We start from the raw sequence: 121896 nt of genomic DNA on the forward strand, positions 1-121896 counted from the left end.
CCTTTGTGGCTGAGACAAAAGTCATATCCTACACAGCATGCGCAGCTCAGCTTTTCCTATTCTGCATCGCAGTGACAGGAGAGTGCTACCTTCTGGCTGTGATGGCATATGACCGGTTTATAGCCATCTGCAACCCCTTGCTTTACCCTGTCATTATGTCCAAGAGGTTCTGTGTGCTCCTTGTGTGTGGCTCCTACTTCATGAGCTGCATGAATGCAACTATCCAGACATTATTTATATTCCACCTGTCCTTCTGCAATTCCAACATCATCAATCATTTCTTCTGCGATGTGCCTCCCATCCTGAAGCTCTCCTGCTCTGACACTTACATCACTGATGTGGTCCATTTCACCTGTGCTGCTGTGCTCGTCATCTCAACCATGGTCCTCATTCTCATCTCTTACATCTGCATTGGGGTTACCATCCACAAGATCAAATCCGCCAAAGGCAGACGCAAAGCCTTCTCCACCTGTGCTTCCCACCTGACTGCTGTTACCATGTTCTATGGGACAGGCTCCTTCATGTACTTACGACCCAGTTCAAAATACTCTGTGGAGCATGACAAGATCATCTCTGTGTTTTATACTCTGGCAATTCCCATGCTCAACCCTATGATTTATAGCCTGAGGAACAAGGAAGTAAAAGAAGCCCTTCGAAGGACAGTAGCAAAGCTATATTACTCCCCATGTATACCACAGAGGTTTAGGAGTCCAAGCAGGACTGAGAAAACCTGAGAACCGTTGAAAAAGAATATGCAAGTAGGTTGGTTCCCCCTGACAAAGAGAAAGTAAAAGGGAGCAATATCTCAGACTGCATGTTGGCACATTTTTCTGTTGTGAAAAAGGGTAGGCAGCCCCCTTCCTGTTGCAGAGTTCCTTATTTTACCTCACCCTCTAAAACATGGATGTGTCACTGGGTAGTCCTTAGGAACTAACTTTTCAGATGCTGACAGTCACTGTTTCAGTGGCAATATGCTTTTGCCCTGGTTTTGGCTTGGATAGAGTTAATTTTCTTTCTAGTAGCTGGTATAGGGTTATGGTTTTGATGTAGTAGGAGAATAATGTTGATAACACACTTAGTTGTTGCTAAGTAGTGTTTATACTAAGTCAAGGATTTTTCAGCTTCTCCTGCCCAGCCAGCAAGAATGCTGGAGGGGCAAAAGAAGCTGGGAGAGGACAAAGCCAGGACAGCAGACCCAAACTGGCTAAAGAGGTATTCCATACCATGGGACATTATGCTTTGTTTATAAACTGGTGGGAGTTGGCCAGGGGCAGGGGTGGATTGCTGCTTGGGAACTAACTGGGCATCAGTTGGCAAGCGGTGAGCAGTTCAACTGTGCATCACTTGTTATGTATATTCCAATTTTATTATTACTGTTATTGACTTATTGTTGACATTATTATCATCAACATCATTATGATAATCATTATTATTTTCTTCCTTTCTGTCCTATTAAACTGTCTTTATCTCAACCCATGAGTTTTACTTTTTTTCTGATTCTCTGCCCCATCCCACTGGGTGGGGCGGAGTGAGTGAGCAGCTCCGTGGTACTTAGTTGCTGTCTGGGGTTAAACCACGACATCTTTTTAACATACTAGTGCCCCACATCTAATCTCATGCTGTGACCTCTGCAACTGTAGATAGTGTCAGACAAGTCCTTTGAGAATACTTACAGGCATTTTTGTTCAGGGATTTTTCTATCTAGAAGATGAATGTAGTAGAATATATCTCTTATTTTAGGTATTTGCTGTGTAAAAGTCTAAAACGGAATTAGTTTTTTGGGGTTCCTTTATGCCAGTTAAGCTTAAGTTCTAGGAGGCAGCTCCACTAGGCTTGCATTAGATACCACAACTTCAAGCAGGATTGCCTACATGATAGTTATGTCCTGCTGGTTTCTAGATATACTCCAGCAATTCCTATATTTCAGCTACCCAGGTACCACTCAAAACAGTGGTGAAAGGAAGGATGGGCTGCAGGAAAGAGCATCACCTCAGATCACTTAATCTGTCTTTCCATTAGGATTTCATAAAGTGAAATCCTGGTACTAAGTTTAATGCCAGAGACCAACGAGACCAGCACATATGCATGCCCTGGGTTATTGAGCCTTCCCCCAAATACAATGGGAAAGTCCCTTCTGGTAGTGGATAAAACTGAGCCAGTTGGTCTGTGCTGTGAAAGATGGCCAGACCACTTGGTGGGCACATCTCTCAAATAATCTTGCCCAAAGAAATCAGTTGAATGCTTAATCCTTATTTACTGCAGGAGATGTGGCAAAGAAGGTGCTTGCTGTACTGGTGATGGGGATCTTTCTGATTAATTACATGATATAGAGGGGTCTGGAATGACAAACCTTAAGAAGAAGAAAAGTACTGCCAGGCAACAGACCTAACACACATAACCAAAGAAGGCAAGAACAGACCTTGGTAAAAACAGAGATGGGTACCTGGGTGGCAAGGAGGTACCTACAGGTTAGCTTATGGGTGAGAATGAGCCTTTTGAGCAACTTTACCCAAAGGACTTGTGGGGACTAGATCAAGGCACACGCCTTTGTCCAGGGCTCCTGAACAAGCCATCCAGGAATGGCCATTCTTCTGCATCCAACCCCTACCAAGCTCCCTATGCACTCCATTGGGATAGTCCAACTCTAAGATGAAAGGGTATATAATCTCAGGAATGCACCTCAATATATTGTGTGATGAAACACCAGAAAATGAAATATGGGTATAGACACTAATGTGGTTTAAAATGGGAGCATTACAGCAAGGTGGGGAAAGTATATAGCAGCTAGCAGCAGAAGACCAAAAAACCAAGGGCTGGTTATGTAGATGATTGGCCTTTACTGAACATTAGTCCCTCAGCAATGCCTAGAGTCTGCATACTTCTTAATGATACCATAAAAGGGGTCCTACAAACACAAGGGTGACTAGGATACAAGGAGATAGATCAAGGTCAACTAATTTTTAATTGTGATGATCTGGACATCAGCAGGGGAAATAATTTATCTTGACTATAGGTACCACTAAAGAATGTTATCATGTAGCAAACAGAATAAAAATGGGGGGGGGGAAAGCAAAAATGAAGTAGCAAACAGTCAGAAGCTCCAATGCTGCTGAATACCATCTCAACAGATCTTAGAATCATGCTTCGACCCACCCAGTGGCTGGGGCTGCCTATTGATCAGCCCTGAGCCTGATCAGCATGGCCTGGAGCAGGACAATGAACTTGTATTTCTGACCATACCACACGCATCAAAGTTTCTTCTGCAGTCAAAGAAACCATCCATGATTTCCCTAAAATCAATGAGGGGTCACTCTAATGGGGATGTAAGACTCTGGCAGAATCCCAAACAATATACATCCAACATGCATGGAGAGGAGAGAGATTTGATGATGAACCCCTAAACCACAATTTACTATCTTTGGTTTTCCATTTAAAAAGAAATTGTAGCATTTATGTCCCATTTCCACCTCCCAATCAAGGGGGACACCATTCAGTTTCTGTCATCTGATACAGGGAAGCATATATGCTCCCTCCGTACAATCTTGCAGGATAGAGACATCTTCTTACTGTTAAGTAGCACAAGATTTTTACTCAGAGACCTTGAAGTCACTAGAAGAGTTCATGTATGGATGTGTTATAGGTAGTGTTGAAATTGACCCATGAAATTCGGGAGCTAGGTGGAGAGATGTTTGTGTCGAAAAGGAATTATTCACACTGATTAGGTTAAGGGTAAAGTTGTAGAGTACTAATGTTGAAGCCAGACTCCAGAAAAAAGGATGAGGTGAGAGATGCTGTTTTATGATGTCCCAGGAATAAATATAACCTACTACAGGCACCAGAAGGGTGCCCTGGCTTCAGTGTCTGCAGCTAGTTCTCAGTTCCAGGATCAGAGAGAAGTCTGACAAACCAATATACAACCAATTGCCAAAACAAACCAGCCCAGGCTTCCAGAAATTATGCAGAGTTGCATGCCCTACAAATACCAGGTGTGCCTAGCATAAAGGGTCTAGAGCAAAATGAACACTGTGGTATGCTCATCATGGCTTAGTTGTCACAGTGCTAGTACAGGAAAATACTATGAACTGAATGATATGGTTAAAACATGAAATTAACTGAAAGCAGCTTTCAGGCATTAAGCAGATATTAACATTATTGGTGATCTGATTACATTGGCTATCTCAGTTTCAGTATCCAAAATTAGGATATCCCCAACAGATGCATATATCTCAAATGAACATTCTAACTTCCAAACTGAGCCATGTTTCAGTGGGGTTGCCAGCACCTGTGGTACAGTTTATATAATGTGGGTACAGTTTAACAAATGGGCATCATTGGGGTTGGGCGTGGCAAAAAAATTCTTTCTTTAATAAGTGAAGGTGTTGGGTTTTTAACATGTGTTTCACTGACCATCCCCAAGCAGCATAGGCATTATTCATTAAAAGATATCATTCCTTCATGTCAGATAGGTGAACACACCAAGCCAAATCCCATCTTACATTATATTGTAATTCAAAAGGGGTAATTTCTGAGGAAGCAGGCCAAAAGGGCACTAGATTACAAGATATATTGTGATAGGAAGGGCAGCCTGTTATTCTCCACCAGAGTGGAGAAGGTGGGAATCATCTGGAATAGGCTTCCTTGAATCCTGAAGGACACGGCGCTATTATGACTAATACCGATTTCACGACTGACCTCCAATCTCCATCACTTACAAGTTTTGTTTATTAAGTCAGGCCACCCCGTGTCCTGAGGGATCTTGTAGAAGGCTGCTTCATCTTGCCACCATCTGCCAGAAGAGGTATAATCACTTTGATATTGGTACTCAAATGGAACATCTACTAACCCTATAATGCCATTGCTCATATTATATTTTCCAATATTGAGCCTCATGGGTATCAAACCAAATCTAATCCCCTGCTTGGCAGAAGTAGGAATCTGAATACAGATCCTCTGATCCACTCTATTCTGGACATGTATGAATCCTTGTATCACTTCCTAAGCTAAATTTGAGGTCCTTTCTCCTTGTCCAGATGTACCAAAGGTAAGAAAGGCAAGGAAGAAGGAGTTCCAAACCATCTTTCCCTGTTGTACCATAAAAATATCGCAAGATCAAACAAACAATACAGATAATGGCCCACTCAAAAACATAAGTCCTGCCGTGGGCTTTCAATAACCTGCAAAATATATACAAAGATAAACAACGATTAGAGGGATGGTATTGGAGGAGATGTCAAGCAGTGCTGCCAGTGGTTGGGATCCCTCCGAGAGGCTGAGGTGCAGGTGCTGGAAGGTGCAGGTGCTCGAAGGTGCTCATGCAGCTTTTATAAAAGAACCTCATACAGGCAATGTGCAGGATGTGTTACTTATGATAGATGCATACAAACTAACCTTAAACTTCAAGCTCTCTTGACTAGAATTGCTCTGATTAAAACATCCGTAGATCAGCAGAATGTGCTCATTGTGTGTAAAAAGGCTAATAAGTTTGTAGCAACCTCTTGCCCCTGCATGGCATCAAAGGAACATTGCCTGAACTTTGTGGTGAAGGAACCATATCCTAACCAGGTAAAAAAAGCATTCTCTTGCTCTTACATGGCATAGGTGCCGCTGCAAGAACTCCAACACAGTCTGCTGCCAAGCTCCCTATGCCTTCCCCCCAACTCAGGAATCCTGACAAGTCAACACAGCATCACTAGTCAGAAATACAAAAGTAACAAAGACATAAGCAAGCAACCAAGCAGCTATGGTCTTAGCAGTATAGCAGAGGGTTGGGGTTATATTGTGCATCTTAACTGATATGCTTTTTAGAATCCAGCCAGTGGGATACAGAAAGAACATATTCCTAACAGCCATTTAACATTGGAACAACTTTAATTCAGGACATGAAGGCCCACTTAGAAGGATGGGACATAAAAGTCATTGCCAGTTTGCATTAGCTGTATACAAGCAGCTGCAGCACAGTACCTCAGCTACAGAGGCTAACCCCAACCTTTGTGATACTTAGCCAAGGGCTGTCAAGGTGATGTTACTTATTATACTCTTGCAGTAACCCTCTGCTAGCAGAAGTCCTGCCCTTTTCATGGAGACAGCTTTTAGTTACCTCAGACATGAACTTACTCCAGCAGTTTGTATAAGGTCTGAGCTGTTGATACACCTGATTTATACCTGCTGAACCAATAAAGCAAAACTAATTAACATCAGCTAAATAACTGGGCCACTGGCACTGATTAGACTTGCATTGATTTACAACAGCTGAAGACCTCCACCTGCTTCCCACAATTTACACTATTCTGAGGATTTGTTCTATAGGCTTCAGTGGGGCAAAAAATATGTTTACAGCAAATGTTTTGACCCAGTATCTTAAGTGTGGAGGTGTTAACACACTACAACACAAGAAGTTCTGGGCAATTTACTATAACAGAGTACTATTGAGCCCAGGAATTTTTGTTACTGAGGCTCACACAATCAAATCCAACAGGTGTTAAAAATCAGATTTATTCTTCAGTAAGAAAGTTAGTTAAAACTCCAATTACATTAGTGAACCACAGGCTCCATGATGTAAGGGGAATTAGTACTACACAGCTGACTTAAGAATTCTTAAGGTTTAAAAATGATGACTCAAAAGGCACATATCACTTACCTAAAAGATGAGGGCTCTCAACCTCCAGGAGTTACCTAGGGCAGTGTCCCAACCCAAGGGGAAAGTCCCTGACTGCAGACCCACTGCTTCAAGGAGGACTGAGTCAAAATGTCCTTCAGCAGGGCCCAATTTATACCCTTGTTGAATCTGATCTGTGGTCATTTTAATTCCCATTAGCCAAAAGGTTAACACTTCTGTGTACCTGATGGGTGTCAGATTGGTCAGTTTGGCTTTCAACCTGTGGCCTCTAGGGTTTGGGTTTTTTTCCTCTCCTCCCTGCCTGGAGAAGTTTCATTTCCTGTTGGGGCGGGTGTACCTGCCATAGTTTTATGAGAGTTTTTAAAGATTCACTAGAGCTGGGAAATGCTAGCGGAATACAATATATTTACCATAAGACTGGTTGGCCAGTTAAGGGATTATTTACTTTAACTTTTGCCTTGGCTACTTGGTCTTTGCTGGAACTACATTCAATCATATCAACTGTGGATCTGGTTGTTTGTCCTCAGTTTAGATATACCATTTTGCACCAGATGAGATTTTTCTCCCAGTTACATAAGTGGCCCTGATCTATGAATACTGGAAGCTAGTTTCACATCCTCTTAAGCCAGCTGGTCAGCTGGCATAGTTTGACTTTGATCTATTGTTACATTTTAGACAGAGAAGTGCTTCCAGTTTCAAAATGCCAGATAAGTTTGGGGAGCTGGTATCTTATAATAGTGAAACATCTGCCTCCGTAAGATAAAACATGTTTCATGCCTATTTTCCTATCTAGTTTCATTTAATTTAAAATACAGTATGTTATAAAATATTATATGATTGCATGATGATTTCTACAATATTCATTCTGAAAAGTCAAATAAAATATTTTTTGAAATAAAATTGTTCAAAATGAACAATATTATACATTTTTATTTTTCCCAGTTGAAATTTACCATAATTGACCCAGAGAACATTTCAGTATTTCAACATTTCTCTCTAATCCAGAAGGAACATTACAGAAGTAGGAATTCATCTTTAAACAGAAATAGCAGCTGCACAGGGATAGGAGATATTTGGAAAGCAGTCTCCATGAAGAAGATCAGTGATTTCCGCTTCTAATCTTCTTCCACTTTCTGCTGGTGTAGGTGTGAGGGCTAATTTAAGATAGCACCCTACCAGAGAAGAGTTATTAAAAATGGAAAGCATCCTATTTCCTTGTGGTAATTTGCCAGCTCAGAAAACAAGGTTGGGATCAAGACACAAATTTATGCTCAGTCTAGTCCCCTCCACATATCTATCCCAGGGACACAAAAAGTGGACAGGTATCCAGGTGCTCCTTTATGACAGGGCTAAAAGTCTGGACAATCTTCAAAGAAAAACTGTTATAGTCCTTAACGTTATCATTGTCCAAGTCTTAAACTGGAATTAGATACTGCAGTGATGAATGCAAAAGGCAGAAACATAGATGTTGCTTCATCCACGCAGCGCTTCCCATACTGAGTTTCCAGTCATCCCTGTGTCCTGGACAGGTGACATGGCTCCGGTCACTGCTGTAGCATGTGCAAAGAGTTTTGATGCAAATAAGATGGAGATGTGGGATGCAAAGAATCTCATCTAACAGTAGCTAGGTTAGTTTAATGGTGTCAGCTCTCTCTCTAGTGAAAGACTAGACACAAGCAGGTTCAGAGGATGGTTGTGCAGGTTTTGGCTGGGATAGAGCTAATTTTCTTCATAGTAGCTAGTACGGGGCTATGTTTTCTATTTGTGTTGATAACAGTGTTGGTAATACCAGGATGGTTTTCGTTATTGCTGAGCAGTGCTTACACAGAGTCAAGGCCTTTTCTGCTTCTCACACCACCCCACCAGCGAGGAGGCTGGGGGTGCATAAGAAGTTGGGAAGCAACACAGCTGGGACAGCTGACCCCAACTGACCCAAGGGATAGTCCAGACCATATGATATCATGCTCAGCATAAAAAGCTGGAGGAAGAAGAAGGTAGGGGGGATGTGTGGAGTGATGGTGTTTTGTCTTCCCAAGTAATCGTTACACATAATGGAGCCCTGCTTTCCTAGAGATGGCTGAACACCTGCCTGCCCATGGGAAGTAGTGAATGAATTGCTGTTTTGCTTTGCTTGCGTGCGTGGCTTTTGCTTTAGCTATTAAATTGTCTTTATCTCAACCCATGAGTTTACTCTTCCAATTCTCTCTCCCATCCCACTGGATGGGGAATGAGTAAGCAGCTGTGCAGTGCATAGTTGCCGGCTGGGGTTAAACCATGAGAATGATTTATGACCCCTAATGTGAGTTTGTAGAAGGGATGTGATGACTTATCTTCTGGAAGGCCCTATCTCTATTATAAAGGTAGCCTAGACAACTATATTAGATAAAGTCATCTAATATTTAAATAGCTTAATTTCAGGGAGATGAGTCTCATCTATTGTACAGACATGTTGCATATGCTCAGTAAGCCTGATTTGTCTGGATCTACTGCACAGCTGTACCCAGGAGAGGCATTGCTGCTCTGGTAAATATCAAACGAAGCAGCACCATGTGTTGCTCTGACAATCTTTATGTGCACAATAAACCAGCTGTATTTGAGACGCGCTGACCTTGATGGACATGGGCAAGGCATGTTTGAAAAGGTACATATATGTGTGAAAATGCCTGCCCTGGAAGCCTACATGCCTCACCTTCCCAACCCTGCAGTTTTGTACCATGCCATAGTGCCATTTTCCATACCAAATCAATACTTGAGTCCCCTCATCGTAATGAACCTTCAAGTGTATGTACGTGCCAAATTCATGGGGAAAACATACAGGAAGATTTTGTTACTGGACTTTAGCTGTACATAAGCAACCTATTTAATCAGGCTGTCTCTGTATTCTTCACAGAGAAGGAAATTAGCATCTTCAAGGAGTGGTTTTTCCTGAGGATGGGATGAATCATCTCCAGGAACTGCCTGACTCTCTCCACTGAAAACAGAGGGAACTTAGATGACTAGATTATGCTCAGACAAAACCTGTACATGCTTATTGGTAAATAGCACCATTTTTTTCACCCTCAACCCTATCTAATATTTTCCTTTTAATGGTATCTTTTTCTCTGTTGAGACCTCAACTCACCTAGGCACTGGAATAAGATTCTTCAGTGGGAAGCATAAATTTATGTGGGATGAATCCAATTCTAAGAGTCATTCACTCTAACACAGAAAGATGATGCAACTTACTGTATTCTTTTGTCAGGACATTCTGAGATTTTGATGAATTTTGATGAAAATCCTATTGTCTTTTCTTTACTCTGTCACTATCTCCCCGGATACAATGTTGTATAGTGTCAATTCTTCCTTTACATATGTGTTCTTCATATGATTTTAATAATTTACTTGTGTGAGAGAATCATTGTTATTTGCAGAAAAGTTAAAAACCCCACATCCTCGTATGTCTAAATAAAATCCAATAAATGATCTCTCCATCGTCTTTAACATAACAATAAACATCCGCGTGGGGGTATATGCATTTAGATACACTTAGCTTAATTGCCTCTGACATCTGGTGGCAATGAGCAGTAATAGCACGTCAGAGCTGAGAAATTGTACCAGATTTATTTATTTGAAAATCGTGACTCCACACAGGTAAAACTGTTTAGAAAGTTTCAGTCTTTCAAAATTTATTTTTAATCTGATCAGTTATATATATCCATAATTTGAAAAGTTTATATTTTGTAAATATTTGTTTTCTGCTGCTATGTTTTTATAATATATTATCTTGTGTTATATAGTACTGAACAACATTATACCATTGCAATGCATTGTATCTTTAATGTGGTGACAAAAAACCCAGACATAATCTGTTCAGATAGTTGAGTGTGAGTCTAGCTATGAGCTTCAGCAATGGGCTGTCACAAGGTATTCCAAGTATAGATGAACACATTGATTTACCTCACCCAAATCAGCACCAGAAGTGAGTCCATCTGACCTCATCATTCTAAGCTTCATTTATGGTCAAAATAAGCTCTTCCCAGGCACTGTTCATCTTCTCTTAGAACAGATATGTTCATACCCTAGGGTCCACAAATCTTCTTTGTTAACTAAAAAGAAGATCAGATGAAAAACTCAGATGAAGTTGATTCTTCCAAGATCATATTACATCACATACAGCATATGTGTAGAAGGCAAAACCACACAGCTTTACCTTCAAATTGGGCGATCCAACTAAGTGTAAATATAATCTCAGAATTTACATTCACTGGTTAGTAGTCAGTCTCTTGTCTACTATTGGTCAGTTATATTTAAATTAGCCTTGCTTGCTATGTAAATTAGCATGTAAGCTCCTTGCAGGTGTGAGGGGGCAAGTCTTTCCAGTCTTGAATTGAGTTGGTGGTCACAATCTCCCCCTGCTGCCTTTACCTTTCCCTTTCATGCTTCTTTGGCAGTCATCCAGCCTTCTGTGCCTTCTGGGGCAGGATGTTTCCTTTTATCAGTCTTTAGTTCCCTCTTCAAGGGCATAGATGTTAGCAAAGCATGCATAGTTTATACAAAGTAATCAGGCTTGCATAGTGACGCTATGGAGTACTGATCCTCCTTAAAGGGCAGTGCATGTGTTTAACTCTGAAATGAGCAGTATCACCAAGGCTAGGCTGTAACTCAAACATACGACTATGCAAACAATTGAACTATTGTCGTGGTTTAACCCCAGCCAGCAACTAAGCACCACACAGCTGCTCACCACCCACCCCACCCCCCGCAGTGGCATGGGGGAGAAAATCGGGAAAAGAAGTAAAACTCATGGGTTGAGATAAGAATGGTTTGATAGAACAGAAAAGAAGAAACTAATAATGACAATAATAACAGCAATAAAATGACAATAGTAACAATAAAAGGATTGGAATATACAAGTGATGCACAACACAATTGCTCACCACCCACTGATCGACGCCCAGTTAGTCCCCGAGTGGCACTTCCCTCCACCCCCACTCCCCCCAGTTTATATACTAGATGTGACATCACATGGTCTGGAATACCTGGTTGGCCAGTTTTGGTCAGCTGCCCTGGCTGTGTCCTGTGCCAACTTCTTGTGCCCCTCCAGCCTTCTTGCTGGCTGGGCATGAGAAGCTGAAAAATCCTTGACTTTAGACTAAACACTACTTAGCAACAGCTGAAAACATCAGTGTGTTACTGTACCAGCTACTAGGAGGACAATTAACTCTATCCCAGCTGAAATCAGGACAACTATGCAACCCACAAAAGGGTTGGTCTTCTCAACCAGAAGGTCATACTATGGTCTCAAGTTGTGGCAGGGGAGGTTTAGATAGGATATTAGGAAAAATTTCTTTACTGAAAGGGTTGTCAGGCATTGGAACAGGCTGCCCAAGGAAGTGGTTGAGTCACCATCCCTGGAGGTATTCAAAAAGTGCATAGACAAGGCACTTCAGGACATGGTTTAGTGGGCATGGTTGATGGTTGGACTCAATGGTCTTAAAGGTCTTTTCCAACCTAAATGATTCTATGATTCTAAATGAGCTTGGGAGCTGTAACAGTAGAGTAACTGATGTCTACAAAGGACAAGTAGCTCAGGAAGGAGTACATGGGGAATTCCAGCTGTTCACTGGTCTTTATAGTGATAATGATAAGCACGTTTCCGAGTATGGTAGTGGCATTAGAAGACTAAGAATAGAGGGAAACACACTTTTGCTACTGTCTCATCTTGCATGAGTCCATGGAGGATGAACTCTGTCACATTCTTTTTGTTCTCCACAGATGCCATGTAGAGAGGACCTGAAGCATACGAAAAAAAGCCATCTGCTATGCCATTAGAAAAAAGATGTTATCAATACACATACATATTGATCACTGGTATATTAAATATTAAGAAAATTTTCTTTCATGTCTTTTTGAGACTATTTTCATTAAAAGATAATGCTACCCTCAAGGAATAATAGCTGATATCCAACTCAAAAATTAATATTGAAGTATATAATAGCAAGCTCAGTTTCTTTATTTGAGGAGTGTGGTAGAAATATTCTCCAGAATCCTAGTTCTCACCTTTGTCTCTTCTGAAAAAGATGACTAATTGCAAGGTCCCCTTAAGATCCACTTTTACTCTACAATGTTTATTTGGAAATAAACAGTTGACCAAAAGGAACAGTGCAGCTCTAATTCAAGTCTCAACACTTTACTCACAGCCTGAGGAAGGTCCCTCATCATCAGTGAATGTATTTTCCTTTTAAGCCCTCTAAGGGAATGAACAGAATTACTTCTGATTATTTCTCTGACTGGGTTAGACCTGAACAAGCTCAGTCACCGAAAGAGCTGTCCAGTGTTTCCTTGGATCACCTTTCTGGCGGTATGTGGATGAGCAAATCTGGAGCTAATGTGCGTTACTGATGTGTTAGTAGGTGGTTGTATACCTCACCCAAGTCCTGGGCTAAGAGTGGAACCCCTCATGAATACATCTGTAGTGACACTGGAGTAATGAATGCACTGCTGGTGACTCTCCTTTACTCACAAACACCCATGAATTCACCTTTGCAGCGTTAGTACCCATTACCCAGTACAAAGGTATCACTAATGTACAATTTGTACATGAAGAAAGAAGAGGCATAACCTTGTCTGTGATACTGGCAAGTCCTTTGGGGTCTGAAACCTGTGCAACAATCACAGGTCACTCAGTTCTTTCACCTTGAGGTCTCTGTCTCACCCCTGGATAATCGCCAACTTGGGCAGCAGAAAAACCACTCTCTGTGTCTCCGTCTCTGTCTCTACACTCCTCCATATGCAGACAGAAAGCACTTTGGGGGTGACCAAAGTGAGTGTGTTGGGACCATTGCTGCCTGGATGTACAGTTGAGGGGACAACATGAGACTAAGCATGCGGGAAGTGCTGTCACCAGTTATTGAGTCCTTCTCTCTGTAACACTGACAACATCCTTTTGACAGATCTTTCTGGAAACAGCATATAACTGGGGAAAAAACAACTAAGACACCAATTAAAATAAAGTTTGAAAAAACTGTATTTGACTTTTTTCCAATTCATAAAATGGACCTCACAAAAGTCACTAAACATAAATTCCTATTTTCAAAGGCAGGATTTCACAGTCATGCTTGAACAATGCAAAGGAGCAAAATAAAAAAACTTACAAAGTTTATATTTGCCAGTCTCCAAGAGTTCGCTTGCTCCTCTGATGACTTCCTCTGACCATGTTAGGGGGTTTCATCAATATGTCTCAGCTGCAAGTTGTTACTTAGATGTCATGAGAGCAATATGCATGTCTACTCATTCTGAAAGCTGAAGAGGCTGAAATGGACAACCTGAGTCTACTGTTATTTTTTATTCTGCAAAAAATAACTTCCAAGAGCATCTGCAAGAATAACTCTCTTACAAGATGGGGAAGTGGTGGCAGAAATATTTAAAGAAAATCACACAGCAAAATCACAAGACTATCTGCAGTAATGAGATCCCAGAGGCATGTGAAGATTTCTTTGTTAGAAATCACTAATGAGGAGCTAAAAATTGATGGTTTTTAGGGTTGTTGCTGAAGGGTGATGCTGGAGCATGGTCATCTAGACTATGTTACATTGTGTGTGGATTTGCTTGTTGGCTGGCTGACTTTATTTACAAATGGCTGTGTGTTTCTTCTGGAAGCATTTATGTTTCAAATTAAACTCACAGTTAGCCATTTGCAAATTTTTTATTCAGCTTACCTTTGCAATCAAACATTCTTGGAATAAAGATGTCTCTTACACAGGACATTTATATAAATTTTGATTTCTGTCCTAAGCTAAAATTTCTCGTAAGCATTCTTATTTCTTAGTTTGTTCTTGCTATTGCAAGTTGGCTGCATAAGTAAATATCGTAACTGTGCTATAGACTGTTATCCCTTAGACATCTGGTCTGTAGAACTTTGAAACAAGAAATAAAATGGGTAATTATTTCAAAACTTTAGAAAGGTTTTTGGTTGGTCCTCACTGCTTACCAGATATTTTTACTCAGACAATGCAAAACACAGAAGCCATTTTTTAGTCTAAGTATTAAGCTTTTACAAGAATTCTTGCCAAGATGTAGAGGAACCTAATGTTGTTTCCAGCAACACCTTCTATAAACTATGGTCCAGTTGTTGCCTGACAGCACCCAGCATTTAGAAGTGAGACCCTAAAAGATTAAATATATTAATAAATATTAAGTTACAGGCCCAAACTTGGGCTGGGAGCACCTTATAACGTTGAATCTTACTTAAGCCATGTTGAGGTGTAACACAGGTGTAGCCTTTTAAAAGGAACATAAGTGAAGAAATAAAATGGAAAGTGCTTCAGTTGCTTTTGAACGGCACTAGGCAGGTTTCTTCTTCCTGCACTCAGCTGATTTGCTGGGTTTCTGCTGGCAAAGCAGGAGTCAGGGTCTCATACCTCCTAGCTCCTTTTTTCTGGTGGAGATCCTGAGCTACTCCAGCTCATCATCCTGTGACAGCTTTGACTGGTACTGTGCTGATTTGGTCTTTCATCCTCATATTTCTTCTCTTCCCTCCTGCAGGAGTAGGTATTCCAGTTGTTCCTGTGGACAATGTGCTTCCTTCCTTGCGTGGGTGTGTAAATGTGCCCACCTGAATGATCCCTGAGCAACTCTTTTTTTGTCCCTTTGATGCATGAAATTGCACCTCTAAATGCTTTCCTTAGTGGGTACTTCATTTTCTGCAGTAAGCAATGTGTATTTCATGGGATCTGAGATTCAAATAAACATTTGAAGCAAAGCTGAAGGGTAGAAGGGATGGTTGGAAAGATGGTGTCAGTAATAACTGAAGTACTGCAGAAAGGAGTTGGTTCATGAGAATTGGAAGGGGAGAAGCTTCCCCTCTTGTTACTTGCATCAGCAAATGACCCAACTAGCACCAAGTATTAGTATTTTAATTGCTAACCCATGGATTCAAAATACCACAGTGTGATTCTCATAAAAAGGCATTTATTGCAAGCAGAAAGGGGCCTTCTTGGTGTGATTGCTTCCAGCAGCATGTGACAGTACAGACTGGGGGGATGAATGGATTGAGATCAGCCCTGTGGATGAAAAATAGGACATGAGCCTGCAGTGTCTGCTTACAGCCCAGAAAGCCAATTGTACACTGGGCTGCATCAAAAGAAATGTGGCCCGCAGTTCAAGGAAGGTGATTCTCCTCCTCTAGTCTGCTCTCATGAGACCACCGCCCCTTGGAGTACTGCAACCTGTTCTGGGGTCCCCAGTACGAGAAAGACATCGACCTGAAAGAGCAGTCCAGAGTAGGTCATGGAAATGATACAAGGGCTGGAACATGTCTCCTGTGAGGACAGGCTTGAGAGAGTTGGGGTTGTTCAGCCTAGAGAAGAGTAGGCTCTGAGGAGACCATACTGCAGCCTTTCAATACTTTAAGGGGGCTTATAAGAAACATGGAGAGAGACTTTTTACCAAGGGCTGTAGTGACAGGACAAGGGGTAACAGGTTTAAACTGAAAGAGGGTAAATCTAGATTGGCTATAAGGAAGACATTTTTTTACAATGAGGGTGGTGAGACACTGGAAGATGTTGCCCAGAGAAGCTGTGGATGCCCCATAATTGGAAGTGTTCAAGATCGAGTTAGACGGGGCTTTGAGCAACCTGCTCTAGTGAAAGATGTCCTTGCCCAAGGCAGGGAGGTTGGACTAGATGTTCTTTAAATGTCCCTTCCAACCCAAACCATTCTATACTTCTGTGATTCTATGAATTCAGGTGACACTCTAACCCAGCCGATCCATCCCAGACAACTGCAAATCAGTCACTGAAATTCTGAGGAACCCACAAAAAGTTGAGAAATTCCTAGGTGGTATCTTTGCCATTGCACTCTGTCTAATGTTTTTGCCATGCTTTTTGAGACATGGTGAGAAGAAGGGAGGAGGGACAAAATACCAAAAAAGGAAAACAGATGAAACATTTTCCCCTCCTGCTGGTTAGAAATTGGCCATACACACACAACTGCCTTGATCATTGTCAAGCTAGGGAGAGCTTCATTCTAGGGATCCTTTGCTCTAAATGCACCTCTGTACTATAAGATGCCATTATTCAGGGACCTACCATTAGAAGTTTGGTCTTAGACTGTTGCTTAAGAATATCCATGACAACAAAACAGTACAACTTCGTGTATAATAACTAAGATGAGTTTGTGGTGTCAGACTCATTCAGACTGACAGCTGCACAAGAACTACATGGTACTCAGCATGTAAACCACAGGAAGGGTGTTTAATCTCAAGGGTGAGAAATACCAGCTAGACTCTGCTGTTTCATGGATGCTCTCATTAATTAGTTTCATTAAGAAAGTAGACTCAGGTCTTGAATGTGAGCCATTCTTTTGGAGACAAGAGGTCAATTGCCATGGTTTATAGAAGATGGAGAATGGTTTCTTCACTTCCATTATAGTGGAATGCAAAATTATTGATGCTATATCCACAGGATACACCTAAGACACCTATCTCAGGATAAAATACATTATCCTTGGAGGTACTCGTAAACCTCCATTACTTTGGATGGCAGCTTTAAAGGGTATGTTAAAGATGTTTAAAGACGTTTGCCTTTTTAATGGAGAAAACTAGGGGCAACAGTCTCACCTGGATTCCCAACCAAGCATTGCTGGTGTATGTGTCTGCCACAGACTAATGTGGCAAGATTGTCTCCACTGCCCCAGGCCATCACCTGGGCAAGGAGATCACCTGCCTTGTGTGTTTATCTTGCATCTCTCCACGTAACACTGAGCACAGTGTGTCTGGCATGCTGTCATGAGACAATAATGATTCAATTTGTCACATTTCACTGGTTTAGTTATTTGCCTCCATGGAAGCTCTATCATTTTCGAAGGGTGGAAGATGAAAATTCATGCTATTTAGACTGTTCAATGATTCATGTCTTCTCAGTTCTCCCCATTTTTTTACTTGTTCCTGTCTTCTTTTTAACTGTCTCCTGCTTTCCTTCAAGGTGCTTCTCCATCTTGCCATTTTAAAATTAATAGCTGGTGCGGACAGAGGAAAAGAGTCACACTATTTGACCTCATCAGACAAAAAATGGTGTGAGTTCCATTTTTTAACTGTTTTTTTTCTTTTTTCTTCACAACCCCAGTATCATGGGGGAAGGAGCAGGGTGAACTGCCTCAAGGAATGAGATGAAAGAATTACTTAAGCCATAATTCCCATGTCCTGTGAGGGTCAGACATTTTGTCCAACATATGGTTCTTGCAATTTCTCTCTAAGAAAGTAATTATTAAGGGATGACTCAAACTGAATTGTTTATTGTCTGTATATAGGACTCAAGAGAACAAGCCAACCACATTGAACTACATTTATTGAAAGAGAAATCAATCATCAACATAAAAATCTACCGGCTATTGTGAATACTCTGCTATGTTTTCTAGGTGTATGTATAGGGCAAAACTCAATCAGTTTTAATGCTGTTTAAATTTGTATGCCAATTGCCTACAACTTTTATACACTCTTGACAAGATTTGTCTCACCTAATCGTAGCTGTATGAAGCAAACCCAATTATACCAGTTGTTAACGTTGGGTTCTCTTTTTAGTCACACAAGAAGAAAAGGTACTTTGGGGCATGATTAATCTGAGCTATTATTGCTTTTTCTTAAGATACTTGTTTCCCACTACTGACTGTAGGGCTGCCCTCCAGAAATGAATTTAAAAAGGGACAAATACATTGCAGTCTAACTTTTCCTACATGTTGTATAGAATTTGGCCTCAGATATGGTGCTCACTTGCACACCCCCATTCACTCCAGGTGCCAGCACCATAAACACATGGGTCTGACCCCTGGTCCCACTCCAGTTGCTGGCATCCAGACCACCACTCGCTGTGGTTGCTGGCACCGTGGGCACAAAGGCCTCTGGCCTGTGTCCCACTCCGGTGGCTGGCACTTGATTTCACTAATTTCTGTCTGGCCAGTTGCTGGCACCCAGACATATGGGCCCTCTGACCTGTGGTCTAACTCCGTTTGTTGGCACTCAGACCAAAATACACACACTTACACAGAGAATAGACTCCCCCAACCAGGAAAAGAGTTAGAAATGGAATTTAGTAAGAAGATAGAACAGACTGCACTGATCAGCTGCAGGGCATGACCACATCAGCATGGTGACCAGTCCTTGTTTACATGCAACTGTCCCTTTTTATCCTCTTATGACTCTATTTTCACATATATGTTCCTCCCCAAATCACCTAGGTCCACCATTTTCTCTGTCTTTGGTTCCTCCCCTACAGAACCCAGAAAAAGTCCTGTGCATTCCCCAAATGCTGGTCCCCTGCATCCCATAATGTGTCCCATACCCTTAGGCAGTAACTCCCATTGGTCCAAAAGGTGCTACAGCCTTGACTCCCCTTCACTCATTTTGATGGGTTTCACACCTGGAAGGGGTCTGTTAAGTCTCCTTTGACAGCCCTAGAAGGAGCCTGGATAGGGTGTTCCCTCTTCTGAGCCTGTAATTTGGGTTCCCCTGCCTTCCACTTCACCTCTGTGCTCCTCTATCCTTGTGGAGATGCACCAGTGATGGGCTGATAGCTCTCCCTCTGATAGGCCTGGGAGCTGCTGGGGCAGAGTATTATTTGGCATCCCCCTCCTGCCATTGTGCTCCTTTGTGGATATGTGGATATGGTTTTTATCACATAACCTAGAAAACGCAACCCGCAAATCCCATTTGTTCATAAGTCCGTGTTGTAAAGAACATGTATTTGAAACACACAGCTCAGAGGTTACACAAATTGCAGTTTCTTTAGAATTCTGCCTAAGGCTGCTTTCACATCTTTATTTTTCAGGCTATAGATGATGGGATTCAGCATGGGGGTTAAGATGCTGTATTGGGTGGACAGCACTTGGTCTAGAATGATTGAAGAGACTGATTTGGGTTTTGTGTACTGGAACAGAGCAGTTATGTAGAGTAACCCCACTACAATGAAGTGGGAGCTGCAAGTGGAGAAAGCTTTGTGCCTCCCTTCTGCAGACTGTATCTTCAAGACAGTGGTGATGATATAGATGTAGGAGATGAGTGTGAGCAAAAAGGAGCTGGACCCAAAGATCACAGCAGAACAAAGAAGAATGAGTTTACTGAGATAGGCCCCACTGCAAGCAGCAGACAGGAGAGGGGGCAGCTCACAGCTGAAATGTTTGATTTCTGCATGCCCACAGAATTGAATATTTAACACAGGAATTGTGTTTAGAGCTGAGTATAGGAGACCCATTGCCCATGAACTTCCTACCAGCTGATAACAGAAATGTTTGCTCATAGCCTCTTGATACTTCAGTGGATTACAGATGGCCACATATCGGTCATATGCCATTACTGAAAGCATAAAAACTTCACACCCAGCTGAGAGGAAGATGAAGAACATTTGAGTCATACAAGCATTGACAGCAACGGTTATGCTTCCTTTCACAAGGAAATTCACCAGCATCTTTGGAACAACAGTGGTGGCATAACAGATGTCAACAAGGGCTAAATGAAAGAGGAAGAAGTACATAGGAGAGTGAAGGTGGCAATCAATCCTTATGACCATCATGATTAGCATATTTCCTAATAAAATAATTAGGTAAATAATTAAAACCACAGTGAATAGGAGGCTTTGAAGGAACGGATCTCTTGTAAGTCCCAAGAGAACAAACTCAGTTCCACTTGTTTGGTTTTCCATTTACTCTATGTGACCTAAAGGGGAGAGAAATGCTAGCACTGGAATCAGAACACACAAAATCCCATGAATTGACTCCCAGGTAGCAGGTCAATGTGGGGTTAAGAAAGGAGATTTCAGTGCATGTTAGGAAGCAGGGGTTTTGGAAGAGGTATGCAGAAAGTGTTTGAAATAGGCCTTTTCCCCATTGAGCCCAACTGGCCCTTCCTGTTCCTATTAATTTTATCCTCTTACTGGGATCTTTCAGATTCCACACAGGAGTGAAGTCTTGAAAGCTGAGCCTGAGACTGACGGTGTCCTCCTCTGATTTGTGGTTTGTCTTCCTCCTGACAATGCAGAATTACAAATTAGGCTACCTCTCACTAATTGTGATGAGACCCTAGGAATTCCAGTAAGTCTGTGCACCTGGTCCTAGACTTTGCTTCCTCATTTATAACCTCAGTCCTGAACAACCTATGAGTTAAAGCTTGCTCCAGTTCTCAGGAATGCTATTATTTAGCATTTTTCTTATTCTGCTGAAGGCCCCAAATTCCCACAGCATATGGCTTCAGTATAACCCCTGTGGACACAGAGGTCTGTGAGATCTATATTAAAGTGTTTGGATCCTGCATGTCGAACTATAGCAAGTGGCAGTTTGGGGCTGAAATGTTTGGGGTTGGGGTGGGGGTGTTAGGTTGTGGTTTTTTTACTTTGTGTTCCTTTTATGATGATTCTGCTCAAATATCAGCTAGTTATATTTTAAAGCAGAGAACACTCATGGGATGTTTTTTGTACAAACATGCTCTTCTGAACTAGGTTCCTTATTAAATTTTTCAGTAAAATGAAGAAACTTATGTAGGGAAAAAGCAGTAAGAATCCCAGGCGTAATATTCTCCCAACCTGCGTGATTATTGTCACTTAGCCTGGGTGGTGTCTAACAGAGATGTGATGCATCTTAAAAACATAAGTGTTCATAGTTCTGAATGCAGAACTAAGTTATCTCAGTTATGAAAAGACGTAGAGTATCATCTCAATGTGTCTCCATGCACTTATAAAGTATAGTGTCTCAGAATGCAGAACTGCAGTTTGAGTCAGTTCCCCATTTTTACCACTTCCACATTTGGCATGAGTTTCCCACTCTGAAAAGCTAGCTAACTAACTCCATAGTTGAGGCAGAATCAGATCCAGCATGTCACATGTATGGGCATGCAAGGCAAGTAGGAGTAAGTGTGGACTTGATCTGAAAGGAATCAGGGGACTACAAAAAGTGAAGGCTACCACAGGCTGAGATATGATATCCTACAACAGAGCACGGATTTTTAAAAATTTTATTCAGTATCTAGTTATTGGGTTCTTCTGCTTCCAGGACAGTAGTCTGCAAATGGGAAAGTCATTGGTTTTCAGGAAGTCTTGTTACCTACATGTTCTTAGTTATAAGCAGTTTTTGCTATTTTGATTTTTTAAAAAGTTAGTCATAAAAATCTAGATTTAAGGAAAAATGGTCACCTCCAGAAGATGATTCATGTCAGTTACCATTTAAGATACTGGAAAGGAATAAGCTTCTGGAAGTGTTTTTCTATCTCAATTTACAATATAGTTACATTTAAACTTAGCTGAAGTTGAATCCATCCATCTTTTAATTTCTGGGTAAAGTTGTTTTGTTTTGTTTTTCCATTAAATTGTGTTCTTAAGGGCTTTTTTCTGTTTTTTTTTGGGGGGGGGGTTGTTTTGTTGTTTGTTTTTTTTTTTTTTTTAAACTAGATGAAGTTATTCCATTAAATTTAAAGAAGATATGAAGGATGCCATCCACAAAGAAAAGTAGTCTGGCAAAAAGATAATATATTTGGTTTAACTCTTTTAAACCAAAAAAAGAGCTATGGAAATACCCTAGTCTTAGCTATGGAAATATGCTGGTGTGAATTTTTAAAGTACTGCAGAGTTAAATGGAAAGGGACTTGGCTACATATACAATGCCAGAGCCTGCTCATTTGCTTTTTTCTATTTATGTACAAGCATGATTCTGCACTGTCTCGTCCTGCCCCCCAGAAATCCACATTAACTTATAGTTCTTGCAAAATGTACATTCACTGAGTTAGTTATTTTGTTTAGAATTTGTATACTCACCAAGGAAAGAATAGTTTCTTCTTTTTCTTAAGTAAGTTGTCATTAAGTATTTGCTATTCATCCTTTTCTCTACAAATACATATTGGAAAGTGTTAAGGGAGTTTATTAGTAGAAAACATAGCATAATGAGATAACAAATGTGCACGCATATATATATACACATACTCCAAAATTACCTATAAATAAGAATAAAATAACAGTTGAATTCATCTACCTCCAACATGCATATCTAGAATAGGTTATAATTGAATTGCAGATAGGCTGGTTAAATATAGCAACAGATATATTAATAGATAAATAAGGAAATTAATTCATGATAGATATCCAAGTTTGAACCCTGCAATACCTCCTGTGTTCTTGTCTTAATTATTTTGTTTAGACAAAAAAATTAGTAAATGTTTCCAAAGTTATAACACTATAATATTTAAAGCTCTCTCCAGCTTTCTCCTTCTCCAACCTATGTCACTATTCTTTTCTATCCTTCCTCCCAGTTCATCTTTAAGCCAAGAATTGTACACAAAAACGTGCAGTTTACCATCAGGAAAAAAAGCTTCTCCATGTTGTTGTTGGTTTTCTGGGGAGGAGGTCAACACACACCTCTCTCCTTATTGCTCATCTCCTTTCATATTCCTAACTCAGACTTAATTCTAGAACCTAAATATATTTTTACTATCTCTATAGAATGTGAAAGAAACTAAGAATATTATGGAACAGGAAATAATGAGCATTTTGCAAAAGATAGGATAACAGGTTGCTATGTTGTTTCTTCTGTCCCAAGAGAACTGTACTTTAACTGAGGGTGCCTTTCACACACTCTGACCTTGAAGGATGCTGCATCCCCCAAACTTTCACGTGATGCCCAAGGAATAACTTCAGGGATGCTGAAAAAAAGGAAATTTTTATTAACTTATGTTGAAAGTATCCACTGATACTTCAGCTGAAATTAAAGTAAGACGTTGATTTAAAGTCACTAAAATTGAAACTAAATTATTTTATTTGCTACAACTTTTGAGATGAACTCAAAATTGAGAATTCATTTATGACTGTTTATGACTGGTCTCTGATCTATGAGATGGTTTTTGTTCTCCTAATGTTAAGTAGCTACCATGTCAATAACAGCAGCTGAGCTAGATGGCTAATGTCCTTACATTAAGAATAGCATAGAAGAAGAATAGAAGAAGAATAGAAAAAAAGCATGTGTAGAGAGTGATTTTCTGCCCTGTCAGGGAACCATATATTTGTACATTTTTTTTCTTCATACTGAGTATAAAAACAATTGTAATAACTACCTGAACTGTTGTTATCCAAAGCCCAGCTATCCAAATAGGAACAAGCAAATCCTACGAGAAAGAATTGCTGTGAAATGAGGTGACATAGCTTTCTCGGTTTCTGTTCAGCCTCTCGTCTTTTATTAGATGACTATTCCTTTGAACCCTCTGGAGTGATGTGTTTTCTGCCTTGTGAGACCAAGGAAGCGACTACTAATCATTCATCCTGTTGCAGAGGCTTTGTAACTATAGTCTGACAGATGACTATGGGTTGAGGAAAGTTTAACTGGGTGAGCAAATTGCTTACTTAGATGGAGTTACTTTCAGGAGAAATAGTATTAATGTTTCTCCCTTGTTCCTATTTGAACTAAAATGTTTAGGTGGAAAAGTGTCACTTGACTGAGAATTAAAAAAATTCTTCTGTTTAGTTTATTCCATTTTTTTTTCTCTCCCTAAAGACAAAGAAGCTCAAAAAAGCATTGGTACCTGTGATGGATACACTTGACACTCAGCCATACTTTAGTTCAGGCTGACCAAGAAGCAACAGGCCTCACGTCCTTAGGGTGAACTTGTGAGCTGGAAAGCCCCTGGCTCATGTACAAGGGAGTGAAGGTGTCTTGAAAAATATTTCAAAACGTGGTTTTGAAACCCAAAAGTGCGCGATAAGCAAAGTACAGAACAAGATGTCATAGCTAAACTGAAGACATCTAGCTTGTCTATACTATTGACTAGCAGCTAGCTACTTCACTCTATAAATGTTACTATCAGGATGGGTCCAATTTGAGCTCTCCCTGTACTGCATCTAGACTGCGTGCCAGGTAACTCTCCCCTTCAGCAGGGACACCTCTCCAGGTTAGGGATTTCTTACCTGAGACTAAGAGATCCTTACCCTAGGTGGAGACATCCCTTACCCATGACAGATCCTTGGTAAGTGACTGATAGCGTGCTGAATTAATACTACAAAACTAATTACTAATCCATGTAGCTAGTCAGCTATCATAAATGTTGTATGGATAATTCTATTAGACATAGACTGTTGACCAAGTCTGAGGCTAAGGTTGGATCCAGCCACACCTAGGCTCCAAAAAGAAGTTTAGAAAGCAAGAGGATTCACTCTGAGCCTTGTGACTCAGTGGGAGGGTCCTCTTTAACCTTTGCACCTTCAGACTCTGTGTGAATAATTTTAACTCAGTTTTCCTTTGTACGTTTCTTCCATGCAGTAGTTAATAAGGTGAAACTTGCAGTGTGAAAGCACTATTAAAACTTTGTTAAATTCCATCAAACTTATTGAACCCTGTCAAATTATTATTTTACCTCAGTAAAACTTATTGCTGTTTCTTGAGTGAGGTGCATTCCACCCTTCTTCAACACTACTAAAATAAGCAAGGTAACCAGATTCTTAAATAAAGAGAAGGTGTTCCAAAAATCAATCAAAATTAACATTCTTTACCAGGAAATGGAAGGAGGAGCTTATTGGCTTGTTGCTTTATGTCTCAGCTTCTACAAATGCTGCAAGTGGTACTCACCAGTATTGGTAAAGTGCTTTTAGACTATTTGAAAGGAATTGCTGTACAATTATGGCATCTTACTATTACAAGACATTGTACAAGACAGACACTTATGCAAAGGAAAGCAATGGGACTTTCAAAAGAGAAAACTAGCCAGGACCTAAGTGTGATAGCAAGTATGGCAAGAGTGGTGACCTTATCGCAAAAAGCGGAGCACACAGATAAGGTGACAGACCAGTTCCATTGATAATTGGATCTTAATTGTAAACTGGGAAAGATGACCCATTTACAGAACCAATCTGAGGAAAAAGGGTCTGATATCTCTCCAGCCATCTGTTTGGCCCTTCAGAGAGACATTCCTCAGCTGGTCTGTGGTTGAATAATGGAGTAACTATGCACATGGAAGGGAAGGAGGTCTTGCCACTCCCAACCACACCTTATGCACTAAGCAGACCAGAGATAAGAAGTCAAATTAGCTCTAGGGTTAACTGTGCATGTTTCTCCAAGGGTGTGAAATGACCTTCTCTGCTGGGTGGTGTGGAGACAGATGGCACATCAGCACTGACAGTTGTCTTCCCTAGATTTAGACAACCTCAATTCTGATGTCTCCATGGAAGCTAGTTGTGTTGCTGTGGAGAGACAAAATGCATAATCCAAGCATGTTTTGTATGACCACATGGATGTATCAATCTAATCAGTTAGCAGTGTAGACAAAGCTAGTCTAAGAATCTATTCCTATGGTTTCTATCCTATAAATAGATAGATAGCTGCGGAGGTTGACTCTTCTCCTGACTGATATTTGGCTGGGCAGACAAGACTCCTGAAGTGCCCTAGCAGGGTGGTGAGCAGACTATTGCTTAACTAGTAGTCTCTTTCGTATTATTTATTATCTGCATTAGCCAATACATAATTACTTCATACTTTCAATCTCTGTGTCTCCTAGTTGAAGAATCTCTGTGCCAGATTTCCAAATAAACTGACCTAAAATAAGGGTGGTAAGAAGTCCTTATTCACTCAGTGTTTTAAAGTTCAGGGCTCACCACCACCATATACAAATGGAATAGTTAAATACATAATTTAGGACTTTGAGAAATCTCCTATTTACTCCAAATCTAACAGTTTTTCCTTGAAAACTTTTCTGTCCCTCTTCAGTTGAGGTTTCACAATCAGGTAGAAACCCCTTATCTTCAAATCCTGTAAGTTATAAGTTAAATGATACTATTCTGTCACTGTACAGCAATTGCCAGCTTCTCTTCCACACAGAGGAAAAACCTCTTTAGGATTCTTCCAAGGCACTGTTTTAATGCATTTTCCCCACCACTGCAGCTTAGAGTTTCAGCCTCTGATTTGCTGTGGGACCTGAAGCATTATACATGCTAAGTTCAGGCCTGACTCAACATGTGTCTCTGGTGACAGAGAAGGTCAGGCCTATGAGGACTTTGGCAAACATTCTGTGAGAAAGGTAGTTGCAAAAGAGGGTCTTCAAGATCAACTGTGGAATGACCGTACTGGGAACAAAGAATTTTGGTAAGACTTCAAAAGAAGATTATTTACCATCTCCTGTCACGGAGGTGAGTTGGCAGTATGCAGGATACATGTGAAGAGAGTCAGGGGGACAGGACAGATGGAAGGACTTTTCCATTCTCAGATCTTTCCATGTGTGAGCATCTGCATAGATTCTGTGGCGTCTGTTGTGCTTGACAGCCTACTAGTCATACATGAGTATTGCCATGTTTGTCATTTTCATTTTTGTCATGAGAAATGAGCTGCAACTGTGAATCTCCGAGTCCTGTAATACAGGAGAGAAGACTTGACTCTATGCACAGGGACCTACATTCAAACATGACACAGGTCCCCCTACCCTGCCCCCAGAAAAGTGAAGGAACATCAAATTAAAAAGAAAAAAAAAGAGCTAACCAAGGCATTGTCAAATGCTTAGAGTGACAATGCCTAGCAATGGTTCTAATCTCTCCATTGTGGGGCATCTATAGCCTTTCTTCTTCACCCTAACAAAATTACAGTATCTCAAAACAGCAGGACTGTCCTCATTCCTTCCATTTGCTGCTCTCTCCAGCCCAATATTGCAGTTAAAGTCACCAAAGTTTCCTCAAGAACACCTTTATATCCTTGTTCCTTAGTGTGTAGATGATGGAGTTCAAGACAGGTATGATAACGGTGTAGAGAAGTGAGATTGTGTTGTCCAGTGGGTAGGAAGAAAAAGACCTGGTATAGGTATTTCTTTTTTCAGGAACCTTCCTTATACTGGAGATCTGTTACCCTGCCAAAGGTGTTGGTCAGCTTGCTAATGGAAGACAGAAGTACCTCTTTCATTGGTTGTCAAGCCCATGGTTTTGCTTGGTACTGCAGGATGTCTCCTTCTGACTGCCCTGACTTATGATCTTTGGCCATCTCTGGCCCGCTGCAGTACAAACTGGTCACGAACAGAGAGCTCTGCATTAAACTGGTAGCCAGACCATAGATGATTATCATCCCAGCCCAAGTAAGATAGATGCTTTCTTTGCTTTTCTGTGGATTTAATTAATCATAATTAAACATTGTTCAGCAATAGCTAAAATGTCAGCGTGTTATCAACACTGTTTTAGTCACAAATCCAAAACACAGCACCACAGCAGATGTTATGAAGAAAATTAACACCATCCCAGCCAGACCCAGTACAATCATCCTCACAATTGCAGTCACCTCTTTTTATTGATCATTACCCTAGAATCATCAGGGTGGTTTGGAAGATGTTGTCTTCCACAATGAAAATCCAGATGTTCCTTCCACCTGAGTGTAGTGACTTTATTCTATGGCTCTGCTACCGTTGCATAGTTAAAACCCAGGCATAAAGGAGGATTTTGATCTGAAACATAGGGCAGCTACATCTAGAGGACTAGTCAAAATTGAGGGTCCACAAACTACATTTGCAGGGTGGATCTACCCAAACAAAACTATGCAATTTTTGCTGATTTGCTTTCCAAAGAGCCCCTCACTTCGATGAGAAAACAGAAATAATAATTTTGATATTCTGCTACCCTCCCCCAGCTCCTCTGGTTCCCAAAATACAGTAGTAACAATAAATTGGAAAACATGATGACCAAATCAACTGTGCCACAAAATAGAATGAGAATAATCAGGTGTTAACTTAGCTATCTATAATAAAAAGGTACGTATCTGGGCCAATTGCTTTAGCATTTAAACCATGATTAGTCTCATCTACCTGAGGATGATCTTTAACACCTTGTAGAAGACCTTGCCATCCAGCCTAAAAAGAATCTAGAGAAATACCTCAAAAACAGGTGTCTACATTTTAGATATCTAAAGGCAGGTGAATTAATCTAGTCTTCAAAAGAAGTCTTAAAAGCATCATTTCTTAGTTCTGAGAATATTAAGAAACCTTTAGAAAAGATCATAGATAGATGTGGTATTCATCTGACATATCTTTAACAGTTAAAAAGTAGGTTACTTCCCTCAGCAATAATAAGTACATTTCAAGGAAGCTCAGAGGAATGAATTTGCTACAGTTATTCTTTTGGTTATCTTGAATCTGGAGTTCAAAAGCTAGAGCATTAGGAAACTTATACTGTGATATGTCTGTAGCCCTGGAAATATGTGATGAAATGAAATTATTAATCTCATGAAAGTCATGATTTAGACTTATTCTACATTTTTTCCATGGAGCAATTAAGGACAGTCAGTGGTAGGTTTTTATGTCACAGATATATGAAGTTTTTCATCTGCGTATTAGGTCAGTCACATTCCTGGAAATAAATTCCAACTAAGTTATGTAATTTTGGCCCTGAAGTCATGCTTCCGAGGATTGTCAAAAGCCTAAGACTTATAGCAGATATAAACACAGTACAGATTTCTTGTTGCTAAGAGATGTTAAGAGCATAGCTATTTGATATTCACATATTAAAGTCCTGCAAGATAAGCTACTTAAATCAGCCTTTTCCTTCTTCACTGATCTTTGAGAGCTACTGAACTACAAAATACATTTTTTTACTCTTGCCCATGGGAATTGATTGTTCACTGTGTGATGGGTTTGAGATTAGTTCTAAATTTTAACATGGGAAAAGCACCAGTAGCAACTGTATCCTGAGTTCTGCTGGTCTACAACATGTGTATTAGATTGCTTCTGGGATCACTTTTTCTGACACTGAAGCTGGAACAATTTAGTGTTTATATTAGTTCAAGAACTGTTCTTTTTGGCAGTATGAGTGGGACCTCACTAGTTTTCATTCTGTTTTTGGCTCAGCCTTCTATCCATGTCTCAGTAGGATTTGTAACCCCAAATGAATGTGGACTGTACCCCTCCCTCTAGAGCTTCTCCTTCAAATTTAGTTGAAAAAGCATAAATATGATAAGCCTATGTGACAACTCTCTCATCAGTTTAGGTATATTATGAAGTAATAGTAATTACTTCAAAGCCAAACACAGCTCTCACTGTTCCAGTAGGACATCTGGGTTTATATAGAGGTGTACTGCAAGTTATCTAAAACTGGAGAGACCAGAAGGGGTGTCTGTGAGTCCAACTAATATACGTACACCATGCTTAGCAACCAACCTGTGAGTAACAACTATCTTATTGCTCCAATTAGCACTAGTGAGCCTCAGTGGACAGTATATAGTTCTGTGGAAAATCATCTCTCCTGTTTCACTGGAAAGGGTGCTCAGAACAATGCTTTTCTGGAGCTTCCATCATTTAGTTTCTCTTCCTCTTGTTCCACCACCCTTCCCACAAGGTAACTTCATAATACATGACTGCCATCAGCTGTGGATCCTACAAGTAACTCCTTGCGCATGCTAAATTGTCTTTAATGGCCGTTTAACCCTTCTCATTCTGTGTAGCCTAGCCATGAATGTAGTCCCAAGATACTTTGGACCAATTGACCTTGGGAGCAGCAATCATCTGTTGGAGCAGAACACTTAAATAACAGAGAAATTATCTTTGTAATATTCAAATGCTGCTACTGATCTACTGATGCTGTTGGAACTTGAAGTGCTTAGTCCATAAAAAGATATCTGCTATAAACAGGTTTTTTTCTTGTTCTACAGGGTGAAAACTGTAGCTGAGAGTTTGAAGACAGTAGTAAATGTGCAAACTTATAAGGCAATGCTATGAAAGAAGAAAAATCAACCAAAAAAAGAGGCAAAATTATATGCCTAAGGCTGCTTGATTTTCTTTAGAAACTTTTATGATCTGTTCAGAAGTTCTTTTCAAAATCTGGATGATTTCTAAATTCTACTCATCCATTTGTCTTTTCAATTGGTCAGTTGTATTTTGACTGACAATTTGCCTGGCTGTTTACAACCTTATCAACTACTAAGCCCTAAAATGAAAAGAATAGTTTTACTAGGTACTAAAGAGGGATGATTCCTGTGAACCTCAGTGAAGTGAGTGAATTCAGACTCCTGGGTTTTTCTGAAGTGTCTCACTTGAGTCCTTTGCTCTTTGTAGTCTTATTTTCTCTTTATATCCTCACCTTGATGGCTAACACAGTGATTGCTCTGATAATAAATAGTGATAACACCCTTCACACCCCCATGTATTTCTTCCTCACTCAGCTGTCCTGTTTGGATATCTGCTATTTGTCAGTCATTGTCCCAAAGATTCTTGAGAATTTAATGGTGGGAACAATAAGTATTTCCAAGACAGGTTGTGCAATGCAAATGTTTTTCTTCCTTTTCTTTGGAGTTGCAGAATGTTTTCTCTTGTCTGCCATGTCATTTGACCGTTATGTGGCAATATGCTACCCCTTGCATTACACTATCATTATGAACAGTAGAGTCTGCAAAAGCCTGGTTGCTGGAACTTACATTTGCGGGACTACTGTAGGCTTAGTACATACCAGCATAACATTCAGCTTACCATTCTGTGGTCTTGCCATCAACCACTTCTTTTGTGAGATTCAACCCCTCTTGGAGCTGCTTTGTGGTAACACTTCCCCAAGTGAAATTCAAGTCATTGTGGTGGCTGTCTTTGCTATTGTGGGTCCCTTCTTACTGATCATTTATTCATATATTTGCATCATTTCCACAATTCTTAAGATGTCGTCAGCTGAAAGCCAGCAGAAAGCATTTTCCACTTGTTCTTCACACCTTTTAGTTGTGACTCTTTTCTATGGTACAGCAAGCTCCATGTATTTGCGGCCCAAATCCAGCTACTCTGCATCTGTTGATAAGTTGCTCTCACTTTCTTATACTGTAGTGACTCCTTTATTGAATCCTATTATCTACAGTTTGAGGAATGAGGAGATGAAAGGAGCCCTGAGAAAAAGATGGAGGAAAATTAATTTTGTGTGGAAATGAAATAGAATATTTCCATTGTTTCAGGTGGTGCAATTAAAGTTTATATCCTTTCTGCAGTGAACAATCAGAAGACAGTAAGGGAATTCTAAAACATCTAAAATGTACCCAAGCAGTGTTTTTTTTAAGCTGTGTATTCTTACAATAAATTGAACCTGGAGTCCTGTTCAGATATGCCCAGTGAAAGTAGATAAATTCCACCCCAAATACGGAAGTCCATAAATGAATTAGAGAAGCTATTAGTAATAACAAGAAAAAAAAGGAGGTGTCTTCCATATATTTAAAGAGAATGTGAGTTAGTTAGCTAATGATAGATATCTAGATTCAGCTGGGATGCTTCAGTGTATCTTCTATGGACACAAACTGTCCCTATGGAAGAGCAAAGGTTTGCAGTAGGTTTTGTGTCATATTTCACAGACCTTACAGATTTGAAAAAAAAAAGGAATTGTTTTCTTAGAAGAGTATTTTTAAATAGACTTTCTGTCAACTCCAACATGTTTTGCTCACACATGTGATGTAGCTTTTTAATTTGAAAGTGTCAGTAATACCTGAATAAGTCTGAAAATCAGGTTCTTATGAATCTGCGTTTGCTTTTTTTATTCTTGTCATTCATATAAATACATATTTGTATATATAAAATAGATAGACAGCACACAGCACACACTTGTAACAATTAATAGAGGAGGTGAGAAGAATGAATATAAACAAAAAAAAAATCTATTTAATCTATTGATCTATTAGTAAAAAAAAGCAAGTAAAATGCACTTGTATTTAATAAAACAAAAATTCCACACAGCATTTAGAAGACTAAAATATGTTAAGAAACAATATTGGGCTAGATTTAAAGAAAAATAAAAAGCATATGGCATATAACTATTGAGATCTTACTCCATGAATTGGGTATCAATAGTTTTTACCTGGCATAATAAACTCCATCTGTATTTTTTTGTACAAAATCTATAATTTTAAACCTGGTAGTCCCCACCAATGATGAGATTAAGCTCAAGATTACAGTCAATAAATTTAGATAATTAAATATAAGAGTTTCCATGTCTGCTAAACTTCTGTACTTCCATTATAATTAATGGAGATCTTCTTAATATGGTCTATGGAGTCTACAGAACTACTCAGCTATCCAGCCAGTAGGTTTTTGCTTTAGAGTAACTGAGTTGCTTCACTGAGGGCAGGATTGAAATGCCCCTAAACAGGGTTCTAGTTCCATATAAGTACTCTGCCTAGCTGTCTTCCCCCCCCTCCAAAATAACACAGGTCTTCCATACATTCTGCACTGTGTTTGCCACATACGTGTGGAAGTTTTCAGATATTCTGAGATATCTCAAAATGGATGACTGTGAATTAAGTCCAGACTGCATTGACTGAATCTACAGTTCAGACACTGTTCAGGGTTCAGAAATATAGCTCATATATTGATTCCTATATTCAGATGCATACATTAACTGGCTTAACTTTAAATGGAATACATTCCAAATCTTTCCTGAAAAACTGTAAAGCTTTGTGTTAGAATTCTCTTTTAAGAACTGTCTATCTTAACAAATTGTTCTTACTATTATAAAGTTCTCATGCTTTTAATAATCTTCACAGTGGATAAACTAAACCTAAATATTTTTTTCCATCTTCATGTTATTATATCAGCTACCTATCTGTTTTTCCTATCTAATCACCAAAGATAAATAAATGCTCTATAAGGTGTCGTGGTAAGGCATTGCACATCTCATCCTAACATATAAGTTAATATATAAGTGAGTGATTCTATAGCTTTTAAAGCAAGGACTATAAACCATTGTTTATGTTTCTTCCTCCATAACTGTATAGCAGTCCTACATAGACATGATTTTATTGTTCTATTGTTCTATTTTTTTTTTTGTGAAGAAAACATTAACTGTGATACAAATATTAAATGAGTGACATAAATGAAAACAAAGCCAAAATCATCTAAAATGCAAACTGGTTTTAGATTCACAAGAATACAATCCTTGTTCCCGAATTGTACCTTTACCTATTGCCTCAAGACATTTTTGGCATTCATGTATTTTCTATGAATTCCATCTATTCCTTGACACATTCCCCCTTCATTATATTATGTTTTAGACACAGGGCAAATAACAGCAGGGTTTGCGCTGCAGGTTTTCCCATTGATATTAAAAATATCTTGAATTTGCCTCTGTCTTTCAGTTTCTCCAGCTCTTGCCCTCTGCTTTTGCTCACATCCCTTGCTTCTTGTCCCCTCTTCCCAAGACAATTAAGTTTATTTTAAAGATGCTGAGTGCATTTATCCCAAGGCACTAGAGTTTCACGAACTTTTAACTAGGCCTTTGTGTTTAGCTGAGTCCCTCCCAGGGGAGGCACTAGGCTGTAGAGAATTGGGAAGAGGGTCAATCACCATCTAGGAAAGTTTTTAACCTCAGGAGTGAGTCTAATCCCAGAAGTCCTTGTTAGCTCCAGTTAATTGCTCTTAGTTTTTTACTGAAGACAAATATTTCATTGTCTGAAGGAAAGGCAGGATCACATCAATCAAAACTGCATGAGTGGGAACACTGGTGTCTCTGTTACACCCTTGTAACATCAGAGCTGGAGAGAGTTAGGGTTTTTCAAAAACTTCTGACCAACTCCAGGGGCTGTCAGGACATTGCATTGGGGTCACTGGGCCAATGTGCACCTGCATGTAAATAGGGCCTTGCTTAACCCTGGCCAGAGAAAGAGTAATGTTATTTAATAACTCCCAGGAGCAACGACCAAAGGCAGCAAAGATTGCATTTCTGCAAGGGACAGAGATCATATGTAATATTCCTGGCTGGTGTAAATTGCTTTAACCAAAGCTAATGCACTCCTACTGAATCAGGCTCAAAAGTTCAAAGCCACATGCTCCAGTGTAAAACAAAAATATACCTACTAGAATGAACTCTTTCTCACCATTACCAATACCTAAGGAGGCATATTAAAAATTGTTCCTTTCCTATAAATGTGCTGGTTCCCTTTTTTACACCAGAATCTACAAGTAAATATTAGGAGAGTGCCTCAGAGAGAGAGGGGAATGGGGCCATAGCATTCTGAGTTACAGACTACTTACCCTTTCCAGTCCCAAAGCCCTGCACTGTCAAAGTATACCCAATGCATGGCATAGCAGGACCAGGTCAGGAACAGCCCGTTTTCTAGGCTAGAACTTTCAGTCTAGGCCCCATTAAAGTGGTTAAAGGAGACTTCCATCTGAAAGCAATCAGTGACCTTGCATGGCATATACTGGTAAACTTAACTGTGTTCCAAGCAAACAGGAGCATGTGGCTCCTGTTTGGACTCAGCCATGCTAGTCTGATGCACACTTGTACCCTGTTGCGGAGGATCCACAGGGGAAATCACGCACAGACCAATGTGATCAAGTGAAGTCCGTTTACTACAACTTTTAGCACAGTTATATACCTTATGTGCTTGTGCACGCGCCTTATACAATACTCTAATTGGTACAATACCCCATTTCACTCGACGCTATCTTATCCTCTATTGGCTGTGCAAGCTTCTTCACGAGGTGTCCAGCAGTTACTTATCTCATTCTTTGGCATCCAGGAGTTGCTTGTCAGGCTCTTCTTATCTTCCTTTTCCCCAGCACACAAGGACCCAGCGTCCTTGTCTGCTCCAGCACTTTGTAAACTTATGCTTCGTTCCCACCTAACGGCTGGATTGCTCACATGCCCTCGCCCAGCCAAGAAATCCTCAACAGTACCCTAGTAACTCAGCTTGTTATTCAAAACCTGAACCTTTTGCTCGAGTGCCCTATTGATCGCACTACTTGTCACAGCACATTTCATGCATATTAAACTAGTGTTCTGTCTTGGATTATCCATTCTATCCTTTATCCATGCTAACCACTGTCTTAACCATGTTACCCACACTCCAGCCTGATGTTACCTCACTGCTGTCTCCAACTCCTCATGACATCCCACTCCCTCACTTGGTCTGTTGTACCAAATACAGTTCTTAGTTATTTGACTTGTGTTATCTAACTTTGGTGTCACCTGCTCCAGCTGCTGTCTGAATTAATGTAGTACCCTTGCCTGGCCTATTCACCATGGCCCATTGCCAATGACTTAGTCTGAACTAATGCATTCCCCATTGACTCTAACCATTTCCCTAGCCCATTCTATTCATTTCATATTATTTTATCCTACTGCCCCATCATGGCCTGACCATTATGCTCTGTCCATTGGCTTTGGACATATTCCTCATCCTTTTGTCTTTGTACTGTCCACACTAACCCTGCTCCGGCCTTATCTATTTTTCATTCTTTCACGACCTCAGTTCAGCACATCTGAGTTAACCTATTGACGTGGCTTTTTTTACCCCGTCAAAACAGTTTTTTGTCTAGCAAACACCTTTGATTCCTGTGTCATACCTGACTTTCGACCCTAAATCACTATTGCAGAAGTCCCCATATGTTATTCTGCTGTCCCGACTTGGCCTATACACTTTAAGGTATGCCTTTATCCTGCTCCAACTACATTTACCACACCAGTGACAGCTGCTACTTCATCATGGCCTTTTGAATGAGACCTGCAGCCTTCAAAGACATCTCAGCCATCTGCCCTTGTGCTGTACACCCCTACTAGACTTGTTCCCCAAGCCATGTCCATTTTTGCTACCCACTACTCCAGCTGAGTCCATCATAGTTCCGCGGTGGACTGAAATACCTTTTCCAGGCCTTGATTCCTCCATTTACGCCTACCCCTTAGAAAATCACACTTGATTACAACTGACTGAAATCAAGGTCCTGTTCAGCAAATAGAGCTATGACAGTCAGCATCAGCTGTGCTCTTCTCTAGTGTTAACTACACATGCAAATCCCTTTGGAGTTCTTTTCTTCATCCACAATTTTCAGTGTGCATCTACAGTGTGATCCTCCTGATGTTTTGTTGTGCAGACTGTTACCAAACTCTGTAGACACAGATTAGGAAAATGGCCGTGAACGTAATCACATGTAAGAGGTTACCAGGAAGATGAAAGAGGTATTAGTTGCCTGAATTGATGGTCTGGGGCAAATGGAAGCATAAGTGCACAACAGGAAGAAGTGGGTGTGTGACAGAGTGTTCCTGCTGAAACCCAGCAGTATCTGACTTGCAGAACACAGCCTATTATAGCTTTATGAACTAATCACATTTGAAAATGTCTCCAGATTTGCCTAGTAAGACAGTTGCAGCAAAGGATCTTTGATGAATTTGATTATACGAGGCTGTAAGATTTACTTTGGCATATTCAGAGTAGCTACATTAAACCATTGTCCCAGGCTGGCCTTTTAGATGTAACTGACTTCCCTGATCATGTTTATCAATATCAGCTCACTGGTCTCTTCTGGATTGCCCGTTATGTACTGCTGTTTGCGCTCCTCCCCATGTGTTTTGTCATAAGCCTTGCCTCATTCCTCAGTTGTGTATTATGTTCTGATCTCCTGAAGGTAAATCACAACCTTTCCTTAGTTTGCTCCATCACTGTTTCAGCCTGCTTCCATATTACACCACTCAATAGATTAGCAGCATCTAACTCACTGACTGATCAAGCACCTTCCTGCCACCGGCTTTCTGGTATGGTCTTTACTTGCTAAGCTAGTGTTGGTCCTGATCATTACATGTTTGAACCATGTGAGCACATAACTGGTTGCCTGACCTGGACCTCCCCTCCTCACCCAGACCCCTGGTGTGCTACATTCATGCCAAGCCCATCCCTCAGGTTCATTCAGTCACATTCTGTAACCAATAGTTTCCAGATGCCTGACAACAGTGCAACATCTCCTTTAATCGAGTACATCCATAGTGACTCTCAGCTGCATAAGTTCGTCTTTCTGCTGGGTAACCCTGGTGCGGCAGGGGAAGATTACTTCAGGCTGCTGCTTTCCGCTGTTCTGATGGCTCACAGGCTGGAAGTAGCTTGCAATGAACGCTGATGGGCGATAGATGGAAGCAGTAGCCTGAGTATGTGCTGCCAGAGACAAGAGCACCAACTGCTGGAGCTGCTACTGCAGAAGGGAGAGTTGGAGGAGGGTGGGGGGGCAGTTCATCAGACTTGCAGAACTGTGCCACAAGCAGTGCTGGAGTTATTTCTGAAGATGGCTTGGGGTACGGCTGGGATATCAATTGGCAGTGGAAAATAGTGTGGCGACAAAATGATGTCCATTATTATAATCTGGGAGCTTTGATCTGAAATTTTACCCATGCCTTTCCAGAAATGGGGATAGCTTGTTGGCTCTAAGACAGACTGAACTTGGATCCACTCCTAAGGACTAATCTGTCTAGTCATGGTTGAAAGTCTTCTGAGCTAATCATTGGTGACCTAGGACAAAGGTTTTCTAAGAAGGAGTTTTAGTCAAGATATTCTAGCCCCATATCGGTCTAATTATAGGCAGGCTGAAAATCACTGTTATTTTACGTCAGTAATAGCTAGGAGTGCAGAGAAAGTAGTGGAGCTATCTTGATTACATTAACCTGACATTTTCCCTCATTAGAGTAAAGACAGTTAATGGAATCTGGATATCTGGTGCACATCCTCTGCCTTGAGATCAAAATTATTTCTTATTTGAATCCTGATGGAAGCAAGAACTGTGAGATTAGCTTAAAACTACGCCCTGGCCTCATCTATAAATTTTATCTTTCTGCTCTGGCCTGGTCCTATTTGTTAGTGTTTGTACTCAATTTTAATCCATTAGGGTTAGTTCCAACTTTGAACATCTGAGCCTAATCTACTATTCTTATGTGTCAGACAACTATCCTGCTCATTTCTTGCCCAGATCCATCACTGTTAGTTAATTAGTTTAGTTTGTTCTGTCCATTTTACACCCACTGCCTCAATCTGGTTCACACCTGTTGTTTCACTGCCATCCTCCAGCCCCAACAAAACAAAATACAGTCTCCTCTGGGCTGACTTACCCATGCTCAGTTCCTATTCACTCTTCAAGAAAACAAGTAGAGCAAGCTTTAGTGTGGACGGAGAACAAAAGAAAGAATCTTGTTATAGCAGTAGATTATCCATGTTATCTGAATCTAAGAATTAATAAGAACCTCTTAACATATGAATATGGGTGCCTGGCTCTCATTCACTCAAGTGAAAACTCCTATTTTTCTCTTACAGGAACCAGCAACTTTGTCACTCATTGAGGTATACTGGATTATACCAGATCTTACCCCACTCATGCCAAAAAAGTAGTAATAATATACCTCAGAGATATCAGAAACCCTGTGGGTAGGTCTCAAATGAAAAGCAACCATGTTCCATTCCAATGGATTCCTGGCAGGGTGGGAGGTGAGGAGGGGGGAGTGGGGTGAAGGACTGTAATTATGCTTGTGTATGGAAGTGCGGGCCAGTTGATTATGTGTTCCTGGAGTGATTGCTTACACCAATATAAGGCCACAGCTTCCAGCATTGAATACAAAGGTTAGATCCTGGAATAAAGGAATTTAAACAATGTTATATTAGGGTTTCTTGCAAAGTATATTGCTAAGTAGTGTTTAGACTAAGTCAAGGATTTTTCAGATTCTCCTGCCCAGGCAGCAAGAAGGCTGGAGGGGCACAAGCAATTGGGAGGGGACACAGCCAGGACAGCTGACCCAAACATGCCAAAGGCATATTCCATACCAGGTGATGTCATGCCCAGTATATAAACTGGGGGAGTTGGCCTGAGGGGGGTGTCACTACTCAGGAACTAACTGGGCATCAGTCTGCAAGTGGTGAGCAAATGCATTGTGCATCACTTGTTTCGTATATTCCAATCCTTTGATTAGTACTGTCATTTTAGTATTGTTATTGCTATCATTCTTAGTTTCTACCTTTGCCACGAGTTTTACTTTTTTTCCAATTCTCTCCCCCATCGCGCTGGATGGGGGGGGGAGTGAGGGAGCAGTTGCGTGGTGCTGAGTTGCTGGCTGGGGTTAAACCACGACACTCCAGCATTTGTCCCCGCTTCAGAACAGCCAGCAAGGTCCTGCCTACAGGCTGCTGTCACCCTCTGCTCTTCACAGGACACCAGATAACAGCAGCTGACAACACAGGCAGCTTCGTTCGAAGCAAAGGCTGCCCCAGCTGCCTGCAGGTGGAAAGTCTTGGCTTCTCACGTGCGTCTCATCACATCTCAGAAGAGACATCTAAAGTACAGTGGCAGAGTTACACCCTTGAAGTAATTCCTTTCCCCATGATCCTGAGGAGATGAGCAAGAAGGTGTCCATAGGGTCCACGAGAACAATCCCAGCCTAATTCCCAACTGCAAAATTCTTCACCCTCGATTAGGAATATTAAAAAACACTTCACTGGCATTTCAGCTGTTCTAACGAACTGGCTAACTGACTGACTTAACGAACTCCTCCGCGTTGCTTCCTCACCTCTCCGTGCCGCTGGCACAACCCGTGCCTCGTTCAGTCTTTCATTTAGCTGCTCATCAGTCGCCCACCCGCGCGTTTTACTGCGTTCACGCAGCGGGTTCCGGCTCCGCTGGGCAGCTCCTCGGGCTTTCTTCATTCCCCTGTTTCTCCTGACCCGTTTCAGGCTGTTTTTCCAGCACGTTTCTAAGCGGGCGGGCGGGCGGCCGCCCACCCCTGCCGCAGCCTCCTCCTGCCTCCCGCCCTGACCCCTGGCGCTGGAGGGGTTAATGCGCTGGGGCGCGCTGGCCCTTTAAGCGCCCCCCCCACCCGCAGCAGGGATGGGAAGGCGCATGCGCACGCGGTTTGGTGCATGCGCAGTCGGCCTGGCCATGCGGGTGCTGGTGGGTGAGTGCGGGGACGCGCAGGCCGCGGCGGGGGGCGCGTTGTCCCTCAGGGGCGCTGGTGCGGGTGGGGGGTTTTGGCCAGGCCGGTGCCGGGACCGGGGTGGGCGCGGGAGGTCCCCCGGCGGAGGGAGCTAGCCCTGAGTGGGGGCCGGGGCGCCGTGGGAGGCTGCACCCGGCAGGCGAGTGCGGGGGCTCTTGGGAGGGGGACGTAGTTTTGGAAGGGGTGGGGGGAAGGCCTCGACTGAGGGTGCTGGGGGCAGAGGTTGGAGTCAGGCCCCCTCTCCCCTTCCCCCCGGCACTAGCGGGTAGGACGTGGTGCGTAGCACCCGGGCACGGGGAGTGGAGGCCCTCAGGGCTGGGGTGCTGTGTGGGGGAGCTGGGGGCAGGGGAGTCTGGGCCCAGAGTAATGTACCGTGGGAAGCTGACCGTGGTAATGGGGGCACCTGTGCAGGCCTGGGGATGGCAGTCCAGGTTACCAAATCTGTAACGTCCTGTCTCTCTCCTAGGTGGCGGGACTGGCTTTGTGGGCAGAGCCCTGACCCAGTTGCTGCGGAGTCGTGGGCATGAAGTCACCCATGTCTCTCGACAAGGAGGCAAGGATCGGATCAGCTGGGTACGAGATGAGAGCCTTCACAAGATGGAGAACATGTCAGGGCTGAGGAACAAGCCCACTTGCCCTGGCCTGCCATGGCATACAGGGAATCCGCAGTGGGGGATCTGGCTCCTGTGGATGTATTCTTGGGCTGCGGGGTGCTCCATGGCTCATAGTCATTGGGATGAGTACTGCTGTAGCTCCAAGGAGCAAAGCCTTCTCCATTCATGCTTGTGCTCGAGGCAGTGTCAAGAAGGAATTCACTGGAGTTCTTAGGAGCCCGCCCCGCTTGGTTGTTGGGAAGGCTTGAGCAGAGGGGAGGCTGTGTGTGTGATGTTTTGTTTACCCTTGCCTAGGAAGAGTTGTCGCACTCTGGACTGCCCCTGTGCGATGCCGTGGTGAACTTGGCTGGTGAAAATGTCCTCAACCCTTTCCGCAGGTAACTTGGTCTCCCATAGTGCTGTTGGGACAAGGTGAAGGCAAGGTCACCCAGTGTTGTCTGAGAATGTGGAAGGGATCTGGGGAGGAAACAGCATGTCCAGGAAGCACTTGGGTTACCTAACTGTTGACATCTGGGTCCTCAAGTATCCAAAAGATTTCTGTGGGCCTGTTAAGTTCTGGGAGACCTGTGGAAGACAGGTTCCCCTCTGAACTGACAGTTGGAGGCCAGGCAAAGTAGTTCCACATTTCCAAAATGACACTACATTTAAATAATGCAAAATCAGAAGCAAACTTTTACTTCTGTGAGTGTGTTTTTGGAAATGCCTCTGCCAGGCACTTTGGAAGAATTTACCACACCCAGCTTTGGTGTTGAGCTCCTCTGCTACATTTGTTCTAAGGCAGTCCAAAACCCACAGCCTTTTGTGGTAAGTGGCGAGCCACCATCTCACAAAGTCCTCATGCAGTTAGATAGTAAACTTCCACGTCCTTCCTCTGCTCTGGGGTAGGGGGGTATTCACGTGACCTCTCTCCGGTGTCTGCTGGGGCCCCCCTTGCTACTGTTGTTTCCTGGGATGTCCTTGTGGGGAGTATAATCACTGACTCTCTCTTTCACAGATGGAGTGATGCCTTCTGCAGGGAAGTCATCAGCAGCCGGGTTGAGACCACCAAGACCTTGGCCAAAGCCATTGCTGATGCTGAACAGCCACCCCGTGCTTGGGTCCTCGTCACTGGTGTAGGTATTGATTGGGGCCAGCAAGGCATGACTCATGCTGACGTGGAGAGGTATACCTCCAGACAGAAACACACTTCTGGGGGGGACACATGTCTTGCCTTGAAATGCCAACTTTATTGCCATCAATGTTGCTGGGTTTAGGCAAGCCTCGATCAGCTTTTTGGTACTGCTGAAGAGGAATTTGGGTCCCTGTGCTTTCTCTTGGTGTCATTAGGACAGGAACTTTTCTGTGTTTTCCTGTGAAAGCCTTTAAGCATCCTGTAGAACCAGTTTGTCTGAGCAGGGCCTCAGCTGAATCCCCCTACATACCTCCAACTTTGCATTTCTGCTTGCTACAGTCTTAAAAGCTGCTGCAGTTTAGCATCTGTGATGCCCAATTTTAGAGCAAGCGCCTTTCTATGCAGCCAGATCAGTGTGTTGCTTGCTGGTATATTTGGTTCTTGGGGCTGTCAGCTCAACCTGAGTATTAGTGTATCCTGCTGAACTTGCAGAGCACATTGGTAGTTCAAAATCTTGTCATCATTGCCATCAGAGAGACCTTGTGCTGTTCCTATAAGGATGTCCCTGATGGAGTGATTGAATTCTAAGGCAGGGAAGTGGGTCTGTTTTGCAGGGCGGGGGGAGGGGGAGTGGCTGGTGTCACAATTGAACCCTGACCCTCTTTCCCCCTTTCTGCTGTTACATCCACAGGCTATTACCGCCCTAGCCCCACAGCTGAGTATACTGAGGACAGTCCTGGTGGGGATTTTGACTTCTTCTCACGTCTGGTGAGCTCCTGGGAGGCTGCAGCTCTCATCCCTGGGAGCCCAGCTCGTGGTGTTGTGGTGAGATCTGGTGAGATGGGGCATCGTGCCTGTTCAGGGTGGCTCTGCTTTGGTGCTGGGGCAAGAGGGGGAAGAGGAGGGAGAAGGACATCAGGTCTTGTGCCTCTCCTTGTTGGGGTGCTGTTCCAGTCCAGCCCTCTTAAGGATTCTCTCCTGGTTGTAGTTCTGAGGGTGGGGAATGTGCTGGTCTCACTCTGTTCTCTCCACAGGGGTGGTGCTGGGCCGAGATGGTGGTGCAATCTCTCAAATGCTCTGGCCTTTCCGTCTGGGACTAGGAGGCCCCTTGGGCTCTGGGCTCCAGCCCTTCCCATGGATCCACATTCGGGACCTGGCTGGGATCGTGTGTCATGCCCTGGAGAGTGAGTGCCTGCAAGGCGTCCTCAACGGTGTCTCCCCATCCTCCCCTGCCACCTCCAATGGCACCTTTGCTCAGGAGCTTGCTGCAGCCCTGGGACGCCCAGCCCTGCTGCCAGTGCCCGGCTGGGCTGTGCGGGCTATCTTTGGGGCAGAGCGGGCCGTCATGCTGTTGGAGGGCCAGAGGGTGGTGCCAAAACGCACCCTGGAGAGTGGCTACCATTTCATTTTCCCTGACCTGTCTGGAGCTCTGAAGGACATTGTGGCTTGAGGGCTCCTCATTTGGGCTGTGTTGGGCCCTGTTTTTATGAGATCCCTGGCTCGCATGCCTTCCCCTGGGTGAAAGAGGGTAGCCCTGCCCCTTCTTGACAATTCCCCATACAGAGAGGATGAGCAATCTTTTTCCCTTCTGTCTCCCTTTTTGCATCCCCAGTTTAGGAGTCATCTCTCTTATTGCCATCTGAAGTCTCCACATTACCTGCTTTTGGGGAAGGGCACAAGCCTCTCTAAGGATTGTGACTGCTGAATCTGCCATCTTCCCTTTTCTGGTGTGCATGTGAGCTGCTTGCAGAGCAGCTGGGGGTTGTAATGTCTCCTCCCCTGAGAGACAGGGGTGGCAACAGGAAAGGTGTTCAGGTGTTGTAATTCTCCTTCATCTTACTGGAAGTCCCTCTTCCTGTTTTTCCCCACATCTTTCCCCCATGGTCACATAGAGACCTAGTTACGCTCTTCTGCTTTGCCTTTCTCAGTCTCATAGGAAATGGAGTTGCAGTTGTGGGACAAGATCCACCTTGAGGGAGCACAAAGGGTGCTGGATACAGATGGCTTGGAGACTGCCATCTCTGTTCTTGTGGTGCTTCTGTGCTAGTACCAAGTTGCTGTGTTGGAACCTCCAGCTGAGCCTAGGCCCAAGAGTTGCAACCCTCCAAGGTTGCATAACCTTGATGCTGTGGTGGGCATGAAGAAGAACACTGCTTTGCCAGCCTGTAGGGACAGGGGTGGCAGTCTGTTGCACCTGGACTGCTCTTGAGGCCTTGGGTAAGTGTCGACTACATCTGAGCTTGTGCTGAGGAGAATCTGGGTGGTTCATCTTGGTGTGAGGTGGTGTGAGGTAGTGCAAGGCACTGCCTTAGTCTAAAGGGAGCACTTCAGCTGTTGACTGTTATAGTTTTCTGATCTCTGACAGGGTGGTTTTCCTTTATTCATCCCATGAGGTGGTACTTGTATTAAGGGCATTCCCACTGATTGGACAGTGAGAATATCCAGGCTGCCTGGGCTGCCTTGGGAAGCAGTACCTCTTCTCTTATGGAGAACATTGCAATTTCATCATCTCGTACTGTAAGGAAATGTACCCACATGCTTCCCTTAACCCATTTTCACATGCCAAAGTGAGTTGCAGGATGTGAAATCTACAGAGCAGCTAAGTTCATTATAGCACTGCTTCTGGAGAAATATTCCTACTGTGATGTAATTTTGGGCTAGAAAAATCTATTTAAAAGCACTTCAGGAAGTTAAAAAGACCTGCTCCGTTCCTAAAATAAGAAACCTTCCAGAACAAGAACCTGGCTTATGCCAGGTTAATGTGGTCACAGTAGCTGAAGGGTCAATCTCGGTGGATTCTAGACTCCCCACTCACCTACCTCTTTGCTCAGTCCATACTGGAGACAGAATGGTGATCTGCTGACTTTCTGGGCAGGAAAATTAGAGTGGGACTGTCCAGCTGGAGCTAGAGATAGTCCTTGCAGTCAGTGCAAGCACAGCCAGGTGAGCTGGGACTTTGGGAATAGCTATGAAAGCAACATCACCTGAGATAAATGTGGCTTGCTTGGATTGTGTCTGTGCTGCCTGTAAGTTAGGTGCAAATTCCTTTATCTTCCCATGTGCCTCAGTTTCCTGTCCTTGAGAGCAGGCTGACCTACTCTGTGTTACAGACCCAGTTCATTGTGGGGCAATACAATGCAGATGATCAGCAGTGCTTCGTCTTTAGTTACTCCAGCTACCTTTTTAGGGCCTGAGACTTCAGTCTCCTTCCCCAGATGTAGTGGACTACAGCATCCTTCTGTCAGGCAAGCTGGTTAGCTAGCCCTATTAGGTTGTTTCTGTACCTGTATGTACCTTCATCATCGCAACAGCCTTGGGTTGTGATTGGAAATAAAGACAAGTATGGCTGGAGAAGAACTGGCAACCTGCAGCTCTTCTGAAAGAGGGTTGCATATCCCATGAAAGACTACCACTAAGCAGAGTTCCTAGGCCTTGGACTCCCTGCCTGGATGTGTAACTCATGATTTTGAAGGGTTGCCTCTGTGTGACATTTGGCTTAAGCACATGTCACAGGACTTAGATGAGCTTCTGACACCTCAATCCCAGTATGGGTTCTGAAATTGATGCCTGATACATCAATGCCCCTGCCTGGACCGAAGGCCTCCTACTTGCCCAGCTGGTCCAGCTTGAAGTTTGCTGGACATGCACACCGCATGCACACCTGGTTTGTGGGAGATAACAGACAGTCACCTCCTCCAGCAACCGGGCACACAAGCTGTGAGCTGCTGTCCCAGTCCAGCTGCTGGCACAGAGCCCCTCACTCATGCTGGTCCTCCCAGTAACTGGTTTTGTGGACACGCAGAGTTATTGCTGCAGTGGCGGTAGGGTGAGGCCCCACTGGCTCCAGTAGCTGACACCACAGGCCAGGGGTGCCTGCTCCCCCATCTGACTTCAGTAGCTGGCACCAAATCCACTCACGCTGATCCTCCAGTAGCTGGCACTTAGTCCTTGCAGCACACCTATGTTGGGTAGAGTGATATTATGCAGAGAGAGTTATGAAAAGATTTAATAAGAAGACGGGACAGGCTGTGGTGGTCAAGTGTAGAGCTCATCCAGACCAGCTCTGACTGACCCAGGTTTATATCCAACCAGCTTCTTTTACACCCCTTTTCTGTCTACCCCCTCTTTGTTGCTCCCAGCTTCCCTTCCCCTGCACATTCTCTCAACAGCTGACATGGTCCCATGACTCCATCTAACATCCTGGACACTCAGGTTTGCATCCTTACCAGTTGCAAAGCCCTGGTTGCCTATAGCTTGTTGAGAGCTCATCAATTAGTGTGACTAATGATGTTTGCTTCTGGTTATTGTCTTTGTTAATGCTAATTGGTCTTCATGACTCTGTGTGTTTGTCTCCCTTTCCTTAACTTCCCAACTGTAAAAATAAATATTTTCAGACTTGTACCACGCATCCTTACCAATTAGGGTGACTGATCAGGTTTGGTCTCATCACATCCCTTATGTGTCAGTGTGATGGGTTAACCCTGGCTGAACACCAGGTGCCCACCAAAGCCGTTTTATCACTCCCCCATCCTCAGCTGGATAGGGGAGAGAAAATATAACAAAAGGCTCGCGGGTCGAGATAAGGACAGGAGAGATCATTCACTATTACCGTCACGGGCAAAACAGACTCAGTTTGCAAAATTAACTCAATTTATTACAAATCAACCAGAGCAAGGTAATGAGAAGTAAAATGAAATCTCAGAACACCTTCCCACCACCCCTCCCTTCTTCCCAGGCACAACTACCCTCCCGGATTTCACCACCAAGCCCCCCCAGCGGCACAGGGGGACAGGGATGGGGTTTATGGTCATCACACGTTATTTGCTGCCGCTTCACCTCCTCAGGACGAGGGCTGATCACACTCTTCCCCTGCTCCAGCGTGGGGTCCCACCCACAGGAGACAGTCCTCCACAAACTCCTCCAACGTGGGCCATTCCCACGGGCTGCAGTTCTTCACGAACTGCTCCAGCATGGGTCCATTCCACGGTGTGCAGTCCTTCAGGAGCACACTGCTCCAGCGCGGGTCCCCCACGGGGTCACAAGTCCTGCCAGAAAACCTGCTCCATCGGCTCCTCTCTCCACAGATCCGCAGGTCCTGCCAGGAGCCTGCTCCAGCGTGGGGTTCCCACGGGGTCACAGCCTCCTTCGGGAACCCACCTGCTCCGGCGTGGGGTCCTCCACGGGCTACAGGTGGATATCTGCTCCACCATGGACCTCCCTGGACTGCAGGGGGACAGCCTGCCTCACCAGGGTCTTCACCACGGGCTGCAGGGGAATCTTCGCTCCGGCGCCTGGAGCATCTCCTCCCCCTCCTTCTTCACTGACCTTGGTGTCCGCAGGCTTGTTTCTCTTACATGTTCTCAATCCTCACTCCGGCGGCAGTTTCTCTCTGTCCCAACTTTTTTTCCTTCTTAAAAATGTTATCACAGAGGCATTACCACTATCACTGATTGGCTCGGCCTTGGCCGGCGGTGGGTCCGTCTCAGAGCCGGCTAATATGGGCTCGCTCGCTCTCGAACACAGGGGAAGCTTCCAGCAGTTTCTTACAGAAGCCACCCCTGTAACCCCCCCCCCCCCCGCTACCAAAACCTTGCCAAACAAAACCAATACATTCCACCCCTCGCCTCTGTGCATCACATTTTTAAGAACTATCATTAAAATCCACATTCATCACACAAAGTCTTCACTCACATCACAAAAATAATTCCCCACACCAAAATCAAAATAATATCATCAGACTATCTCTGTATGTTCTTGTATATGGCTCCTTTGACCAGATAACCTTAAAAAGAGCAGACATGCTCCTTCAGCATCCCATGACACTCCTCCATTGATGGACCGGTAATATCAGAAAAAGCTGCACCACTCCTCACTCCTATAGAGCCTGAATGGGGCCCCCCTATGGGTTGCACACATCAAGGCAGGAGCCTGATTCCTCTGGGCATTAACCATGGAGGGGAGCATGTGCAAGGGCTGTGGTTGCTGGCCAACCCATCAGAGACAATAGACATGAATGTATTGAGGCACTTAAGATCAGTAACATCTCTGTAACTGTAACAGTTCATACAGGCAAGTCCAGTTCTTTGGCTTTGATAGCTGCATCTCTCCATGCACTGGGTCATGGGATGTCTGTGGCCAGGTGGATCCTGCAGTTTTGGTCTCATTCCAGCAGAGCCGAGTGATCTGCACTGGTGACCTGCTTTGGGGTTAGCTCTGTGCCAACTGCTGAGTCACACCGCAGTATCAAAGACAGCTAGGCTTAATTGTTTGGTTTTGGAGCCAGTGGTAGTTCTGCACCATTTGTAATGTTAGTCCACAATTGTAAGACATTGCTATTTTCCTAATTAAGGTTGGCATTTCCCTTCCTGTACCCCTTCATTTCCAGTGAACCATGGCTCAGACTTGACCAGGACAATTTTCTGAGATTTTAGGGGCATGTCATGACTACACCTCCTATAAAATTCCCAGTCTAACCCAAACGTCCCTTCTCCCAGCTTAAAGGATTGTAAATCAGAAGCTGGAATCCAAGACAAGCATGTACCTCCCAAATTCCCCAATGTAGTGTCCAACTACGTATGCACACCTTCCTTCCCCAGACCAGCGTGTAGGGAACATGCATTGGTTCAACCCCTCCCCACACATGCACACTCATAGAAACACAGGGACAGAGATATGCACATCATGCCCAGCTGAAATTGGCAGACTACATACTCGGAGAGCGTGGGGAGGGGAGTGAAAGAGAAGTTGTCAAGGTCAACTATCATTCAATCCAATTATTAGATCTGATTCTTCAATGGATGACTTGTAATACAAATGAAAAGGACCTAACAAAGCCATTAGTTATGATGCTTCAGGATACTGGTTTTTTTTTTTTAACTTGGTAACATGCTATTATGCCCTTGTGGTTCATGGGTATTTGGTGAAGGTTAGCATGGACAGGTTGTTCCTCTTTCTGTACTCCCAAAGCCATCTTACTTGAAATTTACTCCTGACTGGCCCCTTCTATACCCCTAACGAGAGAGGCCCCAGTTGACTGGAGGTTAATAAATGTGACACCTATCTATGAGAAGGGCCGAAAGGAGGATCTGGGGAACTACAGGCCTGTCAGTCTGACCTCAGCGCTGAGGGATGTTATGGAGCAGATCATCTTGAGTGCCATCACATGGCACATGCAGGATGACCAGGTGATCAGGCCCAGTCAGCATGGGTTTATGAAAGGCAGGTCCTGCTTGACAAACCTGTGACAAGATGACCCACTTTATGGGTGAGGGAGAGTCTGTGGACTACAGTCTACCTGGACTTCAGTAAAGCCTTTGACACTGTTGCACACAGCACTCTCCTGGAGAAACTGGCTGCTCGTGGGGTGGATGAGTGTAGTCTCTGTTGGGTAAAAAACTGGCTGGATGGATGAGCTCAGAGGGTTGTGGTGAATGGAGTTAAACCCAGTTGGTGGCCAGTCACAAGCGGTGTTACCAAGGGCTCGGTACTGGGACCAGTTGTGTTTAATATCTTTATCAATGATCTGGAGGAGGGGATTGAGTGCACCCTCAGTAAGTTTGCAGACAACACCAAGTTGGGCGAGGGTGTTGATCTGCTTGAGGATAGAAGGGTTCTGCAGAGGGATCTGGACAGGCTGGATCGATGGGCTGAGGCCAATTGTATGAGGTTCAGCAAGGCTCAGTGCTGGGTCCTGCATTTGGGTCAAAACAACCCCACGCAACGCTACAGGCTTGGGGCAGAGTGGCTGGAAAGTTGCCCAGCAGAAAAGGACCTGGGGGTGTTGGTCAACAGCCAGCTGAATATGAGCCAGCAGTGTGCCCAGGTGGCCAAGAAGGCCAATAGCATTCTGGCTTGTATCAGAAATATTGTGGCCAGCAGAACTATGGAAGTGATTGTGCCCCTATACTTAGCACTGGTGAGACTACACCTTGAATAATGTGTTTAGGTTTGGGCCCCTCACTACAAGAAAGACATTGAGGTGCTGGAGCATGTCCAAAGAAGAGCAACGAAGCTGGTGAAGGGTCTAGAGAACAAGTCTTACAAGGAGCAGCTGAGGGCACTGGGATTATTTTGCTTGGAGAAAAGGAGGCTGAGGGGAGACCTTATAGCTTTCTAGCAGTACCTGAAAGGAGGTTGTAGTGGGGTGGGTGTCAGTCTCTTTTACCAAGTTACAAGTGAAGGGAAGAGAGGAAATGGTGTCAAGTTGCACCACAGGAGGTTTAGACTGGATATTAGGAAAATTCCCTGTTAAAAGAAACAAAAAATCCAAGTATGCAGAGAAGAAAGATTCCTTTCAAGCGGTATAAATTTATATCTCCCTCAGATCAGCTATAATTTTGATTAGTACTGCTTTCACTTCTTTATTTCTCAGGCTGTAAATCAGAGGGTTTAATGTGGGAATTACGGTCGTGTATATGAGAGCTAGGACTTTCTTAGTGTCTTGTGAATTACTGGATTTTGGCCGTAAGTAAGTCAAGATCCCACTTGCATAATACAGTGTTACAACAGTAAGATGTGAGGAACAGGTGGAGAAGGTCTTGTGTCTGCCCTCTGCAGGGGAAATTTTCAGGATGCTGGAGATGATGAAGGCATAGGATACCAGGATGAGAAAAAATGGTGTAAAGATGACCAGCACTGTGCCTGTGATGATCTGCTTTTCATATGAAGAGGTGTCAGTGCAGGAGAGCATGATGAGGGGGGGAATATCACAGAAGAAGTAGTTAATCTTCTTGGGCCCACAAAATGGCAATGTGAACACCCAAGCTGTCTGCACCACAGACACAATATTACCACTGCAGCATGACAGCAGGACCAAGGAATGGCAAACTCTGCTGTTCATGATGATTGCATATCTAAGAGGGTTGCATATGGCCATGTAACGGTCATAGGCCATGGCTGCCAAAATGTAGCATTCAGTGGCTCCTAAGAAAATCACACAGTAGAGCTGTGTGGCACAGCCCATGTAGGAAATGCTCCTGTCCTCTGACAGGAAGTTTACCAGCATCTTGGGAACAACAATCGATGCTGTGGAAATATCCAGGAAGGACAGGACCCGGAGGAAGAAGTACATGGGCATGCGGAGGGTGGGGTGCACTGTGACTATGAAGATGAGAAGGTTCCCAATGATGGCGATGGTGTAAATCAAGCAGAATGTGAAGAACAGCAAGTGCTGCAGTTCTGGGTGGGTGGACAATCCAGAGAGGACAAATTCAGTCAGCAGAGTGTCGTTTTCTGTTTCTGGTCCCTTTGTTGTCTTCATCTGGGAGGAATCAAATGGACAGACTGTCAGATGACTAGTCACTGCACCAACATCACTGTGCTTCAGCCAGTTACTCAAGTGAGGAGTCTCTTGGGAATTCCTGGAGAGCCCCTGGATCAAAGGGTGCAACTCTAGAGCTGGCTTAGCTGAACAAAGTAAGAAGGTAATGGCTGTGCATGCTGAAAGTGCATGATGTTAGTGCTTTATAAGTTTCATAGTTTGGGATAGTGACCAAGCACACAACTATGAGGAGTTGGCATTTAAGGGTTGGCTCCATTATGGGTGTAGGGTTAATTGCTAAGAACATGCACTCCCCCCAAATGTCAGGTCTATGGTCCCAGCTGGTTCCATAGGTGCGTTCTGCACTGAAGAGAAAGCCCAGCCGACAACCAAAATACCGACAGTCCAAAGAAAGCAAAAATAAAACAAAACAAAGCAAACCCAAATACCTTTTGTCTATAGACAAGCAAAGGAAGAAGGAATAATTACAGGGAAAGATACCCGTAGAGAACATTCATGAAGTGCAGAGGGTGAAGCTCGGTACTGTCTGCTTCATTAGTCGCATTGCATTGTTACCCTGGTGAGTGCCACCATGTGTGCGATGCCATGGGATAGTCATGCAGAGCTATGCCAGACAGCTTTGTGTTTACTTACTGCCCAGAATGCAAAACTGATGCACAGAAAGAGAGAAGAAATTAGCCTGCCACAGAGAAGAAAGTGGTCATTAATTCAGTGTTCTTCAGACTTGTCATCTCTTACCAAAGGGGCAACCAACCACTGGACTACACTGGTAAATCTCAAAGCACAGAATGCATTTTGGCACCAGAAATGTATCCATGTGTGGGGACAGAGGGAGGAACCACCTTTTCCGCTGAACATACATGGACCTGGTCAACAGACCAGAGGACATAGAGAAGGACACGTCATCAAAGCAAGAGCAGTGCATACAACCCTATCATGATTCAGTCACTCCTCATACTGACTCCATCTAATTTCTCTTTATAACTTTACTCACACAATATGCCTTTTGTCTGTGGGTTTTCTAGCACAAACATGAAAATGAAAGCTGTGGATCTGGGAGCCACAGATGATTTTAACTTACAAGCACAATAAAGAAACTCCTAACATTCTCAGGCATTTACAGATCTGATGTATTTAAAAGGAATCTTTCTGGTTTTGACTGTTTCCTTTAACAAAGAAATGAAAGAACACTGTTATTTGAAGCTCCAGATTTTGAGAGAGACCTCAATATAACCTATGCATAACAGAATAAAGAATGACAAAATGCAGTTTGTAGTACACACATTCACACTAGTTTTCTTAACTTGTTAGATCCTTGCAGCTGAAGTAGAATCTACCTAATTCTGCTCTTTGATCCCTTATGAAAGTTTTAGACTATTGACTGTGGTCATTAGTTGTGAATTAAAGTCAATAAAACTCACAACAGTCATTGTATTACTGATAGGTTAGTGTTTTATTTCCTAATGCAGAACAACTCTCAGAAAAAGCTCTCATTTTGTGTAATTGTTGTTTAGTGGCTATGAGGACCTTTAAGTTTTGGTCTTAGTTCTTCCTTGAATTTGCTTTATGTATTCACAAATAAGCATTTTGAAGTAAGTGTCCTACCTTCAGCAGTTCTGCCATCCAGTGCCTCCGAAATGGATCATGCAAATTTCACTAGAAGAATTCCCTTTGTTTTCTTACATTAGGGACAGTGTTGGGCTGATGACTCCTACAGTCAGCTTGCATTGCAGATTTTAAATTGTATTTTAAATGCAGATGCTCTCCTGCCACAGCTTGAATAATCTGTGACATTAGCACATGATATATTCCATGGAACATGAGGCATGTTTTCTCTGAAGCACCATAAATGGAATTTACTTGCCCTTCACACAGATATCATATATGCCAGTTGCCTGAGACTAGCCTCACAGAGAAGAAGAAAAGGAACAAAGTTGTTTCAATTTAGTTGAAATAGTAGCAGAATCAGGTAGTTTCATGGAACGGGGACAATGAAACTACATCATGCACATGCATTTTGACTTGCAAGTACATGATAACCTACATGAGCATCTGCATGCTAGTTCAATGATTAGAATGCTTCTGCAGCATAATTATGTAGTGCCTTTTAAAGACAATCACAGGAGAAAAAAAAATTGTTTTCTTCAGAAATTATTCTAATCATTGACAATGTAGAGAGCTGCAAGCTGGGCTTTAGCGCTATCCCACGGTGCCTTGGAGTCTCAAACACCTTTAGCATTATTAAAAAATGTCAAGAGTAGCTGCAGGCTCCAGCAGCGCTGGCCCGTGACCCTCCTGCCCAGCCACTGGAGCCCAGCCCGGTTCCTAGGGACTTGGGATCTCAGGGACGCAGCTGCTGCTATCCCATTTGCAGGTTCAGCCAGTGGTAAAGTTAAGCACATATCCCTGACACTCACAGGACACAGACACACACAGACATACAAAGGACATTGACATGGCCAGCCACACAAACTGTCACAGAAAATACGTACAGGACTCACATCACACATGAATGCAGCCAACCATGTCTCCTCCTCCTCTGGGACTGGCGAAGACAGGAGGTCACTAGTGCAGGCACACATATAACATCCCCAGGATTCACAGGCACATGCACGTTCATGGGTCCCCTGAGCATCAGCATGGCCCCTCTGTCTGTCTGGTACCCCCACCCAGATCCTGGCCCTCTGACCCACCTCACAGGTCCCCCCCTACTCACTGGCTGTTCCAGCTTGATGCACCAAACATGCAGCAGTCACGCCCTTGTCGCACAGGCACCCCACTCTTGCAGCTTCTCCCTGGGCATCAGCACAGACTTTCTGCCCACCTTATGCCCTTGCTTAGACCTCCTCCTCACCACCTGGTCCAATTGGAAGTTTGCTGGTGAATGTACATGCACACCCCACCAACACCTAGTTTGGGGGAGATATAGACACTCCCCCCCTGCCCCCAGCAGCACAAGGCACAAGACCTGCGACCCACGGTCCTACTCCAGCTGCCAGTGCTAAGCCCCTCACTCACCTCACTCATGCCAGTCCCCTCAGTAACGGGTTTTGGGGACACATGCTGTTCTCACCCCAGTGGCTGTAGGCTGAGAACCTACTGGCTCCAGTAACTGCACTGGGACTTCACCAGCTCCCATAGCTCACACCAGAGGCCAAAAATGCCCACACCCCCAGTCTGACTTCAGTAGCTGGCACCAAACCCACTCACACTGATCCCCCCAGTAGCTAGAATTTGGTCCCTGCAGCACATGTACACATGGCATGGAGCAAGAATATGCAGAGAGAGTTATGAAAAGATTTAAGATGGGACAGACAGGCGCAGGGCTCATCCTGACCAGCCCCAGTTTACTCTCAACTAGCCCATTTTAGACTCCTTTTCTGTTTTTTTTTCCTCCTGGCTGCCCGTCACCTGAACATGCCCTCATCAGCTGGCATGGTCCCACTGACCCTGTCCAACATTCTTGACTCTCTGGTTTGCATCCTTACTAGTTGCAAAGTCCCAGTCACCTGTAATTTCTTGAGAGCTCATCAACTGGGGATGTTTATTCCTGGTTATTGTTTCTGTTAGTGCTAATTGGTCAGCTTTTATCTCTCTGTGGTTTTGACTCCCTCCCTTTTGTTATCATTCCAATTTGGCAAGGTCCTTAATCAGAAAATCTGATTGAAAAATAAACGTTCTCACACTCCATATGGATACCAAACAGCTATCGTCTTAACACCAACAGGTAATTGGTATCATGGTTCTCTCTACTGTAAGCCTCATGCTTTTGACAGTTCTCAGAAGCATGACTTTGGACCAGAATTTTAAAACTGAGTTGGAATTTATTTCCAACTTATTTCCAATTTATTTCCATGAATGTGACTGACCTAACATGCACCTGAATGACTTCATACATCTGTGATATAAAATCCTGCCACTGACCGTCCTTAAATGCATATCCAATCATGTGCAATGAAGAAATCATTTGAGTCGAAGGGCTGCTTTTGCAACCACCGACCCATTTGAGATTCTGTTGGCTGTCCTTGAAGTCTTTGTTCTTGTCCTTGTTCTTTGATCTTAAAGCTTAATGCAGTTTCAATCACATGTGGTCAGTTTCAACATCGTTCTCATCTAGCGTACAGGAACATCCAGTCATAAGAGCAAAGAACTGCAAAATTTATGAGTAACTATCTCTACTAGTTAATTGTTTGGCTATACTTTTGTCTATTGTTTCAATCATAGTGTTAGTATAAGATTTCTAATAATTATTTACCAAATCTCACTTTTACAGTCATCTAGCAGAAAACCAGTTTCCACAGCTAGTACAAAATATTAAAACCATCAAAATATTTAGACATACCATACAGAATGCATGGAAATATGCTATCAAAACCACTTCGAGTGTAATACTCACATGTCTTGGTCTCTTTAGGGCCTGTATTATGTTCAGTAGCCACCAATGGTTCTCTGAAAAATGAAAAGTCAAAAATGGAAAGAATATATTCACATTTGTGAACAAGCCATCAATGTTAAAATCATCATCCCAAATAACAAATATATTCTGGGGAGGGAAGGGAGATATATATTTGTCAGCAATGCCTATAATTATCATTTAATTAAACCTCTCTGTGTGCTATTGTTAAGGGGTGGCTCCAGACTGAGGGGAGATATTCAGGTACCTCCATTGCACATTCACAGGCGTTTAATAAAGCCCATTACTGTGCAAAGACAAGTAGCTGGGAATGAGCAATTAGCTCATCCAACCTGAAATCTTTAGGGGAAAAATGGGTCACTTAAAAGGCATAAGGGGTCTGCAGAACTTTAAAGAAGCCTAACTGATAAATCAGCATCGAAAACAAGTTACTTAACTGGTAACAAAAATTAAAATCATGTAAAGAGCCCCAAATTCTCAGACAGACCTGATGAATCAGCTGTTGCAGAGTATGTCAGCTCTATGGATTCAATGAGTATAAGGATCTATCTTTCATTTCCCTATGTTTCTTTTCATTTTGGGTGGTAATGATGATTAAAATTTGTGAGCAAATCTACACAGCCTCCTCTGGGTAAGATGGCTGATAAGATAGTAGAGTAAGTGCAAAAGACTTGTGGGAACAGAATACCCAAAACTGTCTGTTCTGAGAACTCTTTCTGAAGTATACTGCCATACGATAATGGTAGCTTCATTCCTGAATTAACTCAACAAACTGTAAGTTGTTGTTATCACAAATGAAGCTCTCTGTCCCACATGCCTCTATCTCACAAAGGAGGAATGAGCACATCCACTTGGTCTGAATGGGAGAGCATGGGTGACAGGCTCTGCAAATGTTCTGAAATTTGTTTGACACCAAAGTTGAAAGCTACCTGGGAGTTAAAAAAATACATTCCTTAACTACTAACAGAAAGAAAATAATGAAGTTATTTTCATTGGGGAAAAGTGGATGTTGATGGGTGATTACGAACGGACGACACAGCTGAGGAGCAGACAGGATGGGCCAGGAGTCTATTCTGTGTACATAACTGCACAGATATGCAGAAACAAAGGGTGATATCTGCATATACACATATGCAAAGGAGGCAACCATTAATGATCCCATAAAGATTGAATTAGCCTTCTGGTGCTTATTAAGCAAACCACCCATGCTCACAACAAAAAGCAGCAGCTTGTTTTCATTCAGCATAGAACTAGGGGTTTTTGTTACAACAGAATGATGCTAGTTCAGCTGAACTAACAGCTTTCATGCAGAAGTTTTTCTCATTTAGGTTTTGCTCTAGCTCAGCTACAACAGCTTCCGTCTGAAGTTTCAAACACTTCCATCTGCAAGAACAGAACTCCAAAGAGTTTTGGCTCCTGCAAGTTTTTCCTTCCCACCGCCAACCCTGCTCCCATTAATTTTGTCGAGGAGTTTCACAAACCATTAGTCAGGTTTTTCTCAGGTATTTGTCTCACTACCCTTGGGTCACGTGCTTGAAAACCTTTTTTTCGATTGTTTCTCGAAATGAGCATTCGGTGATGGTGATCCCAAACACCCAGGGATTTAAAGCAGCCCCCATTTCTTCTTTAGCCCCCAGCTCTGACCACAGCCCTCAGAAACACCAACAGAGACTCAACATTTACCTCAGACTCAGACAAAGGGTTGGATGATGAACCCCTACTCCTACCAGCTGTATTTATGTTAAGAATGCTGCTTTTTCCTCTCTTCCTGATATACAAGATGCATAAAGGCAATCATAGCCTAACAGACATTTTTTACAAGTATCGTTATTAGTACCAGGAGAAACGACCATCTGATATTTGGATTGCCAACAGAACACATAAGCACTCTGGGAGGATTAATCAGCTTTTTTTGTTCCTCCCTGTTGCTCCCACTCATGGTGTAGTTTTGGTCAGGTCTCAGACTGAAAGAGATCTGTTATCAGCAATTTTCCCACCCATAGGAACACGTCAGTAAAACAAGGAGTGTGCGAAACAGCAGAACAGTGAAAATTGCAGCATCCCCTTCCCACCTCAAGGACCTTTAACAGCACTGCGTTAGCTGTAGGCAGATGACATACATGCTCTTCCAGTACTTGATACTCCTGCATGTACAAGATGGACAGGGAGTTGGCATTTGACAAGACCCATCACCAATTCTGTCTCCAGCTTTCTCTTCCTGCGAGCCAGCTCAGAGGGACATTGTTGTTGCCCTGGGTATCAGGTTTTTTTGGTGCATCATAGAAGACCCTGGTCTCCTGGAAGGTGACCCTGTCACATTTCTCTGGGCCCTTAGGGCATTCATTTTTTCAACAGGAATATGATCTGAAATCTGGTTTGTCCTGTCTGAAGTGGAAGCAAAGAGGCCCATGCGTGAATTATCCCATGGTATTGATGTCAGATATAGAAAATCCTGTTGTAGATTAAGTTATTTAAACATTTTTAACTTCAAACAATTTTAATAATGCCTACAGAAGTAGCCAAGATCATTCTGATCCTTTCTGTTCTTTCCTGATTAATGATATGTCCCTCTTGGCAGGAAAATGAACCATTGACCCAGCAGAGAGTGACTTGGCAGTCAAGGTTGTTACCGAAATCCGGAATAAAACTCCTTAACACCAATGTGAAGTTAAGAAACAGGCACTTCATTTATTGCAGCACCAGTATTTCCTCACAGTCATGATTCACCTCTCTAAAATGTGAGGTCCCCAATGCCCTTCTTTCCTCCTTCTACACCTCAAGGAGTGTGGGAGGGCACATTTCCCGTCCCATTTGCATCTCGGGGAAGGTGAACTCCTCTGTCTCCCCACTGACCTCCAGAGCAGGAGGGAGTTGCCAGTGCACACAGCCATTTGCTGTGTATCTGCTCCAGACAGCAGAGGTGAAGCTTAAAGGGAGAACAGCATTTATTTTCAGAGCTGCATGCTCCAATGGATTGAAAAAGTTAAAGGCAAAACCAAGTTGGACATTAATCACCTGACAACTTTTCTGTTACAGCTAGGATAAGTTAGACATCAGTCATCTATCTGCTGGGCAAAGTGTTGCTACAGCTGCTATTGCTAAGATCAAGCTGAAATAAATTCAAGCTAAAAGAAGTCTAGAAAAAGCCTGGCAAGTCCTTGGCTCTTGTTTTGCTAACCTAGAACAGGTCTGTGCTCTTCCAAGAGCAAGGACATCGCCTTATTTAATGTATTACAATATACAGCTCTCTGGGAAGCGACGTCCTTTCATGCCCCTCCTGGTGACTCATAGATGTCCCCTGGAAGGAAGGATCCTAGGCCCAACGGAAATAAAGGCTATGACACACACCTTTTGGCTTACAGAAGCTTCACTGTTTATTCGGAAATGAATTGGAGACTTTGCCAACATGGAGTGAGACCCATGAATTCAAGGCCCTGGGCCAGGAGGGAGTATACTGCATGACTGGTTTGCTAATGAAAAGCTCCTGCAGTTCCACCTCCAACATGCTGATAGTTTTCAAAACAGTCTTGTCCCACATGAGTTCTCTTGGACTTTATGATGGGCTGGGTCTGATGTAGATGAGAGTTTTTCTTCCGAAATAATTGATTTGCATGGCAATGCAGATGTGGGAGTTCTTGACACAGCCTTGTCTTTTGGGGTAAAGCAAGGAGGTCAGCAAGTGGGGTGCAGCAGGAGTCCTTCATTGGGATCCACTGCCATTGTGCCTGCTGCTGACACCTCTAAATGCCCATCTTTTCTGGTGTACGCAGCACCCTCTTGTCAAGACAGAAACTATAGACTCATAGAATCATAGAATCATTTAGGTTGGAAAAGACCCTTAAGATTATCGAGTTCGACCGTTAACCTAACACTACCAAGTCCACCACTAAACCATGTCCCTAAGCACCATCTTTGTGGAGGCCAGTAGCCCATTTTGGCAAAGCTATAATACAGGAAGGGCAACCACTGGGGAATGTGATGCTTCCTTCCCACTCCCATCTCCGCCCAAACCAAACCCACTGGAGGCTCTGAACTAGAGGTTTTCTCTTGAGGAGTTAGTTCAGCATGATACAGGTTCAGCCCAGCTAGTATAAGACATAAGCAGTGAGAATTCATCTCTAAGGTAAGACCCTGGCCGGTAGCAACAGTGGTATCCCAGCACAGTAGGTGAATTTAGGCTATACTTTCTGGCCCTTCTTAGCTCTGTAGGTGCTGCCGGTCTGTAGCACAGGGCATGTGTTGAGCTCAGAGCCTGAAGACACTTGGCTCCACGGTGCTCCCAAGGAGGGTGTTGGCTGCCTCCAGGCACTTGTCCAGCTGGGACACTGCAATTGGTGAGAGACAGGGGCACTAGGGAGTCAAGCAGGAGGGAGGGTCCACAGATGCAAGGGAGAAAGGGGACACAGGACTCCTTCATCTGTCCCCAGGAAACTGTGGTCCTGCAAAGGGGTGAGGCAGAGCCCACTGGAGAGAGAAGGGAGGAGGCTGTGCTGTGGGGATCAGCTGGAAAAGGATCCTCAAGACTCACCAGCTCGGCTGCATAGCCAGGTCACAGCCTTGGCCTCCAGCAGCTCACAGAGGTCTCGGTAACGCTTGCCATTTCTGTTCAGCCAAGTCACAGCCAGCACTGTGGCCCAGATGCTTGGCTCCAGGACCTGTAGGAGAACAATGACCCAGACCAGCACGTAGTGCTGAGCATCCTCCCTGCCCCATCACTGCTTCCCACCCTTTCCTTTGTGGCTTCTGGTTTCTGATCCGTTCATTCCTGTCTGGCTGCCCTTGGGATGCCAGTGTTGCCACCAGTCAAGGGGTTCCCACTGCCCCAGGATGACACACTGCTACCGTAAGAGGTTCTTCCCTTACCTCAGCAGGCATCTTTCCCTTGATTTCAGCCTCATCGACTTCCAGCACAGAGGCCAGGCCTGAGCTGAGGGCCCAGGAGCCATCTACATTCTGCAGTGCCACCAGCTCCTGGCACTCAGCAATGTCTTTGGTGGGCCAAAACACAGTATCTTGAGACCACATTAAAAATTCCATGGGATTCACATGCTTGCGAGAAGAAATAGGTGGTGGTGGTGGTTTACATGCTGTGGGAGAACACACGAGCAGGAGGGTTGGGACAATCACAGAAGGATGACCTTTCTCTACTCCCCTATGCAATGCCCCAGAACTTTGTCTCTGCTCTTCCTTTAGGCAGCCACCTGCAATCTAAGCTCCTTCCTGCATGTCCCCAAGCTGTCCCATCCACAGCCCTTTCTGGACATCCCTAACTCAACCCCAACTTTGGCCATTGCCTCTTCTCCTGGCATTCCTGCCCAGCCATGTCTCAAGACCTCTCTTGACAGCCCCCTAATACTTCTTATCCAAATGTGTACTTATGATCCAGCACCACCCCTGTCCCCTCCCTGGGTGTCCCTGAGCTGGGTCTCATATTCACTGAAGAACTTTCAGGTCTAAGGGTAACTAAGGGAAGGGTTAAAGGCAAAATTCATTCATTTCCATGCCATGGGCAAGACATGGCAGCATAATTCTCCTGTAAGGTGTTAGATTATCCCATACCTTTTGAGCAAGCCCCTTGCTGGGACAGGTGAGCAATGCCATGGGTCAGTCGACGGAGGGCAAGCCATGATGCACGCACTGCTGTCAGCCAACCGTGTGGGACCCAGATTGCCTTATGATGGCAGGAACTGCTCGTAATGGAGCCACGAAGCTCAATGGTCTGGCAGGGGATGAGTGACTGGCGGGGTGGCAACAGTGCCAGGGGCCCTTTGAGAGCAAACAGGGAAAGGGGCTGGATTAAGCACATGGGAAAGAAGCACCTGGTGGTGATGGGGCTTACCCAGCGAGACTGGGGATGCCCTGTGGCTGGGGTTCCAGCTCCAGTGGAATGAGAACAGCCCATGGAGCTGCCCCACCAGCTCTTTCCCGTGAGTGTCTTCCCTTACCTCGGTACCAGGTGACCCTCTGTGATGTGCGAACCCCCACATAGCTGGTAAAGGGGCAGATGATCCCTGAAGCAAGGCTGATCTCGACTGCACGACGCCTGGGTTCATCCCCTGACCCTCTCACAGCCTCTGGCAACAACCTCTTCAGCAAGCATCTCGCGGCCAGGCGATGCCCAGCCAGCCTGGGGACAGAGTGGGGTGAGGCCTGACCACCCGGCTTGCCTCCATGCTGGAGAAAGGTGGACAGAGAGAAAGCCTGGACATCTGGGTTCTCTCCCTTCAGGGGTGAGGATGGGCAGAGGGAATGGACAGAGGATGGACAGGGTCCTTGTCTGTCTGGAGGGAAGTGATGCCCAGGTGCTTGGGTCCTGCCACTGTGGGGTCAAAGCAGGGAAGGAGGGCATGCTTGGACACCTGGGTTCTCTGCCAGTTTGGGATTGTGTGTGGAAGGTGGGAACGCATAAGCTATCTGGGCTCCCTCCCAGCTGGAGTCCATGTTCGAAATGAGGGGGATGCATGCATCTTCCCTTGGGACGGGCTCTCACCGGCCATCTCCCTGTGGGCACAGTGGGAATTCAATCGTGTGACTGACATCCTGGCCGTCCAGGCTGTACTTCAAGGTCATGACCCCCTTGGCCACCGTTGTATCCTGGGAACACACGGGAAGCTACTGAAGGTTGCTGGGGACACAAGATGGTTACTGGGGGATTTGGAGAAGCTACTGGAAGATTACTGGTGGTTACTGGGAGGCTATTGGGAGGTAGCTGGGGGTGACTAGTCCCAGCTCTCACCTGTGCCTGTCCGTGGATCTGGGCATAGAGAAGGCTGTGTTGACCCTGAAAGATGGACTGAGGGGTGCCCCCCAGCACCTCAACCTCCAGGCCACAGGGCAGGGTCCAGGTCAGAGAGACTTCCTCAGCTGCTAACTTGAGGGCCCGCTTCAGGCACTTCAACACCTGGGGACAGAGGGGTAGGACACCGCAGTTCGCAGCTCCACCAGGGTTCAGCCCATGGCCCCTGGTGTCGGGGTTCCCTGGGAGACAGTGGAATGTGTGGGGTAGCCTGCACCAGCTATGTTCCCTGGGCACAGTCAGGTCTGTGGGTTATAGTGGGGCAGAAGCCCGGGCACCCAGGTTCTCAGTGGGGTGGGGCGGTGGGGTAGAGTCAGGGGAAGCCGGAGTGCCTGGGTTCCTGGGGCAGCCGAGTCTCGACTACTGTGTGTGGGCAGCCCAGGTGGTGGGGTGCTTGGAATTCAGTGCGTCTGTGGAATAGAGGGGGATCTGCCAGGTCTTCTGGGTTCCCACCTCAAATATCATGCTGTTGTCAGAAGAGACGTAGGTAGCTTCACCTCCCGTCTCCCTGGCCAGGGTTGTAGCTAAGGCAGCGGTGTCCTCAGAGAAGCAGAAGGAGTGACACCTATGGGGGAAGCAGGGAAAGGTGTCAGAAATAAGAGCCAGAGGTGGGTGCAAGGATGCTGGGATAGAGCTGGAGAACACAGGCTGGAGTTAAAGCTGGGAGAACAAAGCTGGGGTGCAGAACAAGGGCGCAGGAGGAAGAGCAGGGAGTAGAGTGAGGGACTGGGGTTGGAGCTGGGGTTAGACGGGGAGCTGGCAGAGGAGACCTGGGGCTTGGGGCAGAGCTGGGGTCAGTCTAAGGGGGCTGGGGCAGAGCTTGGGTGCACATCAGGGTGTGCAAGCCCTGTGCCTCAGTCTCCCTGCTCACTCTGTGAAGGGTGCCTTGGTTGTGGCAGTAGTAAGCAAAGACTTCCACATGGGGGCTTGGCATAGGAGAGCTGTGCAGGGTGGGAAGGATCTTTGGGACACTGGAGGGACCCAAGGATTGGGACAGGCACTGGTGAGCAGGGGCCCTCATCAGGGGTAGAAATGACTGGACAATCAAAGGGTGACTAGAGGACTGGGGGCAGAGCGTCGCCATTACCGGTGGCTGTTGCGGTGGCAGCAGACCTCAGCTACGATGTCTTCCTTGTCGGGGGGTGGCCTGGCCATGAAGACGAAGAGCTGGGAGACAGGGGACATGAGTGGTGAGGCCCTGCACAGGGACCCCAAAATGGGGAGAGCAGGCCCCTGAAATGGAGAGAGGGGCCCAGAAGAGAGACCCCCTGCAGAGAGACTACCCCAGGGAGAGATATCCACTCAGGGACAGAAATGCCTAAAGGTATAAACCCACTTCTCCATTCCCCCAGACCTCACGGCGTCCTTCTTGTTTGCTTGTGACCACCACATACCTTGGGTGGCTCCTTCCACCCACACTCTTGTGTCCTTTCTCCCCCTGGGACACCTGTTCCTCCACCCCTCCATGCCCTTGCACCCAGACCTGGCGCGTATGTCCGCGGGGGCGGGAGGTATTGTAGACTGAGCGGAGGGTTCCCAGCAGGTTGGTGTCACCCAGACTGGAGCCAGTGGAGGGGATGCGCCGCATGGCCTCGGTCAGGTTGTCCTGAGTATATTCAACACTTTGCCTGCAGGAGGCACAGCATGTTTGGAGAGCACATTGCTCTATGCTGGCCCTAGTGCTCCCCAAGACCCTGCCCCATAGCACTTCCCAAAGCTGTGCCCTAGGGTCCTCTCCAAGACCCTGACCCATACTAGTTCTTGAAGAGACCTTGCTACATAGTTCCTACAAGACTCTGCTCAACAGAACCCCGAAAGATGCTGTCCCATAACGCCATGAAGATCCCGTCTCCAGAATCTAGCCTTGCCCTCCAGCACCCAGTTGCGCCCTCCAGCACCCAGCCTTGCCCCATACCAACCAGCCGATTTCAGTGCATGCACACCTGCCCTCCAGCATCTAACCCTGCCTTACAGTACTCATTGCAGCCTCACAGCACCCAGCCATGCCCCACAATATCCAGCCCTACCTACCCGCACCTAATCCAGCCCCCTAGTACCCAGCCTTCCCCATGTTTGCTCACGGGTAGATGCCCACAGAGCTTTCTCCATAGCAGTAGATGTTGAAGTAGCAGCCCAGGGGCAGGCTTTTGAGAAGAAAGAGCAGGGAGTCCTGTGGAAAGACACAGCAGGCAGGTCTTGGGAGGCACTTGTGGGGGGTACAGAGGCCTTTGCCCATAGTCTGGTCCTCCTAAAGCCTCTGGGCTCCCCTGGATGTCCCAAGCCAGTGCCCTGAACTCACCATGGCACTTGAGATATTTCAGGACCATTTCAGGCCCCACCAGTCCCCCCTCACATCTCTGTCCCTCCATAAATGCCTGCCCTGGCCCGCTCCTCTTCAACCTGCTCCTCCACCCCATCCTGGTCCCGGCTCTGCAGGGATACCTGTGCATGCTCAAGAAAAGTGGTGTCCAGGAGGAAGATGAACTCTCCAGACAGGCGCTGCCCAGGCACTGCCTCAGGGATACTGGGTGCCAGCATCACCAACACCATGGGGTCACCAAGCAGGGAGCCTGGAGGAGGTATGGGGTGGGATGAAGGCCAGATAGGGACCCCTCTCCTCCTCCTGGTTCTGATTCTCATTGTGCTTTCAGCTTCCACCATCCCAGAGCCTCTGATGCCCCACGTTGGTACTTCAATACCCTACTGTACTGACCACTAATTACACAGCCCAATGCCCCGTGTATTCCAGCCCACTGCCTCCAGAAGAGCTACCCAGTGAGCCCTAAAATAGAACTCCCCGTATGCATCCTGCTATATCTAATACCTCACAACAGTGTCCCCAGCACCCCACCCTGGCGTCCCAGGACGCAGACTATCCCATCTGAATGCCTCCCTTTCCCATCCCAGTGTCCAATGATATCTAGCCCCCCAGAATCCCCGGTGTCTCCCCGTGCCCCAACGCCTCCTGCAACCCAGAGGTGCCTCCATGTTCCCTCCCCAGCTGCACTCACCTGGAGGGGCTCCAGGGTCTCCCTTCTCCACCACAGCACTGACTGCAGTGGGTTCTCCAAAATACACCAGCAGCTCCAAATCACACCCACCTGGGGGGCTGCCAGCCAGTGAGACCTGGAGAAGGGGTGCGTGGTCATGCACAGGAGGAGGGGACCAGACCCAACATTGGGCCAGGAGCACAGGCACTGATCCCAGTGCATCCCCTTTTTCTCAGTGATGACACACTGGATCCTGGCACTGAGGAGGGCATACCTGTGCAGTGCTGCGGTCCCGGGCAGTGTAGATCAAAGGGGTGAGGGTGAAGTTGGCCTGGACATTGGCCACTCCACGGGGTGACTGCAGGCTAGCAGTGAGCAGCAGGCTGTAGGGCAGCTTGCTGGTAAGACTATTCCAGACTGCAAGGAGAAATACGGCACTGGGGAGGGCAAAGGCTCTGCCTGCAGTAGTTGGGGGGGGGGGGGGAGGGCAGGATTTGGCATCCATATATAAGACATATGGAGAGAATTGGGGGCTGTCAATGAGGCGTATGGAGGGGTCCATGAGTCTGTTTATGGAAAATGTTTGTGGGAGTTGTGGATGCCCTCATGGGGCACAAGGAAGGATATGTGGGTCTGTCCAGGGACTGCATGGGGGAAAAATGTGGGTGCCCCTGTTGATGCAAAGGGAAGTTGCATCAGGCCTGTTTGTAAAGTACATGGGGAGTCTGCGGCCCTTCTGTGGGGTGTGTGGCTGGGAGGGCAGCTTCCTTGTGGGGTCACTCACCATACTGTCTTTTGTGGGGATGCAGTGTGGATGGCAGCTCAAAATGGGCTGCTCCATCTGGGTCCCGTGGCAGCTCTTGGACATAGCGCAAAGTCACGACCACCTCCCTGCCAGGGGGCAGGGTACCCAGAAAGCAGGCAAACACCTCACCCGGATGGTGAGTCTGATCCTGAAGGTATTCCAGATCCTCCCGGTGCCCTGTAGCCTCATGCAGCTGCTGGGCCTAGGTGGGAAGGGGAGGAACAGAGAGGTGATCACCAGGCAGGCTGCAGGCTGCTCATCCCATGTCATTGTGGTGGTTCACCCATTTGTCCCTGGATGCTGGTACCTCATCCCGCAGCACGGCCTGGACCTTGGCATCCTCACTGCAGGCATGGAAGGAGTAGATGACCATGTGGGGGCCCAGGGGGAAGACGAAGAGAACTTCTGTGGAGACCTGACTTTTGTTCTGGTAGATGAGTTCAGAAGCCACGTCAGCCACATAATCCTGGATAGCAACATCCACCACAGCACTACACAGAGGCACTGAGGACAGGGGTATGTCGAGCCACTTCCCCAGAAAAAAGGATCCTGTTGCTGTTGAGAGAGAGGCAACCTGCCCATCAGCACACATGAACGACGCAAGGAGGTGATTGGGGCTGCTTCAAGTACACAGCACACATGAACGACGCAAGGAGGTGATTGGGGCTGCTTCAAGTATGTGGCTGTTCCCACCCTGGAAACCAAGACTAACTGACCAATGTTACTGAGGGTCTAGTGTGAGCCTGCCATAGAACAGTGTCTGACCCCCAGCCCCCAGCTTCCCTTTTGCCCCATACCTCTGTTCCCCACCCATTTTCTGTAGAGCTCTTGACCATTCCCATCCTTGTTTCACTCTGGGAAGACACAGTCCAGATATTTCCCTCTACAGCTGCCTATCATCCTCCTTCCCTTGTCCCCCTTTGGGCGCATCCCCCACCCCCCAAATGTCCCTCAGCTGTCCAATCCCCAGCTCACTGTCATGGGTGTAGGATTTTCCTAGAAGTCCAAAGGTCTGACGCCACATTTCTGGAGACCTGCAGACAAGAAGGGTCTCCTGTAAGAGGAGAGAAGCACAGAAACCACGAGGCACCCCCTATTTGGTGATGATTCCTTGCCATTTCCTCAGTCCTACACACATAGCTAGAAGGCCCAAACCACCATGTACAGCCAGAGCAAACCCAGGGATTCAGAAATCCCTATCCATGAGCACTGGGATGTCATCAGGAGTATCTCTGTATTGAGGAGGTCTGCAGCACATCCCCACCATGGGAGAATCTTGAAGAGAACTGAGGGATAGCGAGGGAAGATGGAGAGAAGAAGGTGTGAAAACAAGAGTGGGTGGATGAAAGGATGGATGGATGGGGCTGTATTGGGATGAAAAATACGTGGCTATCCACCCATGGCTGGATGGATAGATTGGCAGAGCAAATCCCGGAAAGGCACTGGGCGGAGGGTGTAAGTCAAGCGATATCTGGCGGTCTTCTGGCCAAGTGCCAGCAGATGAAAGGGACTGCCCTTCACCCCAGATCCATCCACATAAATCTCTCTGCTTCAGACACATTTACATCAAATTCCCCAGTTCCCGCTCTGGGGTGACAGGGTGGGAAGCACCGGAAAATTCCTCACCCCATCATCACGCTGACAGGGTGGGGAGGCAGAGCAAATAAGGTGTAAGTCCTCGGGGGATTAGGGGTGAGGGATGGACGGGGGGATGGATTGGGTAGGGACAAGCTCTCCCCAGTGAACAGAGAATAAGGAGAGAACAACAAAGTGAAGCACAAACAAGCAGACACTCACCGGAATCGAGGCCAGAGTCAGCAGGGACGAACTGACAATCAGATGGATGGAGGGAGAGGTGGAAGAGGAAGGGGGAGAGAGAGTAAGAGGCAGACGGGTGAGGTACGTGGGCAGAAGAGGGAGGGATGGAGAGAGAGAGAGCAAGAGGTGTTCGGGCAGCCGGGAAGATGCAGGGCTGCGTCAGCAGAGGGATGGCTGCGATGGAGAGAGGGAGAGGCGGAGGGACAGGCAGACAGACGGGAAGGAGGGGAGGCAGGGCGGGGGGGGGTGGTGGGGGTGGAGACACCCCCCATCCCCCCCCCCGGTGGTGGCTGCAAACCTCCTCCCGGGTGCTCGGTTCCCTGGGGTGCCTGGAAGCCTGTGGTATGGGGAGGGCAGAGGGCATACCCCTGGCGGTGGGATCTGGCCGGGCCCCCTGGATACCCCCTTCCCCACCTCGGAAGCGGCACCGCAGGAGCTGCTGCGGCCACGGGAGCGTCCGTGGGCACAACAACGACGGTGGGACAACTCTCGGGGCACAGCCACGGAAGGGACTGCAAAACCCTCAGAGGGACCGCTCCCGGCCAAGCGGAGTCTGCCAAACCTGCCCCCGCCGCCCGAGCCCTCCCGCTCCGGCCTCGCACCTGATGCAATGGGCGGCAGCTGCCGAGGGCTCCCTGCGAGCGGGGCGGTGGGCTCCGTGTGTCCGAGGAGGTGGTACTCGTCCCTCCACGGACCTGTCCCCCTGCCAGGCCTGCAGCACTGCCTGCAGGCTTGGAGGCTGGGCTCGGGTCCAAGCACTGATTAGTGCCAGGCTGTTAATGGGGTGGTGGACTGCAAAGAAGCAAAAGCAACACACTGGCCAGCTGCGGAATGGGAAGAGTTGGCAGACGAGCTCGTACTTCTATACCTACTTTTGACACGGGTGTTTCCTCTCATCTGCTGCATTGGGATGCTCTGTCTCCACCTTCCTTGCGTGAGCCGGCCACATGCTCATGCCTCCCGGCTCCTGGTTGAGGCAACCCACTTCATTGGTGGTCTCTAGACACTCAAGGGGCCAAATGGCATTTGTCTTCGGATGTATTGCTCCCAGAGCACACCCTGGCTGTCTTTCACTGGGAGTGTGCGTAGCACTGGGCTCACTTCTCCAGCAAACCTGGGCAGCTTCCTTCAACCTGCCTCTCAGGATTGGTATGAGTCTCGGACAAGACCACTCCAAGGGTTGTGCTGACCATATGACAGCCTCGATCAGCACAGACAATTCTAGCTGCCTCCATTCAAATTCTGCCCCAGTGAGTCCAGCCTCATTACACCCATGGAGATCAAGTTCTTTGAGGAAGCGGGTGAACTGACATTCATGTGCTGCTGGTCCATGTGGCCCATGACTACCGTCAAGACCTGGTGGAACACCCCATGTTGTCTCCAATAGTCCTGATGCTTGTGAGTGAGCAAACGAGTCCCAGGTGTAGATGCTACATGCTGCATTTGAGTAGCTAAGGAACACTTTCGTGCCTCTTGGATCTTCCTTTCCTCACCACAGGTGAGGAGTAAGTAGCTCACAGCAGTGCATTGCTGCACTGTATCTTAGGGATGGCCCTCTTCCCTGCTCCTTCATGCTCCCCATCCCTTGTTCAAGGACTCCAGCCTGCAGACATAGAGGTTTATCAATTACAGGGTTTGTGTTACAGAAGAGAGCTTCTCTCCAAACACCCCCAGATCACATCTCCCTTTGGGCCTCTTACACCTTGCCCTGGTCACTGTGGCACCTCTTTGTTACTACAGCCTGCTTCTTGCAGCCCTTTCATCCCCATTCATGTCACTTCCACTGAGGTGTAGTGAACAAGTACAGGACTCAGCCCAACAATGGAAAGAAACTGTAGCACTCAGCTCTACATGAGCTCAGGGACACAAACTGGTTGCTTAATCTTGCTTATCTGGTGACTTTTGGTGCTGTAGAATATTCAAGTCACCTGCATAGGACTGATGTATGCAGCTGCAGGCATCTTGCACACTTTTTGACAGGGGCTGGAGGCCAGCAGGGACACCTAAGGGTATCTCAGATGTCTCTGGGTCCCATTGCATAGGCAACTGAATCACCCTGACTATGTGAAGTAAAGGGTTGAGAGTTGTCAAGGAGCCTGTATGGCAAGCAGAATAAACTACCCAGCAAGAGAAAATAAAAAGGAGGGATGTCGTTATGAGTTGAGGTCTCCGGAGTTTCTAACCAGAGACAGCATGCAGAGATAAACACATTTCACTCTACACTGGTCTTTATTATCAGATCTGTGTAAAGATGAGAACAAACAGGAAGGCAAATTTTCAAGTTCTTTTCATTATATCATTTGAACAAACCTTTCCATTATTTGGGGCACTAGTGTATATCTGAACCAAAGAGATGCCATGCGGATCTGAGAAGAGATCTCTAGACAAGTCCTACATGTGTGGGTATGGCCAGTGCTCTCCAAAGTATGTCATCAGTGTGAATGCATGGTCATCGATGCCCAGAGAGTTGCTCTCGGCAGGCAGGATTAACTTCTGGGTGTAGATCAAAAGACTCTATGAAGTCCGATGAACCTTGTTCAGCTTGTAAATAGGGATGTAAACTTTTTACAGACATGTCAAGCCTGAAACATGATTCACTAGTAATCACAGGCCAAAGAAAAGACTCAGAATATCTCTGGAGTTAATAATGGGCTTTGAAACTTTAATCAGAATCTCTGTAGAGTTCCAGAGCTAATAGTCACACAAAAATAAGCAGCTTCTGGCCATTTTGACTGATAATGGGAAACAAAGTAACAGAGAAAACAAATTATAAAGGCAAATAGGAAAATTACTTGTAAAGATCTTATTTCAGTTGAATGTTTTGTTTCCGCCCTGTTCTAGTTGTGTCATAGTCTGATAAATCTGCAAAACATATGAGATATTGTGGGTTGTTAATGGTAAATTCCCAAATGCAGTAATGCCAATGGACACTTGTTATTCCAGCAGGAAAAAACAAGCAGTGGGACAACTGACCCATGCCACATCAGTTCCAGATGGAGGTTCAGGTTTCAGCAGTACACAGGCAGACAGAGCAGAGCCACAGCCATCTGGAGAAGGTTTCTGCACTGGACGACCTGATTCAGGTACAGAGCGAAAGCACTTCAGGTGGGGGGGTGCATCATATTGAGGAATTTTTATGGTACCCCTCAAGGCAAATTAAACATGTGTTTGTGCTTAAATATAAAAGAAAAATTTAATCAACAATGCAATGGGCAGAGTCCTACTGCAATATGCAGTTCTACATGGAGTCTGCCAAGACGCATCACAAGCAGATTCCTTGTATACACTGGCACCAGCACCAATCCTGTGAGCGGTTACATAGGGCACCTCAGCCCAGCCATGGGTACATCCCCCAGCCAGATCTGCTGCCCAAAGGTGGCTCCTGAGCTTGGGCCCTGCAGCACTCCCATTCCATGTCAGTTGACCTCTGGGCCAGAAACCGGGCCCTAGCACATAGAATTTACTTTAAAAAAAATATATAGCTGAAGCAATTTAGCACGGTGATGACTGAAAGTGTGTCCCTTGGTGCTGACTAAGGTGGAGAAGCAATTCACATTCTTAAGCACAGAAGTCGAATATAGTTCAAGTTTGTCCTCCCTATGTGACCGCCAGCCACTTGTCCAGAAGGTGACTTCTGGAGGCCTTGCACCATAACTGAAAGCTCCATACACATGCTTGAGACACCTTAGGCTGCCTAAATCTATACTAGACACTTAGGTTTTGACACCTAAATGGTTCCCTGACTGTCTCACCTGAACTCACTGTTTAAACTGAGGAGAAATATGAACCTCCGGTGTCTTTCCAGACAGCTGGTCCAGCTAGAGATATGTATGTTCTGATACGTAACAGAGAGGGGGTACTGGTGGAGCTCAGGAAACCTGGGAGGTCTTTGAGAAGAGCATCCTCCCCAGTGCACGAACAGTTAATCCTGACACTCTGGAAAACGAGTATGCCTACCAGGAGATTGGCTTGCCTATGCAGGGAGCTGGTGACAGAGCTCCAATACAAAAAGGTGACACACAGGCTACAAACTAAGGATTGGAGACACTGCCAGGGCATGTAGGGAAGGTGTTAGGAAAGCCAGGAAAGCTCACCTCTCGTTCAGCTTTGCAAGGGATGTCGAGGGCACAAGAAGAACGTCTATCGCTCCATCAGTTGTAAAAGGATGAACAAGGAAAATGCGGGACACTGTTTCAACAGTTACGGTGTGTGTAAAGGCGACCAGCAGCGTCTGAATTTGCAAGACTTTCTGAGGTACTGATGGAGACCTGTAGAGGGAGCCAAATGATGCGGTCTCGTTCCTATTGTCTGGGGTTGCGGTCCCTGAAACAAAACAGCCCGAGTCCCACCACAACCCAGAGGGAGTTGGTGGATTTACTGGAGCCCAGGAGCGAATGAAGTTGCCTCGTTGCGGACAGTCGGAACTTTGCATTCAGGAATGGAGTGAAAACCTACATGATTCACACCCTGGTTGCATCCCGTGCATCTAGAGGGACTCTGGAATGTCCAGACAAACGTCAGCCACAGTACAGCTGAAATATTATTGCTGCAAATCTAGACATGTAGCAGAGAAAAGGGTGCCTGATGAGTGGTGTGGCAAGGAATGTCTCACGGACATGTGGAAAGAGCCGTCTTCTGGAGGTGGTCCTCTCTCTCCAGGACTACAGCTAGAGCCAACATGACTACTTCAGACTTACATATCATCTTTGTTGTACTGTAGATTGAAAAGATAATTCTTAGGCCGGTTCTTGTGGTCTGGTTGTGACCACTACAGCAGCCAGAATGGAATTAACTCCGATTAGCTTCTGGAATTCATGCAAATCATTATACACACCTCTGGGTTGCCTAGTACAGCTGTACAGAGCTCATTTCACATGCCCAAACAATTGAGGTGCCCTGGGGTACCTGAGCGTTCTCATCAGGCTGTTGTCCTAAAAGCGGATTCGTTTACCCGATGTGCAAGCCAATAACACACAGAGTCGAGGTATTTTCAAATTAATTTCATTGAGGCACGTGAATGGGTGCTTATCTCAAGGCAGCACACAATTGTCTCAAAAATTCCCACATTTACATACGTAAGGAATTCATATTCATTATTATGTCCCTAAAGGATTGGTTCTTTCTTCTTCGCCTGTCATGTATATTAGTGCACAGATTCTATCTTCTTCCTTCCTTGTCGTCTTTTGAGTAGGCAGTATCATTTGAGTAAGTGGTATCTTTTGAGTAGGTGGTCAATGAGTCAGTGGTCACGATCTCCCCCTTTTTTATATTACCTTTTACCTCCTAATTGTGCCTGTCAAAGACATCAGTGCAGGCCCTAAGAAATGAGCATTGGGTCCTACCTAATGACCCTTTACCTATTTCTTACTCTGTCTTGGCAGTTCCAAGCCATTCTTCAAGGTTTGCTGATCAGACCACAATCCATTACCTTTTCTGACATAAATATCCTACTTATTTACAGAGCCCCATTGTCTAGTAGTTAGTTTCTAAACCCAAAATCATGTCTAGTTATTGTTTCTCTATTTAAAATATTAACTGATGGGGGCTGTACACAGGACTTTAGCAGCTCCCTGGTTATTTCAATCAAGCCACTAAAAATGATGTAGAAACTATAGGGAAACCACACACTTCTGAATAGGCAGTTGGATGCCAGGTGGAGTGCTCCAGGGCATCTCAAACTATTTGCAAGTCCATATTCTGCTTTTGTTATGAGGTAGACTTGAGGTTTTGCTCCAAAGGAGTGAACAAATGCTGATTCAGCAATGGTGACAGGGGATCAAGTGCGAGTGTTCGCCGTGAGTGGCAGGGAGCAGAACTTGGGAAGCAGAGGGGCAGTGCCAAGGAGTCCTTTGTTCAGTCTGTTTTATCTCCTATGTCAGAACGAACATTGCTGGAATGTGTTCTCACATCAGCCATAAGGTGGACTGTTGTAGTTCCTTACTTGAAGCACGGTCAGAGTTTTGGCAAGAGTTGGTGGGATATATGGACATCAAGAGAAGCCTTTAAGCTCATGGTTTTGAGCTCATGGAGCAGAGAAGGTGATGTTCAAGGTTTAACGTAACAGAGGATGGGGGCTGAGGTGCAACATTTAAGCCTGTACGTGTTTGAACCCAGGGATGGCCCAGACTGAGGTGGAAGGAGGGAGTTGTTAGGATGGAACCTGTCAGCAGGCTTGTGGTTCATGAATGTGTCAGCAGGGCATGTTGCAGTCACAGTGTCTTGGCTGATGATTAGAACTGAAGCCTGGAGAGCAGGACCTGTGCATCTGCCAGTGTCTTGGAAGAGCAGGTTTAGAGAGTGGGGTCCACGGCATTTCCTTTCCACATGCTGTGCGCGGGGATTGCTGACCGAAAGGACCACCTTCCTGGCAGCTGGGGATTGCTGCTTGACTTCTGTAAGGGAAGTTTGGTACAGGAGAAGTCTATGGCTTTCTGTGCTGCCGTAATCAAAGTCTGTGAATTTCTGCACTAATGAGCCCTGGTGGGAACACATTGTCCAAGGATGTTTCTGGTCTTGCATCTCACACTGGGCTCCATTAAAACTCCAAGTAACTTTTCTTGCTGCTTCTGCCTGTCATTCCTTCAAGGCAACTTGCCAGATTTTGCCACAGCTACAAAGTAATAGGGAGGTAGTACCACATTCCTCAAGGGGCTCATTAAACTCTGGACAGCCATAATGAGCTCTGTGTTTGGTTTTCTGCCACTCCCAGGAGAGCTGTAAGCATTGTGTAGCTAATTAGGGAGCTCCCAGGTGTGTTCCAATGGATACATGCAGCATAATTTTCATTTGTCATTTGTTTTAATTAGGTATGACAAGAAGAATGGATATGGAGAAATTCTGAAAGGAAATTAGCCTGGCTTATAGCCTGGTGGGAATCAGGCAGAGAGGGGAAAAGTATCTTTGTGATCAAGCAACGAGTGGCCAGAGTCAAACTTTGATTCACGTACTGGGAATAAGACAGTTCTTATTACAGTCTATTCTCTTGTCACTGCAGCCCACAGTGGTGTCAAAGGCTTCATTTACAGAGCCTTTGTCTGCTCTAATCAGCACTGTCTTTAACTGTTGTGCTCACTATGTGCAGAAACAGGCGGAATATTCATCACCATTGCAAAAGAACTGCAAGGCCTTTTTTAATGAAAGAGAGAAAAAAAATCTTAATTTAAAAAAATGTCATATCTTTTACTCTGGTCCCCTTGAACTCCAGTTTCCTCTGGATATGAACCCCGAAAAGAGCTGGCTCAATGGACAGATGGACAGGTGATAGAAATTGTCAGAGGCAATTCAACTAAGTAATGTTTAAACAATAGAATGAACAGAAACAAATTGAGAAAACTGAATGCACATGCAGAAGAGAATGTCATTGGCTTGCCAGATAACTTAGCAGATAGACAGGACAACTGGTTACCAACCTGATTGGCTGGTTCAGGAGTTACAGAGTTAATGAGCTAGAGCTACAGACAGGAACATTTGCTTGGGATGGCTTTTTTTCTCTAAAGTTAACACCATTTTTCAACATTTCCATGATGGGAACATGGGAAGTTATAACAAAAGAAATTTCAGATATGAACAGTGGATTCAGCTGGAATAGAGGGATGAATTTTTTTGGAAATGTCAAAGTAATTGTTGGAACTGTTCATTTAAAATTCATATACTGTTTATAGCCAAAAGAATGCTAAGAACCATTGTCAGCAAAACAGAAGAAAAATATAAACACGAACAAAACAATAGACAGATAGCAAAGAGGTAAATAGCAATATTTCTTCTTGCTGGCTGGGCATGAGAAGCTGAAAAATCCTTGACTTTAGACTAAACATTACTTAGCAACTGAAAACATCAGTGTTATCAACATTCCTCTTACACCAAACTCAAAACATAGCACTGAACCAGCTACTAGGAAAACAATTAACTCTATCCCAGCTGAAACCAGGACAGACTTTTCTACTTTTGCTCTGTGCAGACCCCAGACTTAACAAGAAACTTATGTTGATTCTTATGGCTTCACTAAGGGCGTGACATGTTTGACTAATCTAGTGGCCTTCTACAGTGGAGTGACTTCTACAAAGGTGTTTTCTCTTGAAGGAAATGTCCAGTTTAAAGAGGCTGAAATGAAGACACAGTCATGTTGCAAGCTACTAGAAGGTCTACTTTTGGGTTTTTTTTCATTTTTAAGCGCATCACTGAGGGTGTGTGCTGCAGGATTGGAGGGGTACTGTGAATTAGCATTTTAAAATGTAGGGGCTGCTGGGGCACTGATGGAAGCACACTCAGTGCAGTGTCCATACTGTCTCTCTGCAGTAATGAGTTTTCCTGATGAGTGGAAAAAGGTGGTTCAGTTCAGTGGGGAGCCCAGGATCAAATTCATCCATTCATCCATTCAAGCACTGAACACAGTTTATATCCAGAAGCAGACCACCAAGCTCTCAGTATTCATCAGAAATTTCAGTGATACTGGAAAGAATTCTGAGAGTTTTTCAAGGCACATTTTTAATAATCAGCATTGGAGAAGAAAACTCCTGAAAAGCAACACTGATGAAACCTGGCTTACTGAAATGCTGCAAAGTAAGGACAAGAAAATTTCACTGTTCTAGAAGCAAATCAGGATTTGACCATGCCTTTTACCCCAGTCATGTGAATGGCCATCAGGCTACCCCACAGCTGCTCCTCTGACAAGATTGTGCACAAGCTACATAGTGTACTTTGGTGACTTCAGCTCTCAACCTAAATAGTCTGTCCTCTGGTGAACAAGGAGGTCTCAGTGTCCCTGAAGAAAATGGGACCCTGTCTTTGGATGTAGGCTTCCAGATGTCACTCATAGCAGTGCCCCTTCTAGGTCTGGAGCTTTATCATTCACTTTTCTGCAGGTGTATGACTCTGACCAAGCTCAGCAATGTCTGGAATAAAACCCAAGATGCCCATCTCTTCTTCCAAGGTTTCCTCACAGGTCCAAAACTGGCTTCCTCCCTGTATCCTCTTGGACCCCATGAGACCCACTGGAAAAAGAAAAGTCAGGGAAGGGTGTCAGGAAGGCAGGCTGAAGTGCCTGTGTGGTGCACTTTGGCTGCAGGAATGGGATGGTTCTCTCCCCAACAGCCACTTTCGCTTCTGGTGGGGAGGCTTCCCATGGAGGAACACAGGAACCTTCCCCCATCTCCCCACGGGGCAGAGGGTGGTGGGCAGCACCCCCTCCCCACCCTGTGCAGCACTGCTGCAGTTCACTCTCCAAGATGCCCCTGCCACACACAACAGGCCTTTCCCCGGCAGCATCCCCAGCTCGGAGCCACCAGGATGGGGCCAACCCACACAGCATGTTCTCCTTTAGTGTCCTTCCCCTCTCCCCAGCCTGGGTCCCCAATTCAGGCCCCAAAAGCACCCTCTGCGTGGGTTCCCCATCAGTCCTGCTTTCCTCATGGCTCCGCTGACCTCCCACAGCTGCCCAGAGACCTGGAGCACCCCTACACCCAGTGCTTCCTACCCATCCCAGCAGGCAGGGCTAGCAGCACCCCTGGTTCCCAACCATATATCCCAGAGCGCACATTTGGCAGTGTTCCTTTTTCTGGAATTTGACCAAGCACTGCGGCACTGAGCGCAGCTCCCATCTGTCCCTGCTGCTTACTGCAAAGACCAGCCCTCCTCTTCCCCCTCCTCCTCCTCCTCCTCTTCTTCCTCCTCCTCCTCCTCCTCCTCCTCCTCTTCCTCGCACTCTGTGAACATCGTTTCATGCTGCAGCTGAGATTTTAGTCGTGGGGCCATTCCTGTGTCTGTCTGCTCGTTGCTCCTGCTGCAAGCCGCCATTCCATGGTGAGTGTGTTTGTCTGTGCACCCATCCTTCCCTCCCTCCACATGGAAGGATTGCAGACCTGTTCTGTGTATATGTGTGCGTGTGTTTGTCTGCGCTTGCCATATTCTGGCAAAGGCTTGGAGGCTTCTGTGTGTCTGCCTGTGTTTGCTGCCTCATCCTGCCAGGCCACTTAGTTCAAATGGAACCTACACATTTGGGATCTCTAAGGTCAAGGACAGCAGGCTAAGGTCCAAATTCACAATGAGGCACACGCACAGATCATGATATTTGTAAATCCAGTCTCTTACCTGACAGAAAATAAAATAGAAGAACACGGTCATCCAGAATTTGGACGATTATCCTAGTACAGTTTAAAGAAACTGACAGCAAGGATGGCTGACTAAAGATGGAAGTCCCAGAGAGGACCAGAGAGAGCCAGTGTGCTTTTTCATATGAGTAAAGCGAGGAGAACTATACCTGTCCTTATGTTTGGTGGTGAGTTTAGGCCTAGTCCCTGGTGTTGGGCTTGGACCTGCCGACTTCCCTGCCTTTCTTTTTCTTTGATGTTTCTCACTCTCTGCATTTGCTCTGCACAGATCCCAGATTTACATGAAAGAAAAACTTAGGTTGATTCTTGTGGATATTTACATATGTTAAGAAAAAGGGGCCATTAACTCTGAAGGTCTGTCTGGGGCAGCACTGACATAGGATAAAAGACTGCTCTTAATCCTGGGCTGAGTCAGGGGAGCCAGAGATGCTTCTTCACCTGGGAACAAAAGGAAGGTTCCCAAGAGCCATTCCCTTGGAAATCCCTCCCCGAGCAGCATCATCAGGAGCTGACAGTTCCTCCCAGCTCTCTTGGTGTTGCAGTATCATGCCTGGGAGGGAACTGCATAATCACACATCGCATCCTTCCGGCTGCAAGCTTACAAAGACTTTTCAAAACAGTTCTTCCGCCCTCCACCCCACCCCGATTTTGTTGACAGTCATCACTTTAATCCTGGGGCAGATTTCCCTGAATTAGGGTTACGTCTGCCCCAGTATCTAGGAGAGACGTAACCCGCTGCTTACTATGCTGGCTTCACAGTGCTATAAGCAGAGCATAAGGGCGACGGTTGTTCCCCCCCGACCCCTGTCCCCTTACCCCCCTACCTCCCTGATGAGCCGCGCTGGAGAGGGGCCACCCCTTCCCTGGGCTTGTTTGCAGGGAGGGGACCACAAATACAGAAGGCGCCTCTTCCCTGCGACCGAGGGAGTGGTGGCCAAGACCAATGTCCTGGGCCTCCACGCTTCCCTTCACACCCTCTCCTTCACCACCTCCATTGCTGGCAGCCCCAAATTGTTGCTGTTGCTGCACTCGTGCCCCATCCCCGAGGTCTCCCACCCGCGTTTCCCCCTCACAAGCGGCTCATGTGTCAGCCGTGCATGGGACCAGCTGGCCCATTCCCCTGCCCTGCCATTTGCTGCCCGGGACCCCCTTGCGCAGCTGTGCTGCTTCAGCTCCAAACGTCCCCGTGTCCACTCCGAGCACGTTACTGTCAACCACACACAGCACAAGTCTTCCTTGCCTCTTCCTTGCCCTACCCCGTGTTTCTTGAGACACGTTAATACTTCAGCCAGGCTGGCACGTTCAACTAATTCCTCCTCACTTTCCCAAATCACTGGGAAATCCACCTGGGCCAAATTTCTTGTGACTGGCCCCCATGGCTGTGCGCAGAGGCCAGCCAGGCTCTCAGGCTGTATCTTCCTCATTGTCCTTTTTCCAGAAAAGGATTTCTCACTGGGAGCTGCCAACTGCACCAAATGTTTTGCCCCAGGAGGTGTGTGCTGGTTCGCTATGATCTCAGTAAGAAAGGCATTCAGGTTCTGCAAACTACCATTTGAAATGTCATTTCTTAGAGCTGACACCATGAAGGAAGAGAGAATAGCACAGATAATCTTACGCCACCCTCAGATGCTGGGAACCCCGGGTTGTGCGGCATCGAACGGGCCTCACGCAGCTTATCACAAAGCGCGTGTTCCAGAGACAGCTCTGTTACAATGAGCTGGCTGAGGTTATCCTGTGGCCATGGGATTTGTACAGCCCAGCACAGGCCTGAAGGCCAAGCTGTATGTGCAGCATGGCCCAGTCCGGTCCTGTGCCTCCTCAGGTTAACTGGTACGTGGGCCGCTAACTCCTCGCTGTACAAAGGTCCCCTCATCAGGATCACTGCAGCAGAGAATGCACACCCCTCCTTCCCTTCCTCATTTTATTCCCTGCCTTGCATCCCCCTCACTCCTCATTCATTCCTGTGCCTCATTCTCACCTCCTCTTTCTGTGCCCTCTGGCAAACCCCCTTGCAGGGGTTTAGAAGTTAATCTGAATGTATCTATTTCAAATACACTTATACATAATAATCCTGAACTGAATCCTGCTACTGTGCTAAGAGGCTCTTCCTCTTATTTAAATTGAGAGGTGAGATTTAGTTGTTGAAACATGGGTGTCTAGCATTGTTGTCCCACAAATGGGGTTTGTTTACCTGGTGTGCAAGCCAATAACAGAGTTGTGGTATTTTCAAACTAATCTCACTGATGTGCATGAACGGGTGCCTGTCTCAAGACAGTACACCCTTGTCTCAAAAATCCTCAAAAATATACACTTAACTAATACATATTCATTGTTATTTTCCTTAATGATTGGTGCTTTCTTCTTTGCCCCTAGTATAAATTAGTGCGCAGACTCTGTCTTCTTCCTTCATTGTCTTCGTTCAAGTAGGTGGTATCATTTGAGTAGGTGGTCAATGAGTCGGTGGACACAATCCCCCCCCGTAGGATTTACCTTTTACCTCCTTCTTCCCTAATCTTGGCAGTTCCAGGTGGTTCTTCAAGGTTTATTGACCAGACCACAATCCATTACCTTTTCTGACATAAACATCCTACTTACTTACAAAGCCCCATTGTCTAGTAGTTAGTTTGTAAACCCTAAATCATGTCTAGTTACTGTTTCCCTATTTGAAATATTAACTGATGGGGGCTATACACAGGACTTTAGCAGCTCCCTGGTTATTTGAATCATATTATACATATTAAGTGATAACAGTATCATTTTAGATGTCCTGTCATTTCCTCCAACACCCTGCTTCTCCCCACTTCCCTGAATGTGCATCCATACATCCCAACTACTAATTCATTCATCCATTCTCCTCTCCAATTCCCCACACAGTCACTTTTTTTCTGCCATCCACTCCTACTGCCACTAAATACAGCCTTCTCCAACTATGCAACTACAGTACTCTACTCACACAAATCCATGCATTCCTCCACACATCCTCCCAGACCGTGCTTCTCCTGCTCTGTCTGTCCAGCCTTCTGCATATTTCTTCCTATGTCAGCATTAGTACCAGTGTCCTCCAGGTGCAATTATCACTGCTCAGGTGCAAACTCATGCTGTACCTTGTGTCTCAGGCTATGACCCTGTATTGGTTTTGTCTGGCAAGGTTTTGGTAGCGGCGAGGGGGGCTACAGGGGTGGCTTCTGTAAGAAGCTGCTGGAAGCTTCCCCTGTGTTCAAGAGAGAGCAAGCCCATACCAGCCGGCTCTAAGACGGACCCACCACCAGCCAAGGCCGAGCCAATCAGTGACAGTGGTAACGCCTCTGTGATAACATTTTTAAGAAGGAAAAAGGTTGGGACAGAGAGAAAACAGCCACGGGAGTGAGGAGTGAGAACATGTAAGAGAAACAAGCCTGTGGACACCAAGGTCAGTGAAGAAGGAGGGGAGGAGATGCTCCAGGCGCCGGAGCGAAGATTCCCCTGCAGCCCGTGGTGAAGACCCTGGTGAGGCAGGCTGTCCCCCTGCAGTCCAGGGAGGTCCACAGTGGAGCAGATATCCACCTGCAGCCCATGGAGGACTCCACGCCGGAGCAGGTGGGTTCCCGAAGGAGGCTGTGACCCCGTGGGAACCCCGCGCTGGAGCAGGCTCCTGGCAGGACCTGCGGATCTGTGGAGAGAGGAGCCCACGGAGCAGGTTTTCTGGCAGGACTTGTGACCCCGTGGGGGACTCATGCTGGAGCAGTGTGCTCCTGAAGGACTGCACACCATGGAAAGGACCCATGCTGGAGCAGTTCGTGAAGAACTGCAGCCTGTGGGAATGGCCCACGTTGGAGGAGTTCGTGGAGGACTGTCTCCCATGGATGGGACCCCACGCTGGAGCAGGGGAAGAGTGTGATCAGCCCTCGCCCTGAGGAGGTGAAGCAGCAGCAAATAACGTGTGATGACCGTAAACCCCATCCCTGTCCCCCTGTGCCGCTGGGGGGGCTTGGTGGTGAAATTGGGGAGTGTAGTTGTGCCTGGGAAGAAGGGAGGGGTGGTGGGAAGGTGTTCTGAGATTTCGTTTTATTTCTCATTACCTTGCTCTGGTTGATTTGTAATAAATTGAGTTAATTTTCCCAAATTGAGTCTGTTTTGCCTGTGACGGTAATAGTGAATGATCTCTCCTGTCCTTATCTCGACCCGCGAGCCTTTTGTTATATTTTCTCTCCCCTGTCCAGCTGAGGATGGGGGAGTGATAGAACGGCTTTGGTGGGCACCTGGTGTTCAGCCAGGGTCAACCCATCACAGACCCATCATTTCTCCCACCTTCCCTGTGCTCTAATCTGAACTAAGCACCACCCCCCCATTGAACCAATAGGCATTTTTGACACCTGCAACTCCCATCCTAGGCCTGTCTCCTACTAATCTGCTACCAGGCTGGTGAGAGAGGGGCAAAAAGGATCCTGACATGGGATGTGAGGAAGGGAAGATTCATCTTGGCCCATGTATGTGGGGGGCAGAGCTCCATATCTTGGAGGAAGGGAAAACAGAGGTGCCCAGGTTTTTTTTCACAAGGTCCTCATAGCTCACTGTATGCTCTTTCCCACACAGAAGCTGTCTTCAATCAAAGAGTCAAGATGAGGAAAAGTGGCATCCTGAGCAGACACTATATCCGTAGGGGTAAGTTGGGGCCAAAAGGGTGACATCTGTGAGCAGTGGAGAAGATTTTAGCTGGGAGAGTAATGTGGGAAAGAACTGGTTTCCTGGGTGGTTGACAGCGTGGCACATCTCACCCTGTTCTGGGAACTCAGGGGCATGGCCTATAGTCAGCCTTCACTTTTTTTGTTTGGCATAGCAAAAGATGTTTTTGTAAGTATGATTCATCTCACCCATAGTGCTGAAGGCTTTCCAGGGAAACCATCACTAAGTGGGAGAATCATGCAGAAGAGATGTCTACTATTGTGGGATGGGGGGCAACACTCCTCAGTGCTATGATGTTGCATCACCTAGTCTACTGTGGTGCTAAATCATCCCCTACTGTGTTGTGATACCTAGGTGCATCACTTGATTGGTGAGTTGCATCATCCCCTCCAGGTGAACTATGCCATCTTCTGTATGCCATCCCCTTCCAAGACATTATGGCAACCCCTATGAAGGTCTTTGTATACCTTCCTTTGCTAAGTGTCACTCTATTCCTACTGCAGTGTTACACCATTCTTGACCAAGATGCTACTCCAATGCATTTTACCATCAGGTTTGATGCACCACTGATGCCAAACCTTGCCCTAAAATGAGATGCTCTTCCTCTCAAACCAAAGGCAAAGGTATAGAGAAGGTTGCCTTTCCATGGGCTGCTGTCATAGCAGGCAGAGAGGTCACCAAAGCCATTTTCCAGTCAAATTCAGATCTACACATTGTTGGCCTCAGATAAACCATACGCTACAAGTATGACAAGTGAGAAAGGGAGGTCAGTGAGAAACGTCTCTGCTGCCAACAATGAAGAGGAGATGAGGCGACTTCCTGTGACTCTACCTTTGATGCCATGCTAAGGGCCCTTGGTATGGTCCCCCTTCCCTTCCAGTAGTCCAAAATGAGTAGTATATCTGCTTGATTGAAAAGTTGAAAATCAATCTCAACTCGAGCATTAGTCTCGAAGCAGATGGTGGGACCTGCTCCAATCTCTGAGATATGGTCTGGAGGTTTGAGGTGCTGCAGGGTGCCTTCTGCCATTTGCATGAAGCTCAGTTGTAAGACTGTCTTACGCTGTGTACTAGGGGACAGACTCCTTTTAACACCAGGACAGGCCTGAACTATGATGAAGTATGGCAAAGTTAGGTGTTCTGAGGGCACAGCTGTCGTGCATTGGACAGAAAGGGGCTTAGAGAGATGAGGAACTGTGGTCTAAGGGAAACATGTTGGCAGCCTCAGGGACCTTTCACTGCTATTTGTCGGCTTCTGCAACTGGCATTTCTGTGGCAGTTTTGCATACACAACTGTTTCCCACTACAAGCAGACACCTCAAATCTAAAGTTTCCTATGGGCAGCCAGGGAGTCTGACAGCTGTTGTATCTTCCTCAGGCTTATTCCAGAGGAGAATATGGTTCTTTTACTCCTATTCTGAAGTGAAGCTGGAAACTGCAACAGTAAATGTAACCATCCAGGACAATGTGGCTGATGTGGTGTCTGAGCTGTTTTTCCGCAATGTGGAGCCAGTCTCTCTGGAGACCATGTTCATCTTTCCTGTGGACTCTAGCACTGTGGTACACAGCTTCTATGCTACCATGGGAGACACACGTATTGAAGCAATGCTCTGTGAGAAGGAAGAGGTACTGAGATTGCAGTGGGAGGGGGTGGTCCGCGGATTGGGATGAAGGGTGGAGATGAGAAAATGAAATCCTGTGGAGATCTCAGTGACACATTTTTCTCACTTTGTGGCAGGCCCAGCAGCTCTGCAAAGCCACTGCAGGCATGGAGAATTTAAGATACCTGCAGGATCAGAGGGATCTTTGGGGTCCTGTGTTCGCTTGTTTCTTGGGGACCCTGCCTCCTAACACGGACGTGACCATCAGCCTGTGCTATGTCCAGGAGCTGCCACTGCAGCCTGATGGAGCTGCCCAGTTTTGCTGGCCACACGAGCTGTTGCCCCAGAGCAACTTCTTCAGTGAGTGATCCCTCAGGTGTTTCCCCCAGGAAGGAACACAGGGCTCCCCAACTTCCCTCGGGAGGGGGGACTGGGGACGACACACGACATGGGACACAACCCCCTATCTGCACGCGTGCCTCAGTGAGAGAATCTGAATATTCTCCCTTGCACCTCACAGTCAGGAACCCCACAATTCTCCCCATATGTCCCACAGCAAGAGATCCCTGCAGAACCCTGTACAAACCACAGTGTGAGTCTACAGATTCACCACCACCACTACCACTCCACTAAGCACCACAGTGAGGGACATCTCAGATGCCACATTTCCCTTCTACCAATGAGAGACAGTGCCCCACCATAGCTGTCTGCTGTGCAAGGGTCTCTTTCTTCACTTTCTCACACCTCTTTCTCCCTGCAGGCTGGATGTCTTCTGAGGGGGAGATGTCTGAAAACCTGCACTTCAACATCTGTCTGAAGTCAGCCCATGGCGTGTCCCATGTAGCCATTAACAGCAGACACACTCCTCTGCAATACACGGCTCCAGATCAGACATCTGCTGAGGTACGGCCCTGCCAGACGACAAAATCCCAAAGGCAGACTCACCTTTGTCCCATCTCTAACTGCCCCATCTTTTCCTGTACAGGTGTTTCTGTTTTCCTACTAACAGATGTGACAGCTTCAACCTTTCCCAGGCCATGGTCCTGGAGACAAAAGGTGAAGGCTCTACAGCCTGCTGATGCTCCTTGGGACTCCTCAATCCTTTTATTTGGTTCTCTTTCCTCCCCACACCCTGCTTGTCCTCAGGTCTCCTTGAAATCGTCACCCAGCATGTACGGTGATCTGAACGTGCTGGTGTATTACAGAGGGCCTCACACTCTCAGTGCTGTGGTGGAGAGGAGAGATCCCAAAGCCCCACCTGGTGAGTGAGGAGGGTGGAAGTGGACATTAGGGAGAGGGTGTCAGGGAGTCTGGGGGGATCTGAGGAGCTTTTCATGCAATATGTTAGAGCTGAGGACAAAAGCAAAGGGACAGGGAAGGGGTCTCCAACCTAAAAAGCCTCCTTGTTTCCCTGCACACACTCCAGGCTCTCTGCTGGGAGACCCTGTGGTGATGGTGACACTGATGCCTGACATTCCTGAGGAGGTGCCCAATCCAGGCCAGCCTGGGGAATTCCTCTTTCTCATGGACCGCAGCCTCTTCCAGGATGCACAGGTACCACCAGAGGAGGTCTTCAGGGGGGATTTTCTACACTGGTTGTGCCCAGCTGGTGGGGACAGAGGCAAGCTGCTTCACGTGGGCAGATGTTCTGCCTAGCTTCCCCATCTGAGCCCTACCCATCCTTCCATCTGTCCCCAGAACACACTGCTTTTCCTCCTCAAGAGTTTGCCTCTGGGCTGTTACTTCAACATCTACAGTTTTGGGGCCACTTTCAATGCCTTCTATCCGTGAGTTGGGGGTGATGATGGGGCAAGGCCAAAGGGTAAGTAGAGTATGACTTTTCTAAATGGAACTATGGGATAAGCTCTTGCTGGAGGGCAGTTATAGGGCAGGATCTGTTGGGGGCAGTGAGAGGTTAAGTCCTCTTTTCAGGGTGCTTCTGTAGCACTGGTGGTGACGTAGGGCTTTTCTAGGGAGTAGCCATGTGAGGGTAGCCATGGGCCAGGTTCTTCCCGCCTCTGACACCCTGGGTGCCCTCCCACAGGCGGAGTGTGGAATACACGCAGGAAAGCATGGACAATGCAGTGGGACGCATCTCTTCCATCTGCCCTGATCTGGGGGGCTGTGACCTGTTGGGCCTCCTAAGGTCTATCTACAGCACTCCTCACCTTCATGGCCACGCCCGCCAGGTATCAGGGGGCCAAAGGGTTATGGGTATTGGAATGGGTGTAAACAATAGGGTAAATGTAGACTTCAGGGCTCAGGGTGAGATATTCCGCTGCTGTTTGCACTTGGAGTTGGCATGTGGGGGACATCCTTATGGCCCAAAGTGACACCATCTTTGGGGAGGGCAGCTTGGGAGGGCTTCTGTGGAATTTGCCCGCACTTGGGGAAGGAGGATCTTCCTTGTGGGGTACCTCTTTGTGCTAAGAGGTGTCCTGGTGTTAATGAAAGGAGACACACAATCTCTTTTCCTGTTTCAAGGCCAGTGGTCGTGAGAGGTTAAGGGAGCAAACTGGGAAGGCTGCCTGCATTTTATAAGGATGTCTTTCCTCTATGGGGGTTCTGAGCCCTGGCAATCTTTGTTTCCCCTCCTCTCTCCCTCAGCTTTTCATCTTCATCCAAAGGAAGATCTCCAGCGAAGAGGAAGCTGTCATGGCTGAGGTCTACCGTTACCGGGACCACCACCGGTAATGGGGGAGCCCTGTTCCTGTCCCCCAACATGCTAACCCACAACATTCCTCTCCCCCTGACTGTCAGAGCTCTTCAAACATTCTTCCAGATCCTAGTGTGCCCCAGATCTTCCCTTTACCTTGATGGAACTTCAGCAAACCCCCCCCCATACTTTCCCTACCTCACCAAGACCGTCTATACTCTTCATCTAGCAGGCCTTCTCCCACAGTCTTTCCCTACTCTTCTCAGCACTTTTCCTCTTCACCTTCATCATGCAATACCTCAATGCACTCTGTGGGCCGAAAACCCATTCTTACTGTCTGCCTGCTCATCAGGCAACATCAGTCACCCCAGAGTGAATGGGAAAACTCTGAGTCACAGTTCCATTTCTACACTCAGAAGCATCCTTACCTCTCCAGACTTTGTCCTTTTACCACTCTTGTCCTTTGTGCCTCTCACCTTTGTCCCATCTGTAACTGCCCCATCTTTTCCTGTACAGGTGTTTCTGTTTTCCTACTAACAGTTGTGACAGCTTCAACCTTTCCCAGGCTATGGCCCTGGAGACAAAAGGTGAATGTGTGTGCCTCCACTCTAAGATGGACATGACATCCGAGGTAATGACCCAGGTGCCTGGGCTTCCAGCATCCCCTTGCTCTATTCAATACCTCCCATGGCTCTCCTAAACATGCAAGGCAATCCAAATGCCACCATCCACTCCAACTCAGAGACCCTCTCCAAATTCCCCCCCTCCCACTCAGAATTGGGAGGGAACCCAAGTGGTCTGTGCTCTCTTCTTCCCCCTCACCAGGCAGTGAAATGCCTGCAGCGGGCTCTGCAACCTATGGCTAGTGGGATCTCACTACATTGGGACCTTCCACCTGGCCTGGAGGTGTCAATGATCAGAAAAACTCCTGAGGTGATCTTCCAGGGACATCAGAGCTCCATCTATGCCCAGATCCATGGGCAAGCACAGGTGAGAGTGATCCAGGAACCATGTGCACTGGGGCAGGGCTTTCTGGAAGGTAAGGGAGCTACTGCCTGTTTCACCTTCCCAGCACTGGGAGTCCTTCACCTCTGTTGGACCTGGGAGGGACCACAATCAGGGCTCTGTGAACCCTCTTCTTTCCCCCAGAGACATCACTGCCTCTGCTCCAACCATGGACATCTACTACCTTAGTAGAGCAGGGAGGGAATCTAGGTAGCCAGGCTGTCTATGCCCAGCAAATGAACTTTTCCGTCTGACTCTTTCCCTTGTGTCACCAGGATGCAGAGGTGGGTGAGGGATCCGTGACCCTTCAGTACCACGTGGGCAGCCAGTCCTTCGATTACACACTCAGGTTCTCACTGTCCCCACCATCAGACGGCAGGTGAGAGGGTAACACACTTGCCCATGAGGCAGAGTGGCATTGCAAGGTCTGGAGGAGGGACAGCAGGTTTCCTTTGCATGCATCCTTCCCACTGTAGCCTGAGGTGGGAAGGGAATCTGGGCATCCATGCTCCCTCCTTGTCCCCTCTGCCCTGACCTTGGGAGAGGACGTGGGTGACCATTACTCCCCTGCCCCCTCCTCTTTAACCCATGTATCCCACGGCTCTCCCTGAGGTGGAACCACGGACTAACTCCCTGCCCCTGCAGGCTGCCTGTGCATCGCATGGCCATGATGCACTTGCTGTGGAAACTGGCCTGGGAGGGGACAAGCACGGCAGAGAAGGACATCCAGCACAGTGCCGTTAAGTCCAGCCTCAGCATGGGGGTTCTGTCTCCCTTCACATCCAATGTGGCAGTACGCATGAAACAGAGGGATGCCCAGCACTGTGGTAAGGCCAGAAATGGTGGGGAAAGGACTGGGAGGGGAAAGCAGGACTTGTTGGTCTGATGCCTCCTCACCATCTGCAGCTCCCTATCCTGTGGGCCTGACCACACTTTTGCCTATCTCTAATACTTATGAGTCTAACCCTCATCTCCCTGCCTCTGTCCCCAGATTCTTTGCCTCCAGACTCCTCCATGTTGGTCTCTCCCTCTTGCAACCTGGTTCCCTGCCAGCTGCTCTGGTTGCGAGGCTTCCAGCCTGTGTGGTTCAAGTCCACCAAGTTTTGGGTGGTCCAGAAGTGCCAGTTCTGCCTTGAGATGCTTGGTCACAAAGCCCCTGACACTGAGGCACTCACCCAGCTTTCAGCATCCTGTAAAGGTAAGGAGAAACTTCTTAGGTGAGCATTCTCAAAATGTGTTGGACCAGGGTTGAAATCTCCTTTCAGCACTTATCTTCTCACCAGACTTCCTGATCGTCACTGTGCTGGGGACGGATGGAGTGACAGACAAAGCAAACTACATCTCAGCTCTGGGCTGGAAAATAAGAATCATATGCCTTAATACAACCCTGAAGTAACCTTATCCTTGTCTTCAACTATCCTTAGCTCCATACTCAAACGCTAAGTTTATCACAAAATATCTGCATGAATCTTTAGCTTTACCCTCATACAGTTCAGCAAAAAAAGACCCAGCTAGCAGAGACATAGCCGTTCACACAGCAGTTTCCAGCCTTTCCTCTCCTTCCAGCCTTGTGCTTGTCCAGGGCTCACCTTCTGATCTCCAAGGATCACCTGCTGGGAACTTCTTGTGGTTGCTGTTGATGAGGAGAGTTAACTTCTGTAGAGTTGTGCTTCAGTCATCTCTAAGGGTCAGCTTCTCTTGGCTGTTTCCTGATTAGGGAGTGCCTACGCCTGCTGTCTTCTAATGGTGGGAGGTGTCAAGCACTTTTTCAGCTGGTGTTTGGGAAGCCGCTGTGTATCAGGTAGGCAAGAACACAGAGCTAGCTAACAGAGATGTAGCAATTGTCTCAGCAGTTAGTGCAGCAGGAGTGCAGAGGGGTCCAGTAACTGTTCAGGCCTATGCGGGGCTGAGTGAAGGTTGTGCAGTGTGTCACACAACACCCTCTCCAGCACTAACTGGTGCATTTGCCCTTGGTACATTGGAAGCCTCAGTCCAGACAGAGCGTAAAAGGAAGATAGTGCTGTCTAGGTCTTGAGCTGAAGAGAGAGGCTGGTGCTTCACCCTGGGGATAGGGCTGAAAGTGCCCTCCTCTATGGGAGGTATGTTCTGGTCAAGACTTGGACTTGCTAACTGAAGGAGCTAAAAGGAAGAAGTGAGCACACTGCACACCATCATGATGAAGAGATTGAGTGAATGATGAGGACATTGCCCTGGTCTTTGTGGAAAGTCTGTGGAGAAAAAGCCTGAGTTATGGGAAGCAAGGAGGATGGGACCTCTGGAGGCCAGAGTCAAAATGGGGAAATGTGTGTAGGCCTGTGCCTTCTGACAATAGGGGGAAGGCTCCTGCTTGACCTGCAGACCTGCGACTTCACACTAGGTATAGTGCATGGGCACTGGTGAGGACAAACAAGGCCTGTCAGGGGAGGCATCCAGAGCCAGCTGAGCCTGAACCTAGTGTCCAAGCAGAAGGGAAAGGCATGTGATGGTTTCTGGACACTGTCTCCTGCAGGGGATGGAGGCACCCAGCTGCCAAACCAACCTCATGCTTCAGGAGGAGATGTGTTTCTCATCAGAGGCCAGGACTGAAGAAGCTGCAGAGACTGCCAAGGCTTGACTGGTCCTTGGACTATTACCCATTGCTGCCCTTCAACGTAGACAGCAATGACAGTACCAGGGATAACCTGGAGCATATAATGTGTGATTATGGAGCCCTGGGGAAGAGGCTGAAGGGCGTGGGAGCCGACATGGCTCAGTCCTCAGTCCTTCCAGTGAAAGGCAAAGGATTAGTAGAAATGGACTCATCTTGCAGGTCAACAACTGGCTGCATGGCTGGTGTCACAGGCAGGACGTCTACTGCTATGACTGCAGGACTCTTTCTGAGGAACAAGGGTCACTGAAAAGGAACAGGATTCATCTGACCATGTAGGACAAAAGTGCCTTTCCAAACAGGCTTGCAAATCTAGCAAGGAGGGCTGTAAAGTAGGTGTGTAGCCTTGAGGAAAGGCTACAGTAATCTGAAGAAAACTGAGGGCACAAGGAGTTGAGCAGATGTGTTTAGGGGACAGGATGACAGGGAAGGCTCTCGCACTTCCCCTGAAAAAGCTGCATGACTTGGGGCCCATCTTAAATGCCTGTACAGAAATGCATGGAGCATGGGACGCAGAAAGGAGGAAATGTGCACAGCTGCAGAACTATGATCTCTTTAGGATGATACAGACCTGGTGGGGTAATTCTCAAGCTTGGAGTCCTGCAATGGATGGATACAGGCTTTTCAGGAAAGATAGGGTGGGAAGCTAAGAAGGATGGGTTGTACTTGATGCAAAGGAATGGCTTGAGTGCATGGAGATTTACTGATTCATCACTCCTCCCAAGGAAGAGAGCTTGTGAGTAAGGATCAGATGACAGGTCAGCATAGGTGGTGTTGATCCACTGGATCAAGAAGAGGAGGTAGATGAAGCCATCTTTAGGCAGCTGGAGAACACCTCACAGTCATAGATCTTGATATTCCTGGCCAGTTTTAACAAACGCCAATATCTGCTTGAAAGGCAATCTGGCTGGTTGCAAGAAATCCAGGAAGTTGCTGTTATGTACTGAAGCCTATTTTGTGATGCAGGTGCTAGATGAACCAGCTAGGAGAGATGTTCTGCTTACCTGCTACTCACAAACAAGGAGGAACTTGTTGAAGATGTGAAAGTCAAGAGCAGCCTTAGCCGTAGCAATCATGAGAGTGGAGTTTATGATCCTGAGCGGAATGAGCAAGACAAACAGCAGAATTACAATTCATGGACTTCAGAAGAACAGATTTTGCCTTGTTCAGGATCTTGTGGGAAACTGTTGTGGAGGGCAAAGGGTCCAACACAGCTGGCTGATCTTCCAGGACCCAATCCTCTGAGATCAAGGATGGTCCAGTCCAGTGGCAGAAATTCAAGGAAGTGTGCCAGAAGGCTAGTGTAGATGGACATAGAGTTCCTTAGTCAGATCAAACAGAAAAAGGAAGTATGCAAAGGTGAAAGTGGAGACAGGCTACTGGAGAACAATACAAAGACATTGCCCAGACATGTAGAAATGGAGTTATGAAAGCCAAAGTTCAGCTGGAGTTGAAATTTGCCAGGGAGTTGAAGGACAACAGGAAAGGCGTATCTAAGCACCTTGGCAGCAAAAGGAAGCCTAAGGCGAGTGTGGGCATCTTGGTCAGTGGTGCAGGGGACTCAGTGACAAAGGATGTGGAAAAGGCTGTCACAGTCTCGAACTTTTTGGGCTCAATGAAGCAGTACCCACAGTAGAAGAAGATAGGAATCACGCAGGCCAGTTAGACCTACACAAGTCCATGGGATTGGGTGCATCCAAGAGCACCAAAGGAGTTGGCTGAGGCCACTGCAAGGCAGCTCTATCATCTTCAAAAGATCATGGCGACTGGGAGGGATTCCTGATGACTGGAAAATGGTCAGACATCTCACCCATCTTCAAGAAGGGCAAGAAGAAGAGTTCAGTGACCTACAGGCCAGTCAGCCTCTCCTGAGTCCCTAGGAAGCATACAGAGCAAATCCTCTTAGAAGGACCATTCCGTATGGGTTTATCAAAAGCAAATCATGCCTGGCCAACCTCACTGCTTTCTCAGATGAGGTAACTGGCACTGTGGACAAGAGAAGGGCAGTGGATTCTGTATACCCTGACTTTAGCATGGCCTTTGACAATCTCCTAAACTCTCCTTATCATCAGATTGATGAGATATCGGCTGGGTTAAGTGAACAATGAGGCTGGTGGAAAACTGGGTAAACTGCTGGGCTCAGAGACCAGTTATCAGCAGTTCAGAGTCCAGCTGGTGGCCAAAACCCAGTGCAATTCCAGAGGGATCTCTCATAGTAACAGTACCATTTAACATCTTCATTAATGACCTGGACATCAGTGAAGAGTGCACTCCTAGCAAGTTTATGAACAATACCAAATTGGGAGCAGTAGATGTGTGACCAGTACAGTGGAAGGCAGGGACAGGCTGGAGAAATGGTCTGACAGGAACTGCAAGACATTCAGTAAAAACAAGTGCAAAGTCTCGCATCAGGAATGATCAGGAATGGAATAACCCTATGCAACAACACAAGCCCAGGGCACACACACTCAAAGAAGCAGCTCTACAGAAAAGGATCTTGGGGTCTTAGTGGACAACTAGCTGAACAGAAGTCAGCATCATGCGCTTGCAACAAAGCAAGTCAGCTGCATCCTGGGCTGTATTAGCCAGAGTGCAGCCACTAGGTGCAGGGAGGTGATCCTTCCTCTCTATTCAGCACCGTTTGCTAGCATGCATGGTGGGGTATTGTGTCCAGCTTCTGTTTCCATTACAAGAAAGGCATTGACACACTGGAACGAATCTAGTGGAGGGCCACTAAACTGAGGGGGCTGAGCACATGGCATGTGAAGAGAGGCTGACAAAGCTGGGTTTGTTCATCTTTAAGAAGAGGATACCTTATTTCTGTCTACAGCTGGCTGACTGGAGGAAAATAGAAGCCAGAGGCAGACTCTTCTTGGAAGTGCACAGTATTAAGATAAGAGGCAACAGACACAAGTTGGAACATGGGAAATGCTGAATGGGTATAAGGAAAATTTATTTTTTTAAAATCATAAGAATAATCAAAAACTGGTGGAATCTGCATGCTTAGAGCTATTCAAGACTTGACTACACAGGAATATGAGCAAGCTGTTCTAACGAGACCTGCTTTGAGTAGGGATTTGGATGAGGTGATAACTTCCAGAGGTCCCTTCCAACCTCTGCATACCTTTAGGCCAGCCTTAAATGACCCCTAGTTCTGCCCCAACTACTCTGTGCCCAAGTGCTTCTTTTTCTGCCCATAAAAGCTCTTAAATCTGCTCTGGAACTGAGCCATGTCTGGGAGTATAATGGCCATGGGCTGTGCTTGACCCTCCTCACCTTCAATCTCTTGTGATCCAGTGCTGCTGTAGCTCCAAAGAAGTCTTATGTCTTGGAATGTGGAAAGGAAATGCTCATGCTGAGGCTGGTGGGTTTAAGAGTGGATGATGGAGAATGACCCCTGTGGGACCCTCAACAGTGAAGATGAGCCATAATGGGGGAAGTGGCAGGAAGGAGTAACATTAGTGATGCTCCTGGGCAGAATTAAGGGTGTTCAGAGAGAATTACGCTGGGCAAACTAGAGCATATAGGACAGATTTTAGGATACTTAAGAGGGACTGCGAAGATCTGAGGATGGTCTGAGAGGTCTGGAAAAAGTTCAGGATGCTTGTGGGGGACTCAGAAAAATTGGAAAATCCAGAGAGGATGGAGGACAGTTAAGTATACCTGGAGAACGCAGAATTTCAGGTGACTAACCATTGCCTATCTATCTCATATGAGAACTGTGAATGTTTCTGTCTTCCAGAGCAGGAGCCTTCTCCTGAAGAGCAAATGATGGAAGAACCACCAGCATTTGACACCAGTTGGGACTGGACAATTTCACCACTGTCAACAAGACTGTGTGACTTGTCCAGGCTCAGGGTAGTGGTGGCACTCCAGAAAGCAAATGGCTCCTGGGCCCTCACCGCAGCCCTGGCCTCTGCCTTGGGGCTCAGCAAGGCTGATGTCGAGGGACAAAGGCCCAGTAAGGTAAGCAGATCAGGGGCAGGAGTGGGGCATTGTCATGAGCTGAACCTTCCTCTGCTCCTAGTTTCCAGTCTGAGCTGAACTGAGAGAAAGAAATCAAAGCAGTCAGGACATAGAGCCTTTCCACTTGTGGAAGGAGGGTGTGGGGTGGAATCAGCAGAAGTACCTGGGATCTTTCTGATTTTGAGGATTTCAGAAGCTTAGACACTTTGTATGTATGTGTGGAGGTCTTACTTTTTCCATGTGCTGGTTTAGGTCTGATCTTTCTTATTATTTCTTCCCCTTGATTGTTCTGTTTCCCCCCACAGGGTGTGCAGCCAACTGCCTGGGCCACAGTTTTGGCCTTAGTCTGGTTGTACCAGACTAAATGGAAGGTATCTTGGTTGGAGCTTCTGGAGGACAAAGCTTGTAGGTGGCTGCACAACCAAGCTGGTAAGAAGATTTTGCTGGGAGGAGTCATGCTCTGGACCTTTCCCACTGAACCCATAGCTGACACCTGTTGACCCATGTTCCTCTTTCCCAGTGCTCCTGTACGTCAGTCTATGAGACTGTCAATACACACTGAGTTGTGGTCCCCTCTACTTTTTCTCTCTGCTTGCAGAGGTCCCGCTGGATGAATGTCTGGAGGCAGCAAATTCCCTGTTAGGCTGCTTTGTGGAGCTCACCGTATTCAGGATTTGAACTTACCCTACTACTGGGGGTGGGCAAGAAGCTGGGTGGAAACACAGCCAGGACAGCTGACCCAAACTGGCCAAAGAGATATATCACATACCATTAACATCATGCCATTGTGGGACTGAGTGAGTGAGTGGCTGGGTGGGTGCTTACTTTCTATCTGGGGCCAACTGCAGCTGGCTTGCTCACACATTTGCGCTTTATTCTCACAAATATATTTAAAATGTGCCAAATGATTCATTCCCTAAGAGCATCTTTTTTTGGTTCTTTTGACTGTAGAGGAACTTAGACAGATAGCTGAGAGGAAAAATCTACATTACAGTTGTCCAGAGCACAGTACGAAGACTAATACCAAATGGCCAAAATGAAAAGTGCAGTGGGGTAAAGTAAACTATTTAAGGCAACTCATACATTTGTTATCTTGTACTAAAGGACACACCCCCCCCCCCCCCCAGTATTCAGAATTCCTTTGTATGAGAGGAAGACACAAGCCGCTTTATCTCATTCAGAATCTTCCCACTGTTGTTGGATACATTCAATCCTGCTTTCTCAAGGAGATCTTTGATGTCTCCCTCAGGGAAGGACAAGGAAAAGGTGGGAAATCGTTTTCTGTATTCTTCTATTTTACCTAGAAAAAAAGTAGACAAAATATGTAAGTAAATGCCAAACAGAAAACTACAAGATCATTCAAGAAAAGCATGGACATAAGGAAAACATTAATCCCTGGAGATCTGCAAGTTTCACATACAAGACCTATATCACATTAAGATCCTGCTGTAGCCAGTGAAGAGAGAGGAGGAGATCAGTCAGAGTCTGGAAGTGCCTCTTTCATCACCTGCTTCATCAGTTGTCTGAGAGAGGGGGATAAATCTCACTCTGGACGTGCCTGTTCTTCATCAATAACTATAAAGGGAAGCAGTGGTAAATATCCCAGACTTGGCTACTCTGGCTTCTAAATGTAATGCCTCCCCAACTCCTCTTTAGCAGAATGACCACAGTTTAATTGCACTGATTTACAGAACAAACCAAGAAAAGTGTAAAATCCTTATAGTTCAGGACATACAGTGCCTATCTGAGAGGGTGAGTATATTAATGCCCATGCAAGCTTCTATCCATTATACAGAGAGGCTGCCCTGTTCCTTTTCTTCTGTGTCCATTTGTGGCAGCAGCACTGAGTAAAGAAGGAGTCTGAAATGCATGGCACTGGGGGTGGAGAATATGAAGTGCAAATATACAGAGATGAAGTTGCATAGAGTACGTCTTACCAGAACAATTTGCGTTATTGAAGAGTGGAAAGTGCATGACTGTAGGGCATGACTTGTCTCCTCGGAAGATATAGCATTCAGAAGGGTTTTTCTCATCCATTTCCTGATCCTCTATCTTGGGAAATGCGATACCATTTTTCTGGCAGTATGTAGCTGTTTTCTTGATAGTCTGAGACACAGAGAAATTGTACTCATTTTTTAGTTTGTTTGCTTGTTTCTGAACTTCTAGAATAAATCAATCTTATGTCCAGTAATAAAATCAATTGCTACAGAATAATGGTGGTTAGTTTCTTAGATTTTACTTAATTGTAACGTATAATATATTTAAAAGTCTAAGTTTTCCTCAAGCATTCTCTGAGGAACAGACTGAGTCCAGAATACAAATGAAATTCAAGCACTCACTTCTGGGGTCACTTCTAGCAAGAATCTTTGTTTAACAAATTACAGCTACACCCACAAAGGCAATGTGGCTGACGCTGAAAGATGTCAAAATTAAAGGGATTTGGCATCTATAAAACAGTCTGAAGACATCACCAGGTCCACACACTTTCAAAACAGATTTTACTTTCCAAAGCTACCCCTCCTGTTGCTCTACCACTCTGACAAAATTCAACACTTGCTGTGTGTCACTTATGTGGATCTGACCATCAAAGGGAGACAATAACCCACCTGATTCAAGACACACATTAACTTTAATGTTGGCTTGATTTCACATGAAAGCATTGATTGGGGTAGGTGTGTTGGGAGCTTGCACAAACTGAGTTTTTCTGTGGTGTCCCTGAGAAATATTACTCCCAACTGTTTAGGAGTTGAGGAGAAGGAACAACCTTTGAGTCCTTTCCACTCTCTGAATGGGTTCGCAATATTCTGCTCTAGATGGCACAAAGGTGGTGAACAATAGCCACTTTATGTAAGCTCCCCAGAATAAAAGGCATCTTATGCAATTCATTCCAACAACCCCTCCACAGAGAATGCACTTCACAACTAAAGATCGGGCCTTAGGCACTAAGAACACTACTGGACTCTCCCATAGACAGGCACTTACTGACACCTTGGTATTTCTGTCACAACACCAAATTGTCTCGGGTGTTAAACTCCACAGTTTTATCACTTTTCCTTAACCACTATTGGGAAAAGGTGGAGTTGTAGCTAAAGACATGATGACTTTTGTAGTCACAAAAGACAATCAAACTTCTCACAGCATCTTCCTGGAATGATACCAAATAGTAATAACATTTTGAAAGCCTAACAAGTTCTTTTTTAACTCAAGCCCCCCAGATTCATCCCCTGGGCTTATATGTTTAAAGAGAAGCAATTACAGAAACAGTATTGTACATTTATACTTGTTTGTAATGAAATTTGTTTATAAAAGGAGAAAGGAAATTGAGTATATTAGGAAGAAAAAGACTACGCAAAGGGAAACTGAGCAAAACTCTTACAGATACTGATACCAGAGCTATTCAAAGGCAAAAGATCTGTTTTGCTGTAAATACTGTCAAAAAGTATTCTGCATTTGATAGGGCCTTCTCTTATCTCTAATAAGGGTTTCTGCTCTTCTTCCTTGGAGAACTACATTTTCCAAAGCCCTTTTCCTTCATTCTTGTTGAGGTGTGAGTTGGTAAGGACCAGATCCTTCCCATGAGCTCCATTTAATCTCAGGCCTTGGTCTTCAACCCCTACATGAGCTATGTCCTAGGTGCACTGGTTTCGTGCTCAGCCACAGTGTGCTGGTTTTGGCTCGGATAGAGTTAATTTTCTTCATAGTAGCTAGTATGAGGCTATGGTTTGGATTTGTGTTGGAAACAGTGTTGATAATTCAGAGATGTTTTTGTTATTGCTGAGCAGTGCTTACACTGGGTCAAGGCCTTTTCTGCTTCTCACACCACCCCACCAGTGAGGAGGCTGGGGGTGCAAGTAGTTGGGAGGGGACACAGCTGGGACAGCTGACCCCAACTGACCCAAGGGATATTCCATACCATATGACGTCATGGTCGGTATATAAAGCTGGGGGAAGAGGAAGGAAGGGTGGGACATTCGGAGTTCTAGTGTTTGTCTTCCCAAGTAACCGTTATGCATGATGGAGCCCTGCTTTCCTGGAGATGGCTGAACACCTGCTTGCCCATGGGAAGTAGGGAATAAATTCCTTGTTTGCTTTGCTTGCACAGGGCTTTTGCTTTACCTATTAAGCTGGCTTTACCTCAACCCATGAGTTTTTTCACTGTTACTCTTCCAATTCTCTCCCCTATCCCACTGCAGGGGAGCGAACAAGCGGCTGTGTAGTACTTAGTTGCCAGCTGGGGTTAATCTATGATACACAGTCATGCCTGTGCCTTAGCCTTCTTGATCTGGGCCCTGTCCCAAAGGCCGACTTTCCAGCTTGAACTTGGAATAGTGTCATCACTACGGACATGCCCAGTGATCACTGGACTGGTTACCCTCAGCAGACCTGATCCTTGCTGCCACCAACCCTGCTCCATATTGACTTCCCGAATTGACCTTGGACCTGCCTCATCGCAGCAAACTTACTTGATGATTCCAACCCTTGTCTGAACCTGACTGCCACCTCCAAGCATGCCCTGTTTGACTCACTTGGACCGTGTGAAACTGAGCATTGGCTGGCAAGGCCCTGCCCTGCCTGCTCTGTTATCACGCCTGGCTCCCTTTCCCTCAGGAGCAGCTGGCCTTGCCAGTTAGCTCAAGCCTTCCTGAGTTCTGTGCCAAGCACCGTGGGGCCTGGATGACACCTGTGCAGGACCTTGCCACTATGACTCCTCTTGAGGGATGATCCTGGCCCTGGGATCTGATATCCTTGTGCTGACAACCACCTACCCATTCCCAGGCACCTGAGCAATGTCCTTCCTCAAGCCTGCCAACCCTCCAAGGCTTGCCAGGGACAGCTCAGAGGACCCCCTGCCCCCCTTTCTTCACTCTCAGTCCAGCCTGGACCCTGGCCTGAACACTCTTACCCAACACCAAATCTCTCGTGCCGTGTTCCCTTCCCAGTTAGTAGTCCCTGCCCTGGCTCTGTGTCCCCTGAAACAGCTCACTGACAACTACAGTGACGAAATCACTCTACAGCAAGGGCCTTCTGAACCCAGACCTCCCAAGCATGAGGAAACACTTTACTGGGATGGAAGGCTACTGCCAGGGTCCTGAATGAACTAATAGGCCTTAATGGTCCTGGGGCCTCCACTTGTACCCTTCCCATTGGTTCAGGGTCCTCAGTGGTGTTGTACAAGTAGCAGTGTTCAGCTCAGGCACAGATGTGCCTGTCCATGGACTCCACTGATCCACACTCTGACCCATGGACTGACTTCCCAGCTTGACCCTGGACCCGCCTTTTCACCATGGCCTTGCATGATAATCTGGACTCCCGATTGACCCTGTCTGCCATCCTCAGACCTGCCCTGATTGTCTCTCCCAGGCGCTGCAGGGCTGGACCCTGCCTGGTGAGGCCCCTGCCCTGCTTGTCATGTTATTGAGCCTGGCTCCCTGTGCCTTAGGGATGAGCTGGCTCTTGCTCCTCCCTGACAATCTTATCTGTAGTCAAATGGAAATGGGCACTTGAAGAGATCAGTTAATCTGTTTTCAAATCCTACTGTAAGAAGCCCAAAGGAGCCAGAGACTCCAGATGCAGCTGCCTCCACTCTCCCTAAAGTGACCACTCTGAAAATACCCAGAAAAGCAGTAATCTGAGATATACCAGCACATTTTAAATTCTTATGAGGCACTTAACTTCATCAACTTGGAATTTCTTTTGGAAGTTGATTCAAATCAAACACTATGTTTGGAAGGAACTACAGCAAAGAAGGGTGATAGTTTTCTATAGTGTCCTTCCCCCACCTAAGTCCCCAACAATATGGAAGAATTTAATGTCAACACCTTGTTTCCTCATCCCGGTCAGCAGGATGAGGTTCTCTTTGATGAATGTTATCAACTGCCCTTAAGGAAGGAGTAATATCACTTACAGGCAGAAAAATTCTAGTCATCCCTAAGGCAAAAGGGAGGATAAGAAATTTGTGAGCTTTCCCCCCAATGTACCCTTGATAGCCTCACAGCTTGATAACCTTTGTAGGTTACCATACAACACCGGTGAGCAAGACAGACAAAATGGCTCATGTTCTAAAAGTATCTGTTTCTGCCAACCGCCTAGAAAAGAAGCCCAAACAATGTGATGATCAGCGTACCAACCTGTCAGAATCTGTTCAGACACTTCTTTGAAAATTGCTTTGACAATGATTGTAATGCATTTCTGCAGTCCCCAACCCAATGCCCCCAAAAGAGGGTCTCCAAAGCCATAGCAACATATGTACCTCAAAAGGATCTCCAGAGCTGAAATCAAAGGAAATTATCAGATCTGCTCGCCGCTTTGCTCGAAGGACCAAAGGATAGGCAGAATTTATTGCCAGGCCAGCATCAATCAAAGAGATGAGTTTGGTTTTGACCAGGTAAGAGGACTGAAAGTTAGCTAGTCAAATGAAAAAAAGCAATGAGATCTCATAAAGACATATATGAATAAATATATACGTGACCAGCCCCAAAAGAGTACATTGGTCTTCACTGATGATGCACCCCAAAAATGTACTGAAATCTACCTCTCCTTGCCTCTCCTGCCCAACCAGATGTCCAGCTGTGTTCTGACAAGAGGAATCCACATTCCTCTGGACCTACATCTCTCTCTGGCTAAGGTCAGTGGCAGACCAGAATTCCTGATGGGCTTTTTGGAGGTCAAGAAACCACACCCCTAGGACTATGCACCCATATTTTTAAGATTAGAAGATCTTTGAGAGGAGAATGAATGCATGAGCCAGCTAGATATCATGACACCTAACTGCAGTTGTCTAAATGCAGGTTTCCACTTATGCACTAGGTGCCAAAGCTTCCGTTATTGTAAGTGAACATCCAGCTGGTGCAGGCAATGGAATCTAGAGACCAATGTTACTGCTCACGCATCAGGAGCATAACTCAATTTCATAAACTTAGCTGTCTAGTTCCAACTCCTTAGTTTACTTCTTGTGCCCTCCAGGTTCTCCTCCAAATGGGCACAGGGGTCCTATAGGTCTTCCAACTTAATGCTGTTGTCCCTTGTACACAGGGCAGTTTGTGGGACATTAGATGCCCGTATTCATGTGACAGAAGTGAGCTTATATACCTGCAATGATGTTGCAGATCTGGATTCCCATAGTGTGAAATAATTCTGTTTATGACTAGTTTATTTGCTGCCTATAATGGGATGATGTTAAGAGAGGGTGGATCCTGGAAAGGAAAGCTATCTAATTCACCATTTTAAGATGGTAAATGACAAAGACAGTTTTCTTGGTTTAACATCACACAAACACAGCATAAAAGCTCTGCTAAACCCCATGCATCCCATAGATCTAGCTGGATAGCATAGCCACTCTGTATTTTCTGAATATAAACAAACCATGATTTCATTGGATTTTCTTACGGCAGTTGTAAAGGAAGTTATTCGTCGTTCCCCATTTCCAGGTCAATGCACATTGGATTGTTTTCAACACCATCTTACTGACACCCCACACTGAGCCTGGGAAGAGAAAATAAATTCAGAACATAATTGAATCTAGAGAACTTCACTTTTCAACTGGTGCAACAAAATCTGGGGAGATGTGTGGTGTTAGAAGAACATATGTGCAGATAGTGTATAGACAGCCTGAGGGCCAAGGCCTGAGCGCTTCAGAAGAGGAAGAACTATGCTTTGCACTAGTTCAAATAATTAACATTAAGCAATGGAATCTTAGTACAGCTGAAACAGATTTGAATAAGCCACTCAAGGCACAAACTATACAGGCCTTGGGCCCTACACCAGCTGGCACATTCACTGTGCTTGAGGCTCACAGGCTCTGGAGTGGACTGGTTACGCCAGTGCTGTACAAGAGTGAGGCCTGATCTTTTCTGGGCCTCTTACAGCATTCTTGTGGTCCAGAGGGATTGCTATTCCTTTTCATCTTCTTTCCAGCTGAAAGTACCCTGAATAAAGTGAGAGCCATGCTACAGCCCAGTAGAATGACCTGTATGAGGTGGGGGAATATTAGCGGAGAGCCAGGAGGGCATCAAGAGATCATGTGAGAGAACGTGAGATGATCAGCCCAGAAAGAGTTTGGAGAACTGTATTGCGCAGACACAGACGATCCAGGCCTTACCTATGAACACGCTCCTTGCAACAGGCATTGGAGAGAAAAAAGACCCGTCTGCAATGTCCGGATTTAATCTCAGAGTACTAGTCAGTTCACTCCAGAAAGAACTGACCAAAACCTGCCCATATACTGTGGCTGATGGAACTAGCAGAGCCCTGGATTTAAACAGATAATGTACCAGCTAAACAGTGCAAATGTATTTGAGGAATTTCAGTGTGAAATTTTACTCTGCAACTTATTTGTGTCTTGCTTAGGCCTCTTCCTGCTCTCTTTGATGCAAATCCAAACAATCCTCATTTCACCCACAACCGAGTCTATTCAATATTGCAGATATAAGCTAAATGAGTCCAGTTTGTTGTAAACAAGCTTCAGTTTAGGTAAAAGGGCAGAAATGCTGATCAGCTGCCAAAAAAAACCCACAACCCCACAGGAAGAATGGAGTTGACTGTTAAGGAAAACCCAGTTTTGCTTTAGGATGTCTTGGTTCATGACTTTTTATTTCAAAATTTCTCTAGTGATCAAAGTTCCAAATGATGCTTGAGATCAGGGCACCCTAGGGGTCCAACAGCTATCTACTCAGTAATCCACTACCTGCAGCTGCCAAGATCCTATACTTCATCAGTTTGGCATGTCTAAGAGGTCTTGCTGACAACACAAGTTCAGTCAGGAGTAAAGATAGGTGAGAAATGGTGACTGTTCAGGATTAGGCCTCTTATTCTATTTACTTAGGTAGGCAGATTCTAAATGATTTCATGAGACCTGAAAGCTTTGTGAATACTGGAAACTAGTCCCTGGATGAGAATATCACTGGCAGGTATTCTGCAACATGTTTTTCACCAGATCTTCCTACAGTGGCTGCACCCAAGATTTACACTGGAATTCAAGTTCACAAAACTCCAAAGCTGGAATTTTTCAAAGCACATACAATACAAAGAGTAATGAAAGATACTAAAAAAGAGATAAACTTGCCTAGGAGGATTTCACTGTGTGGTGGTAACGCTCCTTCTAGAGTACCTTCTTCTCCAAGAAACACTGAGGAAGGTCAAGTGGAAAAAAAGCACAAAAACCAGTCATGTTAAAGAAACAGATACATGGCAACGTACAGGGCAACTTTTTACTAAAAATGCAGGTGGGTATTTCTACCTGGGATGGAGAGAGCATCATCTTTATCATAAGCATTAATGTACAATACTTGCCTCCAAATTCCTTTTCTATCTCTTTGGCCAGTTCAGCACAGCTTTGCATTCTTTCCTTCTTGTTTTTCATTGCCCAAGTATTACACATTTCAATGCACAGCTGGTAGGATGCACTTTTTTCCTTGTCTTCTTAGAAAGAGAGAAAAGAAGAAAATGAAAATATGAGAATGCACAACAAAGGAATCGCCATTTGTAAAACCAGATTACTGAGAACACAAGTGCTTGGAAATCTTAGCATCATTCACTTGCCTGACCATATATTCAACAATTTCTTGAAGACCTCTGTAGGATCGTTCCCACTTACAGCACACAACTGAAGGTCTAGTAGAAGAAGAGAAGCCTCATAAACAGTGAAGTTACCTACACTGCTCCCTAAGAAAGATAAGATTAAAGTTACATCTTACCGAATTTATCTTACCAAACATCTGATTAGCCCATAACTGACACATGAATTAGTGAAGATGTAGTCCCTGCATTCAATGGAATCTGTAGAAAGACTAACCTCATTCCTCTTATGCTAAAGAAGTTTAAGCTGGTGAGAGGAACCATGTGCCAAAGCGAGCATTTCTCTCTGTTGACAGTAAAAACACCTAACCCTAAGATTTCACATCTGGCCAGCTGCACAACCATACCATGATTCACAGGGCCTTTGTGTTCATCTTGGAAGAAAAGTTCCATGAAATAAAATAGCAGGAGGAAGAGCACAAATATAGTTTGGAGTAAATGGGAATTTTCTAATATGCCTCAAATACTTCATTCCCATTTTGAATTTTTAAATACATACATACATACATACATACATACAGGAATAAGAAATGTAATGGTGATTTGAGTGAAGCCTGGTGTGCTTTCTTCCAGTATTACCAAGAATACTGTGGGAATGCATTTCATATTTTTCTGGGGCAAGCAGAAAAGAATGCTAAATTTAAAAAAATAATTAAAAAAACCCTAAGAAACACAATAACCCACCAAGTATGTGTGAGAACATATCTTCATTTGAGTAAACTCTTCTTTGTGGGAACAGGGCAAGACTGTCTAGGAAGAAATGAAAGGATAATTAAAATAAGAATACCCTTTGCAATAAAATAGTCATTGTCTGCCAGTGAAAGACATCAGGAAAGCTAGCCATGCACCTAAACATAGATGTACAGTGCTATTTCAGATTCCTTGGAGGAACTCACCTGCCTTGTCGCTGACACTCCAGAAGAGTACTAATCTCCTGCTGGTTCTGTTCATTACTCACAGCTCTGCGTTTGATGCCTCAGATACCTGATAGCATCTCAGTCACCTCTATTATTCCCCCAACTCCCTCCTACCTCAGAGTTTAAGATATCATCTCTGATGCTTCCACATCACAAAGAATCTGATGTGAAGATCAGTCCACATTCACTGACATGATATTTACACTTTCCCCTGTGGTACTGGCAGAGGTTTACCCAACCAAAATTGGACTTCTACAGTCCACGCTCATGCTGCCATAGATTTATACTCAATGGAGAGGCATGTCTAGACAAAGTTTCATCACATCTTTATGCAGGTACCTAAATGTATCTGTGAAGAGCACCTGTGAAGTTCTTCTTTCTCACTCACAACGACACCTTAAGGTGAGTAACTCAAATGTTTGTAACATTGATGTAAATGTCTAAAATGATGTGCAAGAAGCAGTGTTTTATTTTGGTAATTTTCAGAGAAATTCAGCTGAGGTTGGAAGGGACGTCTGGACATCACCTAGTCCACCTCCTCTGATCAAAGCAGGGTCAGATACAGCAAGTTGCTCAGGTCCATATCCAGCTGGGTTTTCAAATTGTTCCAAGAATGCAGACTCCACAGTCTCTTTGGGAAACCTGTTCCAGTGTTCAACCATCCTCACTGTAAAAATGGTTTTTCTTATGTTTAAATTGAATTTCTTGTATTTGAATTTATGTTCATTGCCTCTTGTGTTTCAGTAGATATTACTGAGAAGAGTCTGATTCCATCTTCTTTGAATCTCACATCAGGTATTTATACAAATTGACAGGATCCCTCTGAGCCTTCTCTTCTGCAGCTCTATCAGTCTCTCCTCGTATGAAAGATGCTCCAGTCCCTGAATCATCTTTGTGGCCCCTTCCTGGACTCCCTCGAGTATGTCCACATCTTTCTCGTCCTGGGGAACCCAGAACCAGGCACAGTACTCCAGGTGTGGCATCACCAATGCTGAGTAAAAGGGAAGGATCACTTCCCTTGAACTGCTGGTGGTGCTCTTCCTAACACAGCCCAGGATACCATTAGCCTTCTTTGCCACAAAGGAACACTGCCAGCTTGCATTCAACTTGGTGTTCACCAGGACACCCAGGTCTTGACTGAAAAGCTGCTTTCCAGCTAGCTGGTCCCTAGCCTGTCCTGGTGCCTGGGGTTATTCTTCTCGATGTGCAGGACTTTGCATTTCCCTTTGTTGAACTTCATGAGGTTCCTGTTGGTCCATTTCTCCAACCTGTCAAGACTCCCCTGGATTACCAACCAGTCCTCCCAGTTCCGTATTACCTGCAAACTTGCTGAGGGTGCACTTTGTCCCATCATCTGAGTCATTAATGATGAGGATAAAAGCATCAGACCTAGAATTCAGTCCTGTAATACACCACTAGTGCCTGGCCTCCAACTGAACTTCATGTCACTGAACACAATTCTCTGGGCCCACAAGTTCAGGTGGTTTTTAATCCACCGCACTGTCCACTTAGTTAGACCATAATTCCTCAGTTTGTGCATGAGGATGTGATGGGAGACAGTGTCAAAAATCTTACTAAGAGGACAGTAAACAGCATCTGCTGCTCTCTATTCATCTAGCAAGACATCTCACCATAGAAGGCTTTCATGTGGGCTAAGCATGATTTGCCCTTCATAAATCCATGCTGACTAGTCCTCGCTCACTTCTTATCCTTAATGTGTTTGGAAAGGTCCCCCAGGAGGATTTGCTCAATCACCTTCCCAGGGACTGAGGTGTGGCTGGCTGACCTGAGACTTCCCAGAGATTCTCCTTCCTCCTCTTTCTGAAGACAGGAATGGCAACTTTCTTCCAGTCATGAGAAACCTGCCTCTATTGCCATGACCTTTTAAAAACAATTGAGAGTGGCCTTGCAATGACATCAGCCAGCTCCACCAGCAATTACGGGCATAGCCCATCAGGTCCCATGAACTTGCATATGTCCAATTTGTTTGCATGCTCCTTGATCTGATGCAATTTGTTTACATGTTCCCAAGGATAAGAAAATTCCTTGCTCCAGACTTCCCCACTAGTGTCAGGGACCAGGGGTTCCTGAAGGCCAGTTGAAACAGTAAAGAGTGAGGCAAAGGTGGCAGTGAGTACCTCAGCCTTTCCCATGCCCCTTGTCCTCAGGACTCCTGCTCCATTCAGCAGCAGGACCACATTTTACCTAGTCTTCCTTTTGCTGCTCATGTACCTATGGAAACCCTTCTTGTTGCCCTTCACATCCCTCACCAAATGTAGTCATGCTTGACACTTCAGGTCTCACTTGACAGTATCCTTGGTGCCCACGTGGAGGAGCAGTGAGGGGTGATAACCTGAGGGCCACACAAGCAACAGCTATCTTTCCACAAGGTCTCCCACATCCAAGCCCCCCATAAGCAGCAAGCCTCCCTAGACAAGAAACCAGATCTGCAGATGGGGGCTGTCTGTCCACTGCAGCATGGAGCCTCTCACTGCTGTAATTCATCACTTCCTTCTATTGGTGGTCAGGCTCCTCTGGGTCTCATGCTTCTTTTGACAGAGCTCTCAGTCCCTCATGCTTGCAGTCTCTCACCTTTCCTGAGCTTACTAAATGTATTCCATAGTTGGAAATCTTCAGGTGGAGCAGGAGCCTTCCTCCTGGTGTCAGAAGTCACCAGCTTCCAGTTTTTGCCATCGTGACAGTGTCCACTTCTCTCTGATATGCACAGAGCACTTCTCCTTTGATACAGTTGGAATTTTGGCTCTTCAAGCTGCACAGTCTTGGATAAGATCTGGACATTCTCTGCCTTATCATCTCAGATGCTGTGAAGTCTGCTGACCTCCTCCAACAGAACCTTTACTTTGAGACACAGATCCTCAACAAGGACAATTCTGCAAGCTCCAAGACCACCTTCTGCTTCCCCAGCCTCAGCAAGAGGCCACAGGCACTCCCTGCAGCCTGAGACCTGCAGAGCTGCAGCCTTCTTTTGTAGCTCCATTTGGATGGAGGCCTCTGACATTACAGGGAACATTACTCCAACAGCTGCTGGAGACCATACCCTGTAATGTGGAACCATAATTGCTGAGGGTGTGGATGCTGTCCTCAGCAGAGCTGCTGGCCCCCTTCTGTGTGAGCTGCTGTGCAGACTGCTGCATCTGTAGCCTGCCACTGTTAGTTGTGTTCTCGGAAGAGTTCACATGGGGAAATATACACTAGGCTGAATGATTCTCATGTTTTATCTTAACCCTGTTCTTTGAACTGATGAGTATTTCAATCTTCCACCACAGAATCTTATTTCATTCTTGCCACTCTCCATAAATGTATTTCAAACCACCACCAGCAAACTTTCTTGGCATTCTGCTGAATGCGGGAAGAAGGGTGATTAGAGTACCAGTGGAGCTTCTGTAAGGCATAGCTGTATATCTGTTTGGAACTAGAGGACTGCAGGGATTACTTGAGGGTAATGTGAAGTATGTGCTCAATTTCAGCAGGTACAATGACTGATTTGACAGAAAAAAGGTAGTACCTCGTATAAACTTTAGAATTTCTTCTATGCTTCCAAGTGCACTCCCCCATAAGCCTGAAACAAAAAAGAAAATGTGCTTGAAGTGATTGCTTTATAACAGTCTCACTAAGAATTCAATCCAAGTTTGCCTTTCAGTAGTACACTTAACTCTCAAAATCTGTAAGACAGATGTCTAAATCAAAAGTCCTTGCCTAGTCTTCCCTTACTGTCTGCTGAAAGGATTATACACCTCCTGAGATTATTTACTCCCTCTTCCTCCTACAGGGTCTATATATTTTTGTGGACCAGCTTTTTAAAATACTTAAGGCCTGAGTCCCCTGGAAAACATCAGGTACTCTCACACATCAGAACTCTTGGTCAAGCACTTCCCTGGGCCAGGCTCACACATGAGCCTGAAGGCATAAGTAGTCTTCATGGATGTGTTGTGTTTATTTATTTATTTTTTCCCTTCTGAGCGAATTAAACAGTAAGAGCTAGAGTGCTTTTTTTTTTTTTTCTCTCCTGTTTCCACATCCCCACCCCCACCACGATGCCAAGGGTGTGCTTTGAGGATACTGGGGCATGAAGTCATTAAATGCAAGATGTGTTTAAGGATACCAGATAAATTTAGTTGTGTCACAGACAAGTGAGATGAGATTTGCAGCTATACCGCTTAGGTAGGGAATGGAAGAATTTTGGACCTGGACTGACACAGAGTGAAGCAAATCAGCAAAATAGGAGCTACCAGTCCTCACAGTAGTATGTATCTAATCTAATTTGGGAAGCATCTCTCCCTGTAAAGTGAACATGCTGGGATTACAGAATATTTAGAAATCCAGGCTGGGACGAAATATAATTATATTAACTTCAGTAATCTACAGTGTATGTCTCTAACTAACCATAACAACCACAGAAAATTGGTCAATGTAGACAGTGGGGTGTAGACAAGCATTCAGATGTTCCAGTTTGAACGTTCAAAGTGAGAAAAACTGCTCTCCAGAATTCATACACTATTATGCATGCATTCATGCAATAATAGATGTATTCCTGTTACTTACAGAAAGATACAGAATAGCTAACCATGTCTTTTTTCTACAAAGCAGAATTAGGAATATTCACCTTGCATGTAACAAATGTGTTTCTTCTTCCCCCTTTTCTTCAGTTTACCATTCTCAAATTCACTTCCAAAGTGTTTGGTACTCACAAAAGCACCCAAGGCAGTATATCCAACCTCATGTGGCGTGAATTCAAACCAGGTCCCTGAGAAAAATCAAACAGCTTTGTCACTCAATATTTGGAAGCATAGATGACCTCACTGTCCCAAGGTGGCATTTTGGCTGTTTTTCTCTTCTTTTCTAAAATCCCCTGATATTAGCTGACAAGCATGAATCGGCATGTGGGGAACAAACTAAGTCGTAAGCATGCTACCACCTGCTCTTTGATACGCTCTTGGTATCCTTCCCACCCTGTCCTCCAGCTGCCACGCCAGAAAGGTCTTGGTTTCCCACAGATCATGTGTCATATTGTACAGCTCTATGCAGACCTCTCAGATGTGTTCGATATCTCAAGGGCCTCCAGATGCTTATGCATAGGTGACAAAGTAATCCTATTCACACAACCTAAACCTGCCCTAAAATTCTTCAGAGTCAACAAAGAGGAAGAGACTGGGCTTGATTCAAGTACCCACAGATATGTAACTCAGAACCCATGGTACCTAGGGACCTGTGGTGAACTGAGTCATCTGCATGAGGCCAACAGTTATGACGCAGGACTGAATTAACACTCATAGTCTTTTAGAAAAGTAGATGAAGTAGGCAGAGTACGGTAAGGCATCTCAAATGAAATCACAAGCCTCTGTGTGGACAACTAAATGAAGTCTGTCTGTTCCAGAGAGACATCGATTATTTTAACAGGTATGGAAAATAAAATTTGGTAGCAATGGTGAAACTTTTTGTTGGTTGTGACTATTATCCTGCACCCACCAGCCTAAAGTAGAAAGCCACCTACTCTCCAGTTCATAATCCCTTCCTTGATCACATTTCCTTTCCAAAATGAAGTTCCCAGTTCTCACTCAGGCCTTCCAGGATTATCACAATTCCAGGCCAGTTTGTGCTCTATAAATCAAGTCCCATCACCTTAAATCAAAGCCTACAGTTGCTAAGTGGAAGGAGATGATCTGCCCTCTGTGCACGGAGGGATAGGGGAGACAGTCAGAGTTTTAAATTGCAGTGAGGGAAAAGTCAGTTTAGTGGGACAGGGTAAAAGTAGTTGTTTGAAAGTAAACTTCTCCATGTGAAGGCCTTCTCCCTAACTACTGAAAAAGGATATAGTTGCCTAGTTCAATTTTAGAAGCACTGTGTTATTTTGGAGCTCCACATAGGGCTGGCAGATATTATAGAGCATTTACAAGAGATCTGCAACCCTGCTGAATACTCAGGTGGAGGCCAGGACATCGATGATGGCACTAAATGCCTAAGTTCAGGCTTCTACATTTTGAAGATCTGTTTGATTGACATTTTATTTAATCTGTTCAGCCCATTCTATTGTAGGGATGCCTCACCTTATCCTAACACAAAGGCCGCTGTTAGGGAATGTGATTCAGCCTCTAGAAGTGCTTGTTTTTCTCCATTATCTATAAACAAAGACATAGGCTGACAAACTGTGATTGGATGTCAGCACAGTTAATGCCTGGCATTAAATTAAAGGAACCTAATGCAAGGTATTTAAGATACAGTTAGACTAGGAACACTTATTTTACCTGGAAAGTTTCCACCTTCTTCATTCAGTTTTTCCTTATCCACTGCTGCATAAATCGGGTAAGGGTTTATTCCAGTCTCTGAGGCCTCCCTGTGGTCAGCCAGCTCATTCTCATCAAACTGGAAGATAAGTGCGTGCTTCTGAAGGAACATAAAATGCCCCTCCCCTCTGTTATAGCACCGAGGACACCCCCACTTAGGAGACTGGATTAACCAAGGAGTTGGATTAACCGCTTCTACCTTTCCATATCTAGAGATAAGATGCCATGCGCTGAAATATTGCTTTGATTTATACAAGTCCTCAAAAAACCCCACCCACCAAGGTCAAATTTAGTTGCAATTACTCTGAGATCTTCAAAACACTCCCAAGGTGTTTGCAGTTAGCTTCTTACCTGCTGCAGTATTTGGTATACAAGACAGGAGGCCCAGAAGTCTGTGAGTGAGTAATGTTCATCTTTTGATGACTCCTCTAAGGATTTTATTGCCTTTCTGATATGCCAGGAGAAATTACTGAGGTTTTTGCACAGTTCCTTTTCCAAGTACATCAAGTTTTCTGACCATTTTCCATCTCCATACAGGAGGGACATGCACCTTTTAAAAAGAAAGAAAAGTCCTATCTCTAGCAAGACACTTTGCATCATAGAAAAGTGTCATTATTCCTTGATCACTTACTTCCCAGCTGCATACTGATAATGTCATTTAATTAGTTAGATGACCTGAAGCTGGATTTCAGCTGGCTACATGCCATATATTAAGGGTAAATCGCTGCAGGAACAGGTTTTGCAGAAAGCTTTAGTGGGAAAGATGTCAAAGCTGCCAAGACACAGATAATCCATCAAAGAACTTGGAACAAACTTAAACATGTAGAATCATGTCATCATTTTGCACTAGAGACTTGTGACATTTTTTTTGTCTGTTACTAGGACCAATAAAGCTGGTACACTTGCAGATGACATCATCCCCTACTAAACTTGCAGCTCTCAGTTCATGCTAACTACCTGCAGAGTTGTAAAGGCTCACTCTGTTGCAAGACCAACTCCACAGCCTAGTTCAGGTATAAATTAAGGTGTACAACATTACCTTCTCCACCTAGAGCAGCACGCGTCTTGACTCTGTGCAGGGAAGGAGATGTTCTGGATTACTGCAGACAGCATATATGGAACCTAACCACAGACAGTGACAGTTGAGGTGGCCTAAAGCGTTCAAGACTTCCACCCCCATTTGACAGACAATAACATAAGGTCTGTGGAACACCTGTGTCCTCTTGAACTGGCTACTGAAAACCAGACGGGATTTCTTCCTAGGGCATCTGAACTGTCACTGGAAGTCTGCCTTTAGAGAACATAAACCTATCCCCTTAAGTAAAATGGAAGGAGAGGTGTGTATGTCACATACAGATACACGTACTGACATATCTAAATTTAGGAGTGCTAGATGCAGAGTTCTATCCTTGCAGGGCAGATGTCTGTATGTGGCCTATAAGCTAGACTCCCTTCACAATCACTTCATTGTAACGAACCATCCTGGCATGTCATTCACTTGCTGCACATGGGCCTTAAGGTAAAATGGCTCATGTTCCTGAATGTCATTTCTTTTCATTGCATAGAAGACTAAAAAAGTAAATGAGGTATAAATGTTCAAGACCATAATCGTGCATATCTAATGCCATTTAACCTGCCACAAGGATGAGTGACATCACCACAGATTTGGTAGAGTTGATGCAGTACATGCAGGAGACCCAGTGCTCTTCCAAACTGGTAGGGGGCCAGCAAAGTAAGTACTTGAAATGGCTCTAGGTATTTACATTTAGGCACCTGACTCATTCCCATACACTTGAGAGATGTAGCTTAGTGGCATGGGCCTCTCAAATATACCACAGCCTCTATTTAAAGAAGCCCTTGTGCTTCTGAGTAGGATGCTATGTAGAAGTTTTCAACGCTTTCCTGGCTGCTCCTCATGGCCTGTGACCAGGGGGAATTGTCTCCTCCAGAAGGTAAGACTTAATGACCAAGTGAGCTCTTTATTTGTGTCGTGGTTTAACCCCAGCCAGCAACAAAGTACCACGCAGCTGCTCACTCACTTCCCCCATCCAGTGGGATGGGAGAGGAAATTGGGAAAAAAAGTAAAACTCCTGGGTTGAGATAAGAACGGTTTAATAGAACAGAAGAGAAGAAACTAATAATGATTATGATAACACTAATAAAATGACAACAGTAGTAATAAAAGGATTGGAATGTACAAATGATGCACAGGGCAATAGCTCACCACCCGCCGACCGACACCCTGCCAGTCCCCGAGCGGCGATTCCCCACCCCACCCCCCCCCACTTCCCAGTTCCTAAACTAGATGGGACATCACATGGTATGGAATACACCATTGGCCAGTTTGGGTCAGGTGCCCTGGTTGTGTCCTGTGCCAACTTCTTGTGCCCTGGCTGGCCATGAGAAGCTGAAAAATCCTTGACTATAGTCTAAACAATACTGAGCAACAACTGAAAACATCAGTGTTATCAACATTCTTCGCATGCTGAACTCAAAACATAGCACTGTACCAGCTACTAGGAAGACAGTTAGCTCTATCCCAGCTGAAACCAGGACAATTTGAATCACCATTGAGAGACACTAATTTCTTCTTCTCTGGGGATCGAAGGTCAGTCTTGCTGGACTGTAGTTAACGTCACGAATATTCCCTGTGCCTCCCACCATTATACAGGCAAATATCTCACCCACCACTTGGTTCATCTGTTGTGAGTCCAACACAGAGTTCTGAACAGTGATGAAAGTGTCAAATTGCTATTGAATCTATGGACCAGGAAAAACATTCATGATCAGACCAGAAAACAGGCACCTACCAAGTGGATCCCGACACCCCACACAGATACATGACAGCATCCAAGAAATTCTGTTTCTTCAGCTCAACCAAGGTTCCTAGCAGGGCTATCATGGCACGCAGGCCCCCGCCTGATCCCAGAACAACGATATTAGGCACATTATTCTGGGGAGTGGAAGACAGAAAACACATTTCTTTTAGAGCAAAGGCTTAGCAAACACACAGGGATAAAGGCTATTGTAATTCTCAGCTGGCCTGCTTCCTTGCTTTAGGACACATTCCATAATCTGCCTCTTTCCCCCTATTTCTCTTTTTCCTTTACATCACAGTCACAGAATGGGTTCTTCTTTGTATTGCGCTATCACTTGTCTTCCTGGTACTGAAATTTGTTGTGGCTATGTTTCTGTGCTTTAGCTTCAAAATATAAATAAACCTTGAACAGTACTCATTGTGTTTCTCTAGATGTCACCTCTATTCCCTTTTTGTCACCAAGGTAGAACTATTACAGCCAACCATGGAAATTCCTCAAGAAACATGTTGTACTGGATCTGGCTGGAACAGAGTCAACTTTCTTCACAGCAGCCCATATGGTGCTGTGGTTTGGATTTGTGGCTAAAAAGGTATTGATAACACACCAATGTTCTGACTGTTGCTGAACAGTATTTTCTCCCTGTCCCATGGGAGAGGGGAGTGAGCAAGCAGCTGTGTGGGTCTTTGGCTGTTGGCCAGAGTCAACCCACCATGCATGGCATGAAGATAAAATGAGCATGAAGTCAAACAAAGATGTGTGCAGAGTTATACTCTATGCCTGTGTTCAGAACATATGAAAACCCATAGGGGCCAGTGTTCCTGTATCATTGTATGTGATGGTATGCATCTGAGGATGAAAGGTTTCAAAGGTAGAGATGAAAGTTTGCACAAGAATGCACAGAGTGATTAGAGAGATATGTGTTTGTACACGCTTACTAGGATACAAACACATTCAGGTGGTTAACTGTCTGTGTCTGTTCCACATGGCATATTTATATATACACATATCTGTAGATTTATAAAAATATGCATGTATGTAATTTTATGTAAGGGCAAGTAGATTAACTAATTAATTAGCTGATAGATATGAGAATTGCAGCTGGGAATTCCACTGAAAATTCTGTGACCTGCTCCCTTTTCTCTCCTTGGAAATTCCCAGCCTGAATCCTTTTCCCAGCAGTGGACAGAAAGCCTGCACTGGAAAACTTGTGATGACAGATGATGCTTCCTAGGGACTGGACCTCACCTCAGGTGGCACTCTGTGTGCCATTCACATCACTGGACTGTTATCCTTCTTTCCTTAATAGGACTGTCAGTGCTTACCTGGTCACAATGAATCCCAAGATTTTTCAGACACATCAGTACTTTTTCTCTTCTCTTCTGAGTGGCTTTTATCTCACCTTCTGAGAGACTGTCAGACAGACGGACTTCACTGTCATCCTGGCATACAAAGGGAAAGGGCATACATTCAGGGTAAGAACAATTCTCACTGCAAGAAAATCAATACATGGGATCCATACAGATGACCCAGCTTTTTACAGACTAGCCAATGTTCACTCTGGGTCAATACCTAACAGCATCGTAAAGAAGATCAGGGAGCCCATCTTTGTATTACACTTTAAATACAGGATGAAAGAGGCAGTATTTATGAACCTCATAAAGAAAGTGAAGAAGAAGGAACACAAACAAAAATTTCAGTTCTTCCAGATTAAAAAAGCCCTCAAAACTCCGGACCGAACAAAATAGTCCATTTTCTAAAAGGAAATGTTGTTTTGCTTGTTAGCATTTTTTCACAATAGTAACTGTAAATCTGAAATATTTTTTCTTGTTGAAGTGATTTATTAAATTCAGTGAAATACACCAGTTGATATCCTTGAGCCAATGGTGTATTTTTCAGTTAAAAACAAATGTCTAACTTGATCTAATGTTCACACAGCCTGAGGAATACAGCTTTCCTAGGTTTGTATTGTAGATCAGGTATATGCCTGTGGCAGCATTCATCTCATTTATCATTCAACTTCAGCCTGAAATCTGCAGTCCCCTGAGCATCCTTAAGCATCAGTGGAAAGCAAGAAGTACTTCTGGAGTACCACTCCTAAACCATATTTCAGACAACCCAGAGGTACCTGTTTAACTCCACTATGAAATGTATTCACAACTAGCTCATATGTAGAAATCTATAACGCAGATGTTTAAGGTCAGGTAAGATGAATCCTACCCGTGTTCTGATTCATGTCCTAGAGGATCCTCTTTCGCTATCATCTAGAGAGGAAGTCTCAAAAAATGGAAATTAGTCCTTACAAATACTTTGTAGAGAAATATTAGTATGAAGTGCATAGAACATCCATTTTAAAAAACGATCATGACACAAGTGTCATAGAATGTGGACAATGAAGCAGTCAGAAGAGGGATTAGGAAATAGAGGGGAAACCCAGGGCAGAAAGAGCATACCTTGGTAGCCATTGAGATGTCTGCCTGTGCTTTCTGGAGACCTAGTGAAAAGGCAATGCACAGCAATTTCTTAGCTCAGAGTATCTTTCAAACTGCAAAGGAGCTGAATTTATTTTCCTACTACACTCTTCCAGGGTCAGCCAAAAAAACCTAACAAGAAAGTGTTTAAAAGGTCTGAGTAATTAACATATTGCTTCATGTTAGTCATCACCTAGGATTAATGATTCACAGTCTGAGGACTTTGGCTGCTCCACTTTGTCAGTATTGCCAATATTGCCGCAATTTCCATAGAATGCTAGCATATGAGACATTTGATGCCAAAAGAATTAATAAATGTTGTGTATATCCAAAGGTAACCAAATGACCATCATTAGCTTAAACAGTTACACTACCATTGGCTGTTACTGCTTACTTGACTCAGTCTGATTTGATAACATATATAAAAAAGCTGTTTCAGGTTTCCAGCATCCTGCTTCTCAAGGGGCGAATGGAAGCTTCCTGATACAGGTCGAATATCCCTTTGGCCTAACACCCAGCCATTAACAACCTAACCTCAAGAATCAGATAAAGAGTAGTCTTATGGGTGTGTGCTTGTGTATATAAAACAAACAGCAATATTCTAGCTCCCTGGTAGTGCTGAATGCTAAGTGCAATATTCATTATGTGCCTGCCCAGTCCATAATGTCTCCAACAGAATTTAAAAGGCCACTACTGCTATCCAATAGAGGTTTAGTCCCAGTGTGGCCATGTTTCAATATTCATTTTCTTCTTCGTATCATGACTCATTTTCTGAACTGCAAGTATGGGCCCTCCTTAACAACAAACCTCCTGTGCCAACCAGTATATATCATAGTCTACTGATCACAGACAACTGCTGGGATGGCAGCAGTGTGAAACAACATCCACCTAATTTCTCCTCCCACCATTAGAGATGAGCTTAGGACACAGGTTAACTGCTTCCCAGTTTTACAGTCTAAAGCACTAGACACTTAGGCAGGTGTCTCCTGGTTTATGCCCACAGTCTCAGAAAATGCCTATGCAGACTGCATCCTGAGTGGCCAGCACAGTGCTCAGCATAGTCAATAACTATCATAAGTGGAAAAGAACAGATGCATAATTCAGATAAAGTGAGTTTTCCTTTGCAAGATCTTAAATAAAAACATGCTTGTATCTCTCCTTTGATTATGTAAGGAACATAAATATCACAATAAATCTATGTGAACAAAATAATTTTCTTGGGGTCAGGCACTTAATGAAAAAGTAAGCAAAATGGAGATATAGGAAGGACAATTAGATAACAGAGTCAATGGTTATGTGAATTTGTGCCTTCTTGGTGTGTACTAAAACTTGTCCCTAAGAGGAAGTCTACTTCATCTTTACTATTCCTTCAATCTTTGCCAAGTTTTAAATGTTGTGATACAAACTTTAAACATTGTGGCACCTGTTACCTCATATGAATCAGACTCAGGTAACTGTTTGGCTGAGGTGGGGGCAAAATATCAGAATCATCCTCCTTTTCATCAGCTCCCAGTGCACAGATCTTTCGAATAATCTCACTCCCTGAGACTGTGTGGGTATACTCCCTCTCTAGGTTTTGCAAAGCCAGAGGTATAAGGTTAGTTTCTAATCATTGAAGTTGTTGGCTCTTTCTATGACTAAGAGATTCAAAGCTCATGCCTCTGCATCCTTAGCTCACTTTTCAGCATCTTGAACTCACTGCTCAGCACCTTTTAGAAAAATACCTGTGTCCGTTAATGTCTTTGGGAGACGACCAGTGAGGGGTCCCTTGCGTTCCTTTGGTTTATGTTTGGAAGTTCCCTACCACTTCTGAAATTCTGTTCACAGCATCCCCCAGTCAAGACAACTTTCAATGATCCATTTCCTGTCCCACCACAGTGTTTTCCATCCCCTATTCTCTTGCATTTTAGCTGTTCTTCTACAGCCTTCTCCATGACCTGTGTATTTACAGAATCCCACTTCTGAAATCAGTTCATGTCATGGTCACAACCTGTGAGGGTTACCTGACCTGTGGGGATGTAAAGTTTGTGAACATCAGTTCATAGGATTCCGTAATACACAAGGACATGGAAGCTTTGTTTCCATTAATTACTTTATTACAAATTACTACTAGTAAAGCAAGTATATATTGTAAGTTACTACAAAATTACCGCTAGTAAAGCAAGTATAAACTTATGATCATTTACATATAAGCACACCTATATATATACATATTGTTTAAGGTGTTACTGGTATGGCACTCACCAAACAACTCCCAGGAGTAGAGCCAATCAATGACAGAAAAGTCTCACTTCAAAAATGACCTGTGACACAGAGACCAGAGTCAGCCAGGCATCCAAGATGAGGGTCTGGTCTGTCTGGAAGGTCTCATGCAGAGAAGCTCACATTAGGTAGGTAGTGAGTTACTTTTATATCTTTGGTCTAGATACATAAATGGGACACCAGTTCCTGGAACAGCTGTTGCCGACTTCTGCTTTCCTAGAAGGTCAGTCTGTTATTACGGTTTCCTGGTTCTGTGCTTATCTCGGGCTCTGAGCTGTGCATATCAAGGGTGTCCTTGCCTCCCAGCCAAGCAGATACCCTTCTCTGTCAGTGTTTTTCCATTATCACTGGGTTGCCTTTATGGCTGCTCCATCACTGTCAGTCCTAAGGAAAGAAGGCTCAAGAGGACCTTATTGCTTTCTACAAGTACCTAACAGAGGAGTATGAAGAGAGTAGAACCAAGTCTTTTGATAAAACCAGGATAACATACAGTAATGTAAGTTACTGCTTCAAGAATATTGCCTGAAGTGCCAATTGCTTTGTTTGAGGGCACTGCTCCTCTGTTCGTCTGCACTGTTATATTGGTTTTGACTGGGATAGAGTCAATTTTCTTCATAATGGCTCATTTGGTGCTCTGTTTTGGATTTGTGACCAAAACAGTGTTGATAACACAGTGATGTTTTAGTTATTGCTGAGCAGTGCTTACACAGCATCAAGGCCTTCTCTGCTTCTCACACTGCCCTGCCAGCAATTAGGCTGGGGATGCACAAGGAGCTGTGAGGGGACAGGGCCAGGACAGCTGACCCCAGCTGACCAAAGAGATATTCCAGACCATATGACATCTTGTTCAGCAATAAAAGTTGGGGGAAAGAAGAAGGAAGTTGGGGATGTTTGGAGTTACAGTGTTTGTCTTCCCAAGTAACCGTTATGTGTGATGAAGCCCTGCTTTCCTGGAAATGGCTAAACACCTGCCTGCCAATGGGCAGTAGTGAATGAATTCTTTATTTTGCTTTACTTGCATGGGAAGCTTTTGCTTTACCTATTAAACTGTCTTTATCTCAACCCATGAGTTTTCTCAGTTTTACCTTCCAATTCTCTCCTCCATTCTTCTGAGCCGGGGAAGCGAATGAGCAGCTGTGTGGTGCTTAGCTGCTTATTCACGTTAGCTGTCTAGATGCTATTTTTAACTTGGTTTTCCATTTGCAGAGAGCTAAATAGCTGCCACTTAAGGAAGCACTTACATGGAGAAGAGAACAGTTTACTCTCTAATCCTTAACAGTACAGGTCGGATGGGTTTGAGCCATTCTGGACTAGAAAGTGTGGCCTGTTTCCATGTGAGGATCACAAAGAAACCATAGGTTTTCTTCTTGTTTAGTTTTGTTGGGTTTGGGAGTTTGGGGGTTTTGTGTTTGGGTTTTTTTGTTTTGTTTTTTTGGTTGTTTGGTTTTTTTTTTTTTTTTTCAGTTCAAAACAAAATGGCTAATTTAAGATATTCCAAAGTGTTTTCTCAGCAAAGTAGGCTACTCAGGCATGATTTTCCCTTGAGTGATCCATGCTGGCTGTTCCCAATCGCTTTCTTGTCATTTCTGTGCCTGGATAGGGCTTCCAGGAAGATTTTCTCCATAGTCTTGCTGAAGAATGAATGAGGTAGTTTCCTGTATTCTGCTTCTTACCCATCTGGAACATGGGTGCAATTTTTTTCTTTTTCCAGTCATTTGGGAATTCTGCTCATTGCCGCTGTCCTTCAAAGATGATATTATCCTTGCAAAGACATCACTTAGCACCCTTGAAAAGAGGGATGAGGGTACTGTGGTATTCTTACAAGCCTATTTTTCTTCGCGATAGTGAGGTCATTGGACTTTGCTGCTGTCACCTTCCCCCAAGACAGGCTGTTGTCCCTGGCTAGTAGTGTAAAAGTGTTGAGTGTAAACAAAGCATGACTGCATAGAACCATTGCTCTTCCCTAGCTGAGTGGTTCAGGAAATCCCTAATACTCCTGGGGGAAAGAAACTAACATTCACAAACTTGTGCCATGGCCATGTACTTTGCCTGTCTAGACTACAAAACTAAGAAAGAGTAAGGGAGGATGATGATGTGCGGTCATGATTCCCCCTGACATTCCTCCCTATAGCCTTCCATTTACTGCTCTTCCTTTTCTCTTCTCCACTTCTCCTTACCTTCTGTTTCCTGCTCGATCTCATGGGAGGTCAAATCCTTCTGCTTGTTCTATGGTAGCATGTCTTTATAGGAAGGGTTTGTTAGTCAGGTAATCACCACATTCAGTGAGGTTCCATGTAGCTGTCTGGACGTAGAGAACAGGCACATCCTCTTTTATCTGTCTTGTGTGGAGTTTTTCTGTTCCTGCAAGAACAGCTTATGCTAACCATGATGACCTGAACCACTCCTCAAGAAGCCTGAAGGAGAATTCATAGAGCTACATGTACCACCACAGATTTCCATAGTATACAGAAAATAGATAACATGAGGCATTTTCTATGGAGGTAAATCACACACTGAGACATCTACTTTGATTAGTGCCTATAGGATATCTTTGTATGCCCGTTCAGTCAGTCAAGAAACTGAGTCCTATATTGTGACTCTGTTGCTTATAAATAGGATCTAGATAGGTACAGCAAGTTTCATTTTCCTAACAAAGACATCTATTGCCAGTTTAGACACATTATGACATCTGGGACATTTGAACAGCTTTGGTGGATAAGACACAGGACCTATACGAGATGCTTACCATTCTGGAATGGCAAATAAGTGACAAAAAAAAGGAAGTTAGATGTGTTTTCTCTCCTTAATATTCTACTCTC

At 45.3% G+C, this 121896-nt stretch overlaps 8 protein-coding genes across 9 annotated transcripts in view; 4 read left to right on the forward strand and 4 right to left on the reverse strand.

Moving 5' to 3' along the window:
- Positions 1-734, forward strand: part of LOC126038462 (olfactory receptor 1052-like) — a 984-nt gene extending 250 nt beyond the window's left edge. Inside the window, exon 1 of the mRNA XM_049800211.1 lies at positions 1-734. This exon is cut by the window's left edge and continues 250 nt beyond it. Within this exon, the coding sequence (XP_049656168.1) occupies positions 1-734 (734 nt within the window).
- An 18619-nt stretch (positions 735-19353) lies between these two features.
- LOC126039040 (olfactory receptor 5V1-like) lies at positions 19354-20286 on the reverse strand. Its single transcript, XM_049801626.1, has one exon. The coding sequence runs from the start codon at positions 20284-20286 to the stop codon at positions 19354-19356; it is 933 nt and encodes a 310-aa protein (XP_049657583.1).
- A 10249-nt stretch (positions 20287-30535) lies between these two features.
- Positions 30536-31474, forward strand: LOC126038463 (olfactory receptor 10C1-like). The gene has a single exon (XM_049800212.1). The coding sequence runs from the start codon at positions 30536-30538 to the stop codon at positions 31472-31474; it is 939 nt and encodes a 312-aa protein (XP_049656169.1).
- An 8701-nt stretch (positions 31475-40175) lies between these two features.
- SDR39U1 (short chain dehydrogenase/reductase family 39U member 1) lies at positions 40176-47734 on the forward strand. Of its 2 annotated transcripts, XM_049801622.1 has the most exons (7): positions 40176-40227; positions 40733-40839; positions 41175-41257; positions 41875-41996; positions 42683-42826; positions 43026-43175; positions 47076-47734. In XM_049801622.1, the coding sequence occupies exons 1-7, from the start codon at positions 40212-40214 to the stop codon at positions 47693-47695; spliced, it is 1242 nt and encodes a 413-aa protein (XP_049657579.1). In that variant the 5' UTR covers positions 40176-40211; the 3' UTR covers positions 47696-47734. The 2 variants fall into 2 exon arrangements, with proteins under 2 accessions (XP_049657579.1, XP_049657580.1); XM_049801623.1 differs by lacking the exon at positions 47076-47734 and having other exon boundaries at positions 43026-46397.
- Positions 47735-50299: 2565 nt separating this feature from the next.
- LOC126039039 (olfactory receptor 10A4-like) lies at positions 50300-56279 on the reverse strand. Its single transcript, XM_049801625.1, has one exon. The coding sequence runs from the start codon at positions 51248-51250 to the stop codon at positions 50300-50302; it is 951 nt and encodes a 316-aa protein (XP_049657582.1). The 5' UTR covers positions 51251-56279.
- Positions 56280-57874: 1595 nt separating this feature from the next.
- LOC126038464 (von Willebrand factor A domain-containing protein 5A-like) lies at positions 57875-72526 on the reverse strand. Its single transcript, XM_049800213.1, has 18 exons — positions 72189-72526; positions 67252-67310; positions 66584-66831; positions 66256-66478; positions 65746-65888; positions 65493-65607; positions 64924-65051; positions 64563-64651; positions 63965-64109; positions 63569-63648; positions 62935-63046; positions 62422-62586; positions 62176-62279; positions 61631-61812; positions 61245-61451; positions 60549-60772; positions 60214-60340; positions 57875-60010 (listed from the first exon to the last, which is right to left on the reverse strand). The coding sequence occupies exons 1-18, from the start codon at positions 72524-72526 to the stop codon at positions 59931-59933; spliced, it is 2769 nt and encodes a 922-aa protein (XP_049656170.1). The 3' UTR covers positions 57875-59930.
- A 5268-nt stretch (positions 72527-77794) lies between these two features.
- On the forward strand, positions 77795-95433 carry LOC126039037 (von Willebrand factor A domain-containing protein 5A-like). The gene is given in 19 exon segments (XM_049801621.1): positions 77795-77892; positions 82773-82841; positions 84240-84487; positions 84600-84822; positions 85223-85365; positions 85609-85723; positions 85889-86016; positions 86161-86249; positions 86507-86651; positions 87070-87152; positions 87635-87749; positions 87944-88108; positions 88399-88502; positions 88769-88950; positions 89115-89321; positions 94513-94736; positions 95042-95227; positions 95230-95315; positions 95317-95433. Coding segments are annotated over 18 exon segments (2520 nt in total). The 5' UTR covers positions 77795-77892; positions 82773-82798; the 3' UTR covers positions 95351-95433.
- Positions 95434-96070: 637 nt separating this feature from the next.
- On the reverse strand, positions 96071-119285 carry PLA2G4C (phospholipase A2 group IVC). The gene is made up of 15 exons (XM_049801627.1): positions 119060-119285; positions 116798-116838; positions 115670-115786; positions 114339-114481; positions 111880-112078; positions 111490-111607; positions 109851-109991; positions 108753-108806; positions 104994-105059; positions 104274-104396; positions 104025-104153; positions 103798-103860; positions 102123-102218; positions 100987-101141; positions 96071-96842 (listed from the first exon to the last, which is right to left on the reverse strand). The coding sequence occupies exons 2-15, from the start codon at positions 116807-116809 to the stop codon at positions 96498-96500; spliced, it is 1761 nt and encodes a 586-aa protein (XP_049657584.1). The 5' UTR covers positions 116810-116838; positions 119060-119285; the 3' UTR covers positions 96071-96497.
- Between the last annotated feature and the right edge of the window lie 2611 nt (positions 119286-121896).

The sequence above is a fragment of the Accipiter gentilis genome, chromosome 5 (genome assembly GCF_929443795.1).
Source record: "Accipiter gentilis chromosome 5, bAccGen1.1, whole genome shotgun sequence".
Classification (NCBI taxonomy): Eukaryota; Metazoa; Chordata; class Aves; order Accipitriformes; family Accipitridae; genus Astur; species Astur gentilis.

Excerpts from the sequence above, each read along its gene's own strand:
- LOC126039040 (XM_049801626.1), bottom strand. The coding sequence starts at position 20,286 with ATGGAAAACCAAACAAGTGGAACTGAGTTTGTTCTCTTGGGACTTACA.
- LOC126038463 (XM_049800212.1), top strand. The coding sequence starts at position 30,536 with ATGATTCCTGTGAACCTCAGTGAAGTGAGTGAATTCAGACTCCTGGGT.
- SDR39U1 (XM_049801622.1), top strand. Across the intron at positions 42,827-43,025 it reads TGGTGTTGTGGTGAGATCTG|GGGTGGTGCTGGGCCGAGAT; the intron begins GTGAGATGGGGC and ends TTCTCTCCACAG. Across the intron at positions 43,176-47,075 it reads CGTGTGTCATGCCCTGGAGA|ATCCGCAGGTCCTGCCAGGA; the intron begins GTGAGTGCCTGC and ends CTCTCTCCACAG.
- LOC126039039 (XM_049801625.1), bottom strand. The coding sequence starts at position 51,250 with ATGAAGACAACAAAGGGACCAGAAACAGAAAACGACACTCTGCTGACT.
- LOC126038464 (XM_049800213.1), bottom strand. The coding sequence starts at position 72,526 with ATGCAAAGTTCCGACTGTCCGCAACGAGGCAACTTCATTCGCTCCTGG. Across the intron at positions 65,608-65,745 it reads GGGACCGCAGCACTGCACAG|GTCTCACTGGCTGGCAGCCC; the intron begins GTATGCCCTCCT and ends CCCCTTCTCCAG. Across the intron at positions 60,341-60,548 it reads AGGGAAAGATGCCTGCTGAG|GTCCTGGAGCCAAGCATCTG; the intron begins GTAAGGGAAGAA and ends GTTCTCCTACAG.
- PLA2G4C (XM_049801627.1), bottom strand. Across the intron at positions 108,807-109,850 it reads ACACATTTGTTACATGCAAG|GCTTATGGGGGAGTGCACTT; the intron begins GTGAATATTCCT and ends TTTTTGTTTCAG. Across the intron at positions 104,397-104,993 it reads TATGTTCTCACACATACTTG|GGAGCAGTGTAGGTAACTTC; the intron begins GTGGGTTATTGT and ends TATCTTTCTTAG.